General features: G+C 49.9%; 1 protein-coding gene and 3 long non-coding RNA genes across 6 annotated transcripts; 2 read left to right on the top strand and 2 right to left on the bottom strand.

Moving 5' to 3' along the window:
- Positions 1-288: 288 nt before the first annotated feature.
- Positions 289-22,075, bottom strand: LOC132593644 (uncharacterized). Its single transcript, XR_009559378.1, has 3 exons — positions 21,954-22,075; positions 5,286-5,433; positions 289-759 (listed from the first exon to the last, which is right to left on the bottom strand). It is a non-coding gene; the product is annotated as an uncharacterized lncRNA (long non-coding RNA).
- On the top strand, positions 21,502-42,031 carry LOC138842372 (uncharacterized). Its single transcript, XR_011376802.1, has 3 exons — positions 21,502-22,017; positions 40,045-40,103; positions 41,929-42,031. It is a non-coding gene; the product is annotated as an uncharacterized lncRNA (long non-coding RNA).
- LOC138842373 (uncharacterized) lies at positions 41,408-72,730 on the bottom strand. Of its 3 annotated transcripts, none has more exons than XR_011376804.1 (4): positions 72,368-72,730; positions 64,999-65,069; positions 64,656-64,761; positions 41,408-41,677 (listed from the first exon to the last, which is right to left on the bottom strand). It is a non-coding gene; the product is annotated as an uncharacterized lncRNA (long non-coding RNA). The 3 variants fall into 3 exon arrangements; XR_011376805.1 differs by lacking the exon at positions 41,408-41,677 and adding an exon at positions 64,457-64,471; XR_011376803.1 differs by lacking the exon at positions 41,408-41,677 and having other exon boundaries at positions 64,504-64,761.
- A 673-nt stretch (positions 72,731-73,403) lies between these two features.
- LBX1 (ladybird homeobox 1) lies at positions 73,404-76,029 on the top strand. The gene is made up of 2 exons (XM_030865378.2): positions 73,404-73,760; positions 74,456-76,029. Exons 1-2 carry the CDS (start codon positions 73,436-73,438, stop codon positions 74,974-74,976), a joined length of 846 nt encoding a protein of 281 aa, XP_030721238.1. The 5' UTR covers positions 73,404-73,435; the 3' UTR covers positions 74,977-76,029.
- Positions 76,030-142,746: the final 66,717 nt, after the last annotated feature.

A 142,746-nucleotide genomic window follows, 5' to 3' on the forward strand; every position in this document is an offset into this window, starting at 1 on the left:
TTTTAACGGCATATTCTGAAGGCTAAAAACATAAAAGGCCAAGTCTAGAGAACCAAGGCTCTGCTTTCAGAACCCAGCCAGCAGCTGTCTGGTCTTGTGTGTGTGTGTGTGTGTGTGTGTGTGTACTCACTCAAGTGCACCTACTGTGCCAAGTGAACACATGTGCTTATTTGTTTTGGGGTCTTTTTAAAATAAATTTATTTATTTTTAGTTATTTATTATTTTTGGCTGCGTTGGGTCTTCGTTGCTGCGTGCAGGCTTGCTCTAGTTGCGGCGAGTGGGGTCTATTTGTTGCAGTGCGTGGGCTTCTCATTGCGATGGCTTCTCTTGTTGCGGAGCATGGGCTCTAGGCATGCGGGCTTCAGTAGTTGTGGCTCGCGGGCGCTAGAGCGCAAGCTCAGTAGTTGTGGCACATGGGCTTAGTTGCTCTGCGTCATGTGGTATCTTCCTGGACCAGGGCTTGAACCCATGTCCCCTGCATTGGCAGGCGCCACCAGGGATACCCATTGTTTTTGTTTTTTATTTATTTATTTATTTATTTTTGGCTGCATTGGGTCTTCATTGCTGCGTGTGGGCTTTCTCTAGTTGCGGCGAGCGGGGGCTAGTCTTCGTTGTGGTGTGCGGGCTTCTCATTGTGGTGGCTTCTCTTGTTGCGGAGTATGGGCTCTAGGCGCGTGGGCTTCAGTGGTTGTGGCGCACGGGCTTAGTTGCTCCGCGGCATGTGGGATCTTCCTGGACCAGGGCTTGAACCCATGTCCCCTGTGTTGGCAGGCAGATTCTTAACCACTGTGCCACCAGGGAAGTCCCTTGTGTGCTTATTTGTATTTTAGTGTCTGTATAGGTTAATTCCACCTTACTTTTATATAGTGCCCTATATAATTAACAAAATATACCACATTTAACAGTCTACCTGAGCATCATAACAACTTGTATAAAGTAGGCAGGGTCAAGGTTACTATCCCCATTTTACAGATATAAGAAAACTGAGGCTCAAAGAGGTCTGATGGGCTGCCCAAGCCCACCAGCTAGGAAATGATAAAGTGAAGGTTAGAAACAGAGTCATTTCATACTTATCCAGACCTCTTTTCTTGAGGTTGTGTTTCTCAACTCTGGCTACTTTAAAATCCCCTGGGGAGTTTTTAAAACCCATCAATGCCTGAGCCCTACCCCCGGAGATTCTGATCCAGTTGTTCTGAAGGTGGTCCTTGTGGTATATTTTAAAATTCTAACATGCAGACTGGTTAAGAACCACTGCTTCCGGGCCTGGTGAAGTCAGGCAGGAGCTGCGCACAGGGGCGTCCCAGGTGTCTAATTAGGCTCACATCCCCTCCATGTGAACGTGGATTCCAGTCTCTTTCCTCCTCAGGGTCTATCTTGGCCTCCTCAGGGTCTATCTTGGCATCAACTTCCCGGGAAGACTTACTTCCCAGGATGATAAGAGCCTCTATTTCTTCTGCATCACCCCAACTCCCCACTCCCTTCCAGACTGTGGAGACTTAAAAGGATGCTCAGCTCAGCCTGATGAATGAAGAGGCTACCAGCCATGTGCTCACAGTTGTGGCCACCCGGTTAAGGGGCAGAACATGTGGTCTCACCAAGAGGGAGGAGAACCAGCTCCACCTGGCCCATCAGCCAGAGGAAGGCCAGAGAGGTGAGAGGCAGCTGCCTTAGTAACAAAGGACGAGAGAAAAAAGGGAAAGAGACAGAAAGAAGGGAAGAGAGAAGATAACAGCTGGCCCCCTTTGAAGGCTGTAAGGACCAGCTAACTGCTAAAGTCACGGGCAGTGCTCACCTCACTCAGCCCTCTGCAAAAGAGGTGGTCTAGCAGAGCAGTTAGGAGCACAGACTCAGGTAGTCACCTGCCTGGGCTTGAATCCTGGTTTCTGGTTACTAGTTATGTGACTTTGGGCAAGTACTTAATATCCCTGTGCCTCGGTTTACTTATCTTTAAAACGGCAATGATAATAATAGGACCTGCCTCATCGAGTCTCTGGGAGGATTCAGTGAGTTCATGTAAAGTCCCCAACATAGCGTAAGTGCTGGGTAGGGTTCAACCGTTGCTATTCAGCATCATTTGATGCTTTGGAATTCTCCCTCCTTGAAATTCTTCCTATCTTCCTGAACATTCCTTCTCGGCCTTCTTTGCTAGCCCTGTTCCTCTGCCCTCCCTCTGAGTCATTGGTTCTCAGCCCCAACTTCATTTTAGAATCACCTGAGGAACTTTTACAGCTCATTTCCAGAGATTCAGATCTAGTTGGTCTGGGGTGGGGCTCAGACACTAGTGTTTTTCAAGTTCCCTGGCTCATCGAAATGTGCTGCCAAGGCTGAAAACCACTCCTCTAAGTGTTGATACTCCCTAGGACTCTATTCTTGGCCTTCTTCTCTCCTCACGTGTCTTTCTTCTTTTTAATAATCACCTGCAATTGTTTAACATCACAGCTTTTTAAAAAAATTAACTAATTAATTAATTTGGCTGCACTGGGTCTTAGTTGCTGCGTGCAGGCTCTTTGTTGCAGTGCACAGGCTTCTCTCTAGTTGCAGCAGAGCGTGCAGGCTTAGTAGTTGCAGCGCACGGGCTTAGTTGCCCCGCGGCATGTGGGATCTTAGTTCCCCAGCCAGGGATCGAACCCGCGTCCCCTGCAGTGGAAGGTGGATTTTTAACCACTGGACCACCAGGGAAGTCCCTCTCCTCATGTGTCTTTCCCAAGTAATTGACCTCCTTCCCATGGCTGTAATTACCATTCATATGCTGGTGACCCTCAAATCCATATACCCTGACAAGACTTCTCTCACACACACATATTTCCAACTCCCTACTACACATCTTAGTTTCCAAATGTATGGAGGTAAACTTGTTCTTAATAGTCTCTTAACCTCCTGGGTATCTTTACTGAGATGTACTCTAGGTTTCCCAAGTACAAGTCCCAATCAGAACTCAGTATTCTGCACTGTCCCCAAACCCATTCCACTCCTCTGTTCCCCATCTCTGTCACTTCCAACCATTCACCCAAGGCGGTTATCCAGGAATCCTCTCCCTCATCACTTCCCTCATCCAACCAGGTACAAAATCCTGTCAATTGCCTTGTAAGGCTCTCCCCAGTCTCACTCCTCAGGACCCCCACCACCACTGTCACAGCTCAGGTCCTCTTTGTCTCTTGCCTGCACAATTGTAAGGGCCTCCTCACTGGTCTCCCAGCCTCCAGCATTTTTGGCTGCATCCTTCTCCCCTTCTCTTCATCATCCTCAGAGCTATCTTTCTGAAATGCAAATCATTCCACTGCTAATGCCCTTCCGGATAAAAGCACAACTTCGCATGGGCCCTTTACTATCTGTCCCCTTCCCCTGGCCTCCCCCAAAGTGACCTCTCTACCCCACCTTCTGTACAGCAGTTCTCCAAATGTGCCAGGCTGTTTGATGCCTCAAGGCTTTTGCATATGCTGTTCCCCCACCTTACATGCCCTTCCTTCTCTTCCCCCTCCCATTTTGCCCACATTTACAAACTAGCTGAAGCACCAGTTCCTCTAGGAAGTGTTACCTGAATGTTACCTCAGGTTGAACTGACCACTGGTTTTTTTTTGTCTTCACTGCACCCTGTAATTGTCTCTATTATGTTGTCTCTCACTCTATTTTACTTCTTTGTTTTCATGCCTGACTCCCCCACTGGACTGTGGCATCTGGAAGAATCGGACCATGTCTTATTTGCCTTTGAGAAGAAGCGTGAGGAGGGAGGAGAGCGGACTCTAAGTTCCACGGGCTAAAGCACTTAGTTAAGAGTGCTTAGGCTTATGGCTCTGGATTTTGAAGGGTAGCTTCTTTTCTCCTGGAGCCAAGCAGAGAGGCTAGGTATGAGCAAAGAGACCCAAATAAACCACTGGCCAGAAACCGTGCCCCTAGGTTCCTCCTCTGGGTCTGCCTCTCCAGGCCCCAGGGCTGGAAGCTCTGATTGTCTGGCCTTCATGGCCCAACTGAGGTTAGTAGAGTCTTCTTTCCCTTCTTTCATCTGAGATTAGGTTGGAAATACCTCCAAAGGAATCTTCAGAGAGAAACCAAGGAAAACTAAAAGCAAGCAAGCAAACGAACAGACCAACCCATAAGCGCTTAGAAACACAGCAATGGACAGAATGCAGATGTCTGATTCTAATTTGTCACCCCTGCCTTAGGGAGCACATTCGAGAGTCGCCTTCTGGACACTGTCACCTTTGCCTAAGACAGCGCATTCAAAAGCCAGCTTCTCTCACCACTCTTACCCAGGGAAGGGGCTAAGCAGGAATCCTAGTCCCACCCCTTTTCAGCTAGGTGGGCAGCTGAAAAGGTGCAAGCCCACGTTTTACAGCCAGAGAAATTAAAGCAAGCCCCCACCCTAGACAGAAGTGAAAGGTCAAGGCCATCAGTGGTCCAGAACAATAGAAAGAGTCAGAGCCCAGGGAATAACCCCAGGACACCCAGGGCAGTGTGTGCTTCATTCATGGCGGGATCTGCCATGCCCGACCCTTAATTGCTAATATTTCTAGAGCCCTTACCATACGTCAGCACTGTGCCAGCACTATCTTAGCCTGAGTAACCCCCACAACAATACTATAAGTAAGGATAATTATTATTGCTGTTACAGGTGAGGAAACTGAGTCTCAGAGAGGCTAAGTGACTTTTCCAAGGTCATTAAGCCTTGGAAAGGTGGCTAAGCTAGGACCCAAACTCAATCTGACTCCAAAAACCCAGGCTTATAATCTCCATGGTGTACTGCTTAATATATATGGCAGGTGATTATTCAATATTTGCCGATAGTAATAATAATGGCTAACATTTATTGAACAATGTGCCAAACACGGTGTTAAGCACTTTATATACATTATTTTGTTCACTAGATAGGTACTATTATTATTCCCATTTTATAGATGAGGTCCCTGAAGCTTAAAGAAGTTAAGAGCATTGTCCACAGCCTCAAAGCTAGTAGGTGAAAGAACTGGAATACAAACCCAGGGGGAATAAATAAATAAATAAATGAACAACCAGCATAGACAATCTCTCCACCAGCACCACCACCATCTTAGAGAATACCCACGAAGGCAAGAGAAGGCCTTTCAAGGAGCTCTGACGTGGGGGCTGACACCTTGATAAAGGCTGTCAGTGGACTTTTAAGCCATGTCCTGGCAAAGGCAGCTCCAGCCTGGATAGCTCTGCCAAGTTCACAACCCAGTGTACTCAGAAGTAGCCCTAGAAGGTTGGGCCAGCTCCTCCTTTTCCCCAGGTCTCTCCAGAGCACCCTCTCACCAGTTGCATCTACTCACAATAGTCTGGCACTTGGAATCTGATTGGGTTTGGGGCCTCCAATATCCAGAAAACCTCCAGGACCTCTCCTAAGAAGGCAGTTTTCAGCTCTCCTTGCTGGATCCTTAAGTTCCTGATGGGAATCCTTGCAGAGAGCCATCCTGTTACCTAAGGAAAGAGAAAGAGGGGAGGCAAACAGCCAACTCCTGGCCTCCCCTCCCCATCTCTTCACCCTCCCCAAAGCCTTGCAGGCTGCCCTGCCACCTCCAACCCCACAGAGTTTCTCACCTTCAGGCAAAGGCAGATGAGGGCAGAGCTGGGGAACAGAACTTAACTGAGCCCTCGGGGCACTGCAAATCCCTGTCTTTAGTATTTAGGGAAGGTGAGTCCCAGAGGAGGAGGGAGGGAGAGAGAGAGAGAGACTGGGAGAGGAAGGCTGAGATGCTCAGAGATGCAGAGATAGAGATGGAGGCTGACCCCAGGAGGGGTTGCAGAGAGAGACAGAAGAGGAGGGAGTGAGGGAGGAAAAGAAAAAAGACTGAGGAGGGTGGGAGAGAGGCAGTAAAAGAGGGGAGGGAGGAGAGAGACAGAAAGAGCCAGTTGCTTTATTCATGGCTGGTGATATTATAGACTGAGTGAAAATCACATTATCGTAATGGGAAAGTTAGAGTTGCTGAGATGATGCCCTGAAGCCTCAGAGCTGATTGGGGTGTGATTGCTATCTGTATTTATATGTAGAAAGCAAAGTTCACTGCCAGTTCAAGATGGTGGCGGCTGCTCCATGCAACATAATTCTTCAGTAGGGAGACGCCCCGAGCAAGCTGAGCAAGCTGTGCGGGGAGTGGGAACCGGAGCCCGAAAGCGAACTGACGCCTGAGCAAGCGCTGGAGCAGGCGATGGAGCCCGGGGTGGAGCCGCGCGGAGCTGCAGAGGAGGGAGTGGCAGCTCGGGCAGGATCAAGGCCTGGACCCAGACCGAGGCCTGACGTTTGGTTGGGGGAGAGCGGGCGCGAGAGCCTGGGGATGGGGGCAACGAGTAGTTTCCACCATCTTCCACCCTCCAGGCCGGCCCAGAGCTAGGCCCGCCCTGCAGGGCGGGCTGGGCTAGACCTTCAGAGGCTGGAAACCTTGACAGATTCTCCAACTGACTCCACCCCACCCCACCCCCAATGTATAAAATTCAGTGCTGGGCTTCCCTGGTGGCGCAGTGGTTGGGAGTCCGCCTGCCGAAGCACGGGACGCGGGTTCGTGCCCCGGTCCGGGAGGATCCCACATGCCGCGGAGCGGTTGGGCCCGTGGGCCATGGCCGCTGGGCCTGTGCGTCCGGAGCCTGTGCTCCGCAGCGGGAGAGGCCATAGCGGTGAGAGGCCCGTGTACCGGAAAAAAAAAAAAAAAATTCAGTGCTAAACCGCACAACTAATGTCAGGAAGTTTTAATTTTTCCCATGATGACTGCTTAGTCGCTTTGTTGCCATCTCACAGTTCTTGAAATTTTTTTCTTTAATTTTAAATTTCTTTCAGGGGTCCCTGCTGTGCTTGCGCCCCACCTGTGGCCTGCCGCTGTCTATTGAGCAGCCTATCCCTACTGATTGGTGAAGGGGTGGGACCTGTCACTCCTCCAGCGCAGAGCCGGGGGGGGGAGGGGGGAGGGGGTAGGTGAGCCCAGACTCCAAGCCCCGACTGCTCTGGGAGGCTTCAGCCACTATCAGGAAGAGAGAAAAGGGATGTCACTGCAGCCTGAGCAGTCTGTTGAGCTCAGACTCAACAGACTTTACTTGAGGCCTATTTCCCTCAGGGCTTTCTGGGACAGAAAGCAGGGCCCCACCCTAGAGCTGCCAGAGAAAATGCAGGATGCTCAGTTAAATCTGAATTCAGATACACAACACATTTAGCATTAAGTATACCCATGCTTTTTTGGGTATTTGGGATATTTGGGACATACTTACGCTAAAATAAACTATTGTTTCTTTGAAATTCAAATTTAATCAGATTCACCACTTAATAGCTGTGTGGGGACTAGCCTGGTGGCGCAGTGGTTAAGAATCTGCCGCCAATGCAGGAGACAGCGGTTCGAGCCATGGTCCAGGAAGATCTCACATGACGCGGAGAAACTAAGCCCATGTGCCACAACTACTGAGCCTGCGCCCTAGAGCCTGCGAGCCTTAACTACTGAGCCCGCGTGCCACAACTACTGAAGCCCGCGCTCCACAACAAGAGAAGCCACTGCAATGAGAAACCCGCGCGCCGCAAGGAAGAGTAGCGCCCGCTCGCCGGAATTAGAGAAAGCTCACGTGCAGCAACGAAAACCCAACACAGCCAAAAACAAAAAAAATAATAAATTTTTTTAAAAACTGCGTGGCTTTTAACTTCCTAGACCTTCAATTTCCTTTATCTGAGCACTAGGATATAGTAAGTAGTACCTTCCTCAGAGGATGATTGAGATATAGTAGGTAAAATTCATGAGATATAGTATGTAAAATACTATCCAGTCCACTATCTGGCACAAAATAAACACTCAATAAATGATAACTACAAAATACCAGCCCCCTTACATAAGCACCCTTTAGTCCCTTCTCATCTCTATCCTAGGCTTCTTGGAAGTCAAATTAAAGGCTTGTATCAGGATTCCTACCCTGGAAGCTGCTGGCTGAATGGAGGATCTGATCCTACTATGGTCCCCCCAGGGGCCTTACCCTACAGGATCCATTGAGAGTTCTGAAAGGCTGATTGCAAAGGTGGAGCAGGAACAAAGAACAAGTCCTAATCCAAGCCCCAAATCAAGCCTCACATATTCCCAGGTACCTCTTCTAAGCTTTGAGAACAAAATAGAGTCTACCTTCCTTTGGGCTCCCAAGTTTCCCTTTCTCCCAGGAAGATGGACGACGGAGCAGGGTAGTGATATGAAACTGGACAGGAAGGGCTCTACCTTCTTGTGTGGCTACAGAATGGGCTGTTTGAGCAACCAGTCTGCCCAATAGCCATCCCATCAGGGTGTCAGCCCAAACCCCTCTCCATCCTCTGGCAGGGGCTCATGTCCAGGACACACCAGCTTGAAATTAGTGAATCCCTCAGTGTCTCTGAGTTTGTTCTCCCTCTGCCTCTCTCATATCTCATCCTCAGCTCAGAACTGACTTAGTAAAGGGAAGAGGCAGTGTGCAAAGAGTCCTACTGAGGCAGCCTGGGTTCCAGTTGCATCTGTATGATCTTGAACCTCTCTCTCATAGAAAGATGGGACTTGTTTCCTTCCCTCAAAACAGGTGTTCCTGAATCTGCAAAAAAAAAAAAAAAAGTGGTTCCCAGTACCCCTCATTCCCAGGGAGTCTGGTGGTTGGACTCCAGCCTTTGTCTCTGAAGGAAACTAATTATTCAGGAGACAATTCATGGGGAAATAGTAGCATATCTCCTTCTTTTCAAGAGGTCACAGACTCAAGACTGCAGTACCAGGCAGATTATAAAAATGTGACACCACCAGTGAAAGGCAATAGGGAGTGGTGGGGTCTGCGGCTCAAAAGCACTACTTCTCCTAAAGGCATTCAATTTCATGTTTGTTTGCTTATTTTAAATACTGTGCTCAGCAAACCAAAGACCCAGGTGGGCCTGATTTGGGTCTACTGGGTAACTCCCTAGTTTCTTGATCTTTCTGGTGGCACACCTATCCCTAGCCATAGGGTCACAAAGTACTGACACAGAGTAGAGATATAACACGTGCAAAGACACACTGACCTACAAAGATGCATGGAGCAATCTGTGTCTACACCAATATCAGACCCAAAGGAGCAGAGCATAGGACACCCACAGAGGAGCTGCTCATCCCCAGCTTGCCTTCCTGCCCACCTCTTGCCAACCTCCCACTCCCTGCCTCCTCTTCCTTGTTTGCCCACTGGGACCCAAGTCTGCTGCTCACATCGTCACACCCACTCCCCTCTCTCCCTGGTGGTGATACCCAGGGTAGAGCCCAAAGAGTGTAAATGGAAATGGTAGGGGAGCATTCCACACAGTTGACCCATATGGTAGAGCCAACACACATGCATCTGGGGCCCCTGGAATGCCCCTCTTGCTTTTGACCCTCACAAGAAGCCTGTACTGGGGTAGGGGATTGACAAGCAGTATCCACATACTCCTTGGCATTGATATCAGGAAGTCAAACTACAGTCCCAGTGGTTTAGGTCCCTGCCTGCCATAAACTCCATCAGGATGTGTTATGGCCCTCTCCCAAGGACCATTCAGCAGCCCTAAGCCTGCCTGGGTCCCTCCCCTGGGGACTAAGCCATAAAGCAGAGGCCTCAGGCACTCAGGCCATTAACTCTAGAAGGATCCTGAGGGGATGTGAAGCCTGAGAATTTTCCAAGCTCCTCTGGTCCATTCCATCTTTGGCCATTAGTGCTAGAACCTAGGCAACCTCTTCCTAGGCTCAGTCATCTCAGAAAAACAGAAGATCAATCAGTTGTAATAAAGAAAATAAATTAAAATCAAGGGCTCTTTCAAAGATTCTTGAGAACTGATTTTCATATGATTCACTGTTGGGAATTGTCTGTGCTCCTGTCTCCTTCCCTTTCAGGATTATAAATAACATTGATCATCACCAGCATCTTATCAAAGCTGGGATGTCCACATCTTAGGGAATGATTACCCAAATCACACAGGAGGCAGGAGAGGACCCATCGAATAAGGTTTTGTCATCTTAGAGATGCAGGGGGAAGTCCAAAGAGATGACCTCTATCTTGTCTTGGAGGCATGAGTCTTTGAGGATGAAAGCGAGATACCTCCAAGGGCAGGAAGCTTGGCTGGCAGCTCATTTATCCAGCTTCCTCTGAGGTTCCCATTTTACATCCTTTTGAGCTTGTGTCTGTGCAGCTATGTTGGGATTTGTGCATATGTCCCTGATCCCTAGAATGACCCAGCAAGAGGAATTGAGGTTTGGCAGAGAACATTCTGCTTGTGATAAAGGAAAGAGAGATGAGGCACCTGCCCCAGAAACTGCGCCCCTTATCAAGGAATAAAGCAGAAATCACCCAGTATACCTGAGACAGAGGACAGGGCTAATCTGCTCAAAAGCTGGAGGCTGGATAAAATGACCCCTGAAATGGATGTCAAAGGAATGTCTCTGAGGAAATGTCACTCTATTCTCCTTGGAGGGCCCTAGAGGTAGTTGGTAATCCACCCGTCTCCCCCAACTCCTGTCCCCATTCAACACACACACACACATAAATCTTAATTGTGTCCAGAGCTTTTTACAGCGTTAATTAATCATATTTAGGGCTGTTTCCAGCTGTTGCTGAGGGAAAGAAGGTCCCACACGCCCGTGACTTAGGGTAAATCCAATCAGACAGAGGAATTCTTTGATTCCGAAGAAGCCGAGCATGGAAAAGACACCTCTAATCCCAGAGCCTCTCAGACCCTGCCTGCCACCTCCCCCCACGACTGCACTAGGAAACCGATCTGGGCTGGCGAAGCGGAGGGGCTGGAGGGCTAGAGAGAAAGGGGAGGGACCAAGGAGAGGGGTGAGGGAGGGCCCCCCTTGAGATGGGTTGACTGGAATCAGGACCTAGGCCCGGCGCCACGCTGACTTGGAGATTCTGCCTTGTACTTGGGACATTTAGTGGGCTCAGGGGGGCCCATGCTTCCTGAATAGCCACCTGAATGGCCCAAGAGTTATTACAGGAGACCGGGCCTGGGCTAGTCAGGCCAGTGCGGGGGCAGCACTGACCTAATTACAGCTCTGCACAGCCAGCGTGATCTGAGAAAGGGCCTCGCCCAAGCCTTTTGCTTCCCTGTGACTTCTCCCCAAGCTCCAGCGGCATCTCTGTCAGCTGCGTTAGGCTCTCACACGTCTCTCCATTTCTGGGTCTGTGTTCCTCTCTCTTCTTAGGGCTCCACAGCATGATTTCAATGTCTTTCCCTGATGTCTGTCTCTTTTTTCGGCCACTATCTCTGAACTCCTAGCCCATCACCTCAAATCTTCCCAGAAATTCAGTTGAAGACAAACATCCTAAGGGGAGGGGGTCAGCTTGGCCGCTGCTAATGACCTCTTCTTTGGTTTATGCTGGTAGCCCATTAGGTACACATGTGGAGCAAATACAGGATGCGGGGGGGGGGGGTGGATGGGAAAGGTGGGGTGGAGGGCGAAAAGCTGTTGCTGAGTGCAGGGGCAGGAAGGGACTACCCCACCCCTTAGAAACCCAGATGGGAGAGGAAGGGTTCCCCAGGGTGGGAAGTGAGGGTGCAGGGCTGTAAAAAGGCCAAACAAAGACCAAGTAGTGGCAACCCTATCCTCCCCACTATGATGACCACACCTCCACACACCCCCTTATTGAGGCTTTCTGGGTCCTGGCCTAACTGGGCCTAAATAATTGAGGAGCCCATTACAGCCTCCCTGTTTCCTCACTGTCAAGTGTAAACGCTGCAATGGTTGGTGTGGAAATGGGGCTAATTTGAATTGATAATAGGAAAGGCAGGGAAAAGTCATCTATAGTGAGTGAGGAGCGAGCAATCCCCAAGCAGATGCTAAATCTTGTATAATGAAAGAATCTGCCGATGTCAATTATGTACAAGTGTCTTTGCAGTGGTTGGAGGCGGTGGGCGGGCGATGGAACGGAGGGCTGGGTGCATCCCATAAACCCAAACACCCATCAAAGGCTCATACATATGGAGTGGCGGAGATTACGGCATAAATTTGAATGTTATGAATGTGCATGAGGGACAGGCAGGAAGCCTACCTCGTAAGGGGGAAGGAAACGGACTGTTTTTCAGTGCATGTGTACAAGGGAGCTTTTGTCCTCTGGGTCCCTCAGCTTTGTCTCCTCCGTCTCAGCTGTGCCCCCTCTGTACCAAGTTATGTTCCAGGATGAGAAAAAAGTCAGAGTCTAGGGGTGCTAGGGCAGGGTAAGGTCAGCTGTTTTTCGGAGGCCTGGATGCGGGTTGTTTGAGGGCTTTGGGCCGAGCTGCCCTTGACCCATTCAGAGTGTTCCCAGGATAGGATCTAGCGATTGATGCAGCCAGAGATCCAGAGCGATATTCTGAAATATCTGTGATGTGAACACAGCTTCTCCTCCTGCCTAATGGAAGATAAAGGAGAGATCAGTGGAGACAGCAATGCCCACCATGGAATGGGCAGAGTGATCCCGGAAGACAGCCTGGAGGAAGAGGTAACAAACTGTGCTATAAAGGGGGCCAACAGCTCAGAATGACAATAACAAGGGCACATCTTCCTATTCCTGGGTACAAGTCCACAGCACAGATAGGAGTGTGTGCTTGTGAGTGCGCGTGTACACACACACACACACACACACACACACACACACACACACACACACACACACACACACACACGGTAACAGGGCTCAGACCCCTCCATTGGTTCCCAACCTGCGGTTGCTCCCTGAGCAGACTCTGTGATTTGTGGTACAGGCCACCCAGGGACTTTAATCTTCACCGTGACAAATGCAATAAAAGGAACAATTTGGAGATCAGAGCTAAGGAAGACACATTTACAAACCCTTCCCCAAAGGTTGGATGGGGCTGTCACCATGTGATTTGTGCCGGAGATGAAGCAGGGAGGGGGAGAGGGGGAGACAGAGAGCTGGAGAAGGCGGACTAGGGAAGAGGAAGCATCACCACCTCTCTCCTGCTCACCCTCTCCGCTGGATTACAGTGGGGTGGGCTAAGATGGCCCACCAGGCGGGCAGGGCGGAGGCCTGGACCACAGGCAGCCACTCCCCCCCTCCCCTGTCATGACCAGGGAGCACAACTCAATTACCAGAAACACAGGCCAGAACCACAAGCTTCAGAGATTCATCTCAGCAGTTCAGGGGCTCTATCTAGAGGAGGGACAGGTGGTGGGTGGGGGAGGGTTGGATAAGAGAGAAAGAGGGAGAGGCAGAGGCAGAGTGGGAAAGAGATTTTAATTGAAAGACAGTGACAGGTCAAGTTGCAAAGGGAGCCCCGAAGAAACTCCAGTCTGGAATAGGAAAGAGAGGGGAGATTTCCCAACCTGGGCTCCCTGCTCAGCCAGACCCAGAGGGATCTAAACCTAGAGCAGCAATAGGGTGGGTGGGGCAGGGGGCACTTAATCTGGGAACAAATCTATGGAGAGGCAGAACAGCCTGGGTTCCATAGGATAAGTTTATTTGGGGTCTGAGAACTAAGCTGGAAGATGGCCAAGCAGGACTGAAGATGGCAGTACAGTCAGAGCTAGGGCCTCCCTTTCCCCTGAGTCTCTCTTTCCCTATCTGTAAAATGGGCGTAGGTTAGATGATCTGTAAGGTGCCTGCTGCCTTACATCTTGGATGTTCTGAGCCCCAGGTTTCTTAAAACCAACAACAGGAAACTAGGTGAGAGAGACAAGCGCCATCCTGCCATTCCACTACCTGCCTCTCTGTAGCTGTACTAGTTTACAAGCATGTGGGCTCCTTTCTGTTGGGATCCCAGCTCTGCTTCCCAGAGTCCAGATCTTCAGTTCTCTCAGCCACTCATACCTCAGTAAGGGTTCAAAGGGAACTCTTTGGCCCTCTTTCTTCTTGGAAAACCTGGTCAGTCTTACCTTCGTTTTGGATAAGATCATCCTCAAACCAAGGCCATTCTCTCTCTAGCTCCTTCTACTGCATGCCTAGGTGGCCCCTCAGGAGATGTTCTCTCTGCCCCAGGGTATAACTTTGAAGCCTCTGGGTTCCTTCTAGATTCCTAACTTTGAGCTGCCAGCAACTGAGATGTTGGTTTCCTTGATCAGCGCCCTCCCCTTGCCCCTACTGTGCACCCTCCCCACCTGCCTATGCTCTGCCTACCCACACCCACACCCCCACTTCCAACCAGGCTACAAGGTGCCATGCTGGCAGGAAGTGGAATGTTTCCAGCCTAGGAGGCTTTGGTCTTTCATCTCACTCAAGGCCACACCTCAGATCTCCTCCACCTAGCTGCTGCCCTTGTGCATCTCCAGGTCCAGACTTGGTCCTCATACCCAGGTAAGTGGGCCTGGTGAGTACCTACATGTGGGTAGGAGAAAAGAGACTTCAGGATTGTGTGGGCCTGACCCTCATTCAAAACTCCCTAGGGAAGACGGGCTCAGACTCCAACAGCTGGTCATGGCCCAGGAGGCTCAGAGCAGTTCCCTCAGATAGACTGGGCCTCTTCAGGGTGGTGCTCAGGGCTGGATCATGGCCTCCAAGGGGAGGTAGGGACTGGGGAGGTTGAGGAGTTGGAGGAACAGACAAAAGTATGTTTTCTAAGCTCTAGACATGAAGGAGAGGAGTCCCTGCTCACGAATGAATCGAGGGGCTTGTGGGGGCCAAATCAAAAACAGGCTCACTTCCCCAAATCACTCTCCAGCAGAGGGGCAGGGGCTGGAGGTGTACCAACTCCATCAAAGTGAGTCCCTTGGAATAGGGTCCATGATGGACAGGAGACACAAAAGAAACTGAACTGCTGATCGCTGGATGGAGTAACTCCCATGGTCCTCTGCTGCCTCCCTCTGGGGGAGGGCAAGAGGACCAGCCCTGTCCTCTTCCCAGCCCCTCCTCCCGGCTCCTCTCGACTGAACCCCACCCCTACCTAGGTCCCTGGTTTCTCCTCTGGGCCTCAGACACCGTCCTCTCCCCCAACTCCATCCCCCAAATCCCCCGCCCTCACCCCACAGAAGGCATGAGAGAAAAAGTGGACTAATAGGTGAGAAGAAAGGGACTCTGGAATCTGGAATCTTTTCCATTCCCTGCCTCCCCTCCTCAGAGGAGGAAAGGGCTTTGACCTGGCTCACTCATTTGCATCCCCTGTGGGCTGCAGTGGGAAAGGGTGAGGGAGGAGTGGGCCTGAGGATTGGCCCATCCCCCTGAGACCTCTTCTTTTCCCTGAAGTATTACTTAACCCAGAGCCCAATCCTTCTCTGAGGCCAAAACCAAGACCAGGCCCAGGCAGGAGGGAATCCATGTTAACTGATGGTTCATTGTCCTTCAGTGCCCCTCCCACCACTGGTAGATTGATCCCAGCTGGGCATCCCCTGGCCCCCAGCTCTGCTTACTCCAGTCCTGAGGGGGCTGAGACCCAAGATGGGGGGCACGGGGAAGGCCAAAGGAGGGCCAGAAGTGGCCAATGGGTCACATGGGCTCTAAGAGAGGCAGTTCCCCTCTAAAAGCCCTCAGATTTAGTCCAGCAGACTAGAGGTTGATGAGAAAAATAGTCAAGGAGAAGGTTTCTGAGTTTCTCCTCTCCTTCATGTTCACACCCATTTGGCCTGTGATCTATGACGGTCCACTTACCCTAACGCTCATGTGATAAATCATGGGGTGGGGACTAGAGCAAAGGGTTTGAGGGGGAGGGCACAGCAGGAGACGGGGATAGTCAGCAGAGGGAGCAGGGCTGGCAGGCACAGTGTGGGGTACTTTGGGGGGAAGCAATGGGGTGAGAATGGGGGGCTGGAGGGTATGAGGCAATAGAAAGGGACAAGAAGTAGAGGGTCAGCCAGAGGGTAAGGAGGGGTTGCCTCTAAAGGGAAGGCTTTGGGCAATGAGCTGCTCTAGCAGAATCCCACGGTGATCGGAGGCCCAGGCTCTGGGTACACCAGCATACCGTGTCCTAAGTGAGAGGCGGGCTGGCCCAGGCCTCCAAAGGCAACCCCAGAAGGCAGCCAGGGGCCAGGAGTGCTCCAGGTACAGATTTTTCTTCCTTTCTGCCGTTAAGAGGATGGGCAGGTGGGCTCCTTTCTCTCCTCCCACAGAAGGCTAGATTCATCCACTCTCTCCAAATTCAATCATCCCCTGATGAGATCCACCCTCCCACAGTGAGCTTCCCTACCCCCTCCCAAAGAGAAAACCAAGTCAAACCAAACAGGTCCTCTCTAACTTGCTTGCAGTCCTAAACTGAACCAGCTCAGGGTAGGAAGAGTCAAAGAGGTGACTATGGCTTTCCGCCCATGTCTTTGCCTGAGCCTGGCCTTATGACCTCTTGCCCTTTAGTGGGGTGTAAGGTCAGCAGGGGTGGGAGGGTGACCATTTTGACCTTGGGAAACCTGCCCCTGTCTTTATGCATGCCCTGTCAGCTTTCAGTGCCCTTTGGAGGTTTATAGTCATATAAATCGCAGAGTCCAATGCCAGGCTTGGAGCCTGCAACTATAAATAGGCATGAAGTAAACAAGGTGGCAGATGCAGGGGCTTGGACAAGACAGAAAATCTGCCCCTCTTTGCCTGGGCAGGGGCCAAGGCACATCCGTGGAAAGGGATATCTTCCCTCTGCTCTCCTCCTCTCTCCTCCCCTGCCCGCGGGCTTCTAGCTTCCTGTGCTCTGGGTTTCTAGTCTTTTACCTCTGGGGATTATCTTCCAAGGCGGCTTTCTGCTGCAAAGCTTCCCCGGTCACCTGTCTTGTTTCTTCCCAGTCAAGGTGGGAGGGGGTGGTGGTGTCTCCTTTACTCACAGTGCCCCCCACTGCTTCTCTCCCGTTGCTTCACACTCTGCAGCGTCTTGAAGAGGTGCTGCTGTTGCCAACCACCAGGCTCTGCCACTAGGGGCGCCCCGATCCCTTCGCCATCCTAGTAACTAAGGTGATGCTAACATTTCTCAACTAGGAAACTTTATAAGAAACTCCGGAGAAGCAAAGTAACCCATTCCCTTCCAAAGTACAGAACATAAGAGTGCACAGATTCCTGTCATTTGGATTGATTGACAGCTTCCAGGGCACTTGGGTTTTCTCCCCAAGGTCTCTGGGCTGGGGACTCCCCTGGTGGCCCAAGGTTTAAGATTCTGCCTTCCAATGCCGAGGATGCGGGTTCCATCCCTGGTCAGGAAACTAAGATCCCACATGCCGCGGGGCAACTAAGCCCACATGCAGCAGCTACTGAGCCTGTGTTCTCTGGAGCCCCCGCGCCCAACAATGCCTGCCACCACTAAAACCCGACACAGCCAAAAAAAAAAAACCATCTCTGGGCTGTACCAGCCAGATTCTAAGCAGAGAGTCTGAGCTTGAGACAATTTAGGGGGCACTGCCTTCTGGATCTATCCCTGCCCTCTCTCTGCCTCAGCCTGGTCTGCTTTCCAGCTCTGTGCTTGTCCTGGCCCCAGCAGGTTCCCAGCCTCCAGAGGGCTCTCAGAACAATTTCAGACCCCACTGGCCCACAATTACCTTTCTTCATCCCATTTGGAAGACTCTGAATCCCAAACTGTGAAATTCTTTCTTTCATTCCAGATTGGGCTCTCCAAACATATTCACTCACCAGTTTATTTATTTATTTAATGTTAAAATATTTTATTTATTTAGTTAGTTTTGGCTGTGCCGGGTCTTCATTGCGGCACGCAGGATCTTTTAGTTGCAGCACGCAGGCTCATAGTTGCGGCATGCATCTGGGATCTACTTCCCCGACCAGGGAATGAACCTGGGGCCCCTGCATTGGAAGCGCAGAGTCTTACCCATTGGACCACCAGGGAAGTCCCCACTCAACAGTTTAGAATCACAGAAATTAGAGCTGGAAAAGACACCCCCCCTTTTTCTTAACCAAGGAGAGGTCTGAATTCTGGAGGGGTTAGGTGACTCTCACCATAGTCACACAGCTAACACTGGCTTTCTTGCTAAGGCTGGAAGTGCTCGTCTGTAAAACCTGGCTTCTCCAGCCAGACCTCCTTCTTCTAACTCCTAATGGCTTCCTTTGCCCCCCAGAAACAGGCTTTCTATCTTTCAAACGTCCATTCTCCTTTGAGCCCTATCTCCAGCTGATTTATCACATAGGGAGAAGGAATGGACAGGCTCTGAATCACGATGAATGGTTGAACCTTACATGGCTGTTTCCAGTACCTTCATCCCCTGCCTCCCATTTCACTGGGTCCTCTCTGAAGGCTTACTGAGCAGATGATCCTGGAGGAATGACTTTCCAGAATCCCAGTTTGATAAGGCATGGAGGACTGAGAGCCATCCTTCCTGCTATGGGAAGTTACTTCCCTGGCTGCTCCTTCATTTTTCTTCTGGATGTCAATTCCCTAATTTGGAAAGCAAAGTGGGACCAAGTCCTGCTCCATGAATGATGTCCCTGTGTCCTGGGCATGCAACACCCAACTGAGCACAGGTGCATGCACACACACACATATACTCATGTTCTCATCACCAACCTGTTCAAGGGTTCCTAGATTACAGTGAGACCAGAATCTCAGGTCACAGAGTCTCATGTCAAATGAGTCACAGGGAAAGGAAGACAAATCCAGGAACAGATTTGGGGGAGTGGAGACATGAGTTCCTGTGGTTCTCTGAGGGCAGAAGTGAGGAGGAGGTAACTAAGGTGAGTGGGAGTGGCCTGGCTCCCTGATAGCTGGGAAGGGTGTCTGTCCCCACTGGGCTGTCAGAGTGAATGTAATCCATAGGAGAGACGGAAGATGCTGATGGAGGTCAGACAGGAAGTCCAGTTACCCCAGAGTACTCCCATCCTATAGCTGGATTGGAGCTCCCAGATGCCATCTGGAAGTGCCTGGGATGTGTGTGGGGCAGCTGGAGGGATGGCCATGATCTATCCAGCACCTGTCCTGCCCCTGCAGGCTTATGATGTAACAGTAGAACAATGTGGCAGAGGAGAAGGGGGGCTTTGGAATCTGGGGGAGGACTGGTCCAGTTCCCAGTGATGTGCCTGGGATAAGGCAGCTGTCGTCTCTGCTCTGAGCCCAGAAGGAGGCCCAGCCCCTTCGGTGAGCACTCAGCTTGGTTATACTCACCTTAATACCAGTCCTTCAATCATGGGTGGCTCATGAGCTCTCCTTCCAAGAAACAAAAATGATTCAGGCTATAGCTGTCAACCACATAGACTCTAATCAGAGATCAGACAAGCCACAGAAAAGACCCTGCCCATGACTGAAATGGAGGCCTTCCTGTGAAGACGGGCATTCAGACACCGGAGGATTCCTTATTCTAGGCCCCCAAGCATCTACTCCCTCCTTCCTACACCCACATCCCACCTCCCTGGTCTTCTGATGCCTCTCACTTGCTCATGTGCCTTCAATTTAGGCCTCTCCCAAAGGGTTTCTCACTCAGGCCCTCTTCACACCTTGTACCTGGAAGGCCTCACCTTGGTCCTCGATCTATCATGTTAACCCTCCAGAGACTTTCACCAGATTCCTTGTGAACATCTTGGATGTGAACTTGCCTATAGATTTGGTGACCACAGTTGTCTAAAATGTTCCTAGAAGCTCTGCTAACCAGCCCCAGGAGAGAGACTGGAGAGTTGGTAGGACCCCCCCATCCTCCAACTTGACACACTTCCCTTCTGCTTCTTCATCCAGGCTTCTTAGATGATCAGATGATCAGAGAAGTGATCTCTGTACCCACTTTCCCACCTTTCCCCTTCCTTGTCCCTAAACTGAAACCCCAGGTTGTCATTCTCCAAACTGTCCCTGAAAGCAGCAGCATGTCTAACTTACTCCTGTGCCCCAAATACAATACCCCGCAATTTAAGGGTTCAATAAATATTTACTGAAAGAATCAGTCCTCAAACTTCTTCAGTATATTTCCTTCTTTTCTCAGTATATCGTCCTGCCAACAATCACACACTTTTAAAATTCCCAAGGCAGCTTTTGAGGAGCTGTTCATAGGCATTAACCTCTTTTAGTCTCAGATGCTGAGGAGGAAATGCACTGATGTCCAGGTCTGGGACCCAGAGCTGAGCACATGGCCTGCCTGCCTCCCCTGAGCCTCCAGGCCCCGGGCGGGATTGTCTCGCCTCACTCATCCTTGCCGCCAAGGCCTCCTCGCCTGTATTTATATACACTAAAGCCTCTGCCCGAATAAAACATCCATGTAAAATCCAATTTCCTCAGAATATCTTTTGGAGCCTGGGCCTGAGATGGAGTAGGTAACCCCGGCCGTAACTGCCTGAACCACTCCTGCTGGCTGCAGAGGTGAGGCCCATTTTTCAATTATCTATCTGCTGCGACAGCAGCGGTCCAGCCACGGAGCCAAGGAAGGGGGAGGGGGAGCGGGAGGCAGAGCTAGGGAGAAGGGAGAGAGAGGGCAAGGACAAGGTGGGGGAGAAGGAGAGGGAGAAACCTAGGGAGAGGCACGCGGGAGAGACCCTGCACGTGGCGCCCAGTAGGTGCTCAAGAATTATTTGGAAAATAATTGACAGGAAGAGTGAATTGGGAGGGTGGGGGTGAGGCGAGGAGAGACAGTGGGTGGAGAGAAGGAGAGAGGACGCGGGAGGGGGAGAGGGGGAGGGGAGGCGAGCGTGGATGAAGCCAACAAGAGGCTCCTGTGTCAATCCGTGGAAACGGGAGGCAGAGTGATGCGGTCACAGCTCCTGCCATCAATATCCTCTAATATAAATGTCAGTGATGCTATTTTCCGCGCAGTCATTTCGCACACTGCTGATTACATTAACGTATAATGGAGGGGCGCCGGCTCCACTGCTTTCTCCCCAACCCTCCCCCCGGTGATGTGTCAATAGCCGCCTCCATGAACAAGTCAATTTTCTGCAGGCTTGGCAGCGGAATAAATCTGCCCCGGCTATGGGGAGAGCTGGAGATATTTATATATCCGGCTCCTGCCTTCCGTGTGCGCGCGTGCGTGTGCGCGGCGGGCGCAGGCTGGGGACGAGGCGGGGGGCGGGGAGCGCGCCGCCGACCTGAATGATTTCCAGCCCGGACTCAATAAGAGGAGAATTTAGAGCGGTCCCTGAGCTGGGCTCCCAGAAACAGCCTTACACGTTTATTTTCCTTAGCTGAACAGGAAAGGCGAGAATTATATGTGGATTTATAGGACAGGCGCAGCTCAACCCAAATGCGCCCGCTCCGGGGGGCGGGGAGCGCGGGGGCTGGAGGGAGGCGGCGAGCAGAGGGCGGGCCGCTGGGACTTCGGCTCTAGCCCGTGCCGGTAGGGGCGCACACCCCTCGCCGGTCGCTTTAATTACATTTGTTCTTGCCCTTCGTGAGGGGGAGACTTCGGCGCGGCCGCGTGGGGCTTTAGGTGGGGGCAAGGCGCAGGCCTGGACCGCCTGGAGCTGGGGAGGGCGGCGTGGGGGGCGCCGGGAATAGGGACGAGGAGAGACCGGGAAGGGGGGCTGTCAGCTCCAGCTCAGAAGCGGATCAATAGTACGAGATCTAACGGGCTAACTGCCAAGCCGGCGCACCGAGGCGTTGCCCCGCGGGGGCGGGAGGGGGCGGGCGAAGGACGAGAGAAAGGAAGAGGGGTAGGAGAGGGAGTGAGGACAGGGGAGGGGGAAGGGCAGGAAGAGTGGGCGAGATGGGGGGAGGAGGAAGAGAGAAAAAACGGAGAAAGGGACAGAGGGAGAGCGGAAGGGAGGGGACAGGACAGGACAGTCTTCGTGGGGGCGTCTCTTCAACATCCTTCCCCCGCTCAACGCTGGGAACAGGGAACCTGTCTGGGAGCTGCTAGACCCCGCTGCCGCCCACCCCCTGCCTCCACTCTGCCACTGAGCCGCCAGGGGGCGGTGCGACCCCGTGCTGTTCCCACGGATCTCCGCGCCACCTCTCTGGGACTTAAGTGACCCGCCGCCTCCAACGCCCGGTCCCCGCGCGGTGCCCTCTGCCCTTTCCTGGGGGCCTCCCTGCGTGGCAGGGTTGGGGGTAGGGCAGCTCGCCCCCTCCCCGCACCCCGAATAGAGGGAACCTTCTGGCTTTCGTAGTGCCCAGCATGGCACCCTGGGACCCTGGGGCGGGGAAGTGTCTCAGGGACTGGATCACCGGGCCTGGGGCTGACCCGTGCCCCCCAAAGCAAAGATACCCAAGGCTGAGCAGACACGGCTTCGGAGGCGGTGTGGGATTCGCAACGTGGCGGCGGAGCGCAGGCGAGTCTCTGGGACAGTCCCCGCGCGAAGGGTCCTTCTGCGTGTGCTGTGCGGGCGCTAAGGAGGGCAGCCAAGGTTGCTGGGATCAATGCCCAGTTTTAACTCTTTCGGTTCCTGGCCATTATCTGGCCCCTAATCTTCTGGCTATAGGCGGATCCTTTTCTCAGCTCCTGCCTGTCCCTTCCCAAACTGAGAGAGAAAATAAAATACAGCCCAACACCCCTGCTGGCAAATTCTGCCACCCAGTAGAGGGGAGCCTGGTTCAATGGGTCTCAAGCAGGGGGCATATCAGAATTACTTGAGGGAGCTCTTCAATGTAAACGTGTCGACCCACATGCACTCGTATTGTAAGGGGTGTGTATGGGCTGGCAGGGATTCCTGGAAACATGCACTTTGTCAAAGCTCCCCAGGTAATTCTGATATATTCCCATATGGGCATTGTCTGAAGAAAGGTATGACTATTGAACATTTTTTCGTGTTGGGTATGGTAGCTTAGCCTGGGCTCTTTGCCCTCATGGCAATGTCTATATGTGTTTCACTGTGTATATATGTCACTGGGTACCTGTGTCATCGGGTAAGCATTGTTTTTATGCATCTCTTTGTGCGTCCTCTGTGTAGATGTCACACATGTTGTCCTGTGTGTCACTGGTATTATCCTCAGCGTTGAGAGCACCTATTGTGTGTGTATTGTCGTACATGCCTGTCCTGATGAGAGCAAGTGTAGGGTCTCGTCGTTTGTGTCGAGCACATCTCTGTGGGCTCCATTGTGGGGCACAGCCATTGTCTCCATGTCATTGAGAGTGTGTGCTGGCAAGAGCTCATGACACAAATGGAACGAAGCTGATCTGCCCCAGAAGCAAAGGCAGCAATGACCTTCTTTTTCCAATTATATCCTGGTCAGAGGTGAGCGACCTCTCCCCACTGAGGCCGCTTCTTGTCATGCAAACTGAGCAGAAGGATGGAGATTAGAGGAATGTGACCGAGTCACGTGTGAAAACAATCAGCTATCAATGAACCCTGATCAATGCCCCAGATTACAGATGAGCCCAGGGCCCGCAGCCACTTCGGAGTTTTTCCCAAGGAGAAGAAAACACACAGTACACAACAGTCGTTCACAACACACTGCCACACACAAGTCCCACACCCAGAGAGACCCCCCAGGCACTTACACAGTCTGCGTACAGGTAGGAAGTGCCTGTTGGGGAGAGCTGAGCAAATGAATGGCCACCGGTTCTGAATTGGTGGGCAACTATTATTCGTAATAGGTGGTTATTGTTTTTGCTAATGACACAATCTTCATTCAGCTGGTAGCAGGAAGTGTAAAAGCTTGTGTTGAGTGTTTTCTATTTTAAGTCTGGAGAGTTAGGATTCTAAGTGGGTCATGGGAGGCAGTGTGGGGATTTGGAGGAAACTCTCTCGTCAGGAACAGAGCAAGAGATGGCTGTGTTGAGGGGTGGCAAAGGAAAGTCTTTGGTCAGCTGTGGGCAGGGGGCAGGTGTGCAGCGGATGGGCTCCTGGGACCAGGGCATCTTTCCTCAAGACAACTTGAAACCAGGCTGTGGAGTGAGGGAACTGAGCTTCTGATGGGCAGGGCCAGCCCTAACCACAGATATGCTCCAGGATAAGAGAGGAGACAGAATTGGGCTAGGGGAGCCGGGACCTCTGAAGGGCAGGGCCATGAGGGGCCCTCATGACTAGGCTTTAGAGGGAAGTCGAGGCAGGAATTTTGGAGACTGTAAGGACTTAGAAGCCAAGATGAGGTCGGTACCTACAGGGTCAAGGGAGACCAATGAGATGATGGGAAGAGTTATGGAAAGGCCTGAGGACCTCATCAGGCCTGGCTGAGCTTACCTCTGGCTGGGAGTCAGTGTGGCTGGGTCTAGCATGCAAGTGAGCCAAGGTTGAGGCAAGGGGAAGCATCATGCCATCTCCCTGTGGGGTGTGACAGGCAGTCCTCTGTGGCCTTTCATTGTCTTAGAATTCCTTTGGTGCACTTTTGTGGAGGTCTCACTCTTGTTTTACCCTATAGGAATGCAAAGATGGGCAAGAATGCCCTTAGGGAGATGACAGTCTAATGCAGAATAAAGAATTTGAAGATTTTCTTTTTTAAAAAAATAATATTTATTGGACTTCCCTGATGGCACAGTGGTTAAGAATCCATCTGCCAATGCAGGGAACATGGGTTCAACTACTGGTCCGGGAAGATCCCACATGCGGCGGAGCACTAAGCCCATGGGCCACAACTACTGAGCCTGCGCTCTAGAACCCGTGAGCCACAACTACTGAGCCTGCGCGCCTAGAGCCTGTGCTCCACAACAAGAGAAGCCACTGCAATGAGAAGCCCACGTACTGCAACGAAGAGTAGCCCCCGCTCCCCACAACTAGAGAAAGCCTGTGCGCAGCAATGAAGACCCAACACAGCCAAAAATAAATCAAATAAATAAGTTTAAAAATAAATAAATAATATTTATTGATTAACAAATATTTATTGAGTATATATGGTGTACTGCTATAAAGTGAATGGTTTTTTAAAATTTTTATTTTATTTTTGGCCACACTGGGTCTTTGTTGCTGCACCCGGGCTTTTCTCTAGTTGAGGCAAGCGGGGGCTACTCTTTGCTGCGGTACACTGGCTTCTCATTGCGGTGGCTTCTCTTGTTGCGGAGCACAGGCTCTAGAGCCCAGGCTCTAGAGCGCAGGCTCAGTAGTTGTAGCGCACGGACTTAGTTGTTCCATGGCATGTGGTATCTTCCCAGACTAGGGCTCGAACCCGTATCCCCTGCATTGGCAGGCAGACTCTTAACCACTGCACCACCAGAGAAGCCCAAGATTTTCTTTCTCTCTCTCTCTCTCTCTTTCTTTCTTTCTGGAAAAAAGTAGTGTTGCATAAGGGCAAACTGCCTGGATTCAAACCCCCAGCTGTGTCATTTCTCAGCTTCAGTTTATGAGTTCTCAGGCCCTCCTTTCCTCCATCTGTAGAATAGGGGTACCTACCTCTTAGGATTGTTGTGCAAATTTTAGGCAAAGCCCTTAGAACAGTGCCTGGACATAAGCGTTGGCTTTTCTCATCTTTCCTTCAGTTTTCTGGTATAGTGCCTTTGGAAAAGTCCCATTCTTGTGTCAGCAGAATTAAGGTGAAAAAGGACAAGGTAATGGGGCAGTTGGAAGACGCTGAGAGGCTGGAGTGTGTTGGGTTGGGGGCAGTGATGGGGCCTGCTGGGGGACGTGGGATCCTGGGGTGGGGTGGATGGTGTAGCTGAGACACTCCTTCTAGAGGAGGCCTAGGGCAGAAAGACGAGGAGGGGAGAGAGGTCTTCTGTGCAGAGCCCACCACAGTTAGGACAGTTCAACGGCGCTAAGTCTGCCCCCTCCCCCTGGAAGGGCACCCCTGCTGAAGCAGCTAGCCCATAGACGTTGCAGGGGCGAGGTGCATGAGAAGCCTTGCCTAACACCTTTGCTTTCCTGGGATAGGCCCATCCAGCTTCCCTTTCCCACACTTGACCTCAGCTACAGCAGCCCCCTCTGCTGGCCTCAGCAGGGCCAGACCTGATCTCCGCTGATCTCCCTTCCAGACAGTTTGGAATTGAGATGAGATGTCACAGCAGGCCCATTCTATAGCCTGGGAGATTGAGGGCCGGAAGACCCCTGAACTGAGCCTACTTGTCTACCCAGTCTCCAGTAACACTGGGGAAAGGTCCAGGCAGAAAGCTCAGCAAGATGGTTAAGTTGTAGGCTCTGAAAACAGAGTCCTGAGTGTAAGTTTGAAGTCTGATTCTGCCACTTATTAGCTAAGACGAACTTGGGCAAGTCATTTCATTTGTTTAGTCTCTGTTTCCTCATCTGAAAAATGGGAACAAGAATGCCTACGGGTTAGGTTGTTGTGAGGATCAAATAAGGTAGTGCACTTTATATAGTGTTTAGCACACACCACTAAGTGATCAACCCATTCTCCAGGAATTTGCCCAAGGAGGAACTTCCTGCTTATGGTAACACTGGCTTCCTTTAGGGGTCTTAGCCCTTAACGGTGGGCTTCTGGGGAACCTCACTGTCCCAGATTTGTTTATTCAAACCCCAAAGCACTAAATGGCTGAACAGCTGACAGAAGCTGCCGCTTCTTTATAGGATGGGGTCTGGGAGTCCTGGTACTGTGCAGCGGATAAAGGGTTAAGGCGCGTGGGGGGTGCTGGCGTGGGAGTGGGTCACCCCCTCCCCTTCCATTGATTACTCTCCTCTCCAGGTGTTTTTGTGGCCTTTTTCCCTCCCTTGGGTGCGAGTGGGGGCTGCTGGGTCCACTTCGGGCTTAGTTATTGTTTTAATTTTGGTGCTGGCTCCCTGGTGCCCGGAGTGGATAATGAAAGAGGAAAAGAGAGGTCAGGGTGGTGCCCAGGCAGCAGATTTCTGCCCGTCAGATTGGGCCTGGGTGGGTGGGGAAGTGGGGGATGTGTTAAGTTAATATCAATAAAACAACTGGAGTCTCAGAAGTGAGGACCTGCAGAGCCAAGCACAATGTCTTTGTGCTCTGAGCCTAAAGGGGCACTTTGCCTGTCCACAGTGACTCCCCAGAATGAGGCTGGGCATGGGGGTGGGGGGACAGTGAGCATACAGGCTGGGCGGGGTACAGCTCAGCGGCAGCAGGGAGTGACAGTGGAACGAGCAAGGACCTGGGCAGAGAAGGAGAGTCTCAACTCTGTCTCATGCTCTGTCCACTCTCTGGCTTTCCTCTTCCCATTGTCCTACTATGTGTCTAATCTTGAGGGTGGGCTTGGGTGGGGGTGTCTCTATGTGCTGTGGGGCTACTGGAGATGGAGAAAAATAGAGAAAGGAGGCAGAAAAGTGTAGGGGTTAAGATCATAAGCTTTGTTGTCAGACAGACCTGAATAACAGGCCAAGTTCTGCTTACTGGCTGTGCAACTTTGGCAAGTTACTGAACCTCTCTGAGCCTGAGTTTCGTCGTCTGGAAAATGGCACCAATAGTGTTGCTAACCTCAGAGGGTCATTGACATTATACACAGAGAACTCCAACCAGGGCCTGGAGTGCAGTGAGCACTCAGTACCTGCTAGCTATCCTTAGCAAGCCTGTTTTCCTCAGCTGTAAAATGGGGATATCGGTTGTAACTTCCCTATAGGGGTCTTATGGGGAACAAATTAGATAAAGCCTGTAAAGTGCTTAGCACAATGTCTAGTACATAAATAAGCCCTCAATACATGTTAGCTGTGGTTATTATATTATTTTTATCTTTATTATTCCCTGCTGCCTTGGAACTGGTGATTTAGTTGAGGAGACTGAGGCCAGGCCACTCCCTTAGCCATCTGAGGTACCTGGCTCCTTTCACAAGGGCTTTCTGAAGCCCAATCCCCTTGGAGAACCCTTCTGGTTTGTATTTTTTAATCCAGGCAGATAGAAAGTTGCCAGGAGCTGAGATGATCGCTGGACTTGCCATAGATTGGGACCCCCATGACTACCCCTGCCCCCAGGAGAAACCTGTCAGCAACATGGCCGTCTGTGGGAGGGCCGACTGGGCCTTACTCATGTCCCCCTGAAGCTCAAGAGGTGCGTGGGCTGGAGGAGGGTGCTCACCTGTTTCCATCTGGGAGGCTCTGGGGAGAACCCGGGTCTCACAACACCCCTATCCCTTTCCCATCCGTGCTCCTCCAATTCCTCTCCCTCTCCCAAGGCTGGAGGGGGGGTGGGGGCTGAGCAGATCAAAAAAGAGGGTAGTTAATGTTTCCCACTTGACCTTTCTCCCCCACCCCCAACACTTGCCCCCAGCGGGCGGGCAGGCTGAGGGGGTGAATGGAGTAGAGGGCACGATTTTCACATTAATGGCAGCATATGTTGTGTTTATTGACACCGCAGGGTCCGTGCTTGTGGTGGGGAGGGGGGCTCCTAGGAGGCCACAGGCAGGAGGGGGCTGGGGGAAGAGGAGATGGAGGGGAAGGCTGCCTGCGGGTGGGGAGGGGAGAGAGGGGAGCCTGCGGCCTGGGGGGAGGGAGGCAGGAACAATATTGTTGCGCGAGCACACCAGGTGCTCGCTGTCAGCCCGAACAAAAAGGAAGAGTCAGCAACTCTGAGGCGGGGCGGGGCGGGGCGGGGCCGGGCGGGGGGGGCGGCGGGAGGCGGGAGCCACCGCCTGCTCCAGCCTTGCAGCCTCTCCCTGTTAACCCCTGCTCTGCCACGCTGCTGAAGAAGGGAGGAGCATCCGGGGGATCTCCCCTCAGCCCTGGTCTATTCAGAGATACCACATCCTCGTTAGTTCTCTGGGAGATGTGGTTACGTCTGGGGTCGGTAGTGGCAGGACTTTCCTTTCCCTTCCTCAAAGCCTGAAGGAAATGAAGCCCCCTCTCTGTTCCACGCTTTCCATAATGGGGGCGCGTGGCGGGGGCGGACTTTATGTAGTCCTTGGGAAGTCGGCAAACCAGAATGGCAGGAGTCAGTGACCTAGGGCTTCTGAAAGCAGCTGCAGGTAGGGGCTGTGTGAAGAAGGGATTTAAAAAGGGGATGATGGGCCCTCCAACGGAGGAAGTGAGGTTGGAAAGATCCCCACAAGTCCCCTCTCCCTACCATGGCGGCAGATTCCTTGCCTCCTGGACGTCTTCCCAGGGTTGTCTGGCCTAGGGCCAGGGGAGCAGGAGGAGAGGGGGACTTGGCCTGTTCTGTAGAGATGGCTCTCAGTCAGCTGAGAAGACTGGCTTGCTCACTCCTTAGTCTGAAAAGCACTGGGGGCTCATCCTGGAAACCCAGGATGAGGAGGGTAAATAGCAAAATGGGCTCACCACCCTGGACCCCAATCTGGAGGTCTGGGAGGGTCTCCTGGGTTCCTGGCTGGGGAGCAGAGCTGCAGGTGCCCGGCTTTCACTGGTCTCCCTGTCTCCCTTCCCCTTCCTGCAAAGCCAGGAAGGGAAGCAACGTGCTCGGAGATGCTAGGACTCGGCTTTCAGCATTCTCACGGCTTGGGTCCCTCCCCTAGGGTTGCGGGAGGATGGGAGGGAGGGAAAGAGGATCTCTGAGGGGAAGAAGGGGGACTGGCCTCCCCCTACCCCAAGGAGGCAAGAGTTAGGGTTTATACTCCACCCCTGAGTGCTGGTCTCCTCCAGCCTGTGACCTAACATTCTGGAACCTTCCATATGGGCGTTAACTACCGTCCTGGCTATTCTATTCTAGAGTCCATGTCTTGGGCACTCTGGATTAGTGTCCTAAATCCCCAGGCACTGGGGCAGGGGGAGGGGAGGCACTAGAGGAGGAGGATGGTGACCTTTCATATCTCCACTCTCGAGCCCCACCGCTGTCTGGCCACCAGGGGTCTCTGAATATAGGTGCAGAGGCCTCTGGGGATGTCGCCACCCAGGGCTGCACTCGAGGCGGGCACGCCGGCCTGGAACCCTCCTCGCCACCTTCGCCTTGCAGACAGGCAGCTCCAGCCCTCGCACCTCGCGCTCGGGGGCACCCTCTCCCGCGCGGCGGCACGAAGGCCGGCGCAGAGCCTGCCGCTCGCACCCCTCGCCGCTCTCACCCCTTCTCTTCCCGGGGCTGCAGGCCGGGGCCGCGCCCCGCCTCGCCGGGCTCCAGCTGCGCACGGAGCGGTCCCGGCTCGGCTCCAGCTCCTCAATGGCCCTGCTCCCCCATTACCCTGATGTCGGCCCCTCTCCCCCTCGGCTTTATCGGCTCTCAGCCGTCTCCGCCAGGGTAATGAGGGCCCTCCTAATTACCATCGCACAAACTCCACTTACATTAACAGCTCCTTCCGAGGAGCGGCAACATCTGCTGTGCGCAGGCAGGCGCCCCTCCCCCGCCTCTCGCCCCCCTTCCCTCGCCGCTCCCCTCTTTCTGGGTCCTCTTCCCCGACCCTCTTCTCCACCCTCTCTGACCCCCAGCTCCTACTCTTCTCTTCTAATCTCTTCTCTATTCATGCCCTCCCCGCCACTCTGCCAGCCAGGCCCTTTTCAACTTCAGCATCCCAGAATGAGAGATCCACGTAGAGGCAGGGCCCCAGAGGTACGGAGAGATGGAGACACTCAGATAGGCGGGGCCGGGCTCCAAGAGACGCATAAACTCAGGGCCCCAGAAACACTGCCAGGAACAAGTAGAAAGTGGAAGCAGCAGAGATTGTGAAAGAGATGGATGTGTGGGGTGCGCCAGACTACCTGTGCGGAGCGGGGCAGGGGCTGTCTTGTCCAGGGCAAGGTATGTGCACGGTATGCACATATGTGGACACGTGTCATGTATTGTGCATGCTCATTTCAGCATCGTGTGTATATGTACACGTCAGTGTATGCGTGTGTATGTGTGCATTCACGAGTACATCTATTAATCTATTATGCATTTGCATCAGGTATGTAATTATATTTGCCTAGATGTATCTCTGTGCTTGCATTCTGTGACTGTGTATCTGTGTATGGGCATATACTTGTCTATCATATATGTGATGTTGCATGTGTAGCAGTTGAGTATGACTTGTGTACATGTATGATCCATGTTCAAAATCGTGTGTGTACTTGGGTGAGATGCCTATGTGGCTCTGGGTGTGTTTGCATCTCTGCATGCATGCCTATGCATGTGTGTATCATCTGTGTAATTATTTGATGAGAGTGGGAGCATGTGTGTGTTCCTGCTCCATGGGGGATGACAGGCAGTTGGGAAGACACTGAGCCCATTTTATCTGAGGTTAACAGGGGTCACATTTCACTCCTGGAAGTCCCTCCTCCTCCCCCCACCCCATACAATTAAGCCTCAGTGTGGTGGAAAGACAGCCAACAGACATTAAGAAAGTTCAACAATATTATCAGCTCCTAATCCAATTAGTTACTGTTTATTTGGGAATCCAGCTCCAGGTCAGCTTCTGGGGAGGAGGCCTGGGAGATAGGTGGGCATGGGATGGGGACAGGCTGAAAGAAACTACTAAAGGTGGCCAGGGCTGTATCCCCATGGCTGGAAGCCGGGGTGGGGGCAGGATCCCAAAACACCACCTAATACTGTACCTCCCACTTGCTACTTGGAAGCTGGGTAGCTCTGGGGAAGGGCCTGCACTGCACAGGAGGGGCTGAGATATGGGGTTTCATTTCCAGAGATTGGGGTGTAAGAGAAGAGGGGTTGTCTCCATCATCTGAGAGACCACCTGCCTCTTTCCAGCCTTGGGATCCCTAAGAGGTGGCTGGGAGCTGGACAGCCTGCCTCAGGGCTGTGGCCAGGTTCCCTCTGGATGGGAGTCAGAGGAGGAGATGTTGGTAAATGCACTATTAGTTCTTGAAGCCACTTCATTAATCCTGCCCTCTGTTTTATTTCCTCTTTTCTCTCCCACATCCTTTTCTGAGCTTTAGCGGGACCTTTACTCCCTCCCACCCCAGGACAAGCAGGGGCAGTAACTTGAGCCCATAGGGTTCCCAGGGTCCCTCTCCTGAGTATAAATAGTGGAAGAGAACCAGAACATGGACTCCTGACCTTGGACAGGGAGCTGCTCAGTGGGACTAAGGGCCCTGGGCAGGAGGGGAATAGGTGAGGTGTCTTCACCCTGCTCTGACCCTCCCTGACCTCTCAGGGATGGACAATATCCTGGGTGCCCAGGATATGCAGACGTCTAACAGGAAAAGGGATGGCTGCTGTATTCCAGGCCAGATTCCAGGCCACCCTAGCTCAGCAGTCAGGGGCAGGCAGGGCTGACACTGTGGTGAACTCAGACACCATCTGTGGCCAAATCAGCGTGACAGGAACAGCCATGCTCCTCCAGGAGCCAAGCCAGGGGTCATTTTTGCATGTTTCTTAAGGATAAAAGTCCATGGGCCTGAGCCCCCCAGAACTCGACTGCTTGTTCTTCCTGCCCCCAGTGCCCTCCTCTCAATATAGAAACCCCACGATTCGCTTTCTCCTCACTGCCCTTTCCAGGCACATATTCTTGAAAACACACACACAACTATATATACACACACACCTACTCACAAACCTGCCTCTAAGACTCCAGGCTGGAGATGGCCAGGGTATAAAGACATTGGCAGTGTTCCTCATCTAAGGACTTACAAAGGATCTCTGTGCTTTACAGAAGACTCCTCTGAAAGACATCTCCCCATTTCCACCCCCAAAAGATAACAATGAGGATAATACTTTAACGATAATGATAATAATACATATATTTACCCTAGCAGTTTTCATCCTTAGTCAAGCCTTGGAGTCACACAAAAGGGCTCTTAAAAAATGTACATGCCCAGGCTCCACCCTGGATCAAGCCAATCTGTATCTCCACGGTTGGGTCCCTGGAATCCATATATTTTATAAAGCCCCATAAATGTTGGCTATGGTTTAAAAAGTCTATCAGTTTTTAACATTGCAATTTACAAATGACAAAGCACTGCCTCTTGTTCTCTCATTAGCCAGAGCAGTATTATTATCTCCATTTTATAGATGAGGAAACTGTGGCCCAAGCTGATTAAAGGTAGTGGTTTTCCCTTCCTTCCTTCCTTCCTTCCTCCCTCTCTTTCTTTTTTAACATATTTATTTATTTATTCATTTATTTTGGCTGCACTGGGTCTCAGCCGTGCCACAGGGATCTTCGTGGTGGCATGCGGGCTCTCAGTTGCAGCATGCATGTAGGATCTAGTTCCCCGACCAGGGATCGAAGCTGGGTCCCCTGCATTGGGAGCGCAGAGTCTTAGCCACTGGACCACCAGGGAAGTCCCATCTCTCTTTCTTTTTTTATTAAGGAACCAGGTCTCCTGACTCCAAGGGCAGCTTGTCAGGTTCCAACAGAATCTAGTCAGTCATTGGAATTTAGAACACCTAGATGGGTCTGCCCTGATGAAAGAGCTCCCTTCTTTGTGATGTCTGCTTCCAAGCTCAGCCTCTTCCTGGATATCAATTCCTTTAATTTAACAATCCCTTATTAAGCTCTTACTTAGGCAATATAGAACATCTCAAGAGGAATAAGACAAGAGTCTTGCTCTCTACTATGTGGCAGGAGAGAAGCAACGTGATGCATTTGGACAAACAGGGACTTTGGTGTCAGGTAGTTTTGCATTTGTATTCTTGTTCTACTATATATCATCCATGTCATTTTGTTCAACTTATAAGCAGCTCAGAGCCTCACTTGTAAAATGGAGATAATAATACCAGCTTTCTAGAGTTGTTCCTAGTGTCACATCTGATCAATAGATGGTAAATATGATTACTATTATTTGAAATATAAAGAACTATAACACCTGCCTGAATGGCTATAATTAAAAAGGTTGACAATACTGGAGCAACTAGAACTCACACATTGTTGCGAGTGTAAGTTGGTAAAATCACTTTGGATTAATGTTTGGCAGTACCTACTGAAACTATGTATATCCTACAACTCTGCAAATCTACTCCTGAGTATATGCCCATGAGAAATAAATACGCCCACCAAAAGTCATGTACAAGAATGTTCACAGCAGCTGATTTTATAATAGTCCTGAATGGGGACAACACAAATGTCCATCCACAAGAGAACAGGTAAATAAATTTGACATAGTCACACAATGGAATACTACAAAGCAAGGAAAAAGAATAGACTACTGAAATATGCACGGATGTAGATGAACCTCACAGATATAATGTTGCACGAAATAAGCTGGACACAAAGAGTTTATACTGTATGATTCAGTTAAATAAGGTTTCATAACAAGCAAAATTATTCTAGGATGATAGAAGTTAGAATAGGAGGTACTGGGGAATGGGGCACAAAGGATCCCTGTGGAGTGCTAGAAATGTGCTATATCTTGATCTTAGAGGTTACGCGTGTGTGTATTTGCTTGGGCGTGTGTATGTAAAAATTCATTTAAAATTCACTTCAGATTACTACACTTGGCTGTATATAAGTTATACTTCAATTAAAAATAATTATGCTATGAGGCAGCCTAAGATTGATGTCTTGAGAGGAGTAAAAAGGACTATGGAACTCAAAGGAAGAGGTATACCCGGTGGTCATCATGCTTAGGGAGGCGATCAGGAAAGGTTTTGTAAGAAGAGGCATTTATTATGGGACTTGAAGAAAAGATGGAACATTGGTAGGTAGAGAAGGAAAGAGCTGTTGACAAAAAAGGCATTTTCCAGTTGGGATGCTCTTGTGTTAAGGGTGGGGAGGAGGAAGAAGCCTGCAGAGGCAGTTTGAGATTAGATCAGCGAGACCCTCCCTGAGTGCCAGCTGAGAAGTTTGTACCTAAATGGGCGCCAGAGTGTTTGAGCAGTACAGGGGCTTAATGGAGTGTGCTTAAATAAGATTCATCTGGCCGCAAGTGGATTGGCTGAATGGAGGGGAAAGAGGCAGGGTGTCCCTGTGAGGCAGCCTGTGGGCCTGCTGCAGACCCAAGGGCTGTGGGATCCTGGGCCCCAGTCCCTTTGGGTGGCAGGGCCATGCCCCAGGAGGAGCCAAGGTGCAGTGATGGGAGTCAGGAGAAGCAGGCATGAGGAGATGGCTCAGCTGAGGGTGGAGTCCTCAGGGAGACAGGTTCCTCTCCAAGCCCCCATTGGGGCATCTGCTGCTGCTGCTTCTGCATTCCTTCACCACTGGGCCCAGAACACTGAGCTCTGGTTTTTGCCCCGCGGGACTACTGGAAGCTGGGCCTGGAAAAGTGCTCTTCTGTGCCTGTCTCCTGCCTTCCAGCAGAGCCCAGCACTGTGCCAGGGATGGAGAAGATGAGTAAGAAACATTTATAAAGTGAAGTCTTAGTTGAGTCTGGCTCAACTAAGACAGCAGGAAAGTCCTCAGAAAACTGAAAAGAATAGAAGGAAAGTGTAGTTTGCCTGAGATTGCATGTATCACTCACCAGCTGTGTGATCTTGAGCAAGTTACTTTCTGTGCCTTGACTCCTTCTAGGTCTGTGGGGATAATAATAGTGCCTGTTTCCCAGAGTTATTGTGAAGATGAAATGAAATAAAGCATCCAAAGCAACTGGAATAAGGCCTGATATATAGTAGCTCCGGAGAAACGTTAGTGATTTGTATAATTGCTTCCAATGGTGGGATTAAAGGTTTTCTTTCTCTTGTTTCTTTACACTTACTTTCTGCAATAAGCATGGATTACTTGGCTAAGCAGGGAAAAAATTAAGTAAAACAGGGAAGAAAAAAGAAACTGGTGATAGAAACATGCTTGAAGGGGCAACCAGAGAAATGGACACTCTTACTCAGAAGCACTCAGCCCCAGAGCAGGGAGAAGGGGCTGTCCCCATATGCCTGGCTCAGCTCAGAGGCTTGAGTACAGAAGGCGGTTGTGTTTGAACCTTAAAGAGTAAGAGAGGTTTACATTGATTGGCATGTAGATGACTCAGCTCTACAAACCCAACATCTTTAATAAAAAAACATCATTGGGACTTCCCTAGTGGTCCAGTGGCTAAGACTCCACGCTTGCAATTCAGGGGGCCTGGGTTTGATCCCTGGTCAGGGAACTAGATCCCACATGCCATAACTAAAGATCTTGTGTGTGGCAACTAAGACCCAGCGCAGCCGAATAAAACAAGAAATATTTTTTTAAAAAGCCATCATTCATTGAGTGCTTACTAGGTGCCAGAGTTTTTATATATTATACTAATCATTGCCACTACACTACAAGGTAAATATTATTACCCCAATTGTTACACCACTCTGAGAAATAACTTACCCAAGGTCCTACCACAAAGCTGAGATTTTTAACCCAGTGTTGAATGACTTCTTCTTTCCACTAACTCTCCAGGCCATATTCCACATATAAGATGCAGGAAATTCCTCTAAAAGGGAGGATGCTGGGCAGCCAGGCTCTAAGGCCGGGATCCCCCCTCCCCAAGCAGTCCCTGGACTTGTCCCCAGACCTCCTCCCTAAAGGCAGGTACCAGGCACTGGTCCCTGTCCCTAATCCAGTCAACATTGCCTCAGTCTCCCACCCTCCTAGATGGCTGACTCCCCGTCCCCCAACACCCTCTTCTCCGCTAGAACTCCCCTCCACCCCCTCCTCCATTCTCTCTTCATCGCTGGACACCCACTCCCCTCCCCTGCCTGCCAACACCATCCATCAGCAGCACTTGAAGCTCTGCTGCAGCCCCTCGAAGTTGCTAAATCCCCTGTTTGGTTTAGTTCCACTCCACCTCCCCCTGCACAGAGGGACCCAATGGGACGTAGGGAAATTATATATGTAATAAAGAGCTGGTTTGCTCTGATAATTCTGATAATGATACACACCTCACACCTTCCCCCCGACACACATTGCCATATATACATGCACATATTATACCCTACACCTCCCAATCCACATACCCACCAAAACACATTCCGACCTGTGGACATGCAGCTCACATCCTGGTGACACTCCCCTGACCAGCGTCTATATTCACCCCACTAAGGTACATTCTCTGGAAATGTTCTGGGTCAGCTCTCCTCCTCCTGGTTCCCATAACACGCTGCACACCCTCATCATGGCATTTACTGCCTGTGTCCTGAGGCCTGTCTTCTCTGAAGCCCATTAGACTATGAGCAGGAATAGCAGCTGTGGTTCAATATTAAGCAAGCACGCTGCTTGGGGAACATGGTGGCTCCCTCATAACCTTGTTGAGTGAATGACTGAATGAATGAAGAAATGAGTGAATGCACACATCACTACAGTCATCTCCTGAGAAACACACATTACATCTTGGGATATCCCCCATCCCTACCTGCCCCCCATCACCTGTCTGACTGTATCTTTCACTTACAACAACACACACACCACACACTATGGAGGCATTCACTTGTGCTAGGGGGGTGCTCGTGACACACACCTCAGCTGCCTGGGATCCTCCTGTGTGTGTGGCGGGGAAATAGGGGGAGGGAATGTGTATTTGAGCATGGGTGAGTATGTGTGATGAGTGTGCAAGTGTCTGAGCGAGCGTATGTATGTGTGTACATGCATGCACGGGCACCCAAGCTTTGGATTCCCCACTCTTAGCTTACTCCGTATCTTCTTAAAAATCTTGACAAGAATCATGTGGTTCTTGTTCAGGTTTCCTTTTCTTCCTCCCCCCACCTAAAGTCTGGCTCCTTTTAGAGAGAAATTTTCTCCTCAGTTTCCCTGTTTTTCTGCAGCCCAGGGAGCCTTCGGAAGGAAAGAGGGGTGGGGGGGTAGGTAAGATGAGGAAGTCTCACTTCAGGTCAGCTCTACTCCTATGGTCCTGGTCAGTGTTCTCCCTGCTTCCACCTGCCCTCTACCACCACTTCCTGCCCTCATTCACATCTAGGAGAAAGCAGAACCCAAACACAACAGCCTCTGCCCTCTGAGGACTAGAAAGCCCGGGGCCCCCAGGCTTGCTGATCGCCCACACTGCTTGGGGCCACCTCTCTGTCTCCACTCATGAATCCTGGCCTCTGTGGCTCTGTGCTCTTCCTGGTCCCCTTCTTGCCTCTAACCCGGTGTCTTTGCTTGACTATCACCATCCGGCTAGCCAGCTCCCAATCACCTTCCCTGGCTCCCTTTCCTCACCTGTGGCAGGGGTCCCACACGGCCCTGCCCTTGGACGGCTTTTCTTTAGGGAACCTCAGAGAACCTCCGAGTCATGGAGACTCAGCCATTTTCCCAAGGTGGAGCCCTCTCCTGGGCAAACTTAGTCACTGCAGCAGCTTTCTGCCTCTGAGGGTGACTTCAGCCAAGCTCTGGCCTCTCTCCTCTCCTCACTGACCTGCAGAACCCGGCTCCTGGGTCCTCTCCATGTCGCCCTGCCCCCAGTCATGCAGGCGTCCTTTGGCCCCTCCTGGACTTATCCTCTGTTTGATCCTTATGGTCACTGCCTCCCCCTTGCTGCTCCTCCACCATCACCCCAGGCCTGCCTCAGCCTCCTGCAGCTCTCCTTAGACAAGCCTCCCAATCACCTAGGTTCTGGAGGGTTCTGGGTCTGCCTCAGAGAGAGCCACTCACAATCAGCCTGTCCTCCTCACATGTACCAGAATGCTTGATTTTCTTTTTTCTTTTTTAAAAAAAACACTGATCTGATCATGTCACAGCTCTGTCAATGGCTCCCCACTCTTCTAGGATAAAGGCCCCAAATCTTCCTAAAGCCTGGTGGGCTCTGGCATAGCCTGGCCTCTGTTGACCTCCCATCCTCCTATTACGTTCTCTGCACACCCTGAGACCCAGCCACAACGACTTTCCTAAGGATCTTTCTACTCCTGGGACTCTCCAGGCCTCCTCTGCAAGCCACAGAGGGCATGTTGCTTGCTCTGTCTGAAATGCTTTTCTCTTTTCTTTTCACCTATTCAACTCCTTCTCATCCTTCCAACATCAACTCAGATGTTACTTCCTCAGAACAGCCTTGCTTTGCCTTGCCTCCTAAACTACATGTGTTCATAGCATCAGGAATACCTGCTTGGTTGGACTAACTACTTTTATAATTTTACATTTATTTATGTGATTATTTCTTCAATGTCTGACTCACCCACTAGAGCTCTGGAGAATAAAGAGTATGTTTTTGTGCATCACTGAATCCACAGGGCAGTATCTGGTACATGGGAGGTCTTTGATTTTCGGTGAAACTTCTCTCTTTGTCCAGCCTGAGACTGCTGATTAATTCATTCATACCTCAAATAGTTATCAGATAGTACTTGCTTTGAGTCCTTTCATCATGTTACTTACCTTCTCAAGAACTTTCTGTGGTTCCCTATTACCTCACAAACTAAGTCTAAAGTCCTCTCTGGATTTTTCAGGCTTTGATAATCTAGCTTCCTCCACTCAATCCAAATTTATTTTCTATCACTACTCTTTGCTTCCATCAAGCAAACTCAGTAGCCCATAAAAATTCCTTGTTTAGTCTCACCTTCATATCTTCATTCACACCATTCTCTCTGCTTGGAAGGACTCTCTTCTTTATCTTCACTTAAATCTTACTCATCCTTTAAGGCCAAGATCACATCCCAGTTCTTACACAAAGCCTTCCCTGACCATTCCAGCACTCACTGAGCTCCCATGGCCTGTACTCTCCGTACACCCAGAATATCAGAGACTGTCAACCTTGGAAGGACCACAGAGACCACAGGTTCAACCAAAGTCTGATCAACCTCTAAAATCATATTTTCCAAGCTTCAGCATTCAAGTACCAGCTTCATAATTCATGCCATATCCATATACCACCAATAATGTTACTTATTTGATATTTTTCTTCAAATCAACTTCCTATTTTTTACTTGAGTATGTTTATTATTTAAAAAAAGAACAAACCCTACAGCACTACAGTAACTGGAAAACCAACCATCAGTTGCCAAAAATAGAAAGTCATTATAAAAAAGTAAAATAAAAAAACCAATGAAATTCCATTCTAGCTGGATACCACTGCCTGCCAGAACTCTTGAGCCTAAGGTCTCCTCTCTCTTTGTTAAAAAAGGAGAGAAGAGAAACATGTGTCACAGAGGTGTTGAAGATACACAAGCACCAAACTGAGACTTTCTCTTTGATAAAACTGGACAAATCAAATAACCCAAATGTCCGTCAATGGAAAAGTAATATCTTTGTGTGTGTGTTGGGCGCAGGGGGGGGAAAATATACAAAACATAAAACGTTACCATTTTAGGACTTCCCTGGTGGTGCAGTGGTTAAGAATCCGCCTGCCAATGCAGGGGACATGGGTTTGAGCCCTTCCCTAGGAAGATCCCACATGCCGCGGAGCAACTAAGCCCGTGCGCCACAACTACTGAGCCTGTGCTCTAGAGCCCGCGAGCTGCAACTCCTGAGCCCACGTGCCACAACTACTGAAGCCCACACACCTAGCACTCTGCAAAAAGAGAAGCCACTGCAATGAGAAGCCCACGCATCACGACAAAGAGTAGCCCCTGCTCCCCTCAACTAGAGAAAGCCCACACGCAGCAACGAAGACCTAACACAGCCAAAATATATATATATTAAAAAATTAATTAAAATTTTAAAACATTACCATTTTAACCATTTTTAAGTGTATAGTTCAGTCCAGTGGTGTTACATTCACATTATTGTGCAATCATCACTGCCATTGTCTTCCCAATTATTTTTATCTTCTCAAACTGAAATTCTGTACCCATTAAACACTAACTCCCTATTCCCTTCCTTGCCCCAGCGATTTGACGACCATTCTACTTTCTGTCTCCATGAAGTTGGCTACTCTAGGTGCCCCATGTAAGTATAATCATACAGTATTTGTCATTTTGTGCCTGGCTTATTTCACTTGGCATCATTTCTTCAAAGTTCATGCATGTCATAGTATGTGTCAGAATTTCCTTCCCTTTAAAAGCTGAATAATACTCCGTTGTATGTATATACCACATTGTGTTTATTCACCTGTCGATGGACAGTTCTTAGCAGCGTTATTCACAAGACCCAACGGGTTGCTTCCAACTTGGGCCCTCGGGAAAAATGCTGCTAAGAATATGGGTGTAAGGAAAGTGATATCTTTTACAACAGTCTGTGGTATCCTCACACAGTGGAATATTATTATTATTATTTTATTTTTTATTTTCTTGGCCGTGCTGTGTGGCTTGTGGGATCTTAGTTCCCCGGGATCGAACCCGGGCCCACGGCAGTGAAAGTGCCGATTCTTAACCCCTGGACCGCCAGGGAATTCCCTCACATGTGGAATATTATACTGTAGTCAAAACAAAGGAACTTGGGCTTCCCTGGTGGCGCAGTGGTTGAGAGTCTGTCTGCCAATGCAGGGGACACGGGTTCGTGTCCCGGTCCGGGAAGATCCCACATGCCCCGGAGCGGCTGGGCCCATGAGCCATGGCTACTGAGCCTGCGCGTCCGGAGCCTGTGCTCCGCAACGGGAGAGGCCACAACAGTGAGAGGCCCACATACCACAAAAAAAAACAAAGGAACTTAAGTGACATGAAACAATATGGATGACTCAATATAATATGTGAAACAGTCCAAGAAAATTATATACAGCCTGATACCATTTTTAAATAAAATTAAAAAGTTAAAATTTTAAATATACTTTTTAGGAATACATTTAGGTGCAAATATATTAAACTATATGAACTATATTAAAAGGAAAGCAAGAGAATGATGAATATGGGATTTAGGATGTTAACTGCCTCAATCAGAAGCATGGAAGGGAACACAGGGACCATTTGGTTAGTTGTTAATATTGTCAAGGTCTGAGATTTTGTTTTCGGTGATAAATTCATGGGGTGCTTATAGTATTATTTAAAAGCGACTAATTTAAAAAACTAACTAAATATATATATAAAGTGGTCCATACAAGGACCAAGATGAGATTGTGTCATGAACAGAGGAATATGATTAATCCAGTTCTGTGAACCCAATGGAAAAAAGAAAAGAAGTGGACAAGAAAATAACTTTCTCACTATGGGATTCAGTGTGATTTAATGTCTTGTCAACGTACCATCAAAAATCATCTGGCATTCTGCCAGAGGTCCAATTTCTACACTTGGGGAAACAGCTCTAAAGTATCTCTGTCATGAGGCTGCCTGCTTCCTCCGCCATTTTGCTTACCTCCCACATGAGGGAACTTCATGGACTTCTGGAGATACTTACCTGGACAGATCCTTTTGTCAGGAAATATTCCCTGGCATGGAGAGAATTCAGCCTCCCTGCAATCCTGCCCACTGTCTTGTTCTTGCCTTGGTGCCTGGCACAGGCTTGGGCACATAGGAACCCAGAGTTTTCATATCAGTTGCTTCATGCTTAAGCCTCCAGCCTTGGAGAAGGAGCCAAGCCAATGTTTCCAACTGTAAGACAAAAGAATCCCAAACCTTTATGAAAGAGAGCCTTTTTGCTCAATATAATCCATTTTGGGGGAAGAAAACAGCATTCTTAATAAAAACACTTAAGCAATTTGCTGATAAACTTTTAAGTGGATTCAATCTTCTTCTCAGTTTTCCATTTACCTCTGCAGCTGTGAGAGTGGGATGCATTTTATCCAGACATTATTTTTGTATGTCCAGTTTAACAATGATTCTAACCACTCTTCTTCCTCTAGATGTGTCCACCAAGAGGTAATCCTTGAATTGGCCTCTTAGAGGGCTCTTCACTTGCAGCAAGACTGAAGTAAAACTTTGACACATGCTCGTAAATAAATGGTCTAAAAAGTCTTTTTTAATGTGTTGGGGTTTTTTTCTTTAACACAACTGAATACTTGAAGGAAGGTGGGCTAGAATTTCTTAGCCATATTTTTACTAATGCCCCGGGCTTGGATTAACTGAGACTCCTCGGTCCAAAACCCCTTGACCAGATTCTGTGGGGCCCCTTCCCAGATTTAACCAGCCATTCTCTTCCCCTGACAGAGTCCATGGCCTTGGGAGTCCAGGGGCAGGAGGGATCTGAAGCAAGGGAAAGGGGTGAATATAGGCCTGAATGTATCTCCATAAATCTGGGTTCTCACTGAACCTCAGAACTAGGGATGAGGCTGCCTTCACCCTTCTCCTGTATCTGAAAGCCAGAACCAGTCACTGGGGTAGGGGATGGAGACCCTTGGGCAGAGGCTGAAAAGGAGTTATGAATACTGGTGCCTCAGGTAGCTGCTTGGCAGACTTGGTCCCTAAAACCTGGCCCCTGTCCAGCTCGGAAATGAGCCCCCCGCCTCCCATTGGACACGGGATTGTCTCCGGGCACAGCTGACTCACAGCTGCTGGGCCTCAGCCCCTCCCCCATGGGCTGCCCTAAAGGAAGCCGGCCCAGGATCACCAAAGCAGACCTGGGGAGTAGGCAGAGGGCCTGGGGTCTGTGAAAGTTCTGGGTATGACTTTGGGGTGCCAGCTTGACTCCAGAGTCGTCATCTTAATCTTTTTCATAACTTCTAAGTTATAAATGTATATGTTGATGGTAGAAATTTGGGAACTATAGAGAAATATAAAGAAAATAAAATCACACATATTCCTACCATCTAGAAGCCATCACTGTCTATACTTTTACTGGTTTTATTCTAGTCTCTTGTTTAATCTATAAATTCATTTTTGCTTCATAAATGAGATCATTCTATACCTAATGCTTTGTATCCTATTTTTTTTGCTTACCATCATCTCCAGAGAATGTTCTCTGTGTGATTACAAGTTCCTTGAAAATCTGAGTTTTAGTGGGTATAAGTTAGCATAAAGTCCACAAGCTCCCCTCTCCCCCAAACACAATCCCCCCCTCCCCCAAACACAATCCCCCCCTCCATCCCCCAGTTTTCAAGAGGTCCTAATACATGGTCTGTGGAGCTATAACTGCGGTAACTTTTCCAGTCAGGGGCTTGGGACCTCTCAGAGGGCAAGAGGAGACTAGGCTGAGCCACGGGGACTCCCAGACCCATTCTGGGGGCAGATCCCTTCAGCTCTGGACCCTGCCGTACCCCCCCCCCCTTAGGCACAGAGAAACTGGAGAGGAAATTTTGCTTTCCTAGGGTGGGCTGTCCCCACCCTAGTCATGCATGAAGTCAGTATTCTGTCTCCCCTCACCTCCCATGTTCCTTAGAAATGGGTGTCCACGGTTTCTGAGGCTGCAGGCAGCTCCTGGCCACTCTGAGCAGCCTCAGCCATCCCAAAGCACCTCCCCAGCTCCCCTTGGTTCAGGCAGCCCTGGGCTTGGGCTCCCTTTTCCTGAGAACAACCGGCGGCGGGGTCAGAAGACAAAAGAGGACCTGGAGCCAACATTTGACGTTTGGAGTTACCTGCCCCCCACACCTCCCTACCTGGAAAGTGTCCGGGAGCCTCAGAATGACACCAGGGGGCACAAGGATGGGTAAGGCCCTGGGAGAAAGGGGCCCGCTCTTGGTGCCTGAACTTGATCCAGCAGAGACAAGGGGTCCCTGCCCTTCCCCTCCTCCTCAGCGACGACTCCTCTCCCAGGCCCTCCTCCCAGCCTCCCAGGTCCCCATCCTGATTGCATCCGCACCAGCCCAAAGTCTCTCCCAGGATCATCTCCATGTTTTAGAGCCTTGGCACACTCGGCAGTGATGAACCAATGAGAACTTTCCCACCCCATGAGGAAATCGCTAAGCCCAAACTCTAGAGGCAGGTCCAGTGACAGATACCCAGCCTCATGTTTAATCTAACCTGGCTCAGGGAAATAACGAGGCTTTGAAAGTTGTCCCCAGTCTTCTCCCACGGCCCAGTGCAGTAACAATTCTATCAATAGCTCACTTTGTACAGTACTTTAAACAGTGCACGTTCAAATACATTTTCTCATTTGATCTGCTTACACTGCTATCAGGTAAGTAGGACTGGTCTTATTTTCCTCGTTTACAGATGAAAAAACTGAGGCCTGAGGTCAGACTGTTGGGAATATCACAACTTAGGCCCTCTGATCTGTGGAGCCCCCCCACCCCCCAGCCTCTTTCTTGGATACTCAGCTCCCCGGGACACTGAGAGATCAAGTTCCTCTGTTTTGGCTTTCCATGCCTGCAGATTTCAGACGGAGGCAGCCTCTGGCTCTTTCAAACCTAAATGCTGCCGGGTCTTCACTCAGAAACAATTTCTCTGTCCCGGCATTTGTTTTTCTCAGTACATTCCCCTCAGTCGATTGTTGTTGGGAGGAAGGAGGGAGGAGCTCCTCATTTTGAAACCTCTCCTAATTGATTTCTCTCTGATGAGGTGCCGTAATCCTTTCTGGCTGCCCTTACTGCTTCTCCAGTTTCTTGAAACAGCCTCTCCGTACCCGTTCTCCTGGCCTCCCACATATTCCCTGGGCTCGAAATACCTCTCTCGATTTTTTTCTTGGCAGCCATCATCCATGACATGCTTATGACTCACACGTCCATCAGGAGAGCCTGCCTCCCGGAGCATGTACACAGGTGCACACAGGTGCACACACACACACTGGGGGGGTGTTCACCACATTCTGCTTCACCCACTCTGTTCAAGTCAGACTATGGTGGAGCAGCAGCTTCAAGGATGGATCTAAAGAATTCCGCCTGACGTGAGGCCTTTCTTGCCCAATCTATCAATGGCTTGTTGGGGGTTGAGGAAAGGTGTGAGGCCTGCTGTTTGCTCTTTGCTCAGCTTTGAGGCAGCTGGGGGAGACAGGCTTACCTGGGTGAACCTGACCCTGTGGCTAGGGAAGACACAGTCTCCTAGACTGTGGGCTACCTCTTCCTTCAAGACCCCCAGCCCCTTCACCAACCCGCTGACCAGGAGGAGAGCCACAGAGGCCAGGTGGGCTGAAGCAGATGCTTCGGGCCCCAGACCCCCGGAGCCGGGCTGGACCAGAACTCAAGCCTCTCACCCGAGCATTCTTGTCCCCCTTTTCATCCAGCCAGCTCTGAGGGAGGGAAGGAGATTGGCTGGGTGCAATGCAGTGTTTCTGGGGACTGGGGGTGGGGCTCAGGGGAGTCCATTCAAATTGACAAAAATAGAACATCAGCCTCATATCATTTTTCTCAAAACAAGATTTATTGAAGTTCTGTCGGTGAAAATCGCTGCTGTGTGGAACGCTTAACTTATAGATTAGATTACTCAGTCGTGCCTTACTACATTTTTCATTAGAAAAATATTGGCTGGGAGAGTTTGACCTCATAATCTCTGCATTTTAAACAATAACCAGAGGAAAACCAAATAGAAGGCACAAGTTAACGGGTTTCTCCCCCCCAGCATTTCCCCTGGGAGAGATTGGAGCGAGAGCCGGGAAGGGAACAGGAGCGGAATCTGCTGCGTGAGCAATTCCCCGTCTCCAGCCCACTCCCCAGAGGCCGCGGGAGGCGGCTGGGGGCGGCAGACGGAAGCTGAGCTGAGTCCTCGGGGCTTAGGCCCTGGCACATCCCTGCTCAGGTGGCCGGAGCTCTGCAGGGCCCCAGCCCAAGGAAGAGCTGTCGGTTAGCATATATCCATCCCAAAGACAAGACCTGAGTCCAGAATCCCAGGGCCATGGTGGGGCTCCATTTGGGCTGCTGGGGTGGGGGGAGAGGGCATGACTACCTCTCCATCTCCCACCCAGTGGGGGTCCCTCCTAGAGGGTTTTATGGAGGAGGGAGTGACTCCAAGGCTAGGCCAGCTGGGACAGTCTAAGCTGACGTCAGGCATTCTGCTTGTTCCTCTGGACCCAGGAGCAGAGGCTCCTGGGGAATCCTAGGCCTGAAGCCCTTGAGCTGAGGGCGAGCGTGGGGTGCTGGCCAGCTTGAGAGAAGGGGGACGCCCAGCTCCAAACAGATCCTTGGCCGCTTTATGAGAGCTGATCGGATTCCCTGGAGGACGGCACCCCCAGCCCTGTCTCTGTCTCGGTTTCTACTTTCTGAGGCTTTGGTGATTTCTAAGTTCTGACACAGTCATTAGTTACAAAGAGCAATTATTTTTTTTTGTCATTAAGTCATTTTTTAAATGGCTCCGGGCGACATCACAGAACAAAGAAACAAAATATCCATGAAAAGACTTAATCACAAATTACTAATTATTTCACCCCCTTCTCCCTCCCAAAATCGTGAAATCTGAGCCCCATGAAAAGGGAGAAGGTCTCCCCAGCCATGAGCTCGCCATGGCTCTTAGGCACCTAATCCATCATGGGGGGAGGGGTGTTTCCTGCCCCTCTCTGAGCCCCAGGGGAGGGGGTGGCAGGAGTCCTCCATCCCCAACCTTTGAAGTTACCTTCTGCCCATAGATACAGCCCCTCAGTGGTAGGGGGATTTGAAAATGAGTGGGGGGCCCCATCCAGAGCCCCTTACCTTGGGCCCCTCCTCCCAGGCCAGCAGTCTCCCCAGCTGGCATTCCACTCTGGGCCCTTTGAAGCCTCCTGGGCCACAGCAGAGAAGCCGCCCCCCTGCCGTGGGGCTCCTAGAGTCTCCAGCTGGAAAACAAACCAGAGGAGGAAGTAATCCTGGAGGGGAAGCCCCTGAGTCCCCAGACGTGAGGAAATAAAATGTATTTGACACCAAGATGTATGGGAGGAGGGGGAAGTCCAGAGTATGGGCCCCTCCATCCAGCCAGGCCTTCTCCTAGAGCTGACTGTGGTCTCCTTATCTGACCCTTGGTGAGTGAGAAGGTAGCTGCACAGAGGAAGCAGCAGTCATGGAAGCCCTGTCTAAGGCCAAGAACAAAGGTAGGTCTGCCAGCGAGGTGGGTTCTGAAGCAGAGCAGGCGTCCTAGGAACTTCCCACACCAGCCCCGTCTCTCTGCCCAACATGTCCAGTTCCCAGTGAGCAGCCTACGCTGAGCTTCAGCCATCAGTTCAGTAGTCACAAAGGGAAGATCCTGGGAAGGATGGCATTGCAGGGCCAGAGACAGGGCCACTGAGAAAGACAGGTATGTGTCCAGGGTAGGGGGCAGCTGTGGAGTCCCCAACCTCAAAACCCAAATATCCTCCCAGGCTCTCCTCACAGCTCAACTCTGAACCTGACTCCAGCCTAAACTCAACCCCAGCGTTCATCCGTGTAACACCATGCTCATCAAAACCTTACTATATGCCAAGCAACAGGACTACATCAGTTGCCAGGAGAGACCTAGATCCTACCTTCCTGGAGACCTAGTTTACTCTTCTTGAGTATCTTTTTACTGAGAAGACTTGGATAAAAGGGAAAGTCAAAGCCATGCCCAGTGTCCCATCCTAGCCTTTGCTCACTCCTTGGTTGTTTGGACGGTGGTCCTTGGTGGTTCTCTGACTCCCCATTCAGACCACTCCCTTAAACACAGGTCTTGTGTATCTCCTGTGTCTACCTCCCTGCCAGCCCTGCACCTGATAGAGGTGGAAATGGTCATAGGTGAAAGGAAAGAAGGAAGACGAGCAGGCTTTGAATAAACAGAACCACCTTAACAAATGTTTGCAACCATTGTTCCTATGTCGTATGACCAGTGAAGACCTTGAGTATAAATATGCAAATTATTGGAATCACAGTCACCGTCCCAGGCAAGAGAGCTTAGAATTCAAATAATCATTGTCAGCCACACAGAGTATGCCCTCTCCCTCTTTCTCATTCTTGTCAAACTGTCCTCTTTCTTCCCTCTCTTAAAACCTTTCTGACCAAGGAATGTCTGGCAATATGCTGGGACTTGGGCTGCCTTTATTAAAAGCATTTCTTTAAAAGGAGCAGGTTTTTCTTGGAAGTTATCTGCTCCACTCTCCTGCTGCCCAAGGCTCTAGTTCAGTGGTACTAGCCACTCCTCAGACCTGTAGAATGTGTGAACCTGGGAGTATGACCCTACTATGGGTGTAGCAGAGACTGCTGGTGGTCCTCCAATATCCACTCTCCACTTAAAAAATAATAAAACCCTCAAGTTTTAGCTGGAACCTAGCCACCCAGTTTAGGACTACATTCCCCAGACTCCCTTGCAGCTAGGTGTGTCCCGTTAACTTGATTCTGGCCAATGAGAGGCAAGCAGAAGTAATGTTATACCTTCTGGGCTCTGCCCTTAAAAAGAAGGAGCTGACCCTCCACATCCCCTCCTCCCCATTTCACTGGGTGTGAAATGGACATGGGAACTAGAGCATTCATCTTAGAGCTCAAGATGGAAGCTATGTGTTGAGGATGGTGAAGCAATAATAAAGGAGGAGACTGGGGCCTTGACACTTGGGATGGAGTTGCCATATCTGCTCTGGAGTGCTTCTGCTTAGACTTTATGGGAGAGAGAGAGACAAACTCATTATGTGCCTAACCCACTGTTATCTTGTAATTTGCTTCGTTTCTTTCCTTTTGCTTCCCTGAACAAAGGAAAAGCAAAGGATCTAAGGCAGCACTGTCCAACACAATGTGAACCATATATGTTATTTAAAAATTTCTAGTAGACACATGTAAATAATTAAAAGAAACAGGTGAAATTAATATTATCTTTTATTTAACCCAGTATTTCCAAAACGTTATTTCAGCTTGTGATCAATATAAACAATTATTAAAGAGATAGTTTCCATTCTTTTTCTCATGCTAAGTTTTCAAAATCCAATGTGTATTTACATTCCCATCTCAATCTGACTAGCTGCTTGTCAAGTGCTCAACAGCCACGTGCGGTAGCAGCGACAGGATTGGCCAGTACAGGTCCAAGGGAGCTGCCAGAGGCCGAACCAGTCAGGGACTGAGGACCAGCCCTGAGTCAAATACAGCAGCTGCAGTAACCACTGCTCCTACTGCTGCAAGGAGCGCCTTTTGGCAGTTATCCCATTTCCAGCCAGATGTCTGGCACACCCATCACGCTTTGGCTCCAGCCCACAAGGAAAAACCTCTATGCCTTAGTTTTCTATATTGGACCCTGGAGAAGGGCTATCTTAGGAAACAAGTAGACCCCTAGGAAGATAAGAAAGGGAAGGGAAAGGTGGAATATGGGTTACCCTCCAACCTCTACTTTGTAATCAGAACACAGTGGAACAGGAAAAACAGTGCAGGTCTGATTACAGAGGCATTAGGAGAAGGGGGTTCTCCCTCCCGGCTCAAGGAGACCCTGGGCCATGACGTGTCCCTCCTGAGCTTGCCTACAGGGTCAGGCTTACCTCATACCCTTACAGGGATTAAGGAAAGAACAATACCACATGAAGAGTCCATATTTACCAATGTAATCCTTGCTACCAACTCTCTCGTCTGGACAACAATTCAACATCCTTAGAGTTGTCACAGCCTTCTTCACTTGTGACCATAATTATTGTCACCATCACCACTGATAACTACCATCACCCCCCAAATGATTGCTCCTGTTACTGTGAGCTTCAATATCACCACTTCCTTCACCATGACAATTAACACCACTTACTCCCTTTATCACCATGGCAGTGATCATTAACAAATCATAACAACATTATGACCATTCATCACCACATTCCTGCTATTACCATAATCATACAACCACTATAATCCTCAACCTCACTGACAACCACTGCCACCATCACCACAATAAGTATGAGAACCTCCAGCATCTCCTTCACCTCTTCTTGTAAGGTCACCCCCAGGCTCTCCTTTTCCTACCTAGAAATCCTCAGAGTGTACCCCAAATTTCTACACGGTCAAAATAACCTCTTGTACCCATTGTGCCCCAGCATCCCCCTCACTCAACCATTCTTGCCTCAGGGTCAAGTTTTCATTGCTCTATTTGACTTTTCGGATTCTGGACTCTTGCCTGCCCTGCCCTGTCCATTGAAACCTGATATCCCTTTCTGCCTGCTTGGATTCTCTGACTTTTGGTCCCTTGGTTTATCTCTAACTCATGGCCACTTAACCCTGGGCATTCTGCCATCAGTTACAGAGGTCTTCTGGCTAGGCCTGGGGAGTTTGGCATTGCCATGCTCTCAGGGGACCAACATTTTGCCAATACGTTTTCTTGGATTTTTGCTGAGTGAAAACAGGCTGGATTTGTAGAGTTGGTCCCCGAAGGCTGGTTTGGTGACTCCCAAGCCCACAGGAAGCTGAGAAAAGGTATTTCCTGGCAGGATGTACCAACAGAGAAACCTGGTATATAGAAAAAGTCAGAGGAAAGAGAAAACGTTGGGGGGGGGGGGACAAGCTCTTTGCTCTCCCTGGTTTGTCCAATGGAGAGCACAATAAGACCATTGTCCTCATATATTTCTCTGGTTGAGCCCAGAAATAACAGGAACACTGCTCTTCTATAAAAAGCTTGCTGTAGATAAAGACCCTGGACATCCCACACCTATTCCGTGGACACAGAGATCTTGGGTCTGAAGCATTTTGGGAGAGGGGTCTCCTCTGGTATTAATAATGGCAGTGGCCATGTCAGAGGCAGCAGGAGCTCTCACCTCTCCCCACCTGTGCACTCTGGCTACAGTCACTCCAGTTACCCTCTTCCCCTCCCAGGGATCCACAGGTACCCAGGTTTTCTGCAAGTAGACAACCCCTCCAGTCACATGGGATTCATGGGGATAGAAAGGATGTGCATCTGGATTCAGTTCTGATCCCAAAGTGCAACTCTTTTCTTTTTTTTTCTTTTTTTTTTTTTTTGCGATACGTGGGCCTCTCACTGTTGTGGCCTCTCCCGTTGCGGGGCACAAGCTCCAGACACACAGGCTCAGTGGCCATGGCTCACGGGTCCAGCTGCTCCGTGGCATGTGGGATCTTCCTGGACTGGGGCACGAACCCATGTCCCCTGCATTGGCAGGCGGACTCTCAACCACTGTGCCACCAGAGAAGCCCCCAAAGTGCCACTCTTGATCTGATCATATATCCAAAAGGAATGGAACTCCAATCTCTAGATCTGAATGACAGTTACCAGAGGGTCTGAGGTAGGAAGAAGGGAACTAGATCCTTGTTTTGTATATTTTGAGGCCAGACCCTTCCCCATTGCCTGGCATAGGGCTCTGCCCAAGGCAAAATGGATTGATTTACTGCCTGTCTGCAAAGAGGATGGGTCAGTGGCTCCAAGACATGTGAGCAAGGCCACCTACACTTTGAGGACAGCCTAAATGCTCATTAAAGTGACATCCTCCCTCCCCAGATACTGGGGAAATGGATTGTGAAGTGACTCAGGAGGTGGCCAAGTGGGAGGGAAAGAAGCGGTCACCCTTGGCCATGACAAGTACACCCTTTGGTGATAGACATATCAGTTAATAAACGCAGCCTCCTCCCCATTTCCATCGACAGAGAAAAGGGGTAATTCCTTCCCCACTCTCTCATTCATTCATTTGTTCTACCTTTTTATTGAGCAATTACTGTGTGCTGAACACTGAGTGGGGCCTTGCAGACACAAAAATGAATAAGACTTGGTTCTTAACCTTAAGGAACCCACAGTCATCACTGAAAAGAGAGGAAGCAAAAAATGCCCCTGGCCTTTCCAGCTTGTCAAGGGTCAAACACATGCCTGAGCCAGTCCCCTTGAGAGGGCAGTGGGTGAGATTCCGGCAGGTAATGGATGAGTGTAGCTATGCCCTGACAGGGATATTACCTGCAGTTGGTTCCAGTCATCCATGTAGCCTGGAGCAGCTTTGAAAATTGGGAGAGGATGGTGTCAGGGGAGAGCAGGCCCCACCCTTCCATCCCTAATCTGTTCTGATCCCACTCCGAGGAGAAGCAGGGTATGGTCTCTTAGGGCCAGAGCAGAGAAAATATTTTTTACCTCTTCTCCTGGCTAGCCTGGTCTCTGCACAGGTTGGAAACCACTTCCAGTGGAAGAAGCACTGAGGGTCCTAGGAGAGAGGGCAGAGGCCAGAGGCAGGGGATGGCCTGCTCCTGAGGTCCAATTCCAGAGCAAACAGCAAGGTATCTGCCTTTCTAGACTCTGAAAGGTTGGACATGGGGCAGGAAAGGAGAGTAAAAAGTTAGGGTCCTCATGGGCTAGTGGATGGGCCTCCAGGGTCTGAGGGGCACCCTGGGACACTGTGTCTTAGGCTTTGTTGGGAAAGTTGAGGTCAGAGGCAGCCACCAAGTGAGTACAGCCCTCAGATCTGGCTTCATAGTGAGAGTCCCATTAGCACAGTCTGAGGTGGAGGAAAGCTGGCGGAGCATATGGTCCTACTCCCTCATTTAGAGGGGAAATTTAAGGCTCTGGTCACATAAGGACGACCACCAGCTCGGGTCTCTTCTGCTACTCTGACACAGAGCACCTCTCCTCCAAGGGACTCTCTGAGCACAAGTCCCCAGCTGAGCAAGCTCCCTCCTCGGTCCCTAGGGTACCAGTGTGAGTGGATCTTGGGGACCATTTCAGATTTTAGGGGCAGGGGTGGGGCTAGCTGTGTTGATGGCCACTTGGACTCTGGTGAACTCTAGACTCCTCCCATCCTCTGCCCCTCGGCCCCACTCAAGGGCACAGCTGGACCTCTGTCCTGAGCCATTTACCTCCTCTCAGCCCCAACCTGTGCAGCCCACTAGAACTTTCACGTTTCTCTCCCCTTCATGCCTTCTGAGTTCATTTTCTGTCTGTTCTTCTTCCAGCTGCCCCAAATCCATCCCCTTGGGCCCTTTTCATCTCTCTGCCCACTCCCGTGCATACCTCCCTCAAAATCCAGAGCCATGGGCCTCGGGAATGAGGCTAATGTGACACTGGCAACTCTGTTGCTTTCAGGAAGGCAGAGGAATCCTATGTCTACCTGAGTAAGTCACGTGGGGACCAAAGCAGCATTGGTGGTCTGAACCCGAGGGTGGGCTGTATGGTGTGTCACGGGCTGACTGGGGACTGGGGCCTGCACAGCCTGGGTAGGAGTTTCTCCTGAGTCCAGCTCTGAGAAGGGCTGCCAGGGCCCGGCGAGTCCTGGGTACCTGTGGTCCGACTCACAGAAATCTTCCCAGAGCCTCAAACGGGCCTTGAAGATGAGGTAGGGGAGCATGCAGGTGGGTGGGATAGGTTTGGCCCCTTGCTGTCCCTCTAGACAACGAGCCCAGTCCCACTGCTCCCTCCACCCTGGCCAAGCATAGTGCAGAGGTGAAGCTGGCCTCCTCCTCCTCAACTGTCCTCCTGTCTCCAGGCCACTCCTGTCCTTGGCCTATTTGGGAGTGAGAATTTAGGAGACAGGAGAGAAGAGCCTTCTGGGGATGACAATGACACTCACCCAGCAGATGTACACCAACACCTGGCTCAGGCCCACACTTCTGCAGACAGATACACACGTGTGAACACACACACACACACCCCTGTCCTGGTCATTCCTTTAATCATCCAGCAAACATTTATGGAGCAACTCCTCTGCCCCAGGCACTGGGCCAGGAGCTGGCGTTACGACAACAAACAAGACAGACCTAGACAAGTGGTCCTCGCCTGCACAGAGCTTACAGCCTAGCAGGGGAGACAGATAGTAGAGGCACACTTACACAAAGGTGGTAAAGACATTAAATCGTAATAAGTGAAGTAAGAGAAAATTCCATTGGACTATAAGAAAAGAGAGTAGGGTGCCCACCCAGGGCCTCCACTTGGAGTTCTGCAGACTGTGCCCTGCTCAGGAGAGCTGCACAGCAGCACGGCTGGGGGCTGCGTCTTCGTGGAGGAGGAAATACCTTTTTCTAATTCTCACAAAGACACCTCAGGGGTTGGCAGTGGCCTGAGATCTAGCTTAATCTTGGGGTCAGCTTCACATCAACTATCTCATTTCCAATCTCATGATGCCTCAAGGCCAATTTCAGGGTCAATCTCAATGTCACATACGCAGAGTGCACAATACCCTAGCATACACTTGCACCATCACACACAGGCTCACACTGGCTGAACACCTCATTACAGACTTGACTTTGACACTTAAAGAGTCCTCACAATCACACACAGATTCTCACACATGAACTGTCACATGTGCAGACACAGTCTCACTACAGTCACACATCATCCTTCACATCCTATTACACACACGGTTTCTCTCACACCGTCATCCATACACCCACTGGTTTACTATAGTTGCACATGGTCCCTCACCACCCGCCCTCTCTCGCACACACACTCTCTCTCTCGCACACACAGGCGGCCACGCTCCTGTTAGGCTTCTGGAGACAGGCGTGTGCAGCCCCTGATCACAGCTAAATGTCAGCGAGTCCCTCTCCTCCCAGTTAGAGATGAATTGTTGCTCAGGAGATATTTCATCCTTAATGCCTCCTGCTTGAACTGGAGCATGCGTCTCGAGGAGGTTACGTTTTCCCAATCCGTCTGCTGCCCCCCTGGCTGGCTCAGGGAGCTACCCTCCTGCCTCTCAGCTTTCATGGGAGTGGGGGAGGGCTCCCTCTCCCCTTACAGCCTCTCCTCATCCTTTCCCTTCCCGCCAGCTCAGCTCTTGGCAAAAGAACAAAGCCCAGGCAGCCGCCCAGGCCCCCTCCCCAGCTCCCTACACGGGAGGTGTCCCCAGAGCCCAGGGGCCATAGTCTGGCCACACCCCACCCCCATCCCAGCTGCTAGCTGCCTTCAGGGCCAGTGTAGACCCTGTGGTCTAGAGAAGAGTTGGGCATAGAGAGGGATATGGCATTGAGGGACACCCCTTCTTAAAGGTCTTCTGCATCTGCCCCCCTCCCCGTCATAAACTTAAAAAAAAAAGGCTGAGTGATGCTGGTGTGAGGGTAAACTGGTACAACCATTCAGGAGGCCAGTTGGGTATGATGTATCCACGGCCTCTACAGAGTGTATCCTTTTTGCCACAGCAATGCCATGTTTATGAATATATCATAAGGAAATAAGCAGGGATAGTCCAGACACTTTAGCTTCAAGGGGCTTATCCCAGCCTTGTTTATAAGAGTAAAAAATTGGAAACAACCTAAACATCCCACAGTAGGGATTGGCAAAAGCACAGCCATCAACAGAAAACCACGCAGCCATTAAAATGATGGTGTAGAAGAACGTTTAGCATCACTGAAAGGTATTCACACATAATGTTGAGTAAAACAAGCAGGTTGCAAAACAGTATGTGAACTAAATGCGATGTGGGAGCCTGGATGGAATCCTGCAGTAAGAAAAAGACATTAGTGGGAAAACTAGTAAAAGCCAAATAAAGTCTGGAGTTTAGTTAATAATAACGGACCAGAGCTGGTTTCCTAGTTCTGACAAATGTACCATGGTAATGTGAGATGTTAGCATTAGGGGAAACTGGGTAAGGGGCATATTGAAACTCTCTGTACTATCTTTGCAAGTTTTCTGTAAATCTAAAATTATTGCAAAATTAAAAGCTTAAGAAACCATCAGGTATATATACTGTGATCCCCTATTTCATTTTTTAAAAACATATACATCAATAAAATAGATAAGCAACAAGGATTTACTGTAAAGCACAGGAAGCTATATTCAATATCTTCAATATTATAGGTTATATAATAACCTATAATAGAAAATAATCTGAAAATATATATAACAATCACTTTGCTGTACATCTGAAACTAACACAATATTGTAAATCAACTACACTCCAATAAAAACATATTATATACATCAAAGTCTAGGAGAATAAGCATCAACATGTTAACTTTAGTAATATCTGAGGGGTGGGATTATGAGCACTTTTAATTTAATTTTGATCATTTGAATGTTCTTTTTTTTCAGCTTTATTGAGGTTATATTGACATATAACATCATATAAGGTGTGCAATGCATTGATTTGACACATGCATATAATGCAAATTTAGCTACACCTCCATCGCATCACATAATTACCATTTCCTTTTTGTTCTCACATTTAAGATCTACTCTCTTAGCAATTTTCAAGTATACAATATACTGTTAACTATTGGCGTTGGCCAAAAAGTTCGTTCGAGTTTTTCCATAAGATGTAATGTGGAGAGACCTGAACGAACTTTTGGGCCAACCCAATATAATCACCATGCTACGCATTAGATCCCCAGATCTTTTTTTTTTTTTTAAATAAAGGAACATGCACCAACTTGTGAAATCAAAAAAAAAAAAAAAAAAAAAACCCTGAAATGTCACTGGGGATGCTGAGAGCAGCTCAATTCTCAGTCACCCCACCCAGCCTCCTTAGTCCCTTGAAGGTCTTGAACCCAGCCATTATGGACAGTTTCTTTTACTTCTAATTCTAATTGGCATGACCACCCCTCACCCCTGGAAACTCCAGAATTTCAGGATCTGAAATTCTCTTCTTTGATCCCAATCTCCTATCCTTTAACCTGACTCATTCCCTCATTCCTGCTGGCTCGTTCTCTGGTCCCTTAAGCCCTCCATCTTCTCCCACTCCATCACTCCCAGTCTGGCTTTTCTTCCTCCTTTCCTACCCTGGCTCCGTATCAGTTATTTCAATGACGTGCTTCCTGCCATCCTGCTTACCAATCTCCAGCCTTAAGCAACACTGCCATCCACTTTTCTGGCTCCTACTCCTGGACACCCTGGAGCAGGTGAAAAAAACTGGCCCATTCATGCAGCCTCAACTCATCCTACACCAGTACATTCAAAACAAAACAAAGCAAAACAAAAACTTTCTCTTCATCTATAATTAACTCATTACAATTCCACAACCATTACAAACTTTCTCTGCAAGCCTTCCACTCTAACTTGACCAAGAATATGAAGCCCATTCCTCAAATAATATTCCCCTCTCCACCTGTCCCCAAACCCACCTGTCCACCCCAGAAGTTCCCTGGATCATCACTCACCCTTTTCCTTCCCTCCTGTCTCTGAGGAAGAAGAGTTCCTTCTACTTGCCAAGGACCCAACTGCTCCTGCCTCTTCCCAGAATTTTCTCCATGGAGCATCTTCTGTGTCTTGTCCATTTCAGCTCTCCCTCTTTCCTCTTTCTCCTGGATAAACTTTATGAATGAGAAATCACCCTCATCACCTCTAGTTCTTTGTCATTCACTCTCCCTGCAATATACTCACCACCCTACAGTCACTTGCGGTTTACTGTGACCCGAAAATAACCAAATCCACTGGCCATTGACTCTGTCTGCCTCACTGATCACGCTGCAGGATTCAATACCAGTTCCTCCCTAAAAACTTCCATCATCTCCAGGCCACTTACTCCTCTTGTTTTCCTCCTAACTTTCCGACTACTCCTTTTTAGTCTTCTCTGACTCCTTCCTCTCCTCCAGCTTTCTAAGTACAGGAATCTCCCGGGATTTAGTTTCCATCTCATTTTACTCTACCCCCTGCCCCATCGCAGGCAAGCTCACCATTCCTCTGGCTTCCACTAGCCATCTCTTTGGAAGAATCCCTAACTAACAGCTTCTGCGTTCCCATCTGGAATGTCCAACTTCCTGCTGAGCATCTCTGAGTGGATGTTCCAGAGCACCTCAAACTCACTATAACTACAATCATTATCTCCATCCCCTACCCCCCACAAGCCTTGCCTTCAAATTTCCACCATTCTTTCAAACAAGCTGAACACCTAGGAGTCACCTGGACTCTACACTCCCCTTTCCTTATCCTCCAAATCCATTCACTGGTCTGGTCTGGAAAATTCTATGCTAGCTCTGTCTCTTGCTCACAGCCTTTTGTGTTCTGTCTTCTCCGCCCTCATCTGGTTCTGGCCTTCCTTACCTGGACTATGGCAAGATCCTCATCCAGGACCATCCTGACTTTCATCCTGCCCCATTCACCATAATCCTAGCAGAGCAACAGCCCACGGTCCCTAAAGCTGGGGCAACCATAGACTGTATTATCCAAACTAGGATGCTTTTAAGAGTCAAAGGGGTCTCTGTAAAATAATAATAATAATAATAATGGCAACAACAATGAAACTTAAGAATAAAAATAATAATAATTATAGTGGGACAACAGGCATAAACTGGAACTGCCCTGAGCATATGGTCATCTTACTTAAAGCACCCATCTGATCACATTCCTTTCTTGCTCAAAGACCTTCCATAACTCCCATCGAATTAAGTTTAGATTAATGCTAGCATTCAAAAGTCCTACTTTTCCAGCCTCTGTCTCATGCACCCCACTCTCCTAATAAGAACTACTCACTGGCCCTTGGACATGACTCACGCTATCCCAGTCCCACGCCTGTGTTCATGTTCTTCCTTTCTTCTGGAAATCCTTGTCTTCAACTCTGGCCTCCAAATCCTATTCTTGTTTCAAGACTGGGACCACAAATGACCCTACATGAAGTCTCCCCTCATCCTTTTCTTGCACCTCTCTTGTAGCACTTTGCATTTCCTCCTTAGTAGAATATTATTTCTACTCTTGGCTCTATCAGAAATGCTGATCAGTGGCTGTACACAGCTCCACTCCCAACCAGCTCTTTTGCTGGACAGCTGCTTACAGTGTGGCCTGGCATTAAAAGATGAGCTGGGCCATCTGATTTCCTCTCCTGGGAATTTGAACTATGAAATACAGAGAGACTAGAGCAGTTAGCGGAGGTGATGTAGAGAGAGACTCAGAGAGGCCGGCTGGTCAAATGTAAGTCACAGTTATGAGAAATTATGAGGAAATCCAGGAAGCTCTTGAAGCTGCACGGGGGTCAGAAGCAGTTATGAGTTGGGGCCCTGGAGGCCAACCTGAGTGAGAATTCTGACTCCTCCACTTCCTGGCTTGAACCTGGGGCAGAGTACCTAACCTCCTGGAGCCTCAGTGTTCTCACATGTAAAATGGGGATAATGAGATTAGCTAACTCACAGTGTTCTTAAGAGGATTAACTGAAGCAAGCACGGAAACCAAACTCTCTGGCTTTCAGTAAGTGCTCAGAACTAGTTAGCTATCATTCCTTCTCCCCCTATAACAACAACAACAGTTTCATTAATATTAATGAGGAGAGACACACAGAGAAAAGAAGACCCTGTAGGGTGCCTTTTCACCTTACCATGAGAGAGAAGTTAGTGCCCAGAGCTGCCTAGGTCCATGTGCTTCCATATAAAGGCTCTCCTTTTTCTTGTGGTTACTCAAGGGAACCTCTGTTTCTTGTAAGCAGAAGGACCCCTGCCCAGACTCCTGTCTTCCTCTTTGGTCTGGACTTGAGCCCCTCACGGTCCTGGATGATACTCCGTCTCCTGCCTGGGCCTTGAACATAGCTCATGTTTAATGCTTGGTGAACAAATGAATAAGTTTCCAGGTCGTCTCTAAGGAACCTACAGAAAGGCCATTTTTAGGGGACTCAGAAATGCCAGGGGTACATATCTGGGGGAGAATCAGCCCCCTGGTTCATGGCCTCATCCCTCAAATTAGGGAAGAAGGCAGGCCAGGGCCAGGACCACTCTGGAGGACTGATGCTGTGGGGTCCCCTGAGTTCTGGCCTTGCCCACATGCTGCTAGGCCTTGCCTCTTTCTTTCCTACTCCCTCTGGCCCCAGGAGGAGGGGTTGTAGGGTCACAGGAGGGGCAACTGAAGGAAGAGAGCCGCTGGGTCAGGTTGCCAGTCTGCTGAAACAGGGCCAAGGCATCGCCTAGCTGCCTCATCTCCTCCCCTCCTCCCAACCCCGTACTCAACTCCAACCACACTCACATCTTTTCTGGCCCTTACCTTCACCATGCCCTTTCTTACTATGTCATTGTATATGCTATTCCTTCCCCCTCAGATGCCCTTCCCTGCCTTCACCTCCAAAGAAAACTTCTGGTCTTTTAAAACCCAGTTCAGAGCTGGCCTCCTGCTGGAATCTTCCCTGGATCTCCCAGATAGGGTTAAATGCTCCTGCTCTGTGCTTCTATGGTCCTTGTGGAGATTTTTATGAGCCAAAGCTCATCACTCCAATTACCAGTGTACTTGTCTGTCTTTCCCCGAGAAGGTCTCAAGGACAGGAATTCTGTCCTATTCATCACTGTGTCCCCAGCACCTAGCAAAGGATCTAGCACATAGTAGGCTTTCACTGAGTGTTTGTGGACTGAATGAATGAATGTATGAACAGATTAACAGTTTCTTCCAGCTCCAGGATCCCTGGATCCTCTTGTTTTCTCTTCTTCCCTGGCTGTCTTGGGCATTTCTTGAAGTCTTCTGCAGTCCCATGAACTATTTCTCCCAAAGGCACTACTATCCACCCCCGGTCCCAAGCGACATCTGGTGTCTACAATGCAGGACACTGCAGGGTTATGGGTCTAGAGAGTTTTGAGGCTAGGTATTTGGGGCTTAGGTACGAAGCAGGGACCACAAGAGAATGAGGACAAAGTGGTGCAGGTTGTGGACTTGAATGTCTTCACTGGCCATTTGGGTCCCGATGGGTGGGTCCAGGCTCTCTCTTCCAGACAGGCCTCTGACTGGGCTGCCGGGCATGGCTGCCACTTGCCTGCCCTCCTACCTTCCCGGGCCCACGGCTGACTGTCTGGCAGAGGCAGTACTGGGCCAGCCCAAGCAGACAGCCTTGCGCGATTGCTGGCTCCAGGCCTCCCAGCCCAGCTTGTAGCTCCCCCCAGAGTGGCGGGATTGATTGGCTGCAGCCGGAATGGGCACCAGTCTCCCTGGCTTGGACAGAAACGGGGCCATCTGTTACACCTCTAGTTAAAAGTACATAAAGTTGAGCATTTGTGCGCCGACAATACCACCCCTGACACCCTCCACGCGGCACAGCGCTCCGGCTCCTTGGCAGGCTCGCGCTCCGTGACAGGCCGGCACAGCAAGGCCTACACACTCATTGGCACTACGGCTCCACCCCCCAGCGGCCTAGCCCAGCTGGGTCCAGCCTAGAAGCCCTAGATTCCACCTGTATCAGAGGGTGGAAGGAAGGAAAGGGGATGGGTGGGAGGGTGTATACTGGTGGGCAACTCTTGCTCCAGCTCAGGTCTCCTGGGCTGCAGATGGGGCTAGACTTTAGTTCTGATTTGGGGGAACCCAGTACAGTTGCTCATGCCAGTCCTAGACAATGTGGCTTCAGGTAGGCCCAGGCTGACTCTGGGCTCACATCAGGCCTTGGGTTTCCTGGGCCAAGCCAATCAGAAGGGTCCATCTTGTTACCCAGTAAGCTCATGCCCCTTGAGTTTAGAGCCCCATGGTGGCATCTTACACCAACACAGAGGACAGCTTTGGATAAGGCCTTGGGCTTGGAGTTCTAGACTCTGATTTCTGGAATCTGGGATGTGGACCCTGACTTCTGAACCCCAATTTCTGGTCTCTGGCTTTGGGCCTGGACACTCAAGGCACTCCACAACCAGCTTTTCCCATTTATAGTCCTCTGTTGCTCTAGCTAGGCCAGCCTGCTCTCTCCTAAAACTGTTGTGAGCAGTTCTGCCTGCCTCTGTCCTTTTACTCTTGCTGCCCCCTCTCTCTCCAACCTGGAATTCTCTATTTCTTCCCTCCAGCCTCTCAATCCTTCCCATCTTTCGAGTCCTAGCTCTAGTTCCAGCTCTGCCAGGCAGACTTCTCTGGCTACAGGGCTCCTGCCTGCTCTGATCTCCCACAGGCCCCCTCCCCCACCTGAATGGTTTCTTATGAGGCTTGTCCAGTATGAGACTGGAGCGCCTCTGCACAGGTGGAACCTGGGCTGGACTTTATCTTGCCCACAGACTAGAACAGAGCTGGGAGCATGAGGAAGAAGGACGCTTTACAAGTGTTGGCCTGAACTCAGCTCAGCTGTTGGGGAAGGGGCATAATGACTGCAGAGGTGGTACTGGCTCTCCCAGGGGCCACCCTCAAAGCTCTGATGGTCACAGCATGGAAAGCAGATGGCCAGGTAGACAGACAGCTTTTGATTACTCATGTGTTTGTTTAGTACATATTTATTAAACACGTGCTATGTGCTTAGTCCTGTGTGGAGCATGGAAGAGAAGGAACGGTAAAAAAAAAAAAAAAAAATGAGATTAGACACAGTCCCTGACCTCAAAGAGCTTATCCATTAGTAAAGGCCACAAGACAAGTTCAAATAATAACTATAATGCAATGAACTAACCAAAATCAACAGAAGTGTCCTTTGTCTTACCCAACAATAGACTCTAAGAGCTGGAAAGGACCCAGAAGATCAGAGACTTTAATATCCATCCTCAGCCAAAAGACATTTATATACATTGCCTGAGATAATGTGGGTAAAGCTCTTACTTGGCACAAAATAAGCGATAGTAAAATGATGAAGATGACGATGATGGCAATAAGATTGATTATTAGCCTTCCCAGCTGGTTCAAAGCATACTCCACCTGTTGGGACCGCTCACTCCCACACAAGGCAGCTCATTCCATTGTTTACACTTCTACCTTTCGGAAAGCTATTCATTCACAATACTAAGGTGAAATCATCCTCTCTGTCCCCACTTGGCAACTGTGGTAATTCCACCTCTGGGACCACACAGCAGGCTGTGACTAGGGTGAGGCAAGTGAGATGCCCAAGCACAAAATTTCAGGGGTCGTACACAACACTGAGAACAAGTACCTCCTTAAATTTTGTGCCCTAGGCACCTTATTTGCCTCACCTAGCCCCAGCCCTACCACACAGTGAGTCTGTACCCATCCCTAGCCAGCCCCAGGTGGGAGCTGTCAGATTTCTCAAGTCCTCTTAGCCTCCAAAGACGCTCCTACCAGCAGCCTACAAGACGTGGGGTTACCTGGTATGGCCCCAAGGATGGGGAGATGGGGACAGAAGCAGACTGAGAATTACGGGAGGGTTTTAGTTCTAACTAGGGGGACTTACCTGCCCACTCCAATCCCTTCCTGCACAACACCTCCTTCTGGCCTGGCTTAGTGGCCCCCAACCCTTCCCCACAGCACTGGAACAAGGGACTAAGTAAGGCTGGTGTGCCCAAATCTGGGCCTGAAAACGAACACAGGCAAGTGGGTTCTAAAGGACATTGAGCAGTGGGCCTGGATATGGAAAGTCATGTGACTGTTTCTCCTTCTCATGGGCATCCCCAGGTAGGGTGTGTGTGTGTGTAGAAAGCAGAACGTAAGGCTTATGGAGGATTGGGATTGGGGAGTAGTGAGGGGAGAAATAGAGAGCAGGAGGGCTGGGGGAAGGAGAAGAGTGGAATCTAAAGACAGGATGATCTGCTGTGCTACTTTTCAGCTGGGTCACCTCAAACAAGCCACTTGAACTTCTGAGTCTCAATTTGCTAGCTGTAAATTGAACTACAAAGACTGTTGCCTACCCACAGGGAGGACCATGTCACCTACTGTGACAGGCCAAGATCCTTACTCGGTTCGGTCACGTTCATCAGGCTGGGGGTGAGGTCCAGGCATGCCGAAACCGTTGGGCTCCGCTCAAAGTGGAGTTGCACTCTGCTCCGCAGCCGGGACTGGGATCCAGACTGGGGGTCTCTTTCTCCTAGAACCACTTTTGTGGCCTCCTTGTTTCTCTCTGGCCCCCACCAACTCAGTCCCAACAAATCCTCGCTTTTTCCTTTGCGGTTTATAAAGTCCTGTTTACACCCGCGGCTTCTTCAGCCTCCCAAGAAAGAGCCCTGAGACGCAAGCGGCTATAGGATTGCTCTTCCCATTTTCATAGGCACAAACCAAGGCCCGCAGCAGGTTAGAAACGCAGGAGGGAGCTTGAACTCGGCTTTTCCGAGCCCCTCCCCCCAGGCTGGGGCCCTAAGGGCCACTGAGAGACGCTAGGACGGGCGCGCGGGCTGAGAAGGGCATCGTGTGCTGGGGGTGGGCGTGGGCGCGCCGGCCAGGGCCTGCACTTCCCCCGGGCCGCCAGCAGCAGGCGCTGTGGCGGAGGCGCCCTCCCTTCCCGAGCATTAATTTAAGAATAGCTCACACTAATCCCTGGCTGTGTGGAAACAGCGTCTTATTAAATGCTTCACACAGATTTGGTAAAATAAAGATGAATATATTATATCCTTTGCCTCCCCCAGAGCGAGACAATAATAAGAGAGAGGGAAAAATGAAACATAAATACAATGTAATGGGACCTGTGTCGAGGGGCTAGTGGCCTGTCGGGGCTTCCACAGGGTGACCTTGCGGCGGGAGCTCGGGACGGGGTCGCCAGGGAGATGCCAGCCCTTCCCTGCCCACCCAGGGGTCCCCAGGCCCCAGCTTCCAGCCTGCCTCACTCCGCTCCCCCCAAGCCGCTAAGAGGACACTACCTCAGAGAGGCGCCCCTGGAGAGGGTGAAAGAGTTGGGGGAATATCTGGCCAGACCTCTTCCCTGGGCAGGGCCGTGTGTCTTCTCCCCGGCGCTCCTCCCACTCCGACCAGGACTTCCGAAGACGTGGGCCCCACAGGACAGACTGAGCAGATGAATAAACTCCAAAGAGGAAAAATCGAAGAGCGACGGCTTCTGCCTCGGCTCTGCCACCGCCGCCTCCCCGGGCTCGGGGGGAAAAGTTGCCCTCCCCGTCCCGCCCCAGGGGCTCTCCCGTAACAAGCCGGAAGTCCCACACTGGGTCTGGCTTCCGTCCTTCTCCGGGAGCCGTCAAAATCGTTTACCTGAAAATAAGAATTTCAAAGCTTTCCCGGCACGGAAAAAAGGGAACTTTTGGCGATTCAGCCCAACCCCTCTCCGCTCAGGTGGTGGCCGGCCCTGCGAGGGCTCGAATCGCCAGTCCAAGCGAAGCTGCGTGGCGTAAACTCACACGAGCGACTCGGAACCGGATATAGCTTCGAATCCCACCTGTGCTGTTGACCAGCGGGAGGCAATCTTAAACTCAGTTTCCTCTTCGGTAGAACCAAGATGTGGTGAGGATTGGAGAAGTTTCTAACGCCTGGCAACCCATCAGCTGTAAAAATAATAATAATAATAATAAAATAAAAAGCAGCTACCAGCTGCTCTTGAAATATTCGTTAAAATAAATGGTCATTTCAGACCTAGTGTTCTCCCGAACCTCATTTCCTCCTCAGGCCCCAAAGCAGGCAACCCCTTTTCCCAAACGAATCAAAAGACTTAGTCTCCCATCACTCTCCTTAAATCTCTTGACCTTTGCCTCGTCAAGGCTCAGAGAAGTTAAGAGACTTACCCAATATCACACAGCCGGCCGGCGGTGGAGCCGTCTGAGGTCAAGGTGCCGTCAGTCCATCTCACCTGCCTCTGCAAAGACACCCGAGCCGGTCTGCTGCAGAAGCCGTTTGAAATTTGGCCTCGTACCCAGCGGCCCGGCTGAGGCCTCAAGACGGGCAGAGTATGTCCAGGCCTCCACAGGCCGACGGCACGGCACCAAACGAAGAAAAACAAATGCGTAGAGGCTGAGGGAAGAGGAAGAGGAGGAGGCAGCGGCAAACAATGAAGATTCTGATGGGGGGAGAGCGGAGTAGGGAAGGGGGGGACGCAAGCTGCCTTCCCCCGGGTCTGGCTGCCCGCAACACTGGTGGAGACCAGGCCGGGGGTCTTGTTCGCGCCGGCCCCGGGAGGGTCATGGGGCCAGTGGGAGGGTCTCGGCCCGAGGTTCACTACGTAGGAGTAGGGAGGCTGCTGAAGAGAGGGCGTGGTCCACCTAATGGGACTGAAGGGGCCTGAGAAAGAGCTGGAGGAATTAAGCGTTGGTGGATGTTTGATGGAATGAGTGTGATCCCTCAAGATCAGGAACCCAGGGACTTGTGAGGAGTGGAAAAGCCAGAGGAGGCTGGTTCCACTCAAACGAAATAAGGCTGTGGGCAGTATGCACTTAGCCTCTCAGGCCCAGCAGCCTGGGGCTCCCTTCCACCCAGGACGAGCTTGGGGACCCCAGCCGACACCGTTGGCTGGCGCGGCGGGAACTGGATATATGGGTACGGGAGAGGCGGGGGGCAGAGGCAGAACCTGGGGATCACAGTGGGTGAAAAGTTCCGTGCCTTCCCTGGACATACACTCTGACCACAAGGAAAATCCCGGCCCGGACAAAGCAGCTCCTGGGCACTGAGCTCTGAGCACAGGAGCCTGCCTTCCCCACTTTGCTCAGAGCCATGCCGCCCGCGTTCTCTGTGCGGTTGGGCACTACCACAGCTCGGTTTCCCGCAGGTAGGGCCCCCTCGTTACCTATTCTGGCCCAGGTCCCGCCGCCCGTTTTCTCTTGCCCGGGGTCTTAAGAGCGGCTAAGCTGGGACAGCCCTGCACAGTAGGCAGCCCTCTGACCGGTGGGGCCCGAGAGGATCGGGGACCAGAGGGTCTCCTGGGATTGGGCCGGGCGGAATCCAGGATGCGAGCAGGCAGGAGTCTTCTATCTGGCTCCCCTCCTCAAGCGCGATAGTGACCCGCCCTCCCCTCAGCTGGAACTCGAGGGGAGGCACGGGCGGCGGCGCTAATGCAATGAGCCCCCGCATGGCTGCTGAATTATTTACGTGCAGTTCATTACGAGAAGCCTGACTCAGGCCTTTCCCGCGCCCGCCTAGCCACGCTGGCCGGCTCCTAGGTCTCCTCACCTCTCCCCACCTAGGTTCCTTGGCCTATCCACCTCGTCTAGCCCAGGCTCCTCTGCCTGGCCTGCAGCCTGGCGCCCTCCCACAGGCAGAGGCTGTGGAATGGGTAGCCTGACCACCGTTAGTGGTTTTGCTCAGACCTAGGAGTTTGTTTAGTAAGAGAGAGGTCAGTTCTTGGAGCTTCCCTAGATGGCAAAGAGAATGGAACCCGCCCCCCGCCCCGCACCGTGGACCCAGGAGCAGCAAGGGCTGGGGTGCAGCCTCTCCCCAACTTCCCCGACCTTCAGCCCCAAACAGCCATCCCAGGAGCCCCCCAGCCCTTGCCTCAGGCTGCAGAACCTGATGGGGCTGCACAAGGGACCACGGATTTCATCCCAACCTCAGCAGCTCGATGCCCAGGCCAGGGAGGGAAGAAGTATGGGATGCCCTGTCTCCTGCTCTGGGATGGCGTTTCTGGCCTCCTGCTTAGCTGTCCCCCTTGCCAAGAAAGTGGTCCTCATTTCTGCACCTACCCCAATGCTCCTGGATTTTTGAGGCTCATGTCAAATGCCACCTCCATTGGGACAGAACCAGACTCCCCCCACTATCATTTACCCTCCTCATAGTCCCCTGGGCTACTGGGGTAGGGGTGTGTTTCCTGCCACTCCTGCCTGCCCATCTCTCTCCTTCTTCTGTCTGATCTTCCTCTCTGCTTCTGAGCCCAAAATACAATGGGGACTCAATCCTGTTTTTTAAAAAAAAGAGGGAGAGGGTGAACAAACTCCATTCCTGAGTCAGGCCATACCACAGCTGGGTCGAGAACCAAGGACCCCCCTCTCCATAGCCAAAAAGCATGAAAGAATGAGGTCTCTGTGCCCCTTTTGTATGTTGGAGGTATGAGCAGCAAGAGTGTGTCACACATCTGCACAAAGCTGGCAAAACGATACTACCCTTCCCTTACACCCCTCTTCCTCTCTCTGGGGCACAGGCAGAGGCCCCTACCTGGCTCTCCCTTTTGTCTCTTATTATGCGTATTCATTTGACAAAGGCATGGAGAGTTCTTGGTATATGCCAGGCTCGCATAGGTCATGGAGAGGAATTTCAGTTCCCCAAGTTCACAGCCAGGCGGAGAGGGAGGCAGAAGGGCAGATGACAAACCAGCAGTTCCTGGCAATCTGACACTGACTCCAAGGGGGGTATGCTAAGGAGCACAGAGGACTGAATAGGGCATTCAGTCATTCATCTTGGGCACCCCAAGATAAGGTGAGCACTAAAAACAGCAAGAGGTGCCAGGCGGGAATTTCCTGACTGTCCAGTGGTTAGGACTCAGTGCCCTCACTACCTACTACCGGGTCCCGGATTTGAGTTCTGGTCAGGGAACTAAAATCCCATAAGCCGTGCAGTGCGGCCAAAAAAGAGAGAGAGAGAGAGAGAGGTGCCAGGAAAGGAAGCAACAGAGACCCTTCCTGGGGAAGCAAAGGCTTGGGACCAAAAAGAGGGCTGCCCTGGAGGCTGCAGAATATGATCACCTGGGCCTTGAGCATCTCTCCCCATCTCTACCTGTCCATATCTATCACTCAGTGGTCTGTCTATGCCCCTCACACTTCCAAAGGGCAGTCAATTCCCCCATGCAGGGCTGAAGGGCCAGGAAGAGGCTGGGCTCTGAAGTTCAGTTCACAAAAGAAGTTGGGGAGGTGGGTGGAGAGAAGCAGGGAAGGGCGCTCTCCAAAAAAGTGCCCTGGTCATAGACCCTGCCCCCATCTCTCTTTGCCAGAAGAGGTCCTGAGAGCTGGGCCTGGCCAGAGACAGCAGGGCAGGTCCAGAAGCAGGCTTGGAGCCTGGTCTGAATTTTGGAGCAGCTGGCTCCCTGCTCCCCAGGCCTGCAGAGAGGCAACTTCCCTCCCCCTTCCCCTATTGGCCTGCTTCTGGCTTTAACCTTTTCTGGGTCTCCAATCCCTTTTGAGAATCCAATGTGTTATGTAATATTGCCCCTGAAAAAACGTGCACACTTGGGCTCACATACATAATTTTACACACAATTTCTGGGATCTGCAGAGCCCCTAAAGCCCATTCAAGGAAACTTTGGGCTCTGGTTAGATACTTTGTGGTTCCAGGATTAAGACCTGAGTCAGAAAAAACATTCTTCAAATCCTAATTACTCCGAAACAGGCTGTGTGACTTTGGAAGTGTTACTTAACTTCTCTGGGCCTCATTTTCCTTGTATGTAAAATCGGGGTAACAGCAGTAGCTACCTCACAGGGTTGTGAGTAATAAATAAAATCAATAAAAACTCTTAGCCAGAAGCCAAGCACATGGTAGCCAAGCACATGGTAAGAGCTTATGGTGTTTATTGTCATGGTTACCGTTGTTGTTACTAAAGAAGGTGGCCCAGGGCAGAATATAAAAACCAAGCAGGCAGTCCTGGTTCAGCCAGGGTGGCAGGAAGCCATCTATCGGAGTCTACTTCTACAGCAGAAGAAACACTCTGAATTCCACAAGGCGTGTCACAGTAGCAGGTCCCTGGGGGACAAAAATGATCCTGATTTGTGGTCAAGTTAACTAATTTCAAGCAATGTCAGAACCTTTTTTCTGAAGGAAGCGCTGGCCTGAAGGCCAATGCTGGTGCTTACACAAATAATCGGGACATGAATGGGGCTACCAAAACAATCTGGATTAAAGCCGATGGAGCCTTTGAGGGTTTACTTGAATATTCTCTCATGCTAAGGAATAACTCATTTTGTCTGAGTCTACAGGGTCCTCTTACCCTCGCAATTCATGCAATTTTCTTTCCCTCCTCTTTGTCCGGAATATTCACTGAACTAGGGGGAAAGCAGATTTGGGGCAGAATAATCCCTTCCCCTTCCACTGGAGACCAAAGAAGGCTGGGCCCTGGTGGTATAGGCAGCAAGCAGGAATTCGGGAGTCAGGATACAGTATAGACCAGGCTTTGAAGACAGGCATTCCCTCTATGGAGCAGACTCCAGGGACCAGCTGCTTCCACCTCCAGGGGAGAAGACACTGGCCCAGTTGACCGGGGGTGGGAGACCCCAGAAAGTCTTCCTGAACCAGCACTGAATCCCAAGAAGGGGGCTGAGTAGAAGGTGAGATCCTGGAGCAATGGCAGAGTTCCTTCCCACCAACACTCACCCCACCTGCCTCTGAGTTACTCCCCTTTCAAAAATCTTACTATCTCCAAAAATCCTCTGAGGTGGGACCACCAAAGCCCAAGCCTTGCCCCTCCACAATACATAATTGTTTATCCTCTATTTGCTTGACAAAAACTCATTCAACCAATAATTGAGAGTACCCAGGTTCTTGCCTGGCCTGTGAATGTTTGAAGTGGATGGAATCCCCATATCAAGGACCCTGCCCTTAAGCATCTCCCATATGGCAGGAGAGGGAGTGAGGCTAAGGGCAAACCCAAAACACAGCTCTTAGCTCTGCAGAAGGAGGCGGTGGGTTTGGGCTCCCAGGATCCCAGAACCTCCCCCACACTGGGAGGGATCCCAGCCAACCTCCCACACACTGAGGTCTGGAGTTGGGGGAAAACCACAGGGTTGGGGGAAAAAAATCAGTGTGGCAGCTGGTCTGGTTTTTAAAGATAATCTGGATGGGGTGATGGAGGTAGGGGGCCCTAAACAACAAAACAGGCAGGTGACACCATGTGCCCCCTGATTCCCCAACTATGCTGGCCAGAGCTGTTTGGCCAGCGGAGAGCACAACCAAATAGACCAAAAAACCCAAAACCTTGGGATTGGGCGGCAGGTGCCTGCTAGGAAGAGAAGGAGAGATTTGACAATGATGGGTGGAAGGGGTAATGTAGCAGATGATTGTGGACTGTCCTGTCCACTTTGACACAATGTGGCCAGAGACTAAAGGTCCAGGGAAACAGGGCTCCAGTGGAGGAATTCTATGCTACCACCCCTCTGCTCCCCAATTCACTTTCCTCACCTTCCTGGCAGCCTCACAATAATCCTGAGCTCTGCTGTTCCTGAGGGACTGGGAGATGGGTAACAGCAGGGTTGTCCTTAAGATCCTGTCTTGCCGACCAATATCAGGTGTGGAGACAGGAACAGACTGGAAAAATGGGGGAGGAGGGGTATTATGGGAGCTCCTCAGGAGGATGGGGACCAAAGAGTCCCTATTTCCTGATCTGGAAGGGCCTCCTCTGCTAGCATGGGGGATATGGCTTGCCTGAGGTTCTGGGTCAGGGCTTTGGGGGTTATGGCAGGAAAGGGCTGTGGGCCAGAGGCTGAGGTGAGATCCTGAGAGCAGGAAGTGAGAGGAGAGAGCAGACCCCTTTTGGTCCCAGAGCTTCCAACCTAGCAGGGTTCAGCTCCCTGGAGCCCTCTTCTTCAGATCCCTCTCCACCATCTCTGGACTCCGACTCCAGGCCCAGTCTCACCTCATGGCTTCCAGAGCAGCACTGATGCATCAGAGACAAGCCTGCCTTGGGGATAGTTCTGCAGCTCTGGGGGAACATTCTCACCGTTCCTGCTTCTAAAGCACCTGTCCTCCCCCCCAAAATGCAGGACAAAGATGCGGAAGAGGATAAGTAGATCTTCCCAACACTGCCAAGCAGGCCTGGGGCAGGCACTGAGGTCCCAAATAAGAATCCTCTCTCCCTACACTGTCCCCTTTTACTCTGGAGAGCTGCAAGCCTTGTTCCAAATGAATAACTAACCAGGAGATAAAGAAACTGATCTCTGATGCTCAGAGGACCCTATGCTAGAGGCATCAAGGAAGAGAACTTGTCCCCTGCCCCACAGCCCAGCTTGGTTTGCTCTCTGGAGCAGGTATGAAGGGGCAAGAAGTCCATGAGGTCCTATTCTTCCCACCCCAACCTCTGCGCTGGGCCACAGTCCTCTGCACTGGCCTCTCTAGGGTCTTCTCTAGACCAAGCAGGGCTGCCAGACTGCACTGCCTGCCCAGGAGTTTACAAACAAAGCAAGGGAAAGGGCTGGGGCTGTATGTGGGGAGGGAACAGCTCTTCCTCCCTTGGCTACAACCTCCCTCCTCCTCCCCTCCTTCCTACAGGGGTGGAAATGGAAAATTAGGGTGGCAGGGCAGGTGGCCCCACACAAACCAAAGGAGGGACTCAAGAGAAAAAAAACATCAAAAACTGGGGACATAGCCCCCTTGGGTGCCTCAGGGGAATGAAAGACATAGGTAGGGGTTCAAGCCACCAAAATACCCACAGGTTCACATACGTTTACACAAATAAACACATGGAGAACCACACACAAATATACATATTCAAAAACATAAACACATTCAAATACACACATAAATGCTCGCCTGATATGCACAGAGTTCGGGCCGTAGGGTTCCCAGTGCCCAGTGGGACTCGAATGCCTCTCCCTGCGGGTTCCTGAGATCGCAGCCCCATCCGTGGCCCGGCCCCCTCCGGGCCCCCGCCACGCATCCGGAACAGCTGGAGTCGGCCTGGCGGTGCACTCAAGCCGGGCGCTGGGCTGGGCGGGGCCGGCAGCGGGGCCCCGGCCGGGGCCGGGCAGAGCTCAGCGGGAAGGCCCTGAGCCTGCCCCGTTAGCCCCGGCACCCGGTCCGGCTACCACGGTCGGACGCCGGTCACCAGGCGGGCCGTGGCCCCAGCTGGCCCGGAGAGCCGCGGCCTGAGAAGAGTGTGCAAGATTGCCGGAGGAGGTAAAGCTGTCGCTTCAGGCTCAGGCGGGGGAAGAGGTGCCTAGGGCCACCAGCAACTCCCCCCCTCCACCTCTCGGTTGGGGAAGGCTGTGTCCTCTGACTGGCCTCCTCTCCCAACCCCTGGGATCCCCCACCCCTGTGTCCTGTGTCGCCTCACCCAGGGCTGCAGAGCCTCCTTGGACCTCCCGCGGGCCAACCCGAGGGCTGCAGATTCCTTCTCCCCAGGCGCGTTGCCCAAGGCCGTGGGTGAGGGGCAAGTGGATCTAGGGGTAGGGGCGCTGGGTCCTTGATCTCAGCCCGGCAAAGTCCGCTCTGGGCGGCGACGGGGCCCACCCAGGCTCCTGGTCTTACCTGGCCCGCGCGGCGGCTGCATACCTCCCCGGATGGGCTCTTGCCGCGCTTCTCCGGCGCCAAATCCCGGGTTGGAGAGCCTGAGACCTCCGGGCCAGCGCTGCCATCACAGCCAGGCCGGCGGGAGGCGGGTACGCCGGGAGCGCGACTCACAGTTTGGGGTGGGGGCGGCGGCTTTTCAGTCGCCGGTGGTTCGGGTGCAATGAAGGAGCCGCTAATGTAATTTACAAACAGCTCGGGCCGAGCGCGGCGCAGCGCCGGGACTGACAGGCGCATTAGGCAGGCTAATTCCAGCCGGCTCCTCCTACCCCAGGCCCGCTAATTAATGAGCTTCCCAACTTAGAGCTGCCTGCATTGGACAGACAGAGAGTGAAAGAGAGGACGAGGGAGAGGGAGAGAAGGAGAGAGACGGGGAGAGCAGAGAAGAGAGAGGGAGGGAGAGAGGGAGAGAGAGAGAGGGAGAGAGAGGGAGAGAGAGAGGGAGAGAGAGGGAGAGAGGGAGGGAGAGAGGAAGAGAGAGAGGGAGAGAGAGAAGAGGAGAGAGAACAGAGAGAAAGAAGAGAGGAGAAAGAGAGAAAAAGAGAAAGAGAGAGAAGTGCCGCTGCAGATAATTGATTACTCCTCGATCAAGGCTAACTTGTTAGCAATAGTCAATTGCCCCATCTCTCCGCCTCCCCTCGCAGTACGGGATCGGCGCCCTCGCCTCGGCTCTTCCAACTGCCGTCGCCAGGACCCGGGGCCAGGAGCCGCCGCGGAGCCACCTGACACCTTTAAATAGCACCGGGGCTGGCGAAACTGGAGCCCCGCGCGGCGCGCCCCGGCTCGCGCCCCGGATTGCTGGAAGCCCCGGCGGCGGTAGCGCCCGCGTCAGCGCCCTCTTCCTGGGGCCCCGTGCGGCTGTGCTCGCCTCTGCCGCTGCGCTAATCGGCCCCGAGCCCGGCCCGCGCGCTGCCGGGCGCGGCCTCCTTCCCGCCTGCCGCCCGCCCGCGCCTCCCGGCGCCCGAGCTGCCCGCGGGCTGGGTCCCCGAGGCCCGAGCCGCCCCGGCCGGGCCCCCAAACGAGGCCGAGATGACTTCCAAGGAGGACAGCAAGGCGGCGCCGGGGGAGGAGAGGCGGCGCAGCCCGCTGGACCACCTGCCGCCTCCCGCCAACTCCAACAAACCGCTGACGCCGTTCAGCATCGAGGACATCCTCAACAAGCCGTCTGTGCGGAGAAGTTACTCGCTGTGCGGGGCGGCGCACCTGCTGGCGGCCGCGGACAAGCACGCTCCGGGCGGCTTGCCCCTGGCGGGCCGCGCGCTGCTCTCGCAGACCTCGCCGCTGTGCGCGCTGGAGGAGCTCGCCAGCAAGACTTTTAAGGGGCTGGAGGTCAGCGTCCTGCAAGCAGCCGAAGGTAGGCGCCGCCACTGGGTTCCCCGGCGCCCAGCACCAGGCTCCCGGCTCAATGTGTACCATGCTTAGTGCTCTCTGCCTCTGGCCGACCCCTCCCGCGCCGGCTGTCTGGGCCCTCCAGCCCAAGCCGCTGCCGCTGGGAGTGGAGATGCGTGGGACAGGACCCAAACCCTATTTCCAAGGGCCTCTGGATAGGCTAGAGTCGAGTGACCGCGGAGGGGAGGCAGGAACCCAAGATCTCTCTGCAGTCTGCCTGCTCTGCTTAACTCCCTCCCGTTCTCGGTGGCCTGGGTACTGCTAGCCCTGTTCCTGGGGTGGGGAATGGAGAGCCTTTGCTGGGACCTTTTGGGTAGGGGTAGAGCAGGGCTGATTGCGACGAGGTGGAGAGCCAACATTCACTCCCAGGCAGGGCGTCCCTCTCTGGCTCTCATGTTCTAGCGACCTCGGGTCTTTCAAACCAACTCTCAGGTGAAGCGGCAGAGACCAAAACAATTTTTCCTAGGGACTTCCGGTAGATGAGAGATGGGGGAAGGGGGCTTGCCATAGCCTAGGCTTGGCCTAGTCCGGGTGGCCGAATCTAATCCTAGAAGGGAACAGCGGCAGACTGCAGGCCAGATGGGTCTAGGTGGAGTGAGTAAGGACCGGGGTGGGGTCTCCTCTCCTCTGGCGCAAGCCTATACTTTGGTTTCCTCGCAGGCCGCGACGGGATGACCATTTTTGGGCAGCGGCAGACCCCCAAGAAGCGGCGAAAGTCGCGCACGGCCTTCACCAACCACCAGATTTACGAGCTGGAGAAGCGCTTCCTCTACCAGAAGTACCTGTCCCCCGCCGATCGCGACCAAATTGCGCAGCAGCTGGGCCTCACCAATGCTCAGGTCATCACCTGGTTCCAGAATCGGCGTGCCAAGCTCAAACGGGACCTGGAGGAGATGAAGGCCGACGTGGAGTCCGCCAAGAAACTGGGCCCCAGCGGGCAGATGGACATCGTGGCGCTGGCCGAACTCGAGCAGAACTCGGAGGCTGCGGGCGGCGGCGGCGGCGGCTGCGGCAGGGCTAAGTCAAGGCCTGGCTCTCCGGCACTCCCCCCAGGCGCCCCGCAGGCCCCGGGCGCCGGGCCCCTGCAGCTCTCGCCCGCCTCCCCGCTCACGGACCAGCCGGCCAGCAGCCAGGACTGCTCGGAGGACGAGGAAGACGAAGAGATCGACGTGGACGATTGAGCGGCGCCCAGCATCTTCCGCAGCCCCGGGCTCCTAGCGCTCTTTGCCCGCCACCTCCCAGACAGGACCGCCAAGGGGAGCTGGGACCTCCTCTGCAACTCCCCCCTTCTCCCCTGTCCCTGGCCTGGACTCGGCTCCCAGCAGCCGCCTCTTTCCTCTCGAAGCAATAAACCTGGGATGGCCGGCCAAGCCGGCCGCCGCGCGCGCGGCCTCCGCTGCCCCGGGAGCCCTCGCCGTGCAATTCTGTATGGCTTCTGTATAAATATTTAAACCTATATACTGGGTTCTTCCCACCGCAGCCTGACTTTTTTCTTTCTTTTATTTTTTAAAATCTCGGAGTTTCCATGTTCTCAAAGCTCAGGCTGCCGGGTTTGCTGAGGGCGAGATAGAATCGAGGGTAATGAACACTTAACCTCGAGGTCTGGAGGAGGGGCCGCCCCGACTTTTTGATTTTTCTCTGCATGTGGCGAATGCACCGGCCCTCTCCCTCCTCACCTCCCTTGGCCTATTGCAGTTGATTTCTTTTATTTCCTTCTGCCTTTATTCCCCCACACACACCTGGGAAGGTGCTGAGGGGGGCAACCGGGTCCTGACTTGCGAGTTTCAAATCGATGTTTCCCCCTCCCCCCCAGCGAAAGAAGTCTGTTTTCGATGCCATTTCTGCCTCCTAATGCCCAGTAATGCTATTTTTAAGATTCCTCCCCACCCTCTCCCGGTTGCCTGGGACTGACTATTGGGGTCCGGGTCTTAGGGACAAAGCAGGGGGAAATCCAACAACCAACCAATCAACCAACCAGCAAAAACAGAACCCAAAGTCCAAGAATTATTTTTTACTCTTTTTAGAATTTTTTTGCATGTGACAGAGACTGAGACGAGGCCGACCTAAGCCCTCGCGCCACCTCCTCCACAGCTCTGGGTCTGTCTTGCGGTATCCAACGCCCTGCTCCTAGCTCGACTTGGCCAGACGAGGGTGCCTGGATGAGGGTGGGTCCCGCGTGCCACTCCCCTGCTCCTGCCCTGCCCTCTCCTCCCCGGACTGTACCCAAGGCCTCTTTCTCCGATAAATAAAGTCTTTGCCATTTTACTAGAACCGGCGGTGACCGTGTCTGAGCGAGTGGACCTTATTCAGTGAAGCCGCGTCAGGCTCGGTGTCTCGCCGCTGCTGGTCGCCGGCTGCCCAGGCCTTGGAGATTTGGAGGAGTTTCAGGGCAGGCGTGAGAATGAGGGGTGAGGGGGAATTAGTGAGAGGGAGGAGGCGCTTCTTGCCCACAAACACGTGGCAGCTACCAAATGGTGCGGGGGCGAGAGAAGCGGGCTTCGCCAGGTCCGGGTAAAAAGAGAGGCGTACAATGCTGGGAGAAAACGTGTGCGTACTTTGAGGGCGCCACGGGTGCAAAATTAATTTGTATGGGGCAAAGGCTAGGTGGGGGGGACTTGCCATGGGGTTCGTGCATCCCAGCCGGGACCCAAGGGCATTCTTCCTGCGCTCCCCGGGACACCGGCTAAGCCTTGGGTGTGGTATATAGCTCAGTCGGGCAGCGGACTGGAGCCTGAGAGCTCCCCAAGCTTCGGTTCGCCAGAGGGCCTCACCCTTGGGTGAGGGAGGAAAATGAGGCCAAAGGTACCAAGGGCAGGCTGAATTACTCACATGGGCACTGGAAGATGTGAGCCCGAAGCATCTGAGAGTTGGGGTGGATTTCTGGTAACGTTCACAAATTCTGGGCCCCGAACCCGGCTGGGGACAGAGACATCAATCTCCCAAGGTCTCTGGGGGAATCCCCGCACCCCGAGGGCGGCTGGGGCAGGAACACAGGCAGCTTTTACTTTTCCGAACGGAGCGGGTTTCTTTCTGGGCTTTTGTTGTCGCTGGGCTGGCGAGTGGCCGCTGTCACTAGAGGAGGGTCCCGCCTCCAGGCCACTCGGCTCTCTTTCTAAGCAAAATTGATGTGAGAAATGTGCATCTGGTCTCGGGCAGGCGATGGGGCCCCGGGGCCTGAATCGGGAACGTGCGAGTCCACGAGGAAACGAAGAGAGAGAAATAGAAGAAAAGAGAACAGAACACTTCAAAAGCAGAGCGAGAAAGTGGAGAGCCACAGAGACGGGGGAGAAAGAGAAAGAGGAAAAGCTACAAAGAGAGAGACAGAAACAGAGACAGAGACAGAGGGAGAAAAGTGGAATGGGGAGAAGGGAGAGAAGAGAGGCGAGAACGAAAAGAAGGAAAGAGGCGGCCGGGCAGCGGGGCCGGCGTGCGGCCGGTTCCTCCCGAGCGACATAAATCGCCCTCTCAGGATGGATGGGTCTGTAATTCGGAGCGCGGACCATGAAGGCCGGGACGAATGGACCCGGGCGGCCGCTGACAGGCGACAATAGCCGGGCCCAGCCCCCCGCGGCTCCGGGTGCGGGCACGGCCACGGCCCTCCGCAGCCCAGAGCGCGCCGGCGCTGGCGACCATATGGTTTTTGAATTTTCTTCACAATTTGTAGACAATTTGATGGATTAGGTCCCCGCGCGCGCCTCCCCGGCACAAAGGCGACGCAGGGACCGCGGCGCGGCGGTCACTTGGGCATCTGCGCCCGCCGTGCGCACCCCGCCCCCGCCCGGCCCCCGCCCCGCGCCCTGAGCCCGGGGCCGCCCGCCCAACACGCCCATGAATCCCAATGAAGCGGCCCTGGCACCTCAGGCCGCTGCCCGCTTCGCGGCCCCGGGCCGGACCCTGCTGGGTCCCTTCGGGCTGGGGGCGGCGGCCCCGGGGCTGAGCCCACCCGAGCTGAAGAGCCCGCGGGGCGCGCAGCTAAGCAGGCGCATCGGGGCTGAGGAGAAACGGGGCCATTTATCCGCCCGTCTAGTTAAAGCGGGTTATTTGTTTGCTTCTCTGGCCTCCCCCTCCCATCCCCTCCCCCTGCCCTCCTCCCCCTCCTTCCCCTTCTGCCTTTTATTCTTTTGTCTCTAAATGGATTTAATGAGCCTGAAAAACATGACAATTGAATATAACCAAGAAATAAAAAGTAACGAGGGAGGAAGGAAGAAGGAAAAGAAGGAAGGAAAGAAGGAAGGGGAAGGATTAATAAAATAAAGGGGGAAATCCATTCAATTCAGCAAATGTTTGTTGTGCCTCTTTTCTGCGCCAGGCCACGCTGGGGGCTGGGGAAATGGAAACGAATCAGATCCAGTTCCTACCCTCAAGGAGCTCCCAGTCTAGCAGACGAGACCCGCCGCACCCCAGCGCAGATAGGAGACCTGGACCGAGGGACAGGGAAGTGCCCTTTGCAGAGCCCAGAGAACCGACTTAGGGCCCGGGGTAGTGCAGGCTTCACGGAGGAGGTGGCTTTGGACCCAGGCCTTGAAAGATGAGGAGGAATTCGTTGTTTCTATAGGCCAGAACGAGGGCGGGCAGAAGGAGGGACCGCACCGTCGTCGGAGGGAAGGGGAGAGAGGCGAACGTGGAGCCCAGGGCTTGACCCCAAGGAGCCCTGGAGAGAGCGCGCCGCGCTGGGTCCCACACCTTTTGGGAAGCGGATTCCAGCCGCCCCGCAGTCTTCTCGTCTGTGCTGGATTCGATGCCTCCGCCAGGCTGCCGGTGGGCTTCCGGAACCCGGCCGACAGCGCATGTGGCCGTGGCATCCCGACTCGGTCCGAACGGGCAACGCGGCGCGGGGCTAGTTTCCCGGCCCCATCGCGCAGGGAGGCGGCGACGACTGAGGGCAAAGGCTGAAGGGCTTGTCTGGAGATGGGAGCGAGGAGTTGGGGGTCCAGGGAGGCCTGGGCTCTAGCCCACCCTCTTCCAGGCAATCCCGGCTCTGATGAGAGCAGCTACCCGTACGCCGCCCAGGGTGCTGGGATGGCCTTAGCCACGCTTCGGGTGCTTCAGCGGGGACCTGTGATGGGAGAGGGCCTCGAATCCAAGTGCAGGCCCTGGTCTCCTAACAGGCGCCGGTCGGGCCTGCCTCGGGTGCGGCTGTGCGTGGTGTGTGCACTGCATGTGTGCGCTCCGTGGGAGCCGGACGTGTGCATTACGTGTTTGTTCTCCGAGTGTGAGTGTATGTACAAGTGTGGCGTGGATCGTGTGAGGGGCTGTGGGCCCTGCGCCCATTCTCAGGGCGAGGTTCGTTAAGGTTTGGGACCCTCCTGGCCTCCAGCCCTGTGGCGGAGTTACTTTATAGCCTGGGGCCGTCGCAGGCCTGCGTGCTCAGGACTCTAGCCTCTCTGCAGACCCGCTTTCGGTTCCCGGCTGCCCAAGAGAAGCGGCCCAGCTCTGCCTCTTCCTTCCCGGTTGGGTCCGGGGCCTCGGCCCTGCTTGCCAAGTCCCAGGACGCGGGCAGGTTCTGCTCTCCCGGCCCGGGACCCCGCGGGGTGCGGACGGGCTGGGCCTGGCCCCACGATCCGGCTGGCTCGGCTTTCCCTGCTCTGCCTTCTCCGACCCGGGGTCCTGCGGGCGGCGCCTGGTGAGGCCAGGAGGCGCAGTTCCTTATTTTACGAGGTGTCGGGCCGGTGCCAGACGCAGCTCCGATAAGTAATACTCCAGTCTGAGGGACCAGAACGTGGTAATTAATCCCAAAGACTTAAGTGTATTTTAGTTCAGGAGAAAAAAAATCACTAATTCAATCGTCCGGAAAATTGAAGTTTGATGCATGAGTCCCCCCTGAAAGGGACGGGCTGGGGCCGCGCGCCTCCCCTCCGCCCCTGCCAGTCGCCGCGGGGACCCCCTCCTCCCCACCCTTCGGAGCCTCCAGGTCCAGGGAAGTCCACTCACATCGCCCTGCATGTCTCCTGCCGTTGGAACCCAGGGTACCTTGACTTTGCTTCCTACTCCAACAACCAACCACTCTTTCTCGCGGCCCAGAAAGCGGTTTGTGCCGAGAATACGGATGTTCCTCCAACACACACACACCTGGGAAGAGGCCTAAGGGAGCATGAGGTGTAGGGGAGTGACTAGATAAGGGACCCAGAATGGACAGGGGCAGGGACTGCAAGACGAGGGAGAGGGGACCTGGAACCTGAGCAAACTGGCGTCACGAGGGTCAGCAGGTTGGAAGCCACTGTGGTAAAGTGGAGAGTCCCCTGGCCGGCTGCGGGTGGTGTGAGTCCAGGTTAGAACTGTGGGTGTGCTGGGTAGTGATGGTTGGGCTGTAGAACTGTGGATGGTTGGTTTGTGTGCAAAATGGGTGCCTCCCTAGACTGTGCATGTGCACGAATGAGGTCTTGGGCAGAGGTTAGCAGGCCTGGGGGAGCTGGGAGCCTGATCCCGGATGGGTCCACAGGCTGTGTCTCCCACGGATGAGCCTCCTGGGACTAGAGCAAAGGGAGGTGGTGGTCCTAGGCCTGGTGCATGTGTATGAGGGGGGGAGCAATACTCGGGATGGAGAATTCCCACCCTGAGTTTTCCTGGGGCCTCAGCTCTGCATTTCCAGATCCAGGGCTGCCATCAGCAAGTTACCTTGTCTCCGCCTAACAGGTGCCAGTCCAGAGAGAGACCTTGGGGCTGAGGGGGTGTGTGTGTGTGTGGCCAAGTTCTCCAGCATCAACTGAGTGTGTCAGGAAAGTGTGTGCAACTGAGAGACTGGACATGTGCAGCTGATTGATGAAACGGAGCATGTGCAACTGGGGGTGACTGTGTGCTGCTGTGTTCATATAACTGATTGTTGCAAACTAGGTGTGACTAAGTTTGTGCAATGGACAGAAAAGAAGTAAAGCTGTCACTGGGGTGGGTGTGACCAGCGGGTGAGTGATGCCCCCCGGGGTGTGTGACGTATGCAGGGAGCAGGTGTGAGAAGATAACCGGGAGAATGAACATTGATGTGGAACTGAAGCTACAGACAACCAGAATCTTAGCTCCAAACAGGTTTACCAAGCTGGCTACTCAAATTCTCAAATTTACACTTATGGTGGGGGGTGGAGTGGAGCACATGATGGGAAGGGAGGGGGGCTTATGAGAGGAGTGAGCAGAAAGTGGGATGGAGAACTTCAGCCTGAGCCTAAGTCTACTCTGAAGGCAGTTGGGGCAGTGAATAAACACTATATAGACACAGACTCTGCTTCTTTTGAAGGGGGGTGGGGTTGTCCTCTGTTTGCTGTTGGGTAATGGCTAGGATGCAGCCTGCCCTCTCCTACTCAAGTTGGTCCCCAGGCTGAACCTTAGTGTAATTTGCAGACCTACCTTTGGCTGTACCAGTCCCACGTTGCCCTAGAAGTCCCAGCCTCCCCCAGCTAAGTTACTCCTCCCTGCAGGGGCTCCTCACTGCCACAAATGGGGAGGGTACAAATGGCAATGTGCACAGGTGTGCATGGTGGATGGTGGGTGGGTGATGCTGCCGGCAGTGTTGGGAGTGAATGAGTCCCACCTGCTTTGGAATCTGGTGTGTGTATGTGCGAGTGTGTGCGGGGATTGCTGTGCACTGGTGTGTGCATGTGGACATGTGCAGGTTTCCCTATGGAGAGCTGGATGTGGCTAGTTGTTTGTGAGTGAGTGTGAATGCAATAGGGAAGGAAGAGTAGTTACCTGTGAGTATCCTGGGACCTGTGTGGGTTTAGTTATGAGCATGTGTAGATAGAGATGAGATGAGTTGTCACCGCATCTGGGTGTGGTTGTATCATCTGAATACATGGATATATGCCTATACCCAACTGGGTTCAAAATTCAAGGGCTCAAGTCAGAAGCAGTGGGTCCAGGGCTCTGTGGAGAGGGATCTAGGGCTGGGAGTCTCCCAGCCTTCCCTCTCCTTCCTTACCCATCCCCCCAACAAACCCCCAACACAGAGGCTAGGAGGGAGGGTAGGGTGGAGAAGGAGTGACCCCCTCCCACGTCTCAGAGGCTGCTCACAGTGAAGTGCCTACGTCTCCACAGGGACTGTTCCTTCTCTCCTGATGTCTGTGATGGGGCATATTGATCGGGTTGCCTGAGGACCCCCTGGGACCACATGCCCACATGTAGATGAGGGATACTGCCACGGCCAATCCAGGGCACACACAATACAGACACACAGTGTCACACAGACATCGGAGAAACAATGCAAACACAAAGGGCAGGCACTGAGTTGCACAGACTCACAATGCAGAAACCCCAAACACATACACAGTGATGCAGACATACAGAATGCCCAGAAACAGTGCGGACACATATGACACAGCACACCCATGGAAATATAGGTAGCCAGTAGCACACACAACAGTTAAACAGATAAACCTTTGCTGTTAAATGGTTACACCATCCCCACTGTTACACACACAATACAGACACAGTGACAGAGGCACAGCCCACAATGACCACAAGCACACACACGTGCTTCCAGACATTCTGTGCAACCACAGGCGTGGAGAGGGAGCTAGCTGGTTTAGGCGACTTTGGGGAAAACGCTGCCAATGTTCTGACGTTCTGAGAGGAATCCAAAAGCGATAGAGGGTAGCAAATCACAGACAAGGGTGGCAGGCAGGGAGGCTGAGGCTGTCCGGGAGAACTCCTAGCCTTTGGCCCAGGAAAAACCCAAGTCCCCAACCGGCCCAGAAATGCAATCAAAGCTGCTCGTCACCCACCCACCCTGCACCATGGCTCTGGCTGGAGTCGTTATCATTTTTGTTAACTTTTTATCGACTGTTTGCTAGATGGCGTGTCAGTAAAGTGTATGATTTGAGATGAAAAATTAGGCAGATTAACCTGAGGGGAGAGCCTGATTGATTACTAAATAGGATCAATTTGAAAGTTTTAGTCCTGGCGTTTCTGCAGAGCCTCTTAATACTTCAAACTTCAATTTTACGGGCGATTGAACTAAGCATGTTTCTGACAAAATTGATATATGTATTAATTTGCTTTAACTGGTGATTAATTACTCTCCACTGAAAGAATTATATGGAGCTGTTTGCCTGCGATTTGCATATTAATCAAATTCTAGTTGATAATTCCACCGGTGGGGGGGTCGGGGCGGGGCGTGGGTCGTGAGAGGGTGTGAAGGGGTGTTTGCACGTGTTCATGTGCTGGTGTGTGCGCCCGTGTATGTGGGGGGCTCCCCACCCCCTCTTTGCTCACTCCCTGCTTAGCTGCCAGTTTAGTGCATTAAAACCAAAGATGCAGAACGAGTTTGCCCGGCTATTTGGCGGGAGCAGAAATTGCCTGTCCGGTTTTATGATCTGCTCAGCCTGAGCAGCCGGGTCCTTAATGTCCCCTGTCAAAGTGTCCTCAATTTAAAGGGAAAACGGCCCCCGCTTTAGCGCCGAGCTGGCCTGACAAGGGATGAGGCAGGGACGAGCACCCCTTTAAATAACTCCCCTTCCAGAAGGACTGGGGTTTCTGGATGGCACCCCAGCTCTGGAGACCCTGGAGAACCAAGCTATGTCCTTAGAAGGTCCTGGCTCCTGGGAGGCTCTAGCCATGAAGCATCCCCCCTCAACACATAGACATGGGGCCACATACAGGCACAGCAGAGATCCAGAGACGCGGTCAGCCACTGTCACTTGAGCTGACAGGCAGGAAGCCACCCTCTTAGACACATGCAGACACTGCTACGCAGAAGTCACACTCCTGTTCACTTAGACCCCCACTCGGGCCTGTCCATAGACACACTCAGCTACCCACAAGCACACCCAGACGCACAGAACCCCACACAGGCGGGGAGCATACATAGACACCCAAGTCACATCCACGCGGCCTTTCAGGAGCACGTGGTCACACACACTCAGACACACGCACATTTTCAGATCTACACGCAGGCCACATCTACACACCACCCCAGGCTTAGAACCCTGTCGCATGGGGATTCGCAGGCGGATACACCGCAAAGGCCTGCTCACATCTTCCCGGGCACACGCAGTCCTCACCGCCCCCTCCTGGTCTCCTTGCCCCGCCCGACTCTTTAAGCTAAAGGGGGCGGCGCCACTGAATCAACTTTTCCCATCTCTGGATTCAAAGGGTAGGAGTGTAATTAAAACCAGATAATTAATGAGACAATATTCCTCCAGCTACATCTTTAATGAACAAACCCCTTCAGGGCAGCCTCTTCTTCTAGGCTCATTAAAGAGAAAAAAGTTGGGCGGCTCGAGGACTTCCCAGCGCGTTAATAACCAACCCGGAGTGGGTGCCTCGGCCGGGAGCTCGGGAGCCACCGCGGCGCTTGCTGGCCCTGGTTCTCCCACCACCACTCTGCACCTTGGCCCGCCCCCCATTCCCATCCCCTCCACCCCCACCCCATTCCCACCCGGTCCCAACCTCTCCGGCCGCCCCCAGCGGTCCTGCCAGCCGCTGTTCAGTGACTCCCTGCTCCGCCTGCCCTCTCTCTGGCGGCCTCTCACCAGCACCAGGCAACCTGCGCTCGGACGTGAGCGGGCGTCAGGCCTCCCAGTTTCCCTCTCGCCCTGCGCTGCGCGTTCCAGGCCCTCAGGCTGGCTGGGGCCGGCTCTGTAGAAAGGAAATCAAGGCAAGGTAGGGGTCCGAGTTTCCCTCTGAACCTCAGTGCCCTAGCTGAGTGGCCTAGGACTGGCATTTGAGCTGCGGTCCTGGGAAGGGATTGTTGAATGTGGGGGCTGAGGCGCTCGTTTTCCACGCGCGCCTCGTGCATTTTCAGGAACGCGCACTAACAACCACATGCACGTGCACTTGCGCGCACGAGATCTTGCATATACAGACACGCCTACTCGCTCGCGCACACAAGTGCACTGTCGCGAAGCCTCGGGTCCAGACCGTGGGCTCAGGCAGCGGGGAGAGCCTGGCTTGGGCCTTCTCCCCCGCCGCCTGAGGTCGACCTTGCGTCAGTCGTCTCCAGGGTGGGAACCTTTTCGCTTGGCGCGCAGCCTCCTGGGCCTGGAGCAAGCAGTTTGGCTAGATTAACTAGGAGCGGGCAGCGTACGGGGGCTCAGGGCCGGGGGAGCCCTAGTCAGACCCAGACGGGGGCGGTAGCTCTCGCAGCGGCTTTGGCGGCCGCGCCTGTTTTCGCCTGCGCTGGCTTTTAGGGATGAGTGATGTGGCAATGAGCGAAGTAAATCTGCACGCGCAAAAGATGCTAATTACTCTTAATAGCCTACCCAGACGCCCCGAGACTGGAAACCCAGAAACGTAAATATGCTCCCGATAAATATTTTTAATTGTGAAATTTCCTGGAAAGAAGGCTTTGGTTGCGCGAGCCGAGGCATTTGGCTTTGGAGGGAGGAAAACGGCCCCCACTCGGAAAGCCGGGTCCAGTGTCAGGGACCCGCACAGGGGTGCCAGGCGCGGGCCGAGCGATCTGAGCCCGGCTGGCCGGCGCTGGGTAAAGTTAGTGATGTATCGCATTAATTACCACTGTGAGCTGCAAATGGTTCGAGGCCCAGGGAAAATTAATGGGAATCCAAATTCTAATTATGTAGCTGTTGTTAAAAGAGTTTAACTAAATAGTCATGGAGAAAATCGGATTATGCATAGAAATATGCAGCCGGCGTACGCGGTCCGGGGCACCGGTCCGGGGACTCTCAGCCAGGCCGCCCCCCACCCCCGGAACTGGAGGACCCTCCTCCTCTCAGAAGCAGAAGACCCACCCACGCCCCAGCGTATAAAGGCCCTGCGTTTCCCTATGGCAGCGGCAGAGCGGGGCTCGGGATGGGAGGAGAAGCCAAAGCTTGCTGAGGCGCCCGCTTGGATGTGGGGTCGGTGTGGAGGTCCAGGGTTCCTGGGTCCCTTGGTCTGGGTAAGCGTTTGTGCCCATTTCTCAGGTGATCGCCTCCGGGTCTGGGCAAATCCATCCTGCACCTCTTTCTGATAATCATATAATTATATTTGGGCGCTGTGGCTTTACATTGTTTCCACTGTCAGTTTAAGGAAATAGCCACCAACCGGAAGCCCAATTACAGCCGAAGCCTCGTCATTCACTTTATTAAGGACCCTGGATATGTCTCCATTTTCGCAGGAAATGAGGTCTGATCAAGCAGCAGTAATACCTCCGGCCTCGGGGAGGGGGAGGGGACTCTCAGGGGCGGGCTCTATCCGCCCCCCCCCCCGCCCCCACCGAGGCCTGGCAGCATGTGGTGCCGAAGCTTGGAAAACGGGCACCTTGGGGCGGCGGTCATTCAAACCTCCACTTCTCCCAATTTCTCCCAGAACCCTGGATTCATTTTGCCCCAGGCCACCCACTCGGCAGGCCCTCACTTTCCCGTGTCCCAGCGCGCTGACCTTGGAGCTCCCGCCGCGCTGGCACTGCTAGGGACAGGGAGCTAGGGCCCGGATTGTTGAGGGGACTCTGCAGGCCCAAAGGGAGATTCAGCGTCCTTTCAAGCCCACCTACCCCATTCCAGGAGGTTGGCAACCTCTGGGGACGTTGTTAAGGCCTCTGGAGCAAGGCGGGTAAGCGTGGACCGCAGGGGAAGCACCACCTCTCCGGGTCCCAGTCCCGGCTCCCTTCAGTCTCTGAACCCACATTTCTATGTCCCCATAACGAGAACGCAACCTCTCCCCGCCACCCGCTACTTTAGGGGAGGAAGCCGGCGGGTCTGGGTCTCACCTAGGAGTTCCAGTCCGCCAGGCCAGACCGCGTTCCGCACTTCGTGAGGCTGCCAGCGCGTGACAGTTTCTATCGCCTCTCATCGGATCTCGATCTCTGGACGGCTGGGTGGGATTAACGCTTGCGCAGCTGGCAGCAGGTGCCCTCGGCCTCTTCAGGTCTTCCCTTCCCTCCAGACGGGCTCCGGATTGAACGCTGAGGGTGAGAGCTGGGAGGGAATGAGACCTCTGGGTCAAGCCTCCGAATACGGGGATGGTGCCGAGGGAGGATCCCACAAGTTTGGGGCATCACAGTCTCAGTAATTTGCAGGCCTTGGCGAGAAGCTAAACTGGGGCCCGATGGATCAGTTCAGGGAAGGCCTCAAGCAGAGGAAGGGCACCTGACTCCAGGGTGTCCTGGAGAGAAATTCTGACCCAGGGAATGTGTCAGAGTCAGATGCATTTAGAGCCCCTTCCCCTTCTGTCCTGGACTCTGAGGGGGGTGAGGGCCGTTCTTCAAAGCTTGGGGCACATTTCCCAGAGTCAGCGGAAGCCGTTGAGGGTATCTGAAGGAAGAGCAAAGAAAGAGAAGCCAAAGATCCGGAGATTTCTCCCCCGCCCCCCCCCCCCGCCTTCCGGTTGCACGGGGTGGAGTATGGAAGGCCCAGAGCAGGAGGTGATACACAGACCCACAAATCCTGGGAGGAAAACAGACAGATGGACAGACGCGGGAATTATCTTGCATTTTTTAATTCCCAGGCCGAATTTGGATTCTGAGACCCCGAATTCTTCTCCCAGTGGCCTCAGAACAAAACCTATAAATCCGGAGGTTTTATAGGTTTTAATCCGACGACAGATTAAAAGATTGAGGATCCTCCAACCCCTCTCCAGCTCCTGGGGAAGGTCTGGGGGATTCATCCTTTATCCCTCGCAAATATGTGCCATGCCTTCGGCCCCGCTCTTCTCCTCGCCCTTTCCAAGCCTCCTGGAAACCATGGCTGCTCCATAGCTCCCAAATACCAAGTCCGTCCCTCTGTTGCAGTGAGGAGGATCCCTGGACTCAGCTGGCTCCTTCCTGCATCCCTCCCTAAGTCTTCAAGCCAAATCCCTTGCACTTGAGCCAGGGTCTTCAAAAACCCGCGCTTCTCTGAGATGCGGGCTTCGAGCGCCACCTAGCGGCATTTGTGGAGGTGCTCAACAGCTGCATGCACCTTTCAGCCACCTCTTTCCCCCCAACCCACCTGGAACCCCAAAGCCCACCCGGACGTAGTCCCACTCTCACACCACAAGCCCTTACGTGAGCACGCTACACCTCCACTTTCTGGCACTGAGACATTAGGAGAGGACCACAGCAAGGAAGAGCAGGGGTGCAGCTGGTGGTGGGAGGTCGGGGGGGCACCTCCTTGGAACCCTCAGATGCAGGGGACGCTCGTTCAAGGATCGGATATGGAGTGGGGCTGAGAAAGGCGCAAGCCCATGTCTCTACTGGCGCGGGGCATAAAAAGGGTCCTCCTTGGGGCATCGCAAGAGGCCACTACTTCTGGGTGAGTGCCTAAAAGCGAAGTTATGAGCCTCTAGTCATCCCTATTCCTACTCCAGCCATGCGCTGCTCTGCAGCCACCCAGACTTCGGAAGCAAATTACCAGAACCCTTCGGCTCGCAAAGCTCAGGTCCTTGCAACCTCCTCCGCGCGGGAAAGGTTGGGCAAGAGCTCCCTCTGCTGTCCATAGTTCGGCACTGCTGCAGGCTGCCGCTCTGAGGGGCTGCAAAACTCAGGCAAAAAGCAGGATCTGTTTTTCTCTGATCCTGATCTGATCTGCCGGTGGTCATCTTAGCCATCCCTCTGCCTTCAGGGAGGAGGTCCCTTACCCAAACGGGAAGAAGAGGCTTCTCTGGTCTTTATGGGTTTGCACAGGGAAGAAATGACTCAGTGCTACTGAGTTCCACCATTACTGCTAGTTCTGTCCTCTTTCCCTTCTGCTGCTGGGCCAGCTGCCTCCCTGCCCAACTGATACGGTGTCTGGAAAGTTATAAATTTCTTCCTCCACAGTATGATTGTCAAGCCTGACAGGACAGGCTGTATTTTCTAGGTAGTAAAATCTACAGATGGAAATGTCAGGGGAAGGGTGAGTGCCAACAGGTCAGTCCATTCAGAGACTATCTAAAAAGTGGTGAGAGGTGGTGACAGTGCTGTCTGGCACTTCTACAAGAGCCAAGATCCCTGAGTTTCCAGGTGACAGCCAGCCATTCCCTGGCAGAGAACCCCACAAGGTCCCTCTCGTGCTTGACACACACTGACTCCCCCAATACAAAGTACTTCCTCCTGCTGACCCAGGCTGCCACCATCTCCTGTTGACCCTGAGCCCCTGACCCTGGCACAGCTACTCTCACCAGAGCCCCACTCCCAGGATCTGCTCCCACGCCACTGCAGGGCATTCTCTAGCCCTGGACAACTAGGTGAAGCAAGGTCAGAGTGGGCAGGAACCTTGGTCAGCGGTGGGATGAGGCAGTCCGTAAAGGTCACTCTAGGTCTTTGCCCTTGATTTTGGCACTGTCCTTAGAGAAGAGAGGGGGGCAGTGTGTGTGTGTGTGTGTGTGTGTGACAGAAGGAGGGGTACAGAACTTCGAAGGTCCCCCTGTAATGAGATCTGGTGACAACCTTTCATTTGAGGTGATGCTCTGTGATTGTGTATAGGTCTCCCAGAGCTCTGATCCAGGCCCCTCCTGCTCATCTGGACACAGATCAAAGTAAGCCACAACTATTGGAAATTTCCAGTTACTCTAAGTAGTCCAGGAAGATGAGACTCCTTAAACCCAGGCCTTAGATGGGGAAAGTGGTGGTGGGGCTTCTGCCCTTTTCCATTCCTATCCTTTCTCTCTTGGGGTCTTCAGTAGTTTCCCATGAGGGGGCACGGTGCTTCCTCCTCTCTCCAGTGTGGATATCTGGGAGGCCTTAGAGTCACCACACTCTGAGCCAGGACACCTCGTGTCCCCTTCTCCATAGGTCTGGGAGAAGGCAGCAGGGGAGACGTGGCTGATGTGCCCAGCTGTATGCCAATCTGAGCTTGAGAAAATGCAGATTTCAGGGCTGTACTCCAGAGCCACTGAAATGGAATCCCTGGGAACCAGGCCTGAGAATCTTCCCTGTGGTGTGGGAGCCCCCTTCCTGGATTCTTATGCGCACTAGTCTGTGAGAAGAACAGAATCCCCAGCTTCCCATACCCGCCCCCCCACATACACACAATGGCTTACAGCTGAGGAAATCATGTCTGTCATTAGGGATCAGACATCCTGGGTTTAAGCCTGTAACTTCCTAGCTGTGGGACTTTAAGTCATTTCATCTCTCTAAGCCTCAGTTTCTCCATCTGTGAGTTAGGGACAGTAATCCCTGCCTCAGAGGGCTGCACTGAGGGCCGGGTGAGCCTAATGTTCCCCAAAAGAGCTTTGTAAAAGGCACATTTCAGTACAAATGCCGGCTATTATTCAAGAACTTCAGCGCTAGATGTAAGATGTTAATAAGTTCAGGGGGACCCTCCTTCAGAGGTTTCTCCTCCATGTGGGCACATGAGGCCATCTCTCTTGCAGTGCCCCAAGGTTTCCACATTGTTCCCACATTTTCTTCCCAGCCCACCTCTCCCACCAAAGAAATGTAACTGATCTCTGTGGGAAAACAAAGGGGAAAACAGCCATGGCCTTACCCTTCACACGAAGGGGCTTACCTAACGTCACTTTCCAATATTAACAAAGTGGCTGCGGGTTAAGTTCACCTGCCAGGGGTGGGGGAGAACTTGTTATAAAAAAACCCCACAGGAGGCTGAGCCTGGATCAGGAGTTTGGTTCGGGGGGTGCTGGCTAGTACATTTTTATCATGTTCTCCAGGCAATTGGGATTCCTTTGTCACTGGGTGAGATCCACTGCCCGAGACTATCTAGTGTTATTGGTCATAAGAAGGCAGTGAGGCCCTGCCAGAAAAGCTCCCCCCGAGACCGCCTGTCTCTGGTTTCGTTCTAGGGCAGACGCTGGGGATGGGGTAGGGAGTAGTGAGCTGGGTGAACTGTGGGGACAATAACCTAGATATTGACCTAGAAAGACAGGAGGCAGGTCTATTGGAAACAGCAGGGCTTTGAGGTGCGGGACAGGGGTCTCACCCATGCTAGCCTTATGGTCTGGGCCTTGACCTGTCTAAAGCCAGTTTCTTCATCTGTAAAATGGGGGTGACCGTCAGACCTGCTCTATTCCAGAATGGTCATGAGTAGCCACTATTTCCAGAGAGGGGGTTGCATTTTCACAGACATATAGATGTGTGCACGTGTATGTAGAAATAAGAAAAGAACATGCATATTGTTCTGAAACTTACTTTTTTTTTCACTTAATAATAGATCCTGGATATCTTTCCATGCTTAGATTCTGTGGTGGTACCTTGTAAACTGTAAACTGCAAAACTGTTGAAATGTTGGTTGATTTAAATAACAGACCAAACATTACCCTTTGGGGAGGGTTCAGGGGTTGTGTCCTCATTGGGGTGCAGTGTGAGTGTGCCCATGTCTTTGAGGTGATAAGTTGGAGGAAAGGGAGGGTTAGTGAGCACATGTGGGTGCTTCAGGAGCTGCTGACCCAAGCAGGATGGGGACTTTGCTGATTTTTAATAGTACGGAGCCTGGAGTGAAAAGGAAGGGACTCAATTTGGAGTCTTCAGCCCCTAGAGAGCCGCCCTCAGCTGCCTCCTAGAAGTCTGCCTCCTTGGCAACTGGCCTTCAAGGGGCTCATTCTTGGGCCTTAGGCAATGGGGAGACCCACAGTCACCTCTGGGATGTCACAGAGGGTATATTAAGGGATATCTAAGCTGCTATAACAAAGAGGCCCCCAAATACAGAGGCTAAATGTGACAGATGTTTATTCTCCCTCATGTAAGTCTATATGCTACCACAATTAAGAGCAGACTCTGGAACCAGGTTCAAATCCTACCCTTTGTGACCTTACAGAAGTTACTCAACCTCTCTGTGCCTCAGGTTCCTCATCTGTAAAGTTGGGATGATAATAGTTAATGACACAGTAATTCTACCTCATAGGGTTTTTGTGAAGAGTAAATGAGTGAAGTCCCTCCAAAAATTCTTTATTGAGCACCTACTGTGTATCAGTCACTGTTTGAGGCCCATGGTGGCTCCCATGAGAGGGCTCAAATTGGCTGCTCTAGCTCCTGCCATCATGTCTGCCTCCCAGTCAGTGGGAAGAAGGAAAGAATAAGAGGAGCACATACCCATTTCTTTTAAGCTCATAACTTAAAAGTGGCCTACAGCTGACCTCTTCATAGCCATCAGTCAGAATTCAGTTGCACAGACTCACCTTAGCTGCAAGGATGTTGGGAAGTATAATCTTCAGCTGTGTGACCATGCGCCTGCTATAAAACTCAGGTGTGCTGAAGAAAGAACGGGATCATGGATATTGGTAGAAAAACTAGCATTTTCTTCTCTGTTCCTGGGGGCAGCCACATCTTCCTCATATACAGCGCCTGAGGAAGACAGTGATAGAGCGATGCGTGAGAGGGAACCTGAGGAAAAAAGCAGTGAAGGGATCATTTAGGAAGGAAGGTTCTTGATGGAATTCCCTGGTGGTCCAGTGGTTAGGACTCAGCACTTTCACTGCCTGGGGCCTGGGTTCAGTCCCTGGTTGGGGAGCTAAGATCCTGCAAGCAAAGAAGGAAAGTCCTTGAGACAGTGATAAGGAGATGGGAGGGCAGAAACCAAGACCCAGGGCCACCAGCTTGTGGCCAAGGTCTGGAGTCAAGGAGATGTCCTGGGGATGACGGACTATTTTTATGCATTTTATCTTCTTGTTTATTTCCTTCTAATCTCTTTGGGCTCTGAGTAAAGGTCTGTGGACTTCTGTGCTGGGAAAAAAGGTGCATTATTTTTTTGTGCTAGCCTGAGCCCAAGAGGAGGAAGACCAAGAATAATGCTGGAGGGCAGTGAGAGTGGAATCAGCCACAGGCCAGAAAGAAGTGGCCCAGGGTTTCCACACCAATGGGACAATGCACTGAGATTCCTGAAGGTCCCAGGAGAAGCAGCTGACAGGATGCACCGCAGGGCAAGTCTTCACCCTGACCTGTGGGATGGTGTGAAGTGTGGCTGAGGGTGACCACCGATGGAGTTGGGGACTTGAGGGCATAGAGACCGTGTGATGACACTGAAAACTAGGGGCTTTCATCATACCCACCACCTTAGCCTGTTGTCTGGCTGTGTTCTCCCTGTATCCCTAAGCTTACAGGAGCCTCTAGACCTGGCATTCTTAACCCAGTGCCTAGAAACCCCTGCAGCTGTGCTTAAGTGTGTTTTTCTGGGTGGTGACGCATTATATGCTGTTATCAGATTCCTAAAGTGTCTGTGACACAGCAGAAGTCAACAGCCTCGATTTCTTTCTCTTTTCCTTGTATCTGCTGTGAGGAAACCACCTTGATTTGATTTTGAAACTCCTGTGACTGTGCATATAAATGTGTTTGTATACATTAAATTTGAGGATGAGCAGGAATTCCATAGCCCCGGCCCCTGAGAGGACAGTGGTCAGGACGTGGCTGAGGTTTCGGCCAAAGCCCTACAGCCAGAGAAAGGGAGGTAAACGCCAGGGAGAAGGGCGGCTGGGGGGGAAGGGCACACCTTCACCAGCAAGAGGGTCCCTGGAGGTGGCCCACGGGTGCAGTTTTCTCTCTTCTGTGGACCCAGCCAGGGAGGGAGGTCAGAGGGAGGGAGCATAGCAGATGGAGAAAGACAAAGGGGGACTTGGCAAGTAGAGGTGAGATCCAGCCGGCCTTTCCCTTTTCTTCAGCTCTAACCTCTAAATCTGTATTCCACGAGACTGGAGATTTCAGACAGCAAATTCTTTGGATGGTGGGCTTTCGATGTATATCTGTTGAATGACTGAATGATTCAATACATAAAGCAAAAGTAGCTTCATGAGGGTACAAAAAAAAACAGGGAAACACAATCTTTGTAAGTCATCTGAAGCTGTTTTGGAGGGCCTCAGTTATTTCAACAAGGACTTGCTCTGTGTGCCGAGACCCTCACATTCAATCCCCAGAACAATCTAGAGACACAGGCACCGGGAGTTAGGATGCCCTTTGTGCAGATGGGGACGCGAGGCTGAGGACGAAGGCACCGCCCAGTGTGGCAGTTTGCAGGCGATCAGAACTGGACCTGCTTCCTGACTCTGCAGAGTCTGCGCTCTGTTCCTGCTCTGCTCCGGCCACCGCGCGAGCCCGCCCCTCTACTCAGGCCCTGCGGAGGTTGGGAATCGTGCCTTCAGGTTGCAGCTTCCCTTTCAGCATCTCTTTCCCTCCTCCCAGGCGAGCGGTGACGTCCGTCTCTCCAGCCTCTTGCAACTCAAAGTGTGGTCCTGGGACCAACAGCATCAAGCATCACCTGGATTTCCCTGAGTGATTCGTGTGCCTGTTGGAGTTGGACGAGTTCAGCTCTAGATCTCTCTCTGCCATCCACAGGTAAGGGAAACCGTGCTAACCTTATTTGTAGGAAGCCGCTTCCTCAGGGCTGCTGGGGCAGGGATGCCTGTTTCATTCAAGACCCGCAGCCTCTCTGGTCCTACTTCAGATTCCTTAGGACTTCTTCCTTTCAAAACTTCCCTCTCCTTCCAACCAGAAAGCCAGGTCCTCCTGCCCTCCCCACCCCCACCCCCACAATCCCCGCATTACCTTAAAAAACCAAACCAAACCAAACCAAACCAACACTGTACAGAAAAGTTGCAAAGGTAGTACAGAGTTCCCATGTACCCCTCACCCAGCACCCCTGTTGTTAGCGTCTTACGTTACTGTAGGGCGCGGTCAGCTAACTGCCACGCAGCAGGAAGCTGAAGCAAGCTGAATCATCCTTCCTGTGGCCACTGCGCTTGCGCTAAGTATACTAATGAGGTTTTAAAGTAGCGACCTATCCGATGCTGGCTCACAAGTCGCACCATCAGCGAAAGCCAATCACAGAGCGACACATGTTCTTAATCCCTATATAAGCAGACTGCTATAGGATTGCGGGGTCTTCCTTCCATCTTTTCTTTAACCAAGCTGTGCTCCAATAAAGTGTGATACGAGAAGAATCTTGCGTGTGGCGACTCGTCATTCTGCTGGTCGGAGGCGGCTCGCCGCACGTTACCACAGTGTATTCATCCCAACTAAGCCAACAATATTGGTGTGTTACTACTTAACTAAACTCCACGTTATTTGATTTCACTAGATTTTCCACTAATGTCCTTTTTCTGTTCCAGGATTCCATCCAGGATACCTCATTACATTTAGCCGTCACGTCTTCTTAGTCTCTTCTTGTGTGTGACAGCTTCTCATGATTTCCTTGGTTTTTTAATGCCCCTAACATTTTGCAGGAGTACTGGTCAAGGATTTTGTAGACTCTCAATTTGGGTTTGCCTGGTGGTTTTCTCATGGTTAAACTGGGGCTATGGATTTTGGGAAGAAGACCGCAGAGGTGAAGTGCCCTCCTCCTCATATCACATCACATCTGGGGACATGTAATCAACATGACTCATCACTGATGGTGTTAAACCCCATCACCTGGCCGAGGTCCTGCCTCGCCTAACCTTCTCTTTCTTCTTTCCCCAAGTCCCTATCGCTTCCTTCCTGGTGGTTTGTCATCGTTTTAGTCGTTAATGACGTTTGTACCGCAGCATCTCCCCCACCCCCTCTCCAGTGCATTCCTCCCTGTGCCACTTAGGCTGTTGCTCTGATGCTTTTATTACTCACGAGGTGTGCTGTTGGAACACATCCTCTGCCAGTGGAAGCACTGAGGCAGTCACATGTCTCCTGCCAGCATGAATCCTAAAAGCTAAATGGAAGCTGCCCACGGGGCCCTGGAGGCAAACAGGAGGCTGGGCCTTGAACAAGCCAAGATATGCTCTGAATGATTTAGGAAAGTGTATTCTACTCAAGTTGAAGGATAAAATTAGAGTTAGATTAGAAAGTGATGGGGAACAGGACAATACTGGATGAGTGAGGGAATCTAGACACAACTGAATGTTTGCATTTCTTTATATTTTATTCTAAATTCTGAATTATCCCTTTCAATCATATTAGGCTGTAATTATGTGCTTCTGCTTTGATGCAAGCCAGTCATATTTTCATTTTATACTAACAGCCTTGAATGGGAAACATCCTGCTGCCCTTCCCACTTTGAGCCTTCATTCGGCCTGTGCTCCATCAGGCAGCCCCCATCCTACCCTAGATCCAGGGCTTCCTGTTGCCAAGTAATCATGGAAGAGGGAGACGTTAAAGACATACTCCAGGGGCTTCACCAAGCAGACTAGGTGCTCAGGAAAGAAACCTCTGGCCTCCGGGTGGAACTGATATCTTTTAGAGTCCTCAGTGCAGGGTTGGGAGAGGTGCCCAAGATTCATGCTGACCTGCCTCAGCCCCTGCAGCCCTAGTGAAATCTGTAGAATCATGTTCAACTTCCAGAATTCTCCATTCAGTGCTAAGTCTGTATGGTTCCAGGATTGTCCAGAGATGGTAAAACATTGGTACTTGTCGTTCCTGAACAACTGTCATGTACCTGCCAGGTAGGAGCCTGCCTATGGAATGTCCGTAGGATTCTTAGTCACCCTACACAGGATGCATGCTGGGTCCAGGTGGGAAACATCTGGCCAGTTCTCCTCAGGGGTGGTTGTGGGTGGGGGAGGAAGGGACAGTCAACTGCCACCACCATGAATGCTGGTTGTTCACATGAGACTGATTGAGGAAGAATGTTCTCTGCACTCATTTAGGAAGAACGGGCCCTTCGATCCAGCTGGTCACGCCCCTGAGCCACACATCCTGATAGGGAGAGGTGAGGGGCAAACTGGCCCCCAAGGCTATCGGTAGCTGTTTTCGTCAACTCTGTTTGATGGCAGTGAGTGGAAACCCACCCAAAGCAGCTTGATATAACACAGCCACAGAGGACTCCTCTTTGAGCCTTCCCCGGAGGTGGGCTGCAGAAACCAGGGTACAATGCGACCCCCACTCTACCAGACGTGGCTGATCAGAGCAGAGGTGGAGACTGACCCAGACTGGGCCCGCCAGAGCCTTTCTCCTCATTTGGACAAAGGCCAGAGGGTGGTCAGGTCATCTCTGTGGCCACTTGAATGTGTACACTCAGGGGCTGTGGAGCAGCCATGCTCAGTCTCGTGCACGTGGAGAATTGAAGGAAGTGGGTCTCAAGTAAGATGCTTGAGACCATGGAACCGGGAGAGAGAAGGCTGCCTGGCTTCCAGGCCCTCCTGGGGTCAGGGGTGCCCCTGTCCCTGGGTTCCAGGAGACACCTATCCTTATGATAACTACCCTTTTTGCCTAAGTTAGCCTGGGTGGGTTTCTGTCACTTAGACCCAAGAAAGCCTAAGACATTGTAGGTATTGTAGGAATTCAGAATATCACAGAAAGGAAATGCAGGAAGCACACTGGGGCTCAGGAATTGGAAAAATCATGTCTCTCTCAATGTGCCCATCTGGTTCTTTTTCTTGCCTATATTTATCTCAACAGACCAATTTTCTTTTTTGTTTCCAGCAGTGAATCTCAAACCAAGTGATTGCCCTAGTCCTGAATGTATACAACCTTTTAGCTTTAGCCACTAAACTGTAATCTCTGCATGTAGTTAAAATATGATAGAGGGGGGCGGGGAGAGAGAGAGAGAGAGATTCTGCTTAGCCTGGGGGACAAGGAGTCTCACACAGTGTATTAGTCAGGGACCATTTCTTCCTTTCTTTTTTTTTTTTTTTTAAAGAAGAGACAGAAGTCCAACTCTAAGTATCCCAAGAAGAAAAGTGGGAACAGATTAGTTCCTGTAACTGATATGAACAGACTGGAAAGGACTTCAGGAACAACTGGATCGAGAAATGCCAACAATGTCACTGGGGCTCTACTCCCCTCTGTGTTGGCCTCATTCCCTCATATTGGACCTTTACATGGAATATGGGGAAGGCTGACAACTCTAGGCTTGTATCACCCAGAGTAAATAAAGGGATCCCAGATTTTAAAAAGGCCTTCTCTCTCCTGTTACCCGTATGCAAAATCCCAGTTAAGGAGCTAATGACTCAGTTTGAGTCACACTCTCTTCCTTTGGCTGAACATTGTAGCCAGGAGGGCAAGGATAGTGTGATGGCAGCCCCTCAATGCACACATGGAAGGGAGGGGGCTTCCTTAAAGAATAGAGCTGATTGGGAGTGTCCACTGGTCTGCAGTGAGACACCACCTGCCCCCCCCAACCCCCCCACACCCTTTCATTCCAGGGGCCAGGGGTGTGGCAGATAACTAGCAGGGAAGCTGGGTGAGAAAAATGGTAGTAATGGCTCCAGATCCTCCTCTTCTGTCCTCCTGATCAGCTCTCCCTCAGAGCCCTGTCTTTGTAGATCTGAATCATTCTGCCAACAGCCCTTTGGTTTCCTATGTTCTTGTTCTCCCTGGAACTTTAATCTCCTGCTGTGACTTATTCTGCCTGGGCTCAGCCCACTGGCTCTTGGACCCTTGCTTACACTGGGGGAGGATTCTAGAAGCAGGGCTCTGAGCAAGAGCCTGTTAACTCTCCCCATGGGTTAGTATTGCCGACTGGGGCTGCAGACATTGGCTCACGGGGCCACTAGGGCTCCAGAGGAGGTCAATTTATGGAAGAAATGTTTGTACCTGGTGCAGCGTCACTGGCCCAGGCATTAGGCCTGGAGAATCCTAGGCTGAGCTGACTTCTGTCCCAGAGAGGGTCTTAAGAGGTAAGTAGCCTCGCTAGCAGCAGTTATGAGCTCCTCTCTGCGTTGATTTCTGTCATCCCCAAGTCTTAAGCAAAGTTTTGTTAAATGCTAACAATAATAGAAAGACATTAAAGGTCAGAGGCCTGCAGGCAAACCCTGCCTTCAAAACTGAGACATAGGGAGACATCTGGATTACTTCACAGCTCCAGTTGTCTCTCAAACAAGTCTGTTCAGACATCTTTAAATATACATTTTAGCACTTCTCTCTGCCACAGTGTTGACACTCAGGCTGGCTTTCCCAGGGCTGAGTGATGCCTTGGCGGGCGGGGGCGGGGTTGCACCTTTCTGGTACTCGGAGGTGCAGGCATTGCCAAGTGGCAGGAGGGTGAGCCAGTGGAACATTCCTGCTTCTCAATCAATATCTTTTCTGTTGGCAAATCGCTCAACACAAACCACTTAATACATGTGGACAAATCTGTCCAGACTCCCAAAAGATACAATTCTTGAGGGTGAGGAAAGAGGAAGGACTGTCTTCCTCACACCCGTCGGCCACCTCCTCCCATTCCCCACCTCTCAGCTCTGGCCGGAAGATTCTGAGAGTGGATACAAAGGTGGAAGCTTGGGGATTTCAGTGAAGCCAGATGATGGGTGAGGACCTTGACCCTGGGTCTCACTGCGAGCCCAGGGTTGTGCTGCCTTTGGGACCCACTGTCCTGCAAAAATATGAACTATCATCTAACAAGGTCTAAATCAGTGCCAGGCTTTGTTAATCAGTAACTCTCTTTTTTTTTTTTTTTTTAGTAACTCTCTTTTAACAACCTTTTTATTTTGAAAAATCTTAAACCTACAGAAAAGTTAGAACTATAGTATAATAAACTCCCAAATGACCTTTACCAAGATTCACTGATAATATTTTGCCACATTGGCTTAATTCTCGCTCTCTTTCTCCAACACACACACACACATACACACACACAGAGATGTAATTATTTTAGGTTTTTTTTTTGGAACTATTTGAGGGTAAGTTACAAACATCATATCCCTAAATACTTCAGCAGCACATATCTCTTTTTTATGTTGTTTTAAATTTTTATTTTATTATTTTTATATAGCAGGTTCTTATTAGTTATCTATTTTATACATATTAGTGTGTATATGTCAATCCCAATCTCCCAATTCATGCCCCCCGCCACCCCGCAGCAGTACATATCTCTCAAGAACAAGTATATTTTCTGACATTTCCTTGGGACAACTACCAAACTAAGGAAATGTGATTGATACACACTATTATCTAATATATGGTCCATATTCAAATTTTGCCCTTTGTCCCATACTGTCTTTTATAGCATTTGTTTTTTCCTGATACAGGATCCAATCCGGAATTACATACTGTGGTTAGTTGTCATGTCTCTTTAGTTTCCTTTAATCTGCAAACATTCTTCTCATCTCTTTTGCCTTTTATAATATTGACTCTTTGGAAGAGTCTTGGACATCTGACAGCTTTCTCATTAGATTCGGTTTGTGCATTTAGACAGGGATAGCATATGAGTGATTCTGCATCCTCCCTGGTGCATCCATCAAGAGGCACAGGATGTCATTTGGTCCCATTATGGGTGATATTAACTTTGGTCACTAGGTTAATGTGGTCCCTGCCAAAGGTTCCTTTTTTCCCTTTGGAATTTTTTTTAAATTAAATTAAATTAATTTATTTATTTGGTTGCGGCAGGCAGGCTCCTTAGTTGTGGCTTGTGGGCTCCTTTAGTTGTGGCTCACTGGCTTCTTAGTTGTGGCACGTGGCCTCCTTAGTTGTGGCATGTGAACTTTTATTTGCGGCATGCATGTGGGATCTAGTTGCCTGACCAGGGATCGAACCCGGGCCCCCTGCATTGGGAGTGTGGAGCCTTAACCACTGCCCCACCAGGGAAGTCCCTTCCCTTTGAAATTAATAAATGCTCTGTGGAGAGATGCTTTGAGACTGTCTTTTCGCCCCAGAAACTCTTGCCCAGTAGTTTTAGCATCCACTGATGATTCTTTCCTGGATCAACAAGTACTATGACAGTTGCCAAATGGAGTTCACGCCTTTCAACAGCTAGAATCAGCTGCTATTTATTATCTCAGGTTACAGATTAAACCATTGAGGCTCTAAAGGTCCCAGGCCACAAAGCAGTGAGATTCAGACTTAGGCCTGTCTGACTCCAGAGCCTGTGCTTTCGCCCTTCTTCTATGCTGCCCCTCCAAGCCATCAGCTGTGAGAGGTGAGGAGATGGTCTCTCAACCCTGTCTGCCCCACTGAACATGCTACTTCCTTGTTCCTTTCCCTAAATTTGAGGCTGAGGCTCTGGTCACAGTTAGATGGAAAGAAATGGGGCTCAGGGTCATTTTTGTAAAACCCCCCCCCGGCCCAGGTCCCAGCCTTTCCCTCCTAGTCCCCTCATGATCCTTCCACAACTGATATTCAGAGCAGAAATCTCACAAAGAAGTCACCTTAATGGAGGAGGGCCAAATTAGGGGCATGGGATTAACAAACTACTATATATAAAACAGATAAGAAACAAGGATACGTTGTATAGCACAGGGAATTATACCCATTATCTTGTAATAACCGATAATAGAGTACAATCTGCAAAAATGCTGAATCACTATGCTGTACACCAAAAACGAACACAATATCGTAAATCAACTATACTTTGGTTTAAAAAAAATGTCACCTCAATTAAACTGCCCCCTTTCCCAACACACACACACACACACACACACACACATACACCCGAGTTAAGAGGCTCTCTCCTCTCCTGATCTGGGAGAAGAGGGAGAGTAAGTGCGGGATGAACCGGGCTTTGCAATGTGTACAAGAAGCGCTTGTGATGGGAGGAGAGCCAGAGGCAAAGCTGCAGGGCCACTGCAATGTCACACACGTGTGTGAGTGAGTGTGTGTGTTACAGCTGGGAATTCTAAAAGGGAGAGAGGAGAGAGGCTAGGTCTTGCTTAAAAGTGCTGATCTGGAGTCAGACTGCTGGGATTTGAACCTGGGTCCACCATCAACTTGTGTCACTTTGGATACATTATTTAACATCTCTAGGCCTTGCTTTTGTCATCTGTAAAAAGGACATAATAGTACCTACCTCAGGACGTTGTAAGGATTAAATGAACGAATCTGTGGAAAGTGCTTTGCAGGTGAGCTTTGGCTCCATCAACGGTGGGGGTGTGCTGCAGAGTAAGATGCTGTAGGTGATGGTGGGCAACAGAGGAGCCTTGGAGGGCCCTGGCCCCAGGACAGTGTCCACATGAGGAGCAAACCGGTGGTTGGTCACTGGAGAGGCTGGTGGGGAGGGTGAGACTGAGGCAGGAAGGGTGTTCCGGTCATGCGGGCTGGGAGGGCCAGATGACTCACTCACTCACTTGTTTAAACTTTCTCACCTGCTTCCAGAAAGCCTTTGCAGTAATTGAAGCCTCGGGTGCCTCAGCCTGCCAAGGCAGGGAGGGGCTGTGTCCCGGCTGAGGCGAGGCTGGGGCGAGGTGGGCTCGGCTTGGCAGGCCCTGGGCTGCCCCGGAGGTGGAGGAGAGACGACCTCCAGGCGTGCGGGGGAGGATGGCAGGGATGAGGCGGAGGAGGGAAAGCTGGGCTGAGCCCTGACTGACCACCAGCCCAGACGAACAGAGGGGCTGGCGGCTGGGAGTGTCCATTCTGGACAAAGGAATGTGGGAGGAGCCCCGGGGGTGGGGCGGGCACTGAGACCAAAAGGTCTAAGAATCTGGCTGGTCCATTTCTGGGATTTGCTCAGTTGCTTTCTTGGGGCTTAGACAACCCTGTTGGATATTCTTGTTGGCCAGTCTTGGGCCCTCCAGCTGCCCCAAGGCGCAGGCCCTCTCCAGCAGCAACCACCAGCTTCTCATCTCTGGAGGGAGGGCCTTTCCTCTGGGGTCCAGGCGCCTCTGGCCTCAGGAAGAATCATTTGTTGGCTCACTGTCCTCCCCCACCTCCCAACCCCCTCCATACCCCTCCCCCACCCCACCAGCAGCTGAGCTGGGCCCCAACCAACCCACCCTAACGCAGTGGGACATCCTGAGGGTCCACTGCCTCGGACAGCTGCGAGGGGGAAGTTCCTGCCCCCACCCACCGGGAGCCCTTCTTTCTCTGCCCGACACCCCCCACCCCCACCCCCGCCTGAGCTTTTTCTGCCCCTCCCCCACACCATTTCCTGCCTCTCACCTGGAGCATCCTGACCTGCCCCAGGCTCCATTCAACTCATGTTTCCTTAGGGGGCATGTTGATGGGGTCCCCACATTACACCAAGTTTTGGCAAGTCCAGCCCAACTCTGACAGACATTCTGTCACATTTCCCTACAGCTACTTAATCCACACTTTACCGTGTAATGGAATACCTTCCATTTAGGGAGGTGGAGGGGGTCTTCCCGAGGCAGTGACAGTTCCTAAAGGCAGGGGCTGGAATTCAGGCTAAAAAAGGTAGGGCAGCAAGACTGGGGGGCGACAATCAGAAGTTACAGAGCCAGCATCTGCCAGCCGGGGTTGAGGGGCTGCCCCAGCAGCAGTGGTGGAAAAGGGGAACGAGGGGCCTCTGCTCTGCAAAAGGAAACCCCACCCTGAGGTCAAACTAGGGGGCAAGGCAAACAAGGTGAGAGGGAGCTGAATGAGAAGAGGAGGGAGCATCAGGGCTAGAAATGCACTGGCCTTGAATCTTAAGACCAGAGGACAAGACAGGGTGCAAGGAGGGCAGGGCAGTGGGGGAGGCAGGAGGTGCCTGGGCCAACAATGACTGGCCACCATCTGGGAAAAAACCTTTTAATAGGTTGAGGTGCATCTGTGTGGGAACAAAGTTCCCTGTTCGAGGAATCACTGGCTGCAAGGAGCAGAAACATACTCAACGTGCTCAACCAAAACAGGTTTTACTAGAAGGAAATAGCAGCAAGTCTGTCGTAGACTTCAAGTTTCAGGGATGAAGCTGGGCCTAATAAGGACCTAGATACAGGCACTTGAAAGTGATAACTGGGATTATTATCCCCAAATGTCATGCAAGCTTACCCACTGTGTGTCATACGATCTCTCTCGCTCTCTCTCTCTCAGTTGGTTTTATCTGCTTCTCTTTGCACTCTTGTAGTGGACATTTGTCACTTTGGGGCTACTCAACATCTATATCCCCTTCCTAGTAACATCCCTGTTTCCTATGGAGGACTGTTTTTAAATGTACCCTGGCTTTTGTTTTTATTCAGGTATGATGAGGTCAACTGATCAAGAGATGACTGCCATTGAAAAGATAATTTGTTACTCATAGATCCCAAGAGGAGGGGCCATGCCTGCCACACAGGTCCACATGGGGAAGCATCAGGGTCATTCAGGAGGCAGAAGGAGCAAGAGGAATGCATGGGCATAAGCCTTTATTGCAGTTTCTGTGGGAAAGTCAAGGCAAGGGAGGGTAAGGAGATTCAGAATTTGCAAATTTGAATAATTTCGGTGGGCTCTGGGCTATAGGATGGTCTGTAGTAGTCTAGTATCTAGCCCTGGATGATTAGGGCAGAGGGATATTGTCTCCTGGAGCGTAAGAGGAGATGGTTTGGAGTAGGGACTATGGACTGGTTAGTTTATATATGAAAGGCACCCTCCCTGTTTGTGATCTCTAAGAACTGGTTAACCCTAGGATGAGCCATCTCTCCCCAGTCAGTAAGGCCCCAGTTGCCAGAGAATCAAGAATATAGAAAATAAGGGACTTCCTGGGTGGTCCAGTGGGTAAGAATCTGCACTCCCAATGCAGGGGGCCCAGGTTTGACCCCTTGTTGGGGAACTAGATCCCACATGCCCCAACTAAGAGTTCGCATGCTGCAACTAAAGATCCTGCACACGGCAACGAAGATCTCGCATGCCACAACTAAGACCCTGCACAGCCAAATAAACAAACAAACAAATATCAAACACTTCTTTAAAAAAATATATAGAAAATAAGAAATTATAATGAATACAGGAACTTAGCCCACTCACATTGGATGTGACCTTGGTGGGATGGTAAGTGCAGGCATTCTTCCTCCCTCTATAAAACCAGAAAGATGGGAGTGAAGCTGGAGCTGTGGGCACAGTTTCTGTGTCTCATAGTCATTCTTAAGGAACTGAGAACTTAATCTTTCACAATGTCAAAAAGATCATCTTATGACACCACCTCCCACTCCAGCTCCTACAACCTAAATGCCCAGCAGACGAGGGTTTGTGGGAAACAATCCATAGAGTCATCTCGCCTAGAACTACAGGCCCAGAGGAACCTGGGCACTAACGTCCGGGTCGTGGTGTCCTCTGGTATTATGATTCAAAACCACCAAAGATAAACCACCGATGCCCTACATGACAAACAGCACAAAAGTCTGGGACCAAGTAAAGGCTTCTAACCCTGACCTAAAGTTGCGGGAAATCGGCAAGATTATTGGTGGCATAGGGTGAGAACTCACTGATGAAAAGAAACAAAGATATTTAAACAAATATGAAGCAGAAAATATAGAACAGAATGAATTTATGAAGGCCTATCATAATTCCTCCACATCATACCTTCCTTACATAAGTAAAAAAAGCCATGCAGGAGCTGTTTTAGAGGAAGAGTCTCTTTTTAATTAATTAATTAGACTTTTAGAGCAGTTTTAGGTTCGCAGTGAAATTGAACATAAAGTGCAGAGAGTTCCTGTATACCCCTTGCCTCCGCTTCCACAGCACTCCGCACTATCAACATCCCTTACCAGAGTGGTACATTTGCTACAATTGATGAGCCTACATTGACACATCACTATTGCCCAAAGATCATGGTTTACATTAGCGTCACTCTTTTCATTCCATGGGTTTTGACAAATGCATAATGTCATGTATCTACAATTATAGTGTCATATAGAATGGTTTCACCACTCTAAAAATCTCCTGTGCTCTGCCTTTTCATCTCTCCCTCCTCTCTAAGCCCAGGCAAACACTGATCTTTTTACTGTCTCCATAGTTTTGCTTTTTCCAGAATGTCATATAATTGGAATCATAGTATGTAGATTTTCAGATTGGCTTCTTTCACTTATTAATATGCACTTACGTATCCTCCATGTCTTTTTTCATGGCTTGAGAGCTCATGCTTGATAGTACGCTACCTTTTTTTTAAAAAAAAAAAAAAAAACTCCAAGGGCTTCCCTGGTGGCGCAGTGGTTGAGAATCCGCCTGCCAATGCAGGGGACACGGGTTCGAGCCCCGGTTGGGGAAGATCCCACATGCCACGGAGTAACTAAGCCTGTGCGCCACAACTACTGAGCCTGTACTCTAGAGCCCACGAGCCACAACTACTGAAGCCCGCGTGCCTAGAGCCCATGCTCTGCAACAAGAGAAGCCACCGCAATGAGAAGCCGGCACACCGCCCCTGCTCGCCACAACTAGAGAAAGCCTGCACGCAGCAACGAAGACCCAACACAGCCAAAAATAAATAAATAAATTTATTTTTTAAAGTAAATAAATAAAAATAAAAACCCCAAACTCCCTGAAAGCTTTCAGCAAAGCCCTATTATAAGAAAGGTGAGGGAGGGAGGTGGTTAGTTGTTGCAAACTTTTTTTAAAAATATTTATTTATTTATTTATTATTTTTGGCTGTGTCAGGTCTTAGTTGTGGCACTTGGGATCTTCGTTGCGGCCTGCAGTCTTCTCTCTAGTTGTGGCGTGGGGGCTCCAGAGTGCATGGGCTCTGTAGTTGTGGCACGTGGGCTCAGTAGTTGTGGTGCACTGGCTCAGTAGTTGCAGCGTGCCGGCTTAGTTGTCCTGCGGCATGTGGGATCTTAGTTCCCCGACCAGGGTTCGAACCCATGTCCCCTGAACTGGAAGGTGGATTCTTTACCACTGGACCACTAGCAGAGTCCTGATAGTATGCTACTTCGATAGCTTCTTGTTGGTGCTAATGATATTCCACTGTCTGAATGCACCACAGCTTATTTATCCATTCACCTAGTGAAGGACATCTTGGTTACTTCCAAGTTTTGGCAGTTATGAATAAAGCTGATACAAACTATTTACAATAGCCAAGACAGGGTAGCAACCTAAGTGTCCATCAACAGATGAATCAATAAAGAAGATGTGGTACATATATACAATGGAATATTACTTGGCCATAAAAAAGAATGAAATACTGCCATTTGCAGCAACATGGATGGACCCAGAGATTTTCATACTGAGTGAAGTAAGCCAGGCAGAGAGAGATAAATATTATATGATATCACTTATATGTGGAATCTAAAAAAAATACAAATGAACTTATTTACAAAACAGAAACATACTCACAGACATAGAAAACAAACTTATGGTTATGAAAGGGGAAAGGCAGGGGGAGGGATAAATTAGGAGTTTGGGATTAACATATACACACTAATATATATAAAAGAGATAATCAACAAAGACCTACTGTATATCATGGGGAACTCTACTTAATATTCTGTAATAACTTTTATGGGAAAAGAATCTGAAAAAGGATAGATATATATGTATAACTGAATCACTTTGCTGTCCATGAGAAACCAGCTCAACAATGTAAATTAACTATACTTCAATTTTTAAAAAAAGAAAAAAGCTGGTGCCATTTAAAGTTAGAAGTGGATATGGAGAGAATTGCAGCTGAAATTACACAGGCAGAGGAACATGCCCACAAAGGGCAGAGAAAGGGGGAAAGAGGCAGCAGAGCAAGCTGACTGCGGTCCAATCAGTATTGTTCCCGAGGAAGAGCAAGCAGCTAATAAACCAAAGAAAAGAAAGCAAGCAAGAGCATTCCACTGGCGACAGAGGGGACACCTTGAAGAAATGACAGAAAACCAAGTGAATAGTGAAGAAGGCACATCTGTTCCTGAGGACAAGGACAGCAGGAGGGATGGACAGTATGGCAGAGGGAGGGAACGGTGATGGTGAAACTGGCTGGGAGAGCAACAGTGTCTGGAGGCGCTACCACCAGATCCTACATCAGAAGTTGAGAACCAAGAGGAAATGTTGCTTTGTTTCATGTTTTTGAAATAATTTTATAAATGAAAAAGTGTCCTTTAAGTTAGGAAGAAACCCAACAATCCAAGGATGGACCCCTCTTTTCATCATCACTGTACATCCAGGATTGGGCACCGGAGTGAAGTTTGGCTGGTCAGATGCTCTCTCCCAAGACTTTGGGTCCTGAGGGAGAGACACAGGGGAGGAGGAGATAGATGGAGGTCATTCACCCCCACGTGGAGCCCTAGCCAGATTGTTCTTGTGTGAAGCTACTCCTGTTGTTCCTCCTTCCTGGTCCCTGGGTTCTCCAGATTTCCCAGACTCCTTCCAAAACGTTCCATTTTGCTTAAACTAAGTTAGCTAGTTAAGTTTAACTTGGTTTCTGTTGCTTGGAATCAGGGAATTCTAACTGACGTATGTCAGGAAATGGCTGTCCCAGCCACGACTCTGCATTTTCTCTCAATGCAATAATGAAAAAATAGAGCTCTGTATCCCAACTTCAGATTCCTGGGAGAACCAATCTGATTGGCCAGCTGAGTGAGGTATCCATTTCTGGTCCGATCAACCTGGCTCCAAAAGAAGGCAGGGTAACATAATGCTGATAAGGCCAGTGGGGAGGCTGGCAGGACATATATCCACATACGGTTATGCAGACTGTGCAGAATGTATTGGGTTGGCCAAAAAGTGCCTTTGGTTTTTTAGTAAAAATAAAAGACACATTTTTCATTTTCACCAAGAACTTTATTGAACAACTTTATTCACCCTTTTGTTCCACTACCTTCTGCCATTTTTCAGGCAACTTCATAATTCCACCTTCCCCAAATTTTTATCTTTTTGAGAAAAGAACTGTTCCAGGTGCCTTTAACAGTCTTCCAGGGAATTGAAATTTTTTCCATTAAGAGAATTTTGTAAAGACCTAAATAAATGGAAATCTGAAAGTGCAATGTCTGGTGAATATGGCGGATGAATCAGAACTTCCCAGCCAAGCTGCAACAGTTTTTGCCTGGTCATCAGAGAAACAATGCGTGCGGTCTTGCATTATCCTGATGGAAGATTATGCGTTTTCTGCTGACTAATTCCAGTTGCTTTTTGTCAAGCGATGCTTCCAGTTGGTCTAATTGGGAGCATACTTGTTGGAAATAATTGTTTGGTTTTCTGAAAGGAGCTCATAATAAAGGACTCCCTTCCAATCCCACCATATACACAACATCACCTTCTTTGGATGAAGACTGGCCTTTGGTGTGGTTGGTGGTGGTTCATTTCACTTGCCCCACGATCTCTTCCTTTCCACATTATTGTACAGTATCCACTTTTCATTGCCCATCACAATTTGTTTTAAAAACAGAACGTTTTCATTATGTTTAAGTAGAGAATTGCATGCAGAAATATGGTCAAGAAGGTTTTTTGCTTAACTTATTTTGAACCCAAACATCAAAGCGATTAACATACCCAAGCTGGTGCAAATGATTTTCCGCGCTTGATTTGGATATTTTGAGTATGTCCCACGTGGTATAACGTTGACTGTTCTCAATTAATGTCTCGATTTGATCACTATCAACTTCAACTGGTCTACCTGACCATGGAGCATCGTCCAGCGAGAAATCTCCAGCACAAAACTTCACAAACCACTTTTGACATGATCAGTCACAGCACCTTCTCCATTTTGTGTTTCGGTTGCATTTTTACCTTTCTTGAAATAATAAAGCATAATATGCTGAAAATGTTGCTTTTTTCCTTCCATCTTCAATATTAAAATGGCTACACAAAAATTCACCAATTTTGATAAGAATTTTTTTTAAATGCACGCTGATATGACAGCTGTCACATACAATCTAACAAAATTGTTTCGAATGAGGTTAAAGACAACTAGGTGCTACTAGAGCCACCTTATGGAAAAAACCAAACGAACATTTTGGCCAACCCAACATAACTCCAAGGGGTCCCACTGGCATTGTAAACACTGTAAATATGCATATTCATAATGATACTGTTTTAGCAGATGTCATAAAGTGTGTTGAGAAAGGGACATTTTTTTCCTAGTTCTTACATAAATGTTCTATGGGCTCCTTCTAGCTCACTGCTAGGCATTCTCACCTCCTGTTAACCACTCCATGTTGAACCTCCAGAGTAAAGGTAGGACCACCTTGGAGAGTGGCATTTCAGGAGTAGCAGAACCCAGATTGAAACCCAGTGGGTTCATCCAAAGGCACATCCTCTCCTGCCTAAGCAAACAGGGTCAGGGTTGGGGGAGTGGTCACTGGAGGTGGTGGCAAAATTAAGGATCCAGATAGTAGTAGTTCCCTTCCTAGGTACACACCATCAGCCAAGGGAACGATACCCCAGGGGAACATGAGCTCATAAAGAAAAATAAGAAGACATTGAGTAGTACAATCCCTATAAAAGAAAATCCAGAAAAATGAACCTATATGAAATGAAGCAGAATTAATGGACCATCAACAACAAGACTTTAAAATAATCATAATAAAAATCCTCAAAGAGATCATGGATAATATTATAACTTTGAAATAGGGAATGAGAATGTATAAAGAAGCTATCAAGTATAAAAAATATAATAGCTGAAGTGAAGAACTCAATATGTAAGTTGAATGGCAAAATAGATTCAGACTGAGAATGAATTCATAAACTGGAAGACAGGGTTGATGAACTCTCCCAAAAGGTATCAGGAAGGAATAAAGAGATGAAAAATACAAGGGTAAACTTAATAGATATGGAAGATAGATATGTCTTTAAAATGAAAGTTTTAGAAGAGGAGGGGAAAAAAAGCTGGAAGGAAGGAAATATTTGAAAAAAATGAGTAAAACAGTTCCCAGAATTTCCCAGAATTAGAGAAAAGTGTAAGATTTCATGCTGAGTACCAACAAGATGGAATTTTTTAAAAAACCACTTGAACATATTACAGTAAAATTTAACAAAGTATGAGCTTTTATTCCTTGTTTAAATAAAAAAAAATTTTGTTAAATAAAATTCTAAGAGCTTCTAGAGAATCATAACAAACAAGCAAACAAACAAAACAAAAAACAACAGGGCTTCCCTGGTGGCACAGCGGTTAAGAATCCGCCTACCACTGCAGGGGACACGGGTTTGAGCCTTTGTCCGGGAAGATCCCACATGCCGTGGAGCAACTAAGCCTGTGCACCACAACTACTGAGTCTGTGCTCTAGAGCCCGCAAGCCACAACTAATGAAGCCTGCGTGCCTAGAGCCTGTGCTCCACAACAAGAGAAGCCACGATAATGAGAAGCCCACACACTGCAACAAAGAGTAGCCCCTGCTCGCTGCAACTAGAGAAAGCCCGCACACAGCAACAAAGACCCAATGCAGCCAAACACACACACACACACACACACACACACACACACACGCGTGCACACACACACACACACACACACACACTACCCACTAGGAACAAGTATTATACTGACATCAGTTTTCTCAGTAGCAATACAGAAATCAAAAAAAAGAACTTTAGAATTAGAATTTTAGTATGAAAGTGAAATAAAGATATTCTCAAACTTTCAAAGTCTTAGAAGATTTACTTACCTAAAGGCCCTCTTTGAAAATACTTTTGGAGGAAGTACACTAGCAAAGAGAATTAAATCCCAGAGGACACAGATACTGGAATGAAGTTTGACTAAAGTATTTAATAAAGTATATATTTGTCTAGATAAGTAAGTATAAAATAAAAAGACAAAAAGCTATATCCATCATTGAGCACTAAATTTCTAGATGATACAACATGACAGAGTTGTGTATCTGGAAGTTTGTGAAGTCCACTGGGAGGTGAGCACACACTTTTTTTTGGAGAGAAAGATATAGCTATTGATAAGCTCAAAATTGACAAGGAAAAATAAACACAAGTAAGGGTTATCATAAGCTAAGGGTAACACCAAAAGAATGAAAATAGAATGTACAAGTTTCAAACCAACAAAAGAAAATTCAATCTATCCAATGAAAGTTATGAAAGGAGACAAAAAGAAAAATCCAATATGGTAAATAGGAGATATGAAATCAGTTGGCTGATATAGGGACTTCCCTGGCGGTCCAGTGGTTAAGACTCCACGCTTCCACAGCAATGGGCACTGGTTCGATCCCTGGTCAGGGAACTAAGATCCCACATGCTGCCCTGATATAGGTCTAAATATAACAGCAAATAATATAAATGGGTTACATTTATAAATCAAAAGTCAAAGAATCTCATATTAAATTAAAAGTAAATAATATATTGAAATAAACCATGTTATTTTAAAAGGGGATACAGAAAGGTTGAAAATAAAGAGAAAAAAAGATAAACTAAAACATCAACCAAAATAAAGCCGTGTAGCAGTTTTCATATTGGACCAAAAAGATTTTTTTTTTCAAAAAGATTTTAAGGTGAAAAACATCATAAAGGACAAAGAGGGATAGTATATATTTGTAAAAGAATAAGTCAAAGGGATAAAATAGCTATGAATACATATGAACCTAGTGTTACAGATTAAAGTATATGAATGGCAACTGACAAAACTTGGGTTTGGGGTGGGAATAGATAAATCAACAATGGTAGTTAGAGATTTTTAATAGATCCTAAAATAACTAAAATAATACTTCCAAATTACTCTTTGTTTAAAGAGGAAATGATAAGGAGAATTTTTAAATACTTGAAAATAAACAGTGAAAGCACTGCATGTCATAATTTGTGGGACAAAATTAAAACAGTACTTAGAGGAAAATATATAGCTTCAAAAATGAGCTAAGCATTTAACTCAGGAAGATAAAAAAGCAGTGGAATACACACGAAGATACAAATGTGAAAAAAAAAAAAGATAAGGAAAAATCAATCACATTGAAAATTACAACAAAAAATACACAAGATTAACAAAACTAAAGCCCTGTTCTTTGAATCAATTGACAGGATAGGGGTATCTCTGAAAGACTGATCAAGAAAAAAGGAAGAAGATGCAAATAAACTAAATAAATAATAAGGTAGGTGAAGATAACTACAGTCACAGCAAAGATTATAAAAATAGTAAAAGCAATTAATACTATGTGCTGTAGATTAGACTTGTAAATAATCTAGTGGAACAAAATAATGAGCCCTGAAAAAGACTCATTTGTCTATGGATACATACAATGTAACAGAGTTGGCATGGCACGTTCTGAATTAGTTAGCTCTCCATATAGGAAAAAATTAGATTCTTACATCACATCATATACAAAAAAAATTAGATGTACTAAAGACATAAATGTGAAAGGCAAAACTAAATTCTTTAGGAAAAAATGTAGGAGAATATTTTTTAGTATCATGGGGGTTGGCAAGATTTCTTAAAGAAGGAATAAAAGCTCAGATCATTAATAGAAATGCTGATGTGTTTGCCTACATTCAAAGATTTAAATTGCACATAAAAAAACGACAGAGACAATGTTGAAAGATAAGGCATAGACTGGGAGAAGAAATTTACTGTGCATGTAACCTACAAAGGGTCAGAACACAGAGTACTATATAAGGAATTCTGACAAGTCAATAAGAAACAAACAGCCCAGTAGAAAGGACAAACTCAATGGCCAAGGCACATGTGAAAGAATGTCCAACCTTACTAGAAGACAGGGAAGTGTGAATTTTAAAAATGAGACACCAATTCAGAAGGATGTTTGGAAAATTGTTTAACATCTGACAGACCAAGTGTTGTCAAGGAAGTAGGGAAAGAGGAGCTCACACGTTGATGGGAGTGTAAATTCACATGAGTTTAAGCGGAAAATGTGCATGCGCACAGCCCTGCATTTCCCTTCCAGGTGTATACCTTGCAGAAACTCTCACCTGTGTTTACAAGAAGACATGTACTAAAATGTTCACCATTGATTGCAACAAGTTTAAAATGATCTAAATGTCCATCAACAGCAGACTGATGTACAGCCACATGATGGAGTTCTACACAGCAGTTAAAATGAAGTGGAGTTAAAATGATCTGTTAACATGGACACTCTCCAGAACACAATTTGGGAAGCCAGAGAGAAGTTACAGAATAATATGTGCATTATATACTATTTATTTATTTTATTTTAAAAGATATTTATTTATTTATTTGGCTGCTCTGCGTCTTAGTTGCAGCGCATGGGATCTTCACTGAAGGATCTTTAGTTGCGGCATGTGGAATCTTTATCTGTGGCATGCGAACTCTTAGTTGTAGCATGTGGGATCTAGTTCCCTGACCAGGGATCGAACCTGGGCCCCCTGCACTGGGAGCATGGAGTCTTAGCCACTGGACCACCAGTGAAGTCCTTATATACTATTTTTTTTCCATTCTACTATCATTATTTTTTAACATCTTTATTGGAGTATAATTGCTTTACAACGGTGTGTTAGTTTCTGCTTTATAACAAAGTGAATCAGGTATACATATACATATATCCCCATATCTCCTCCCTCTTGCATCTCCCTCCCACCCTCCCTATCCCACTCCTCTAGGTGGTCACAAAGCACTGAGCTCCTATATACTATTTATTGAATTTAAACTTTCTGAAAACAAAACTATATGATAGTTAGGGAAACACAAAAATGGAATGAAAGTACAACATAAAAGTGTACATGGGAATGATAAAGACTAAATTGATGATTGAGGTTTCCTCTCGTAAAGGAGGGAGTGGGGTGGGAGAGAGGTGAGGTACATGGCAGCCTCAGTTGTATCTGTAAGTTTTTCAGTAAAACTTCTGAAGATGGTATTTTGTAATATTAAAATTTGACAAAGTTGGATAGTGGATACTCAGATGTGCTTATATTATTCTCTTTTTTTTTGCTTGTTAGAAAATTTCATAATTACACAACAAGGTTAAAAGTAAAAAAATATTAGAAATAGCTTTATACCAATAAAACTTTAAATCTATAAGAAATGAATGTTTATTGAAATACATAAAATGCCAAACTTTGAACAAGAAGAAATAACAAATCAGCCAACAACCAGTAAAATAATTGAAATGGTAATCAAAATTAACACCTTAAAATTTTTTTCTCAGCTCAGTTGACTTTGTAGCTAAGTTCTACCAAAGCCATGGTATTAAGTATGTCTTTTTATTCTGATGCTTTAATATCTGGGACCTTGCTAACCTTGGAGAGACTGACATCCAAGGGCCAGACAATTCCTAGAGATAGTAAAGGACTCACCTGTGAGCATGCCTTTCATCTGCAAACTAGCCAATCCAGAGCCCACACACCCCACTCCATCTTCTCTGGGCTCTTTCACTCCAAGGCCACTATTCCCTTGCCCTAATCACTCAGGGCCAGGTACCAGGCAACTAGAGACAGATCCTATACCCAAGAGGCCAATGAAATTATTTCAACTAACCAATCCTAAACCTGCCTACCTTGTCTTATCTCCTCCTGGTCTTATGCCTCAGAGCAAACCAAATTCAGGTCCATGGGGGAACATGCATGAGTGTTGTTTGCGTCAGCAGAGAATTGGAGGCCTCCTAAGTATCCATCATTAGGAGGATGGATAAGTAAACCTTGACAGGTAAATGCATTCTGTGGAATAAATAAGTAGCAGTTGGAAGCAATGGGTTTGAGGTATGCATAATAACATGGATAAGTCTTAAAAGCAGTGAAAAAGTAAGGAACAAAAAGAGATCTAAAATGCACACACATTCAAAACACAATATATTTTTCAAAGACACATATACCCAAGGACATAGGCCAAATACAATATATTAAGTGTCTATGGGGGAAATGGGAAAATATGAGCAGTGGTGGAGATGAAGGGAAAAAAATAAGCATATAAAAGAAAGGGCATGTATGAGCCTATGATTACGTTGCATGATCTGGGTCAGTTAACTGAACCCTGCATCTGAGGTCCACCCCAGCTAAAACAGACACTGCACGTGCACGCGCACACACACAATAAAGCTACATCTTATACGAGACCAGTTGGCTTCCTTAAAATCAGGTCTAGGGCCTCTCGGGTGGCAAGGGAAAGGGTATTCAGGGGGATCCTGGGGTGTAGGTAATGTTCTAGTTCTTTCCCTGCATAATGGGATATTCGTTTTATAACTAATTGTTAAACTGCACAAATAAGTTGTATGGATTTTCTTTACTGTTCTTTTCCCCCTCATTTTTAAACATGATCTCTTTTGTAATTCTCTCGTGAAGTAGACACAGGGGGCTTTGAGCATTTGTTGCCCACCTCATCATCTCCCTCTCCCTGCCTCCTTGTCTCTGAGGGGTTCTGAGGAACACAGTTTCAAAACCTTCAAACTGGTCCAACCCTTGTTTCACTGAGGGGCAAACTGAAGTTCATATGCGGCACCTTTGGATGGCCTGTCGTCTTCCAAAGGGGGCTAAATCGTCAGTTAGCTGTAATGGGTACTGATGGAACCAGTGCCCAGGGGACAAAGGCTCCGATCACTCTGGACCCCAGGAGGCTGCCCTCTATGTGCCTGGCACTGAGTTGGACACAGGTGGTTGAGGTCTTCTTCCTGCCCCCGAGGGGACAGTCCCCAATAACTGACCTGTGAAGTCCATCCATGTCTGTGCTTCCTCCACCTGGAAATCCTTCCACTGTCCCTTTTCTGACCTCGTCAGGTCCTGTGCTTGTCAGTCCTCAACCTCACCAGACTCCTCCCGGGAGAAAGTTGAAAGGGAGTAACTTCCTGCCAGCCTCCACCTGAACCCACGGTTTATCTCTTTGGCTTGAAGCCATCTGTCATGGCCCCTCTCCTTTCGGGAGTTACCTGTATGTCAGTCTCAGCGTGTGTTTAAAAATCTTCCATGGGGGAAAAAAATAAACAAAAACAAAAACAAAACAAAACAAAACAAAATCTTCCATGGGGGAGAGGAGACAAGGAATAAGTTCACCTATGAATATTCCTTTTTCCGGGGACACCTGGTCCTCCCAACCATCCTATAAGTAAGACATTAGATCTTCTTTTCATCTCTGTTTCACAGATGATGACCATGGAGGGGATGGAGTTGCCCAAGGTCACCCACAGAGTGAGAACTGGACAACAGATCCGTCTCACTCCAGAGCATGTAGCCATCAAATCCTCTCCAGAAGCCATCAGGGCAGAGATTGTGGGGTTCACAACAAAGAGTACATTCCTAACTGAGGAAGGACATTTGTGGGAGAATACGTTCTCATCCCCTCTGGAGAGAGACTGGGGGCCTGGCTGGGGGTTGACAGATGCAGAGAAATGAAGCTCTGCTGGCCTAGATGGCCCTGAGGCATCAGTGGCCAGTGCCTCACCCCCATGGGTGCTGCTCTAGGGGATGGGCCCTGTGGATGCCTCGTGTGGGTGGGAAGGACCAAGAAGAGTGAAAAGATCATAATTGGTGGCTATTTTTGGGAATTGGAGTTATTTTGAGGTGGTAAGAATTCAGAGGAACAAATTCTGGGGTTTAAGAGAAAACACGAGGACAAGGCTGTCAGGAGCCACGTGGGCTCAGGCACACACTGGCCTTGGCAGGGGCTGTGGGTGTCTGGGGGCGCTTTGTAACAGCTTTGTAAGGTGTAAGTAACTAGCCCTTAGTGGGGAGAACGGCTACATTGCCGCTCCAGGGACAGGAGCAGGAACGTACAACAGGGGACGAGCTCCCTCTCGTGGCATTTTGGCACAATGACAGCCCTGAACTCAGGCCTGGGAATCTGGGGAGATTCTTTCAGCTACCATCTAGAACTTATGGAGTGTTGATAGTGTGTTGGGCCTTGCACGAGCCTTACACCTACCGTCTCACCTTCACAACAGCTGAAGGAAAACCGCTTCTCTTCACCTGGTCTCGTCCTCTACCCAATACGCCCAGGTGCAAGCTGAAACATTTCCTCCCAGAGGGGCCTGCTGACCCCTGCCCCTGGGTCCTGTACCTCTGCTGGTGCTTCTAGAAAGCCTGGCTATCTCTCTGATGCTTATTGCACTTCATTATGATTTGTTTATCTGATTGTTTAGCTTCAGCAATGGACTGTAACTTCCATCTTAGTCTCCATTACGTCCCTCGCAGAGAGAAGGGACTGAATTAATTTGTGTCAAATGAATAAATGATGAAAGAGAGAGTATTCCTGGCCTGGCATGCATAGTTTGGACACAGGGTCAACGTCACAGCAGTGGAGTTATGCAGTGCCCCAAGCGGCCACTCCAGGGAGAAACTCTCTAAAGACCATTAAGCTTGAAATCTTGAGCACTTCTCCCTGCAAAACCCCAGACGACTACATGTTATATTCCTTCATATTTGCACTATTCTCTCACTGGTTAGACAGAGCGAGAGAGGAAACAAGGGAGGAATTTTAGGACATAACCACCTAGAGTTGGGACGAAGTCCCTGAGGGTTGGTCCTGGGCATGGTCACTGAAGTGGGGGAAGAGGGTCCATCAGATAACGTCACCCAGCAGGTGAAACCCAAGAGGTCATTTAAGCTGGCTCTTTGAACTGGGGCCAAGTTCAGTGGGGTCAGGGATCACACTGCCGATCTCTCACCATATTACCTTTTGTGAGGTTTTAGTAAGTGACTTTGGCCTCTCCTGGTCAGAGGCTTATCCTCGTTGGTCATCTGTATGTAGTGGTGGAAATGGCAGCAGTGCCAGTGTCTGACATGGAAAGATGTCCAGTGCCACCCTGGGCTCCCCAAATGTGCCACAGAAACACCTTTGGCACGCTCTCAGAGTGCTGGGAAGACTTCCAACAGTTCAGTTTTACAGATGAACAAATTGTGACTCAAAGAGTAACTTGCTCACCATCACACAGCTGGCAAGTAGCAGAACGGGGATGGCAATCCAAGTCTGTGGTTCCAAATGTGTGCTCTTGAAATATTTCTGAATAAATAATATACTCACACAACCCAAAATTCAAACAGTTCAAAGCAGTGACGTCAGCCTTCCTTCCACCCTCTTTCTCAGTCGCTCTGTTGCTCTCCCCAGAGAGCCAGAGTTATCATTTTCTTGTGTGTCCTTCCCAAGCTTTTCTATACATGTTCAGGCCCACATATTTTCCCTCCCCACACACACACATGGAGGGCAGCCTAGCACACACCCTGTTCTGACTCTTGTTCTTTACACATAATTATATCTTAGAATTTGCTCCACATCAGTGTAATTAGAGTTCTCTCATTCTTTTCATGGCTGCACACATTACACTGATGGGTATACCATAATTTATTTTCCCAGTTCTCTATTGATGGTCTTTTGTTTCCAATCTTTTGAGATTACAAAAAACACGGGAGGGTTGGAGATAGAAAAATGGGTGCACCAAAATAGGCTGCCCCTAGAGGGAAATTACGAAGACTGTACTTTCTTCATTCTCCAGCCTTATAGACCTCTGTCAGTTCCCAGACACCCTGCTCTCTGGAACTAAGACGGTGATGTTCAAACCAGCATCCAGCCAAGCAGGGCCTAAACCCGGCCAACTTGGGCAGGATCAGCCCCCCATTTGGGAAAAGACTCTGAGTCTTTTTTTTTTTTAATTGGCCACGCTGCATGGCATGTGGAACCTCCCCCGCCAGGGATCAAACCCACGCCCCCTGCAGTGGAAGCAAGGAATCTTAACCACTGGATCACCAGGGAAGTCCAAAAGACTCTGAGTTTGACTTATGGACTGGTATGGCTTTTGCATCTGACGAGCCTCAGGAGAGACAGTGCCTCCAGGCCCCAGACTGGCCCTCGGCTCTTCTCCATACCCAGCCTGTCTGCTAACCAAAGACAATGGCCATACCAAATACTTCTATCCATTCCATGAGCTGGGGCTCTTTAGTTCTGGGTCCCTGTCTTCTGAGACTGTCCTGGATCCTCAATTGGGAGAGGCAGCAAGGACTAGGGGGAGGCTGTGGCTTGTATGGTTAGGGTCATGGGGAGAGAGCAGGGGTGCAGGTGGGAAGAGAAAGGAGTTATCCTGGGTACTGAGGGTTTTTACAAGTGGGGGTGTGTTAGGTAGTCTCTTTTTTTTTGTTTTTTTTGTTTGTTTGTTTGTTTGTTTGTTTTAGGTAGTCTCTTTGATGGTGCCCAGTGATCCCTGCTTTCTGTGTAATCCCCCTCTCCTTGTGGAATCACCTCCCCTTGAGTGTGGGCTGTACCTAAAGACTTGCTTCTAATGAATAGAATATGGCAAAAGTGATGTCACTTCTGAGATGAGGTCACAAAAAGACTGGCTTCCCTCTTGTTCTCTCAGGCTCTCCTGCTTTCTTTTTTTTTAAATAAATAAATTTATTTATTTTATTTTTGGCTGCATTGAGCCTTCTTTGCTGCACGCGGGCTTTCTCTAGTTGCAGAGAGCTGGGGCTACTCTTTGTTGCGGTGTGCAGGCTTCATTAGTTGTGGCACATAGGCTCAGTAGTTGTGGTGCACGGGCTTAACCACTCCACGGCATGTGGGATCTTCCCAGACCAGGGATCGAACCCATGTCCCCTGCGTTGGCAGGCAGATTCTCAACCACTGCGCCACCAGGGAAGTTCTCTCTTGCTTTCTTGCTCTGATAAAGCCAGCTGCCATGTTGTGAGCAGCCCTACAGAGAGGCTCACATGGAACTGAGGGACAGGAACCGAGGGAAGCTACCAGCTAACAGCCAGTGAGAAATTGAAGTCCTCAGCCCTCAGTCCCATAACCCACAAGGAATTGAATCCTGCCAACCACCATGTAAATGAACTTGGAAGTTGATCCTTCCCTAGTCAAGCCTTCGGATGAGATGGCAGCCCCAGGTAATACCTTGATTGTGGCCTTGTGAGAGGAATGCACACAAGAAGAGGGTTGGATGAATGCAGAATGGGCTAATTCATGGTATCCACCACACCTTCCAAGTGATGGTGGAACTCCATTCTCCCTCCCAGAAATTCCATGGACTCAACCCAACCACCCCACACCCACCACCACCCCCTCCATTTTCCCCAGCCCCAGCCTAACTATCTCAAGGAGGAAGGACCCTCCCTATCCCACTGACTGTAAAGACCTCTTATCTATTTTGGTCAAACATGGCCTTGGGCTTCCCTGGTGGCGCAGTGGTTGAGAGTCCGCCTGCCAATGCAGGGGACACGGGTCCGTGCCCCGGTCCAGGAAGATCCTACGTGCCACAGAGCGGCTGGGCCCGTGGGCCATGGCCGCTGGGCCTGCGCGTCCGGACCCTGTGCTCCGCAATGGGAGAAGCCACAACAGTGAGAGGCCCGCATACTGCAAAAAAAAAAAAAACAAAACATGGCCTTGTTCTCCCATTAGAATCACTGTTCAGCAGTTCTCACTCTGCCTACCCCTGAAATGCCAAGGTCAGTCTGCTGGGCTTGGGATCATTGTTACCCATGTCCCCAGCTATTCTTACCAAAATTTCTGCCCTTACTTCACAGGCCCTAATTGAGATGAACCTGAAAGAGCTCCAAAGTGGAGGGATCTTGGCTCATTTTCACTCAGAGCATCCCCCTCAACACCACCAGTCTTGGAGAATCTCAGTTCTTGGTCTTCAAGTCTTGTCTCCTAGTATCCTGCTGACTGAATAATGTGGGCAGAGTGGGGTCCCTGCATTTCTATTGCCCTAAGATATCCTTGATCTCTGTGGATGGGAGAAGAAGCCTAGTAACAACCATTTATTAAACACCACTTCTGACTCAGCCCTGAGACAGGCATTGGGACAAAGTTGGTTACAACTCCAAGGGTGGCCTTGGGAGCTTGTAGTCCAGTGCGAGAAGAAGACAAGTAAATGAGCACTCACAAAACCCCATGATGAGTGTGATGAGAGAAGAATACCAAGGGCATTTTGAGAGCTGGGAAGAAAGCCTAATTCTTTCCTGAGGACAGAGAAGGCTTCATAGAGGGTGAGTAATAGTTTATTGGGCCCCATAAAAGAGAAGAAGGCCTTTCAGACAGGAAATCATATGTACATGGCCATGGAGTATGAGAAATGTAGTGTACTCAGGGAAATCCACGCTCTTTGGTAAAGATTACACTCCAGTGAGAGAGGGAGACACGAGGCACTGTCTGACATGGAAAGATGTCCAAGATAGGTGATCAAATGAATAAAGCAAGTCACATGAGAATGTGTATGCTGTGATCCCTTTGTATTCTGTGTCAAGGATCTACCTATACATATATATATACATGTTTGCATGTGAATGTCTAAAAACTTATTGGAAGAAAACACATGAAATAAACAATTGATACTTCAGGGGAGATGGAGTGGGCTGAGAAGGAGGGGAGAGGAGAAGACGGGTGCGCCCCCTTTTTACTCCATACCACTTCGTACTGTTTGCATTTGCGTTATTTTATGATACTAATATATTAAAATAATTTAATGAAGGAAGTGATATACCCATATTTACCTTACAGAAAGATTTCCTTCACAAGATTTGGGGAACACTTTGAATGTGGGGTGGATATTAGATATTATTAAAGAATTATTGTTAATTTTAGGCAAGTATGAAAATAATCTTATTTTTTAGAGGTAAATAGTATGATATCTCACATAAAAGGGTTTCTAAGCCCTGGGCAGATTTAACAAAAGCTGGACCCCATGGATGTACCTGTCCTCCATCTGTGTGAGTTTTTCCATCAGTGCTCTGTGGCCTGGTGAAGAGAGGATGCAGGACATGGTGATGTGGCTCCAGGCCTGGGTTTGTCAGTGGTTTGGGTTAGATGAAAGGACAGGCTGCAGGTGGAGAGGGGTTCTTGGCTGCATGGAGAAGGAAGGGCAAGCCAGGCAGTTCCCAACTACAGTGAACAGGTGTGTGTGTGTGTGTGTGTGTATGCTTGGTTATTCCACATTTGAGTTCCCTCCAGTTGGGGAGGTACCCCTTTGTATGTGTCTTGGAAGGAGGCAGACTCTCATCTGCCACTAGAGAAGCAAAGGGACCACAGCTTTCTTTCTCTGCCTCACTCTTAGCTAGCTTGTGGGCACATAACCCAAGGTGAGCCAGTTAATGCTCCTACCAAGGATAACTCAAAGATATAGGGACAGCCAAAAAAATTTTCAAAGTGAGGGCAATGGGGCTGAGAACACAGCACCAGCAGCATTAAGTGCTCCGTGGGGACTCCCAGCCAGAACACCCTGTAGTTTGACTTTGGCTACATTTGCTGCCTTCCTGGTTCCTGCACACTGGTTCTTTGGCATTTATGTGGATTCTATGAGCTACCCAAAATCTTTCCAAGAACTCTTTACTCTTTTATCATTAGAGTAGCCAAAGTTAATTTTTGTGCTTGCTGCCAAGAACCCTAACTGGGACATAAGTTGGTACAAGAAAAAAGATGGCAGCCAAAAGGTTATCAGGGGAATGGAAGAAACGGGGATTGGTTATTTGCCTTAGGGCTGTAGGTCTACTGGGATTCAGGAATGGGAATTTGGTAGCCTATGCCATATAACGCAAACCAGCTAATTAAATTATTGCCTGTGGTCACCTAAAATGAAATTTCCACTGAGGACAGGTTTTAGGAGACTATATGGGATGGGGTACCTGCTTCTAAAACCACAGCACAGCTTATGGAAGCTGGATAACAATCTCAAGCCCTAAATTATCAGCTCAAAGTAATGACTTAAACCCATGGACTTTCTATTGTTGCTGAAAAATCTTGTAGCAACGGGGCTAACATAAGTAAAAACCAGTCTCAGAATTTGATCTAATGGTTCTTGAATCATAATATTAGAGAAATCACAGTCATAAAATTAAGATATTGATAGGAAAAAATGGAACCCCAAGAACTGCAATAGGGCTATATAAGAGACATTCGGAGGGAATCCCCAAGCATTCCCTTATCAGCTGAAGCAGCTCCTGTCCATTGTCTGACAATGCCCCTCCCTTGACTGATAAGGCTGTGACTTCCGGAGTTACCTTGCAAGAGGACATCATTTATCCTCATGCCCCACCCTCTGACCCAACATTTTCTCCAGATATGTCAAATCCCAGCATGCCAATTTAGGGGAGGACTCTGTTTGAAGGAGCAGATGGGTGACAGAAACCTGGACTCCCAACTGCTCAAACTAGAACAGCAACTTCAAAATCTTTGATATGTTCTCATACAGCATTAAATTCAGCCTCATCTAAAGTTACAATGTCAGAAACAGTATAACCTCAAAGGAATCTGAAGACTTATGAAGAAAGGAACATTGGAGAAGATTTACTGTGTGCAACTTGGCCACCCCACCCCCCATTACGTCCCTGGAAAAAGCCCCATACGTTTTGTTATCAAATAACTTTAAAAATATTTTGGTGAAGAAAATAACAGAAGCACCAAAAAGCATTGTAAGCTGTTCTCTGCAGGCTATGGGTGCTACTGGAAGATGGTGTGTGACTCTTTGTGTCAAAGAAAATGAAGAACTCTGTGTGCTTTAGACCAAGTAGTGACACTTAATAGCACAGGCAAATGAACATAAACAACACATTAGTCAACAGAGCTAATAGGTACCCCATGGACAAAGATCCCTGACCATTATAATTATTTTTGCTGCTTCTTTAAATTAAGTGCCTGAATCAAAACAGCCCACTAAGATGCCACTTGATCAATATTTTTTAATAGTAAAAATCGGTGAGTAGAGGCTTGAGTTGAGTTACTGTTGCAAAGACAACTAATTGTTTTCCAATATCTATTTCTCCCTTATCTTTCATAGAAATAGAACCTCTGATTTTTAGCAGAACACATGGCTACCAAGAATGAAGACTACATTTCCCAGCCTCCCTTACAGCTAGGCATGGCCATGTGACAAAACCCTAACCAATAGAATATGAGTGGAAGTAACATGTATAATTCCCAGGGTGGTCTTAAAAGTAGGGGTTGTACCCTTCTTCTTCCTCTTTCTCCAACCCACTGCTCACAATATAGAAGTGGTTATGAGGCATTTTGGAATGTGGACAAGGGCAATACTGTAGTGTGGTGAGAAAACAAGATAAAAAGGAGTGTAGGTCCCTGAATGACTTTGTGGAATAGAGATACCATCCAGCTCTGGACAGCCTACATTTGGACACTCACATAAGAAAGAAATTAACTTTTATCTTGCTTAGGACACTGTTATTTTAGGTCTCTGTCATTCGCAGGTAAGTAATGGTGATAGATTAGTAAACCCCAATGATAGAGAATGAGGCACCTCCCTCAATTTCCAGACCTGAGTCATTTCACAGACCCAAAGACCCTTAAGTAAAAGGAAGATAGGGTTTCCCTGGTGGCACAGTGGTTAAGAATCCGCCTGCCAATGCAGGGGACATGGGTTCGAGCCCTGGTCCGGGAAGACCCCACATGCTGTGGAGCAACTAAGCCCGTGCACCACAACTACTGAGCCTGCACTCTAGAGCCCGCGAGCCACAACTACTGAGTCCGCATGCCTAGAGCTGGTGCTCCACAACAAGAGCAGCCACTGCAATGAGAAGCCTACTCACTGCAACAAAGAGTAGCCCCTGCACGCCACAACTAGAGAAAGCCTGCATGCAGCAACGAAGACCCAACACAGCCATAAATAAATAAATTTATTAAAAAAATTATAATTATAGCTATCATTTATTGAATTTCATTATGTGCCAAGCCCCGTTCTAATTGCTTTACATATATTAATTTATTTAATCCTCAAAACTACCCTATAATCCATATACCAAAAAAAGTTGGCATATTAACAAAAATTAACTTGAAATGCATTACAGATCTAAATGTAAAACTTAAAACTATAAAACATCTAGAAGAACGCATGGGAGAAAATCTTTATGACTCTGGGTTAGGCAAATATTTCTTATCCATAACACCAAAAGCACTATACATAAAAGAAAAAAGTGATAAATTCTACTTCATAAAAATGTTAAAACTTCTGCTCTTCAGTAAACACTGCTCCGAAAATAAAAGACAAGACAGACTGGAGGAAAATATTTGCAAAACATATATCTGATCAAGGATTTGTATCCAGGATTTATGAAGAGCTCTCAAAACTCAATAAAAAGAAAGTAAGCAATCCAATTTTTTAAATGGGCAGATGATTTGGTAAAGTGAACAGACACTTTACCAAATAGGCACATGGAAAGAGATTTTACATCATTAACCATTAGGATAATGTAAATTAAAACCACAATAAGATACCACTACCTTAAAATGGTTAAAAATTTAAAAACTAAACATACCAAGTGTTGGCCAGGGTATGGAGTAACTACAGCTCTCACGCATTGCTGGTGGAATTTGGAAAACAGTTCGACAGTTTCTTACAAAGATATACATACGTACTTATCACACGACCCAGCAATCCCTCTCCTGGGTAGTTAACCCAAGAAAAATAAAACTTGAATGTTCACAGAAAATCCTGAACATGAATGTTCATACTGGCTTTGTTCTTAATTGCTCCAAACTGGCAACAACCCTAACGTCCTTCAACTGTGCATGGATACACAAACTGTGGTACATCCATACAATGAAATACTACTCAGCAATAAAAACTAATGAATTACTGACACACACAACAACATGGATGAATCTTAACTGCATCATGCCAAGTGAAAAAAGCCAGGCTCAGAAGGCTACCTACAGTATGACTTCATTTACATAGCATTCTAGAAAAGGTAAACTACTGGGACAGAAGACAGAACAGATGTTGCCAGGAGCTGGGGATGAGGGAGGGGCTGACTACAAAAGGGTATAAGGGAATTTGAGGGGGAGGGTGTTGAAAATGTTCTATATATTTTTTATTAATTAATTAATCAATTTATCTTTTTGGCTGCGTTGGGTCTTCGTTGCTGCGCACGGGCTTTCTCTAGTTGCGGCGAGCAGGAGCTACTCTTCGCCGCGGTGAGCAGGCTTCTCATTGCAGTGCCTTCTCTTGTTGCGGAGCACGGGCTCTAGGTATGTGGGCTTCAGTAGTTGTGGCACGCGGGCTCAGTAGTTGTGGCTCGTGGGCTCTAGAGCGCAAGCTCAGTAGTTGTGGTGCACGGACTTAGTTGCTCCATGGCATGTGGGATATTCCCGGACCAGGGCTCAAACCTGTGTGCCCTGCATTGGCAGGCAGATTCTTAACCATGGTGCCACCAGGGAAGTCCCCAAAATGTTCTATATCTTGACTGTGCAAACTCCTCCTCACCCTTCAACACCCAGCTGAGAGATCACATCCTCCAATAAGTCTATCCCATCGCCCCTCCCAGGTCAGTTTGAGAGTACCTCTGGCTGACAACACTGAGAAGGGTATTCACCACACACTACTACTACTTTGTGAGTCTCCACAGCAGTTACACAAATGGATGCATTGTGAAAACTCATAAAACTGTTCACTAAAACAGGTGAACTTTGCTGTATGCAAGTTACATCTTAAACATGACTCAGCGGGGGGAAACTACTGTATGAAGTAGGCACTGTTTACTCCCATTCTACAGTGTAAGAAACTAAGACACAAATTTCAAACTCACACAGTACAGCTTCAGACCTGTGCTCTTGACCACAGAACTATATTGAATTCTCCTCTCGGCCTTCCTTCAAGGAATCCTCAATCATTCCATGGGGAATTAAACCCTAGAGAAAGAGGAACACTCCTTCTTTTGAGAAATTATTAGTCAGCTAACATGAATGTCCCTGTGATCCATCAGAGTGGAGGTTCATGGAGGTCATAAGTTTTTTAAATTTAATTAATTAATTTATATACAGCAGGTTATTACTTATCTATTTTATACATCTTAGTGTATATATGTCAATCCCAGTCTCCCAGGTCATCCCACACCACCCCCCAGTTTCCCCCTTGGTGCCCATACATTCTCTACATCTGTGTCTCTATTTCTGCCTTGCAAACTGGTTCATCTGTACCATTTTTCTAGATTCCACATATATGCGTTAACATACGATATTTGTTTTTCTCTCTGACTTACTTCACTCTGTATGACAGTCTCTAGGTCCAACCACATCTCTACAAATGGCCTAATTTTGTTCCTTTTCATGGCTGAGTAATATTCCGTTGAATATATGTACCACATCTTCTTTATCCATTCGTCTGTCGATGGGCATTTAGGTTGCTTCCATGACCTGGCTATTGTAAATAGTGCTGCAATGAACATTGGGGTGCATGTGTCTTTTTGAATTATGGTTTTCTCTGGGTATATGCCCAGGAGTAGGATTGCAGGGTCATATGGTAATTCTATTTTTAGCTTTTTTTTTTTTTTTTGCGGTATGCAGGCCTCTCACTGTTGCGGCCTCTCCCGTTGAGGAGCACAGGCTCCGGACGCACAGGCTCAGCGACCATGGCTCACAGGCCTAGGCACTATGCGGCATGTGGGATCTTCCCAGACCAGGGCACGAACCCGTGTCCCCGGCATCAGCAGGCGGACTCTCAACCACTGCGCCACCAGGGAAGTCCTATTTTTAGCTTTTTAAGGAACCTCTATACTGTTCTCCATAGTGGCTGTTTCAATTTACATTCCCACCAACAGTGTAGGAGGGTGCCCTTTTCTCCACACCCTCTCCAGAATTTGTTGTTTGTGGATTTTCTGATGATGCCCATTCTAACCAGTGTGAGGTGATACCTCATTGTAGTTTTGATTTTCATTTCTCTAATAATTAGTGATGTTGAGCAGCTTTTCATGTGCTTCTTGGCCATGTGTATGTCTTCTTTGGAGAAATGTCTATTTAGGTCTTCTGCCCATTTTTGGATTGAGTTGTTTGTTTTTTTAATATTGAGCTGCATGAGCTGTTTATATATTTTGGAGATTAATTCTTTGTCTGTTGATTCATTTGCAAATATTTTCTCCCATTCTGAGGGTTGTCTTTTTGTCTTGTTTATAGTTTCCTTTGCTGTGCAAAAGCTTTTAAGTTTCAGTAGGTCCCATTTGTTTATTTTTATTTCCATTACTCTAAGAGGTAGGTCAAAAAAGATCTTGCTGTGATTTATGTCAAATAGTGTTCTTCCTATGTTTTCCTCTAAGAGTTTTATAATGTCTGGTCTTACATTTAGGTCTTTAATCCATTTTGAGTTTATTTTGTATACGGTATTAGGGAGTGGTCTAAGTTCATTCTTTTACATGAAGCTGTACAGTTTCCCCAGTACCAGTTATTGAAGAGACTGTCTTTTCTCCATTGCATATCCTTGACTCCTTTGTCATAGATTAGTTGACCATAGGTGCGTGGGAATAACTCTGGGCTTTCTATCCTGTTCCACTGATCTATATTTCTGTTTTTGTGCCAGTACCATATTGTCTTGATTACTGTAGCTTTGTAGTATAGTTTGAAGTCAGGGAGTCTGATTCCTTCAGCTCTGTTTTTTTCCCTCAAGATTACTTTGGCTATTTGGAGTCTTCTGTGTCTCCATACAAATTTTAAGATTTTTTGTTCTAGTTCTGTAAAAAATGCCATTGGTAATTTGATAGGGATTGCATTGAATCTGTAGATTGCTTTGGGTAGTATAGTCATTTTCACAATATTGATTCTTCCAATCCAAGAATATGGTATATCTCTCCATCTGTTTGTGTCGTCTTCGGTTTCTTTCATCAGTGTCTTATGGTTTTCTGAGTACAGGTCTTTTACCTCCTTAGGTAGGTTTAATCCTAGGTATTTTATTCTTTTTGTTGCAATGGTGAATGGGATTGTTTCCTTAATTTCTCTTTCTAATCTTTCGTTGTTAGTGTATAGGAATGCAAGAGATTTCTGTGCATTAATTTTGTATCCTGCCACTTTACCAAATTCATTGATTAGCTCTAGTAGTTTTCTGGGGGCATCTTTAGGATTCTCTATGTATAGTATCATGTCATCTGCAAACAGCGACAGTTTTACTTCTTCTTTTCCAATTTGGATTCCTTTTATTTCTTTTTCTTCTCTGATTGTCATGACTAGGACTTCCAAAACTATGTTGAATGATAGTGGACATCCTTGTCTTTTTCCTGATCTTAGAGGAAATGCTTTCAGTTTTTCACCACTGAGAATGATGTTTGCTGTGGGTTTGTCATATATGGCCTTTATTACATTGAGGTAGGTTCTCTGTATGCCCACTTTCTGGAGAGTTTTTATCATAAATGGGTATTGAATTTTGTCAAAAGCTTTTTCTGCATCTATTGAGATGACCATAAGGTTTTTATTCTTCAATTTGTTAATATGGTGTATCACATTGATTGATTTGTGTATATTGAAGAATCCTTCCATCCCTGGGATAAATCCCACTTGATCATGATGTATGATCCTTTTAATGTGTTGCTGGATTCTGTTTGCTAGTATTTTGTTGAGGATTTTTGCATCTATATTCATCAGTGATATTGGTCTGTAATTTTCTTTTTTTTTAGTATCTTTGTCTGGTTTTGGTATCAGGGTGATAGTAGCCTCATAGAATGAGTTTGGGAGTGTTCCTTCCTCTGCAATGTTTTGGAAGAGTTTGAGAAAGATGGGTGTTAGCTCTTCTCTAAATGTTTGAGAGAATTCACCTGTGAAGCCATATGGTCTTGGACTTTTGTTGATTGGAAGAGTTTTAATCACAGTTTCAATTTCATTACTTGTGATTGGTCTGTTCATATTTTCTATTTCTTCCTGGTTCAGTCTTGAAAGGTTACACTTTTCTAAGAATTTGTCCCTTTCTTCTAGGTTGTCCATTTTATTGGCATAGAGTTGCTTGTAGTAGTCTCTTAGGATGCTTTGTATTTCTGTGGTGTCCGTTGTAACTTCTCCTTTTTCATTTGTAATTTGATTCATTTGAGTCCTCTCCCTCTTTTTCTTGATGAGTCTGGCTAAAGGTTTATCAATTTTGTTTATCTTCTCAAAGAACCAGCTTTTATTTTTATTGATCTTTGCTATTGTTTTCTTTGTTTCTATTTCATTTATTTCTGCTCTGGTCTTTATGATTTCTTTCCTTCTACTAACTTTGGGTTTTGTTTGTTCTGCTTTCTCTAGTTCCTTTAGGTGTAAGGTTAGATTTTTTTATTTGAGATTTTTCTTGTTCCTTGAGGTAGGATTGTATTGCCATAAACGTCCCTCTTAGAAGTTCTTTTGCTGCATCCCATAGGTTTTGGATCATCATGTTTTCATTGTCATTTGTCTCTAGGTATTTTTTGATTTCCTGTTTGATTTCTTCAGTGATCTCTTGGTTATTTAGTAACGTATTATTTAGCCTCTATGTGTTTTTGTTTTTTATGTTTTTTCCCCTGTAATTGATTTCTAATCTCATAGTGTTGTGGTTGGAAAAGATGCTTGATGTGATTACAGTTTTCTTAAATTTACCAAGGCTTGATTTGTGACCCAACATGTGATCTATCCTGGAGAATGTTCTGTGTGCACTTGAGAAGAAAGTGTAATCTGCTGTTTTTGGACAGAATGTCCTATAAATATCAATTAAATCTATCTGGTCTATTGTGTCATTTAAAGCTTGTGTTTCCTTATTACTTTTCTGTCTGGATGATCTGTTCATTAGTGTAAGTGAGGTGTTAAAGTCCCCCACTATTATTGTGTTACTGTCGATTTCCTCTTTTACAGCTGTTAGCATTTGCTTTGTGTATTGAGGTGCTCCTATGTTGGGTGCATATATATTTATAATTGCTATATCTTCTTCTTGGATTGATCCCTTGATCTTTAGGTAGTGTCCTTCCTTGTCTCTTGTAACAGTCTTTATTTTAAAGTCTATTTTATCTGATATGAGTATTGCTACTCCAGCTTTCTTTTGACTTCCATTTGCATGGAATATCCATCCCCTCACTTTCCATCTGTATGTGTCCCTAGGTCTGAAGTGGGTCTCTTGTAGACAGCATATATAGGGGTCTTGTTTTTGTATCCATTCAGCAAGCCTGTGTCTTTTGGTTGGAGCTTTTAATCCACTCATGTTTAAGGTAATTATCGATATGTATGTTCCTATTACCATTTTCTTAATTGTTTTGGGTTTGTTTTTGTAGGTCCTTTTCTTCTTTTGTGTTTCCCACTTAGAGAAGTTCCTTTAGCATTTGTTGTAGAGCTGGTTTGGTGGTGCTGAATTCTCTTAGCTTTTGCTTGTCTGTAAAGCTTCTGATTTCTCCATCAAATCTGAATGAGATCCTTGCTGGGTAGAGTACTCTTGGTTGTAGGTTCTTCCCTTTCATCACTTTAAATATATCATGCCGCCCCCCACTCTGGCTTGTAGAGTTTCTGCTGAGAAATCAGCTGTTAACCTTATGGGAGTTCCCTTGTATGTTATTTGTCGTTTTTCCCTTGTTGCTTTTAATAATTCTTCTTTGTCTTTAATTTTTGTCAAATTGATTACTATGTGTCCCGGTGAGTTTCTCCTTGGGTTTATCCTGCCTGGGACTCTCTGCCCTTCCTGGACTTGGGTGGCTATTTCCTTTCCCATGTTAGGGACGTTTTCTATAATCTCTTTAAATATTTTCTCGGGTCCTTTCTCTCTCTCTTCTCCTTCTGGGACCCCTATAATTCGAATGTTGGTGTGTTTAACGTTGTCCCAGAGGTCTCTTAGGCTGTCTTCATTTCTTTTCATTCATTTTTCTTTATTCTGTTCCACGGCAGTGATTTCCACTAGTCTGTCTTCCAGGTCACTTATACATTCTTCTGCCTCAGTTATCCTGCTATTGATTCCTTCTAGTGTATTTTTCATTTCAGTTATTGTATTGTTCATCTCTGTTTGTTTGTTCTGTAATTCTTCTAGGTCTTTGTTAAACATTTCTTGCATCTTCTCGATCTTTGCCTCCATTCTTTTTCCAAGGTCCTCTATCATCTTCACTATCATTATTCTGAATTATTTTTCTGGAATTTTGCCCATCTCCACTTCATTTAGTTGATTTTCTGGGGTTTTATCTTGTTCCTTCATCTGGTACATAGTCCTCTGCCTTTTCATTTTCTCTCTCTTTCTGTGAATGTAGTTTTCGTTCCACAGGCTGCAGGATTGTAATTCTTCTTGCTTCTGCTGTCTGCCCTCTGGTGGATGAGGCTATCTAAGAGGCTTGGGCAATCTTCCTGATGGGACTGGTGGTGGGTAGAGCTGGGTTTTGCTCTGGTGGGCAGAGCTCAGTAAGACTTTAATCTGGTTGTCTGCTGATGGGTGGGGCAGAGTTCCCTCCCTGCTGGCTGTTTGGCCTGAGATGACAAAGCACTGGAGCCTACAGGCTCTTTGGTGGGGCTAATGGCGGACTCCAGGAGGACTCACACCAAGGAGTACTTCCCAGAACTTCTGCTGTCAGTGTCCTTGTCCCCTCAGTGAGCCACAGCCATCCCCTGCCTCTGCAGGAGACCCTCCAACACTAGTAGGTAGGTCTGGTTTAGTCTCCTACGAGGTCACCCTCTTTCCCCCAGGTCCTGATGTGCACATTACTTTGTGTGTGTCCTCCAAGAGTGGAGTCTCTGTCTCCCTCTGTCCTGTTGAAGTCCTGCAATCAAATCCTGCTAGCCTTCAAAGTCTGATTCTCTGGGAATTCCTCCTCCCATTGCCAGACCCCCAGGTTGGGAAGCCTGACGTGGGGCTCAGAACCTTCACTCCAGTGGGTGGAATTCTGTGGTATAAGTGTTCTCCAGTTTGTGAGTCACCCATCCAGTGGTTTTGGGATTTGATTTTATTGTGATTTCGCCCCTCCTACCATCTCAATGCAGCTTCCCCTTTGTCTTTGGATGTGGGGTATCTTTTTTGGTGAGTTCCAGTGTCTTCCTGTCGATGACTGTTCAGCAGTTAGTTGTGATTCTGGTGCTCTCGCAAGAGGGAGTGAGCACACATTTTTCTACTCCGCCATCTTGAACCAATCTCCATGAGATAATTTTTGACTCAATTTGCCCTACAGCAGGCCCAATATAAACCATTCCATGGTTATCTTCCTTTCTATCCTCAGGAACTAGCAAAAAACACACATTGGCAATCTAGTAGTTGGAAAGGCACGGTGGAAGCCCCTGGAACTCTCACTTTGTACCACAATAGTAGATCAAAAACTACATCCTGAGTGAATTGCAAAAATTATACCATGAAAGACTATAAAAGTGAAGGGTGATGATTCCTATCATATCTGCATTTAATTATCAAGAGACAGAAGAACATGGATAAAGCTCGGAGAAAGTTCAAAGTTTCTAGAGCACATAGGGGTGCTATGTGGAGCCTGTGGCATGTCACGATATAATAATCACAGTGTAGGTAACTCCCACGGTCCAGGAAAGAACCAAGAGCCTTTTTTTCCCAAAAGAAAATAGCTACTCACAGAGGGGGCTTGGTTTGCTGTAAATCACTAGGTGTACACGAGACACCAAGATGAACTGAGCTGGCTGCTATTTGATCTATCTAGCTATGTGTTGGCTGTACCCTTTAGAGTCTGTCATCAAGTAGAAGTGCAATCTATGGAATCAGGTCCAAGTAGGTCCTGAAGGCATAAGTAAGTGTCTGTGCAGGCCCTGACCAGGGCCTGGACTAGGAGGTAGACAAGATACCTACGGTGTAAAATTTATGGAGGCATTCACTCAGGTGCTGACCCAGTACTTGCACACCCTGAGAGTGAATGCCTCCTTGTATTTTTCACAACAGGCAGCCAGCTTGCCTCACCCTCACGCATACTACAATATGCCACCCCTCACTCCACATCTATGATCTCATGAGGAATACCCTAACACCAGGTGATAGAGGAAGAAAAGTTTCAAGTCTAGTTTATAGTGCAATACACCAACCCTGGCCAGAAACAGACCATTGCTGTACAGTCCCATTCAAGGGTGGCCGTGAAAAGCAAGAGAAGAGAAACTTTTCCAGTGGGCAGAATGTTAAACAGTACATTTTGTGGCTCTCTCTGTCTGTCGACAGAAGCTGGCCTGAGGTAAGGATTTGCAGTGAATATATGGGTGGTAGCTGATGGTTTAGACAGATGGTCAAGGACTTGAAATGAATGAGATTAAAGACTTGGGGCAAGGAAGTGGAAAGAAAAAGTATAAAGAAGAATCTTTGGAGATGGATACAGAGTGTGAAAATATTCATGTTTTATGAAATTGAGCACCAAAAGCCTCCCACTATAGAACGGGTTCTTAATAATCAGGCAGACAAGATAACACACTCCAGATCTGAGTCTCTCTCCCCAGGGAACTCCAGGGCCTACTCACTCTTCTCCCGAAAAATGGCCCCAAGACTGAAATGAAAGCTATACCTGAACTCAACATCTCACCAAAGCTAACCTGGTTACCATCATGGCAAAGTGCCCAATTTGCCAGCAGCAGCAGCAATCAACCCCAGGTCCCCTATTCTATCACCCCAGGGGGACCAGGGAGGGATCTAGTAGAAGGTTTGGATGTGCCTTCACTGAACATCAAGCTTCTGCCAATATTATTTCCCATGACTTTAGTCTGTGCCCGGGGCCTCTACGGCCTCTGTACAGTCAGTCGCGCGTTTCCCACAATTTCTGGATGCGGGGTGGGATGGGGAGTCCAGGAGTAGGCAGAAAAAGCAAGGTCGCCGCGCACATTCCTGCGCAGGCCCGGGTCTTGGGTCCTAGGAAGGGATGAAGCCCACAGGAGAACCCGAGGGCAGATTTCGCTGAGGCCCGGAGCTGCCTCGGGCACGTGTCCTTGGAGCGCAGGAATAAAAGTCAAGCCCTTATCTGCGGGCGGCCCAGGGCGCCGACCCCCGCAGCCCAGGTCAGCGCAGGGCGGCGGGATTCCCTGGCCTCTCGGCGCGGTCAAGTCCACGTGGCCGAGCGGAGCAACTCGCTGAAGAAAGGGCCAGGTTTGCATAATTCCCCAATCCTGTGGCGACAAGACCACACCCCCCGGGCCCGCGGAGTCCGCGTCAGACCTGGGTGGAGGCTTGACTTTGTGCACCGTTCGGATCCAAGCCGATGGACGCAGGCTGCGTTTTCTCCCTGGCCGCCCGGCCTCTCGACACCCCAGAGGACCAGTTTTGGGGAACTGAAGTACAAGATGCCCCTCTTCTCCGAGAACCTGTTTATATTCCTCATCCCGGATCCCCCGGTACCGGGCTTCAAAATGAGAGCCAGTTTCTCACCCTTGTCGCATTTCTTGCAATTCCAACCTGTCATCCCCAGCCTCTGAGTGTCCCCTGCTGTCTGGCCCCGACAGTCCCTTTGGTTGGTGGAGGCGAGGGGGCGCTTCTGAGTCGCTCACTAATGGTCCCTACAGAGCTTTCCGCTGAGTTTTTGGCCTGGTTCCATTTTAGGCTCTAAGCTGTGCGTATGCGAAAGCAGAGCTTTCCCCTCGCCCTGGGCTGTCTTCCGTGCACGGCGGGGCAGCTCCATGCAGGTCGGCGCTGGAGCTCACTGGAGTCCCGTGAACTCCTGTGAACTGGTGGTGATACCCCGCAACAAGCTGTGTGGAGGGGACAGTGGAACCCAACCCAGGTCAGAAGGCTCGGGGACTGGGGTGGGGGCCTGCACTGAGTATTCTGCTCAGTCTGTGCAATCAAAGGCCCCAGGCGTTCCAGTGATCTGCTGCTTCAGTCACCCCCCACTCCCAACTGAGAAACATCCAGTCCCTCAGGAGCCCCCACCCCTCACTTTCTCTAGGCTAGAAGCCTCTCCCACTGGAGCTAGGCTGGCTGTGTGCACCAGCGCTATAAACGGGATTGGAGTTGCCTTCTGCCCCAGGGCCCCTGTGCACAGAGGTAGGCCACTGCCTTACTCTCCCCTAGGACAGTAGTAGAGGACACCGAGCTGACTTAGGGCTTCTGTGGGGTTAATAAACCGTCCTCTCCCACTCCTGCCCAGCAACCTGTAGAATCCGCCTCAGTGGAGCAACCATGCCACCCCTGTGCTGACCAGAAAGTACCCAATTTCTGACCTGAGATGTGAAAGGGAGAGAAGGAAAGCCTGTGGGTAGAAATGGGTTCAAGTCTACCACTGTGCGTCTGTGAGCTCATGGGCTGGTCTCCTGAACAAATGTGCCAACACGCAAGAGCCGGTTTTCCCTGACAGCAAGTGAACTGGTGAGAGGACTCTGCGAAGGCCCCTAAGTGTTTTCCTATGAACCTGTGGGACCCACCTCCAAGTCCATATGCAGTCAGGGGTGGCCTTGTGGCCACCTGGGAAAAAGCGGGTGAATGCCTGCAATCCTGCGTTTCCCTGGACTGGAGGCAATCATGAGGGTGAGATCTGGGGACATCAGCTGTTGTGTAACCAAGGATCTCGAAGGAATGAGTGGGTAAATGTGTAGACATGCGGCAGGACTGTCCCGCTCTGTAGACGCACTGGTCAGTCTGAGACCCAGCCTGAGAGTTTGAGACAGGAACAGGGCCGTGTGTGCCTGTGAGCAAGTGCGGAGGTGTGCGGTGCACGTATGGCAGGGGACGGTGGTAGACACTGCTCTGCAGCGGCCCCACCCTGTCCGGGCCTCCGGCCCTGGCCCTCTAGGGCTGGGCCAGTCTCCACCCACCCCCGTTGGGTCTATACCAGTTCTCACCTCGCCGGCCCACCCCAACGGACAGTTGGGCGCCTGTGAACGTGGAGACTCGCTAACCTGCTCCTTATTCCGAAGAGCGGCGGGAAGCGCGGCACTTAAATACACAGTAAGGCTCCCTTAGAAGCGCTGAGGACGGAAAGCTGCCGTGGAGGAGAGCTGCCCCTCGACTCTTCCGCCCGGAAGTCAAGGATCTGGGAATGAGGAGGGGAGGGCGGGGCCTCTGCAGCTTGTAGGACCCGCCCCCACCGCCCCAGCCCCGCCCCCACCGCCCCAGCCCCGCCCCAGCCCCCTACCGCCCCACCCAGCCTGGTGCGCAGAAAAACCAGGTCAAGCTACCCTGGGGGCTCGCGGCGCCACTCCTGGAGCACCGCCGAAGAGTCAAATGCTTTTACTTGCGTTATCTCCTTAATCCCTTCTGTAATGCGGGGAAGGGTTGGCTTTATCATTTGGGGAAGGAAACTGCAGGCTCCTAAAATTTAATTAACTTGCCCGAGGTTAGAAAGCAGAGAAGAGCTCAAAACCTAGGTTGATGTCCAAAGTCACCTCAGCAGCTGCCTGGGAGTGAAAGAGGATTTTAGACGGAGGGACAGGTGCAGAAGGAAGAGGGTGTGGGGAAAGAGAGGGGCCGTGCAGGTAACAGGGAAGTGGTGAGGCCTGTGGCGTGCTGGAGAGTGAATTTTAGTGTATCTGTTGTGTCTGTATTCTTCATTTCTTTAAATAAATAAAATGGAAAAAAATCCTCTTGGGCAAATAAAATAAAACTACAGGCCATATTTGACGGCAAGCTTGAGAACCCAGGAATAAATCTCAGACATAGGGTGATAGTGTAGCATTAGCACCACAGGAAGCTTGTCCTAAATCTGGAATATCAGGCCCCACCCCAGACATAGTGAATGAGGATCTACATTTTAACAAGGTTCCCAAGTGTTTCTTACATACCTTAAAGTTTAAGACTGTCAGGTGTAATTTATATATAAATGGATACACCTTATATTGTATATAAAAGAGCCTCCCCAGGGACACTCCCCCCCCCCAGTTCCTCTACCATTCTGGAGGGGGCAGGGAAGAAGGGAAGAACATGCTCTCTTTTCTTTTCATATTCTAACTGAATCTTACTGTTTACGAGTTTGGCATAAGCCCTTGCTAACTCTCTGACCCACCAACATGCTCTCCCATCCTCCAGGCCAGAGCAACCTCCCCCAGCTACAGGCTTTGCACAGAGCAGATGGAAAAGGAGAAGAAGGATTTTCTTTCCTGGTTCTCCACTCTTTTGTCCAATAAAGTGTGATTCATTCACTTCTTTTTTTTTTTTTTTTTTTTGCAGTACACGGGCCTCTCACTGTTGTGGCCTCTCCCATTGCGGAGCACAGGCTCTGGACGCGCAGGCCCAGCGGCCATGGCTCACGGGCCCAGCCGCAGAGGATCCTCCCAGCCGGGGCACGAACCCATGTCCCCTGCATTGGCAGGCAGACTCTCAACCACTGAGCCACCAGGGAAGCCCTCACTTCTATTTTTAACTTTCTGCTGATTTGAATCCCCCATCCTGCTGACCCAGAAGGGGGAGGGGTGGAAGTGTATAGAGCTCCCTTCCAATCCCAAAGGTCTTCTGGAAGGTGGCAAGCTCAGGCTGAGAAGGCCAAAAGGGTGGGCACTGGATAGGTGTAGGGAAGGAGGAGGGCAAGGTCTCAGGGTCCTGGCAGTGCTACAGAGGGGATCCTGGAGGGGGGGGCAGTCAGAGCTGGAGGGGAACCAGAGGACTGGAGCAGCTTGGAAACATTTTTTCCCAAAGTCCTAGGGGAGCAAAATCCCAGTGGACTTCTGAGCTAAGAGTTCCCTCCACAAAATGAGACATTCCTTGAGGAGTCCTCCTCAAATCCACCACACCCCTGGACTTACCATCCCTCCCAAAGACCCTGGCTCTAGGGTTAGACCCTGGTTTCGAATGCTGGCCCTACCTTTTATCAGTCGCGTGCTCTTAAGCAAGTTGCTTAACCTCTCTGGACTTCAATTTTCCTTGTCTATAAAGTGGGATGAAAATACCACCTACATCATACGGTGGTTGTTAGGAATGTATTAATACCTTTAAAAACTAGTGCAGTGCCTGGAACACAGCAAGTGCTCAATAATGTTGCTTTTTAATATTATTATCGTTATTATTTTCCACCAGGGCTGGTAGCAGCCGCCCCTGAGGTCTCCAGGGTCCCTCAGGCCTCAAGCTCCCAGGACCTCGGCTCGAGGCGCCTCTCCCCGCGCGGCCCCTAGAGGGCGCCCGGAACTCACTTGTCCTGCGTTTCTGCGGTGAAACCCCAGATCCGGGCTCCCGCTTTTGGGCCTTCGGATTTGGGGACTTGTGACTCCTCCTGCAGGAACCGAAGATACGTGGGCTCTGGGACCACAGGGCGGAAAACGTGAGGTGGCAGGAGCAGCTCCTATCAAACCTCCTCTAGAGCGGCACAGAGCAGTGGGGGCCTCGCACCCCCCATCCCCCCATCTTCTCGCACACACCAGGAGGCCGGATTGCCAAGGGCTTCGGGGAGGCAGCGGCGGCCGCTGGACTTTCTGGGCCTTGCTAGGGTCCTCGGCCGGAATCCAGGGCGGCCTGCTGCCCCCAAGCCCATCATCAGCCCATGGGGTCTCGTCGCCGGCCGGAGCTACATGGCTAGAAACCAAAGCTGCGTGGCTAGAAACCAAAACCAAAGATTGCCTCAGCAATCTCCACCCCCACGCCGACCGGCAGTCTCTCCTCCCAAGCTGGGGGAGGAGAGATGGGAGAAGGAGAGGAGGAGAGCCCTTGGCAGGGTGGCCGCGTGGTAACCACCCATGGGAGCTTTGGGGGTAACTGCAGACCCAGAAATGGAGACTGTGTGCTTCGAATGGCACACCTGTAGCTTGCCTTGTTTAACATCGCACACCTCAGTCGTTGTACATTTGGAGGAGGTATGTGAGGTTGTCCACAGCGATGCAGGCCGTGCATGAGAGGATGTGAGTTTGCACCCATCCCTCAGCACAACATGGGTACTCATCGCTTCCTCCATTCACCACTGCCACCCCCCCACACACACACACCCAATCTCACGCAACATCTTCCAAGTCCACTCTGAGCTCCTTGGAAAATCCAGACTGGCTCCAGCCTTCGCAATCACTCAGCCTATTCCTATCGGACTCCTCAGGATAAGGAATCCAGGCGTGAGTGCAGGTGGGCGATTCTAGGGGCCTTCCTGGGCCGACAGAGGGCAGTGGGTTCGAGCCATGCAGAAAATCTCTGGGCAGCTCTCTTAGTTGCCCAGGCAGTGACTTGGCCACCAGGCACCAAACTCTGAGCTGATCAGGAAAGCCTAGGAGAGTGAGAAGCTGCTTAGGAGCAGGGTCTGCGAGGAGGGAGTGAGAAGTGTGTGGGGGGAGCGGGGAGTGTGAGAAGAGCAGGAGTGGGGGTGGGTTTCTTCCAGCATCTGGCCTCAGGGGCCTTCAGGGCAGCTCTGGGGCCACAGCTCCACCCCACTCCGCCTTCCAGCATGGCCTCTGAATCCCAGCTGCTCCAGTTCTGCACAGCCTGGAGGTCCCTGATTAATTGTCTTATACACCTGGAACCGACCTGCCCATCTGCAAGTCAGTCACGCCACACACAGGATGCCTATCTGAGTCCTGGGCCCAGGGCAAACCCCACACTTGCCACCACAGTGGGGGCTTTACTAGGCAGTGCTCAGGCCGTGCCCACACAGCCCCCAGGCACAGATCCCGCCACACAAAGCCGCTATTATAGTTAACAGGTTGAGCCAGATTCTCTGTGTGCCACGCGGCACAGTACGGGGACTGCTAGGACCCCAGCCCTGCATGGGTTTCTGGGCCCCCGAAGGCCACCACTCTGTCAGCCACCGCTCTGGGCTGCGTCAGGTCTGAGCGGGTGATGGGGGCCTCACTCACCGGGGAATTTGGTCAGTGCAATCATCTCACTCAAGCCAAGGAAGGAAGTGGGCAGAAAGGCAGGTTCGTTAATTCCTCTTTTCTTTCCGCACCCCTACACACCATTATTCGGATAATTTGTTCCTCTTCTATTTTTGAACAGAGACCGACCATTTCCGGCAGGGGCGGTGGCAGACCCGGAGTTGTGAGGTTTCTGCTGCGGGTAGTTGGCCCTGGCAGCCCGCTCCCTTCCAGCCTGCGTCTCCTCGGGACGGAGTGTGCGGGCCCCGCCGCCCTCCAGCCCTGTCCTAGCCGCGGCCCTCGGCCGACGCGGGATTCGGCGAGATTCCACCCCAACGAATTTCCGGCGGAGAGAGGGGAGTTGCGCGCCATCCCTCAGCGCCGAGGGCCCCAGCGCCCCGGAGAGTCTGCCCCCACCCCCTGCGACGCCTCGCCCCGGGGCCTGGGCGCTTGGGAGGGGCCCCGGGAGAGTGTGCGAACCGGGACGCCAGCGAGTGCCGGGAGCAGGCGCGCGGGAGCCGCGAGTGGGGACGGGGAGTCGGGTGGCCTCCCGCGATGGGCGCCCGGGATCCTGGCGTGCGGAAGCCCCATCCCCCGCGAGTCCCCGACAAGCTGGACAGGGTCCGAGAGAAGCGGGGCTGAGGGACCTAGGCCCGCGCCGTTTTGAGTGTGACCCCAGCTGTTTGTGAAGATCGGGGCAGGTAGGAAGTGTGTTCTGCCTAGTTTTGCTTGCGTTTGTCTTGCAAGAGGAGGGGCGAAGGGGTGGTGGTGAAGAGTCGGGCTTCGGAGCCGATTTGGGGATTAAGTTTGGGCCGGGCAGCCACTCCCCATTCCTGCCTCAGCTCCTCAGCTGGACAGTCTGCGGCCAGAAAATATCCAGGAGCCTTCGGGCGCCCAGCCTCTTGAGGGGTCCCAGGGATTGGGAGGTGGGAGGAAGACCCCAGACTCCTCTGGGGTCGGCAACTCTGGAATACTGCAACGGGTAGGCACTGAAGGTGCCTCTCAAAGACGCAGATGAAGGAGAGATACCTCACCGAACGAAGAAGGTTCGGGCTGGGCAGCTCCAGTCCTGGCGGCGGGAGGGGAAGAACAGCCAGACCTGCCCAGGCAGAAGGAGCCGAATTCTGCGGTTCCAGAAAGCCATTTCCGGATTTCGCTTGGCCCGGTACTGGATGCGGCAGCCAGTGCCGGCGGGAGACCCACTGCAGACTTGTCGTTGAGGCCAGAACTTTCTCCCCACGACCAACACGCCGTCAGGGCCTGGCCTGGTCACCGGGTGGGCCTGGGGGTGGGGTAGCCCCTCCACCCCGGAAGTCCTTTGGACCCAGAATCCTCTTCTGCCCAGATCCTACTCCAAGGGGGCCACAGATGAGAGGTGGACAAACACTGTCCTTTGCCCACTCAGCCAAATTTCCCCTTGGACCTCCTTGGGTTGGAGGTTGCTGTTTGTCCCCATATCATATGGCAGATCCAGGATGGCAGTCTGGGGAGGATGAGGGCTCTAATGGTTTCCATAACTCTCCTCCACTCAACCCCAGTGTGGGTGCACACAGCTCTGCATACACGAACAAGCCCCACACCCCACTCTCTTCTAGTTTTAGCCACAAAGTTCTCTCACTCTCCCATCCCAAAGAAACAGCCCCATATGCCCCCACCCTACTCTACAAGGATGGCATGTTCCCCAAAGTCTTCACCACCTAGCCTCTTCCAGAAAAGCAGGCTCAAGTCAGTTTTGTGCATCCTGAGATTGGTCTAGTAGGCAGGGGACTAAATGTTATGGGGAGGGCTGTGTACTGTGGCTGCTGTCCCTGCTAAAGTGGTCTGGGGCCTCCCTGAAGGTCCCTGGGAAGTCTGTTTTTCAGATTCCCTCCTAGGCCAGCCTAGTGCTGGAAGCTGGGAAATCTTGTTTTGAGTACCACAGAGGATCCTGACCCAATTACTGACAGCATGCCCCAGTCTCTGCAGCTTGCTGGGTAACAGCCTGGAACCCCCAAACTCCAAGCCGATGCTGATACCCCCACAATGTATCTGCACACCCCACCTTAGACCCCCACCACCATGTACACTAGCAGTGCACAATTACACCCACTCACACAACACCACACACACTCACCTGCGGGACAGTCACCCACAATGATCCACACTCCCCATTAATTCACTCCCCCAATTGTATACGGTCTCACACAAATATATACAGTAAAACACATCTCACACATGATTGCATTCATACAATTATAGATGATACACAATCACAAACATTCACACATTTAACACAAGAATAGATTCACAATGAGAAACTAATACGTACTTTCACAAACATTACCACATGATTCGTTCACAATCACAGACGCTGGTGATTACACAGCTATCCAAAAAGCCACATTCATACATGGTCACACAGACACCACCACAAGTTCGTATGTATAATGGTAGTTTCGATCTGCAACTTAAGCAGAATAAGCACACACAACTGCAAACAAAATTACACAATTGAACACTTACAAACATTCA

The sequence above is a fragment of the Globicephala melas genome, chromosome 16 (genome assembly GCF_963455315.2).
Source record: "Globicephala melas chromosome 16, mGloMel1.2, whole genome shotgun sequence".
NCBI lineage: Eukaryota > Metazoa > Chordata > Mammalia > Artiodactyla > Delphinidae > Globicephala > Globicephala melas.

Coding starts and splice junctions, on each gene's coding strand:
- LBX1 (XM_030865378.2), top strand. CDS start 73,436: ATGACTTCCAAGGAGGACAGCAAGGCGGCGCCGGGGGAGGAGAGGCGG. Junction 73,761..74,455: donor CGTCCTGCAAGCAGCCGAAG/GTAGGCGCCGCC, acceptor GTTTCCTCGCAG/GCCGCGACGGGATGACCATT.